General features: G+C 44.6%; 1 protein-coding gene across 1 annotated transcript; it reads right to left on the minus strand.

The window, feature by feature from the left end:
- Positions 1-64,499: 64,499 nt before the first annotated feature.
- On the minus strand, positions 64,500-120,640 carry C9 (complement C9). The gene is made up of 11 exons (XM_082264856.1): positions 120,486-120,640; positions 115,880-115,973; positions 109,477-109,621; positions 104,824-104,971; positions 99,823-99,961; positions 91,071-91,376; positions 85,901-86,141; positions 82,696-82,824; positions 71,116-71,291; positions 68,429-68,657; positions 64,500-64,829 (listed from the first exon to the last, which is right to left on the minus strand). Exons 1-11 carry the CDS (start codon positions 120,566-120,568, stop codon positions 64,675-64,677), a joined length of 1,845 nt encoding a protein of 614 aa, XP_082120982.1. The 5' UTR covers positions 120,569-120,640; the 3' UTR covers positions 64,500-64,674.
- Between the last annotated feature and the right edge of the window lie 1,256 nt (positions 120,641-121,896).

Below are 121,896 nucleotides of genomic sequence, written 5' to 3' on the forward strand. Positions count from 1 at the left end.
ACACCCTTTGGGGTAAAAAGAAATAAATTGCGGCAGTCTGTATCGGTACGTGTGAGATACACCTTTCCAATTTTTTGGGCGCATCTTACACCGCCGAGGATTGCAGGGTGCTTCAGTTTGCCTCTTGTTCCGAACTCCTCCTACTCCTCATCCTGCCTTTAGGGTACAAAAAATTGTAATCGGGGCCTAGTCTGGGTTTGTACGTGTAAGATACTGTCATGGTCTTACCTTCTTGCTGTTCTCCTTCGTTTGACATGTGCTGGCGGCCATCTTGGTTTCTGAGTTTCTTGTAGCCTCCCACCCTGCGGCTCCTCCTTCCCACTGGGAGGAGCTGGATGCCTAGCTCATATATATAGGAGGTCTGTGGCTTCAGTTCCCTGATTGGTCCTCCTGTGTTCACATGCTTCTAAGACTGCTGCTACTTCTGGTTCCTGTTCCTGGCTTCGTCTGACTACCCTGCTGGTTCCTGATCCTGGCTTCGTCTGACTACCCTGCTGGTTCCTGATCCTGGCTTCGTCTGACTACCCTGCTGGTTCCTGACCCCTGGCTTCGCAAAGACTCTGCATCGGTTTCGCCATCCGTTTGGACTTTTGCTTTATAGCTTGTTTTTCAATAAAGCTTTCTTATTTTCACTTATCTGTTGTTGTACGTCTGGTTCATGGTTCCGTGACATTAGGACCAAGCCATGAATTCTGACGGTACAGGGCCATCCTCGCTACCCACGCTGGTTGCCAGACTTGATCAGCAGGATCACCTGTTGGGTCGGTTCGCCGTGGCGTTGCAAACCCTGCTTGAACGCACGGCACCACAGGCCACGAATTCTGACGGTACAGGGCCATCCTCACTACCCACGCTGGTTGCCAGACTTGATCAGCAGGATCACCTGTTGGGTCAGTTCGCCGTGGCGTTGCAAACCCTGCTTGAACGCACGGTTCATTTCGCTCCCGTTGCCGATGGATCGGTTGTCGCTCCTGGGCCCGCTCCTACTGCCGCTCCGGTTGTTGCGCCAGAGTCTACCCCGACACCTGTTGTTGCGCCTGTGGTGTTTCGGGGTATGTCCGGTTCTGCCCCCCTTCCACAGCGCTTTGGGGGAGAGCCAACTCAGTGCCGAGGTTTCCTTAACCAGGTGGGCATTTATTTCGAGTTGCTGCCACATGCCTTTCCTACTGAGAGATCAAAGGTGGGCTTCTTAATCTCGCTGCTCTCGGACAAGGCCTTGGCCTGGGCCAGCCCTTTATGGGAGAACAACAATCCGGTGGTTGCCGAGTTTTCCGGTTTTGTTGCTTCTCTTCGGAAGGTATTCGATGTGCCGGCTCGTGCTGCCTCTGCTGCGAAGCTCCTTATGTCCATCAGACAGGGTTCACGATCCGTAGCTGAATACGCCATTGAGTTTCGTACCCTGGCAGCAGAGGTGGGCTGGAATAATGAGGCTCTGGTCGCTGCTTTCTCTCATGGTCTCTCGGATGCCTTGAAGGATGAGGTTGCAGCTAAGGACCTACCAGTGGAGCTCGAGTCTCTTATTTCTTTCCTGATTTTGATTGACACCAGACTCAGGGAGAGACCTTCCTTTAAGGAGAGTCTGCGGAGGCCTCCTAACAGATTGGCGCCTACCTTTGTTGTCCCACCCGTGCCTCCCTCTCCTCCCACGCCTCCTGGGGATGACTTGTCTGGGGGTGAACCCATGCAGCTGGGGTTTGCTCGCCTGTCCGAGGGGGAGAGGGTACTCCGGAGACGCGAGGGCCGATGCATGTACTGTGGTCTCGGTGGGCATTTTCGGTTGGCATGTCCGAACCGTCCGGGAAACGCTCGCACCTGAGATCCTGTCGGGGGCAGATCTTGGGTGGAGTCTCCTCGTCCTCGGTTTCCCGTGTTGACAAACCACTGATCACTGTTGTCCTCTCCTTGGTCGGGGGCTCGGTGACGACCCAGGCGTTGGTGGACTCTGGTGCTGGTGGTTTGTTCATTGATAGTGTGTTCGCTGCCGCCAATTCCATTCCTCTGCAGGCTCGAGGTTCTCCTCTGGCTCTTGAGGCGATAGACGGCAGACCCCTTCTGCCGCCACACGTGACTCATGAGACCCTTCCAGTGGGGTTAGCCATTGGTGCCGTCCACAGAGAGTCGGTCTGCTTCCAGGTTATTTCGTCTCCACACTACTCGGTGGTCTTGGGGTACCCCTGGCTCCAGAAGCATAATCCGATTTTCGATTGGAGATCGGCCGAGATCCTCTCGTGGTCACCGCAGTGTGGGGCTAGTTGCATCCATGGGCCTGTCAAGTTGCTGTGTACTTCCTCGGACTCTCTGTTGCCCCCTGAATACGAGGAGTACCGGGATGTATTCGATAAGGTGCGCGCGGTTGCCCTACCTCCGCACCGCCCATACGATTGTGCCATCGAGTTACAATATGGTGCCGTTCCTCCTCGTGGCAAAGTCTATCCACTGTCGGTAGCGGAGAATGAGGCCATGGAGGAGTACGTGAGGGAGGCGCTTTCACGCGGACACATTCGCAAATCCTCGTCCCTGGCAGGGGCTGGATTTTTCTTTGTGAAAAAGAAGGGCGGTGAGTTGAGGCCTTGCATCGATTACAGGGGTCTCAATCGCATCACGATCAAGAACGCTTACCCGATACCCTTGATTTCCGAGCTGTTCGATCGCCTTAAAGGGGCCACGGTCTTTACCAAACTCGACCTGAGGGCGGCATATAACCTCGTAAGGATCAAGGCGGGCGATGAGTGGAAGACCGCGTTTAACACCAGGACCGGTCATTATGAATCCTTGGTTATGCCCTTTGGGCTGTGCAATGCGCCCGCAGTCTTTCAGGAATTCATCAACGATGTTTTCCGTGACCTGTTGCAGCAGTGTGTGGTGGTCTACCTGGATGACATCTTGGTATATTCTGAGTCCATGGAGACCCACATTCTGGATGTCAAACGAGTGTTGCAACGGTTACGAGAGAACAAGCTGTTCGGTAAGCTTGAGAAATGCGAATTTCACCGATCCCAGGTAACCTTCTTAGGTTACATCATTTCCGCTGAGGGGTTCTCCATGGATCCTGAGAAGGTTTCGGCTGTCTTACAGTGGCCCCAGCCCAGTGGTCTTCGCTCCCTGCAGCGCTTTTTGGGCTTCGCCAATTATTATCGGAAGTTCATCAGGGACTTTTCCATGCTAGCCAAGCCTCTCACGGATCTGACCAGGAAGGGCAGTAATTCCCAGGTCTGGCCGCCCGAGGCCATCCGAGCTTTTGAGGCTCTAAAGTCCGCCTTTGTGTCGGCTCCGATTCTGTCGCATCCCAACCCTGGGTTGCCCTTTGTCCTCGAGGTGGACGCGTCTGAGACGGGAGTAGGCGCCCTTCTGTCTCAGCGTAGAACACCAGAGGGTCCTCTGCTTCCTTGTGGGTTTTACTCCTGGAAACTGTCTTCCGCGGAGTGCAATTACCAGATTGGTGACAGGGAGTTATTGGCCATCGTGCAGGCTCTTAAAGAATGGAGGCACTTGCTCGAGGGTTCGGTGGTTCCGGTCCTCATCCTGACGGACCACAAGAATCTGACCTACCTCTCTGAGGCCAAGAGATTGACACCACGTCAGGCCAGATGGGCTCTGTTCTTGTCACGTTTTATTTACGTGGTCTCCTACCTACCCGGTTCCAAGAACATCAGGGCGGATGCCTTATCACGGCAGTACTCCGACCTGTCCAGGGAGGAGTCGATTCCGACTTCGGTCATACCTCCGAATCAGATCCTGGCTGCCATTCGCACCAGCCTGACCTCTCCCCTGGGTGAGCAGATTTTGGCGGCTCAACCTGGTGCTCCCTCTGGGAGACCCAACGGCAGATGTTTTGTGCCTGAGGAGTTGCGCACTCGGTTGTTGCGAACCTACCATAACTCCAAGACCGCGGGGCATCCTGGAAAGAATCAGCTGTCCTGGGCTGTTTCACGTCTGTTCTGGTGGCCTTCCCTACGTTCCGACATCGCCGCATATGTAGCGGCATGCTTCGTTTGTGCCCAGAGTAAGTCCCCTCGGCACCTTCCGTTGGGCCTTCTGCAACCCTTAGCCACCGGGGAGCGCCCATGGTCACACCTGGGGATGGATTTCATTGTGGACCTCCCTGCATCCCGAGGCCATACGGTCATTCTCATGATTGTGGATCGGTTTTCCAAAATGTGCCACTGTGTTCCTCTCAAGAAGTTACCCTCTGCACAGGAGTTGGCCACGATTTTTGCCAGGGAGGTCTTCCGGTTGCACGGTTTGCCCAAGGAGATTGTGTCGGATCGGGGGAGTCAGTTTGTGTCCAGGTTCTGGCGCGCCTTTTGCTCCCAGTTGGGGATTCATCTCTCCTTCTCCTCGGCCTACCACCCTCAGTCCAATGGGGCCGCAGAACGATCCAATCAGGCCTTGGAGCAATTCCTTCGTTGCTATGTCTCCGATCACCAAGACAATTGGGTTGACCTCCTGCCTTGGGCTGAGTTTGCCAGGAACACGGCGGTGAACTCTTCCTCTGGGACGTCTCCCTTCATGGCCAACTATGGGTTCCAACCTGCCGTGTTACCGGAGGTATTCTCTCCCCAGGATATTCCGGCTGTGGAGGATCACCTTTCCGTCCTACGTGCTTCTTGGTTACAGATCCAGAAGTCCCTTGAGGTCTCTGCGCAGCGCCAGAGACTCCAGGCTGATCGCAGACGAGCGCTTGCTCCTTCCTACCAGGCCGGAGACCGTGTATGGTTGTCCACCCGCAACCTCAACCTTCGAGTGCCCACTCCCAAGCTGGCGCCTCGCTTTGTTGGTCCCTTCCGAGTGCTTCGCAGGGTAAACCCGGTAGCCTATGCCCTTGCGCTTCCTCCTGGCATGCGGATCTCCAACGTGTTTCATGTCTCCCTGTTGAAGCCTCTGGTGTGTAATCGTTTCACTTCCTCGGTTCCTCGGCCTCGTCCGGTCCGAGTGGGCAATCGTGAGGAGTATGAGGTGAGCAATATCCTGGACTCACGCCTGGTCCGCGGTCGGGTGCAGTTTTTGGTTCATTGGCGTGGTTATGGTCCAGAGGAGCGTTCCTGGGTTCCCTCCGCAGATGTCCATGCTCCTGCCTTGCTCCGAGCCTTCCACGCACGCTTCCCTCAGAAACCGTTCTTTACTCCGCGGAGGAGGGGCCCTTGAGGGGGAGGTACTGTCATGGTCTTACCTTCTTGCTGTTCTCCTTCGTTTGACATGTGCTGGCGGCCATCTTGGTTTCTGGGTTTCTTGTAGCCTCCCACCCTGCGGCTCCTCCTTCCCACTGGGAGGAGCTGGATGCCTAGCTCATATATATAGGAGGTCTGTGGCTTCAGTTCCCTGCTTGGTCCTCCTGTGTTCACATGCTTCTAAGACTGCTGCTACTTCTGGTTCCTGTTCCTGGCTTCGTCTGACTACCCTGCTGGTTCCTGATCCTGGCTTCGTCTGACTACCCTGCTGGTTCCTGATCCTGGCTTCGTCTGACTACCCTGCTGGTTCCTGACCCCTGGCTTCGCAAAGACTCTGCATCGGTTTCGCCATCCGTTTGGACTTTTGCTTTATAGCTTGTTTTTCAATAAAGCTTTCTTATTTTCACTTATCTGTTGTTGTACGTCTGGTTCATGGTTCCGTGACAGATACACCTTTTTATATCATATTTTCTATTCCGCTATTCAATCTACACCCTTCGGGGTAAAAAAAATTAAATTGCGGCATAGTCTGTATCGGTACGGGTGAGATACACCTTCCAAATTTTTGGGGTGCATCTTCCACCGCCGAGGATTGCAGGGTGCTTCAGTTTGCCTCCTGTTCCGAACTCCTCCTACTCCTCAGCCTGCCTTTAGGGTACAAAAAATTGTAATCGGGGCCTAGTCTGGGTCTGTACGTGTGAGATACACCTTTTTATATCATATTTTCTATTCCGCTATTCAATCTACACTCTTTTGGGGTAAAAATAATTAAATTGCGGCATAGTCTGTATCGGTACGTGTGAGATACACCTTCCAAATTTTTGGGGCGCATCTTCCACCGCCGAGGATTGCAGGGTGCTTCAGTTTGCCTCCTGTTCCGAACTCCTCCTACTCCTCATCCTGCCTTTAGGGTACAAAAAATTGTAATCGGGGCCTAGTCTGGGTTTGTACGTGTGAGATACACCTTTTTATATCATATTTTCTATTCCGCTATTCAATCTACACCCTTTGGGGTAAAAAGAATTAAATTGCAGCATAGTCTGTATCGGTACGTGTGAGATACACCTTTCCAATTTTTTGGGCGCATCTTACACCGCCGAGGATTGCAGGGTGCTTCAGTTTGCCTCCTGCCTGTTCCAAACTCCTCCTACTCATCCTCATCCTGCCTTTAGGGTACAAAAAATTGTAATCGGGGCCTAGTCTGGGTTTGTACGTGTGAGATACACCGTTTTATAAATTTTTTTCTATTCCGCTATTCAATCTACACCCTTTGGGGTAAAAATAATTAAATTGCTGCATAGTCTGTATCGGTACGTGTGAGATACACCTTCCAAATTTTTGGGGCGCATCTTCCACCGCCGAGGATTGCAGGGTGCTTCAGTTTGCCTCCTGTTCCGAACTCCTCCTACTCCTCATCCTGCCTTTAGGGTACAAAAAATTGTAATCGGGCCTAGTCTGGGTTTGTACGCGTGAGATACACCTTTTTATATCATATTTTCTATTCCGCTATTCAATCTACACCCTTTGAGGTAAAAAAAATTAAATTGCGGCATAGTCTGTATCGGTACGTGTGAGATACACCTTCCAAATTTTTGGGGCGCATCTTCCACCGCCGAGGATTGCAGGGTGCTTCAGTTTGCCTCCTGCCTGTTCCAAACTCCTCCTACTCCTCATCCTCATCCTGCCTTTAGGGTACAAAAAATTGTAATCGGGGCCTAGTCTGGGTTTGTACGTGTGAGATACACCTTTTTATATCATATTTTCTATTCCGCTATTCAATCTACACCCTTTGGGGTAAAAAAAATTAAATTGCGGCATAGTCTGTATCGGTACGTGTGAGATACACCTTCCAAATTTTTGGGGCGCATCTTACACTGCCGAGGATTGCAGGGTGCTTCAGTTTGCCTCCTGTTCCGAACTCCTCCTACTCCTCATCCTGCCTGTAGGGTACAAAAAATTGTAATCGGGGCCTAGTCTGTGTTTGTATGTGTGAGATACACCGTTTTATCAATTTTTTTCTATTCCGCTATTCAATCTACACCCTTTGGGGTAAAAATAATTAAATTGCGGCATAGTCTGTATCGGTACGTGGGAGATACAACTTCCAAATTTTTGGGGCGCATCTTCCACCGCCGAGGATTGCAAAGTGCTTCAGTTTGCCTCCTGTTCCGAACTCCTCCTACTCCTCATCCTGCCTTTAGGGTACAAAAAATTGTAATCGGGCCTAGTCTGGGTTTGTACGTGTGAGATACACCTTTTTATATCATATTTTCTATTCCGCTATTCAATCTACACCCTTTGTGGTAAAAAAAATTAAATTGCGGCATAGTCTGTATCGGTACGTGTGAGATACACCTTCCAAATTTTTGGGGCGCATCTTCCACCGCCGAGGATTGCAGGGTGCTTCAGTTTGCCTTCTGTTCCGAACTCCTCCTACTCCTCATCCAGCCTTTAGGGTACAAAAAATTGTAATCGGGGCCTAGTCTGTGTTTGTACGTGTGAGATACACCGTTTTATAAATTTTTTTCTATTCCGCTATTCAATATACACCCTTTTGGAGTGTAAAAAATTAAATTACGGCATAGTCTGTATCGGTACGTGTGAGATACACCTTTTTAAATTTGTTTGGCGCATCTCCTTCAACCGCCGAGGATTGCAGGGCGCTTCAGTTTGCCTCCTGTTCCGAACTCCTCCTACTCCTCTTCCTCATCCTCATCCTGCCTTTAGGGTACAAAAAATTGTAATAGGGGCCTAGTCTGTGTTTGTACGTGTGAGATACACCGTTTTATAAAAATTTTTCTATTCCACTATTCAATATACACCCTCTTGGGGGTGAAAAAAATGAAATTACGGCATAGTCTGTATCGGTACGTGTGAGATACACCTTTTAAATTTGTTTGGCGCATCTCCTTCCACCGCCAAGGATTGCAGGGTGCTTCAGTTTGCCTCCTGTTCCGAACTCCTCCTACTCCTCTTCCTCATCCTCCCTTTAGGGTACAAAAAAATAGTAATCAGGGCCTAGTCTGTGTTTGTACGTGTGAGATACACCGTTTTATATCCTTTTTTCTATTCTGCTATTCAATATACACCCTTTTGGGGTGAAAAAAATTAAATTGCGGCATACTTTGCATATTTGACTGAGATACACCTGTTGTATTTGTATACTGTTTTTCTATTCCGCTATTTAATAAACACCCTTTTGGGGTAAAAAAAATTTAATTGCGGCATAGTTTGCATATTTGACTGTGAGATACACCCGTGCGATACTGTTGTTGTTTTGTGAAGAAAGGATTCCGCGCAAATGGATCTAATTGTATGGTTGGCTGCAGCCTACCCCAAAAATATAGTAAAACTATATCTGAAAATGAAGAAGATATTAGGGTAATTGGCGCTGCCAAATGATAAAGAAAAATATAAAAGTGTGTCTCATAGATCTAGGTGCATTTAGGTGTTCTGAAAGAGTTATTGCTGTAAGTAATGGTCCCTATAATATAGCCAATGGTCTTGATGATAAGCCACAATAAATATTTAAAGATATCAATAAATTAATAATAAAATCAACCATTCATCAATTAATATCACAAATAAATACTTAATAGAAATGCAATAATTAGGCAAGCCAATAAATAAAAACAGTAAAGTGTCTCAAAATTCAAAGTATAGTGACTCTTAAAACAATTGGTGTAAACACTAGGTGGCAGTATTGATCAAAATTAAGTAGAGATATCCAAGTGACTGAAAAGGGCCAGGTGCTATACAAGCAGAAAAACTAACCAAACGATTTGAGGAAAAAGGATACGACAAATTGATTTTAGAGAAAACAAAAGATAATATTAAAAATATGCCTAGAGACGAACTATTAAAAACGAAAATTCGAAATAATGACAATAACTTCGAATATGCTTTTATAACTGGTTTTAATAAACAATATAAGTCATTAGAAAAGATTTTTAAAAAGTACTGGCCTATTTTAAAATCGGACAAAGTCTTCTCCAAAATATTACCAAGTAGGCCGAAATTTATTTTTCGTAGGGCACCTACACTGAGAAACAGACTTGTTCATAATGTCATTAATCCCCCAAAGGAAGTGAAACTTTTTCCAGACATGAAAGGATTCATTCGTTGTCGTAACTGTTTAGCCTGCAGAAATAACACAGCACAGAAAAAGAAGATTACGCAATTTAAATCTAATGTAAACAAGAAAACTTTTAAAATAAAAAATCTGATCACATGCCACAGTACCCATGTAACTTATATTGTCGAATGTCCTTGCAAACTTCAATACATAGGGAGGACCACTAGGCCTTTAATGGTTCGTATCAGAGAACATATTGGAAATATAAAGAGAGGTTTTCCCAAACACAGTTTATCAAGACATTTTAAGGAGGTTCACAATCGGAACCCTAGAGGGCTGATATTCTACGGAATAGACAGTATAAAAGAACATTGGAGAGGTGAGAATAAAACTAGAAAAATCTCACAAAACGAAACTAAGTGGATTTATTTGCTGGAATCTCTTCAACCCGGAGGGCTTAACCTTGATATTGACTTGAATTGTTTTATCTCCGATTTTTAGTGCAGCTACACGATTTTTTAGTCTTTTTAATAATGTTCTTAATCTACCAATATTAGTGGTCTTAAACTTCAATTGGACTAACATCACCATATGGTAACACTTATACATATATATATTTTTTATATATGACTCCTTTCACATACAAATATATAAACCTATATATCTCCATTCCCATAGAATCATTCACTAATATATATGTCACTAATTCACTTTATCCTTGTCTCACCATTGAACACATCTAGATAAGACATTGATGACTACTTGATTTAAATATTCGAACACACTATAACTTATTATTTTCATTTTTGACATACCCTTCGAACCAATCTAATTGTTGTTTATGGTCTGGTCTTTATGGTATACCATATGTCACTTAGTTATTAGCACATGAGACATTCACTAATGGTATATATGCCTTTATGCATACTTATATGATATCCTTTTATCATGTTTTCTGCTATTTGTTTTATATAGTATGTATCACAGTTGCCTGCCCACAGGAACTCAATTGCCTCCTAAAATTTCATTAATAAGAATATACATTACACCGTGATACTTATGCTATCACGATGCATATACAAGATCCCTTGTCTTTTTAACATTATTATTATTTTTAACATTATTTGGATCATTTTACACTTAATATGTTACTATTAGTTTGTTTATACATAGCTAGATGTCTACATTAATTTTAAACTACATCTCTTTTATGACACACAATATCTAATATATTTATTTCCGCTACATACTGTATCATAATATATATACACATACTTACTTTGGCTTTTTTATTTAGAGAATTAGAATATTTGTAATATTCCCCTCGTCATTAGTGTCATGAATAGACTAATTAGTCCCACTGGAACCATATCATAATTATATTAACATATTTTAAGCCACAATGTTACATTGGTTTAATATTTTTAAATTTTATTTTTTTATATACATGTCCATATTTACCGTATACTTGGTCTTATAACACATATATATATATATTTTACCTTTCTCCTTAATATTTGTTAATTGTATCATAGGTTCTAATTAGATTCAAAACACATATGACGAACGTTTTTTACCTTCCCGATTATATTTTTTACTATTTCTCTTATTTTAATTCCTTATATTTATCACTTAATGTTATAATTACCAAACCACTAATTCGGACGGTCCTGACGTATTCCTTTGTCACCTATTTAAACTATCGTGAATAAACAAATAGGTTTTCCTCTTTTTAACATAGCAACTGCTGAGTATGGCTCTATTTTAAAACCCAGTGGTCGAATAATCCAATCGGGTGGAGCTTCACCTTCTATGTAGATTTGCATTAACAACATCTGCCCAACAACTGATGACGCGCTAGTATACTTTTTTCTGATTGGGCGCCTGTTCCGGTTGCCGGGCAACGTTTTAGGATTTATACTAGCGGGACTCATGTAGCCTCACGCTGCTCCTGATGACGTCAGTTTGATGACGAAACGCGTAGAGCGTAGGCACGTCAGTTCCGCACCTTGAGACGCACATCCGGCCGTTGAGGCGCACGGCGTCCGGATATACCGCTATACGAGGGGTTCGCGGTCCCTACTTTCCTACAGACGCTTTATCTGGTTTTTAAATGTGAGTACTTGATTTTATCTGTTTAATAAAAGAACATACATTACGGTACTTCACTATATGAGTGTTTCTTTATCCATATAATCCCGGACATCATCTTTGCTGGAGCGCTGCTTATTACCCCTATTTACACATCGCTCATCCCCATTACCTACCATTTGAGGGAGGAAGTACCACTGGTCCCACCAGGAGAGGAGTGGCTCACCGAGGTTCATCGGGGTTTACCCCAATTACCCAACGCTTGTTACCCCTGTAGGGGTGCCGCTCTCTGGTGAGTGCGGGCTATTTAGGAAGGGGAGCACGGAATTCCCTCACCCAGCACCCACATCCTGATCCACACCAGGAGACACCCCCTCTATCCATGCGATTTTCTTTGGCACGTCCTATCACCATATTGCACGTTGTTGGACTATTATATTGAGCATATATTTTTCTTTGGACTTTTTGTCACTTTTAATACGGACTATTTTATTATTATATCTTTTATATTTTTTATATTCATATTTATTTATCCACTAGAAATTCACCTATTTATTTGTTTTTTACTTCCTATAATTCACTTGGCACATCATATGTATTTTTATACTACTTGGCTTGTTTCTATATTTATTTAATTTCACTTGGATACCCATTTTTGCACTTCATTTAGATTTTGACTTAATTATAGCACCTGGCACTTTTCAGTCACTTGGATATCTCTACTTAATTTTGATCAATACTGCCACCTAGTGTTTACACCAATTGTTTTAAGAGTCACTATACTTTGAATTTTGAGACACTTTACTGTTTTTATTTATTGGCTTGCCTAATTATTGCATTTCTATTAAGTATTTATTTGTGATATTAATTGATGAATGGTTGATTTTATTATTAATTTATTGATATCTTTAAATATTTATTGTGGCTTATCATCAAGACCATTGGCTATATTATAGGGACCATTACTTACAGCAATAACTCTTTCAGAACACCTAAATGCACCTAGATCTATGAGACACACTTTTATATTTTTCTTTATCATTTGGCAGCGCCAATTACCCTAATATCTTCTTCACTGTTGTTGTTTTGTTCCACTATTCAATAAACACCTTTCTAGGGCAAGATCATAAATTACAGAAATATGAGGAGACCGTCAAATAGGGGCCGTGGCCTGGGTCGTGGTGCTGCTGGTAGAGCTCCTGTTGCAAGGAGAGGATGTGATCGATCTGTGCCAGCTACACTCACAAGTGAAACACCTTCCTCAAGTGTGAGTAGGCGACAGAAACTGCAGCAGTATTTGGTAGGGCATCATGCGCCTCTACAAGTGTTGAGGCCAGAACAAGTAGAGGCGATAGTAGATTGGTTTGCTGCTTACAGTGCCTCCAGTTCCTTCACATTGTCTCCCACCCAGTCTACTGCATAAAGGTCAGAGTTGGCACCTGCAGCCGATGTCCAACCGTCTTTCACCTCACCCCCTTGCAAATCAGGTAAGCAGTCTGAGCCCCAAGTTATGCAGCAGTCTCTTCTTCTTTTTGATGACTCTGTCAGCAGGGTTTCCCAGGGCCATCCACCTAGCCCTGCCCCAGAAGTGGAAGAGATTGAGTGCAGCGATGCCCAACCACTTATTTCTCAAGATGAGTACATGGAAGGACCATCGCAGCACGTCTCCGATGATGACAAAACGCAGGTGCCAACTGCTGCGGCACTCAGAATTGTGGAGACCGACAAGGAGGGCAGGGGTGAAGACTGGGTTGAAGATGATGTGGAGGACGATGAGGTCCTCGACCCCACATGGAATGAAGGTCATGCAGGTGACCTGAGTAGTTTGGAGGAAGAGGCGGTGGTTGCACAGAGCCACCAGCACAGCAGAAGAGGGAGCAGGCTGCAGAAGCGGAGCGGCTGTGCCCTAGACACAACGCCTGCTACTGCCCAACGCAGCAAGGGACCGAGCGCACCAAAGCCAGCTCAAAGGAGTTCTCTAGCGTGGAAGTTCTTCAGAAAATGGGCTGATGACAGGACACGAGTGGTTTGCACCCTGTGCAATCAGAGCCTGAAGCGAGGCATAAACCTTCTCAACCTGAGCACAACCTGCATGATCAGGCATCTAAGTGCAAAGCACGAGCTGCAGTGGAGTAGACACCTTCAAAACCAAGAAAGGTCTCTGGCTCCTCCTGCTTCCTCTTCTTCTGCAGTCTCGGCCTCTTCATCCACCTCTTTAGTGATACCGGCACCTGCCACCCCGCAAACAGACAATCTGTCAGCAACACCACCACCTGGGTCACCAACCATCTCCACAATGTCCCGTGGAAGCGTTCAGCTTTCCATCTCCCAAACACTTGAGAGGAAGAGGAAGTACCCCCCTACCCACCCGCGATCCCTGGCCCTGAATGCCAGCATTTCAAAATTCTTGGCCTTTGAAATGCTGTCATTCCGTCTGGTGGAGACGCACAGTTTTAAAAGCCTTATGTCGGTGGCTATCCCACAGTACGTCGTGCCCAACCGCCACTACTTTTCCAGGCAAGCCATCCCTTCCCTGCACAACCAAGTGGGGGAAAAAATCAGGTGTGCACTGCGCAACGCCATCTGTGCCAAGGTCCACCTAACTACCGATACGTGGACCAGTAAGCACGGTCAGGGGCGTTATATCTCCCTAAAGGCACACTGGGTAAATGCAGTGGCGGATGGGCCTGAGGCGGATAGCAATTTGGCGCCTGTCCTTCCACCACCGAGGATTGGAGGGCGCTTCAGTTTGCCTCCTGTTCCTAACTCCTCCTACTCCGCTTCCTCATCCTCTACCGCCTCCTCATCCGGTCAGCGTAACACCTTCACCACCAACTTCAGCACAGCCAGGGGTAAACGACAGCAGGCAGTTTTAAAACTTGCCTGTTTGGGGGAAAAACCACACACCGCGCAGGAGTTGTGGAGGAGCATGGAACAGCAGACAAATGAGTGGTTGCTGCCAGCAAACCTCAAGCCCGGCCTGGTGGTGTGCGATAACGGGCGAAATCTCATAGCAGCTCTGGGCCTAGCCGGTTTGACGCACATCCCTTGCCTGGCGCATGTGCTGAATTTGGTGGTGCAGAGGTTCCTTAAAAATTACCCCGATATGTCAGAGCTGCTGCAGAAAGTGCGGGCCGTCTGTGCGCACTTTCTGCGTTCTCACCCTGCTGCTGCTCGCCTGTCAGCGCTGCAGCGTAACTTCGGCCTTCCCGCTCACCACCTCATATGGGACGTGCCCACAAGGTGGAACTCCACCTTGCACATGCTGGAAAGACTGTGCGAGCAGCAGCAGGCCATAGTGGAGTTTCAGCTGCACCACCAATAATTGGGCCTCCATGCGAGACCTGTGTGCCTTGTTGCGCTGTTTTGAGTACTCCACCAACATGGCCAGTGCCGATGACGCCGTTGTCAGCTTAACTATCCCACTTCTATGCCTCCTTCAAAAAACGATTGGGGCGATGATGGAAGAGGATGTGGCACAGGATGAGGAGGAGGAGGATGAAGAGGTAACATTTCCAAGGCTTTCAGGGCAGTCATTCGCAAGTGGCTCCGAGGGTGGGTTCCTGCACCCACAAACGCCAGGGACACAATTGTCCAGCAGGGGCACAGTTCTGGAGGATGAGGAGGATGAGGAGGAGATGGAGGAGGAGATGGAACCATGTTCACAGCAGGGTGGCACCCAGGCCAGCTCATGGCCATCACTGGTGTGTGGCTGGGGGGATACAGAGGACACAGAGGATACACCTCCCACAGAGGACAGCCTTTCGTTGCCTCTGGGCAGCCTGGCACACATGAGCGATTACATGCTGCAGTGTCTCCACAACGACCGCCGAGTTGCCCACATTCTAACTTGTGCTGATTCCTGGGTGGCCACGCTGCTGGATCCCCATTACAAGGACAACGTACCATCCTTAATTTACTCACTGAAGCGCGATCGCAAGATGCGTGAGTACAAGCGCACGCTGGTAGACGCGATGCTGCTGGCGTTCCCACCTGACAGCGGGGCCACAGTGGAAGCACAAGGCCAAGGCAGAGGAGGAGGAGGAAGAGGTTGCCAACGCAACCAGGGCACCGCCAGCACCTCAGAAGGCAGGGTTAGCATGGCCGAAATGTGGAAAAGCTTTGTCAGCACGCCACAACAAACAGCAGCACCAGCAGCTCATATGGAACGTCTTAGCAGGAGGCAGCATTTCACCAACATGGTGGAGCAGTATGTGTGCACACGCCTACATGTAGTGAATGACGGGTCTGCCCCCTTCACCTTCTGGGTCTCCAAATTGGGCACATGGCCTGAGCTTGCCCTTTACGCCTTGGAGGTGCTGGCGTGCCCTGCAGCCAGTGTATTATCTGAACGTGTATTTATTACGGCTGGGGCCGTTATCACAGACAAGCGCAGCCGCCTGTCCAGAGACAATGTGGACAAGCTCACGTTCATTAAAATGAACCAGGCATGGATCCCACAGGACTTTTCCGTACCTTGTGCAGAATAGAGATGGATACTGACCTTACCCAGCCATTGTTATATTTTTGATCTTTCTCACTCTTTTGGGGTGTACCCTAATTTAAAATGGCTTAAACCACCGCTTCCACCTACACCGCCACATCCACCGCCACCTCAACCTCCCTCCTACTCCATATGGGCCTCGTCCTTCACAGATGAAGAAAATTGTTTTATTTTTCTGTTTTTTTTTGTTGTTTTAAGTTATTTCCCTATCCACATTTGTTTGCAGAGCACTTGCCATGCTCTTAACTACGTTTTGCTGCCATTTGCAGCACTCTAGCCCTTTCCATTGGTGTTTTAGAGCCATTTTAGTGCCTGAAAGTTCGGGTCCCCATTGACTTCAATGGGGTTCGGTGTCCGGGTAAAGTTCGGAAAAAGTCCGGGACACGGACCCGGACTTTTTTTTCAAGTTCGGCCGAACCCGCCGAACACGGACATCCAGGTGTCCGCTCAACTCTATTTAATAAGTAATAAAACGCCGCTGCACCCTTCCCGTGCTGCTGCGCCCCCCCAGCACCTCCGAGGCTGCCTCTTTGGCCATGCCCCCGACTCGACTTCCTTCCTCCCAAGCAAAAAAAAAGAAAATTGTCAGGGGGCAGTGGGCCGCATTGCCTGCGGTTCCGGGCCGCATGCGGCCCCCGGGCCGCAGGTTGGACATGCCTGCTTTAAAGTATTTATAGGAGAGATGAGAAAGTTAGAAGGAACACTAACATAGAACAGAAAGGATGACCGAAAACCATTGCTGTATCCTTGATGTTAAAGCCATTGATGCCCATGCTGTAGCTGCTGGATTCTCCAAAATGTAACTTAAAGTTTAACTAAAAGCACAACTTTAACACAAAAGCACTTTTTGGAGGAACTGTACCTCTGATTCTGAGTTTTTCACCCAATCCCAGTTAATTAAAATAGGTTTGTGGAGAAGGGGTATAAGGCAGATGTACTAGATGGGCTAAATAAATCAGTAACAAAAGAGGAAAGGGTTCCCCCTAGGGGTGGGACTTTAGAGACAAGCACACTTCCAAAAAGAGTAAAATTAAATCATTTATTAAATTACAAGAAATAACTATGTAGTGTATGCTTTGGAATGTTCATGTGGTCTCATGTACATTGGCCAGACCAAGAGAACCTTGGGCAAAAAAGTATCTGAACATATCGCAAACATTTGCAAGGGGTATAAAGATCATAGTGTCTCCTTACATTTTAAATGTAAACATAACCAGGATCCCTCTGGACTCAAGTTTTGGGGCATTGATAAGATGTATCCAGATTGGCGACGATCTAATCGGGTACGTGAATTATCCAAACTCGAGACCAAGTGGATATATCTGACCGATACTTTGAGCCCAAAGGAAATGAATATTGAGTTGGACCTCAATTGTTTTATTAGTGATTATTAATCTGTATTGCTGGGTTTATAATGCTTATATGTTATGATTAGTAACTTTTTTATACATTTAATTTTATTCATATCTTAATTTTATGGATTTGTGTATGGTTTTAATTTAATATTTTAGTAGCTTTTTTTGCTATTTTATGAGTTATCATATTATGGATGTTTTACCATTCACAGCATGAGTTATTATATGGTGGTTGGTTTTTATCAATAATTATGTGCTGAAAGTACCATGTTGGTATGATGTAAATAACTTAGTGTCTATGCGATGAGTGGGAATCAGAGATGTGTTTCCTACTTTCTATATAGATCATGACCGTCACTATCAGATACACAGCCAAACAGGTAGAAGGGGGCTAACACTCCTGCCATTGTGGGCTTAAACAGGAGAGGCCAGGTCGCGTGACCACGCCCACTGAAGAAGACGGAAGGACGATACGCGTCCGCGGCATGATCACGTGGCCTCTGTAGCTAAGTGACGAGTGAAGTGTGACAGCGGACTCGGAGGTACTCGGCTATCACCGGACTTGCAGGACGTCAGCAAGTGGCGGAGAGTTACCCCCCGTGCATGTCGATCACTGAGAGGAGTTTATTGATTGCATTATATGTTTATTTTGTAAGTGCATTTTAAAGGGTGAATGAGGGATAATAAAAGCCTAAATGATATTATGCCATGTACCTCATCTCTTCATTACATGCACTGTGTTGATGGATGAATTGATGGTTGAATTGCCTATGTGGATGCTAAGCGGACTCATGATGCTGGATGATTCCTATACATCATTGTAGTAAGACGCATCTTTATCCATGTTTTGGTGAGTTCTCTATTCAAAGGGGAGAGGATCACATGAGGTGTGGTGAAGGCACTGACAGGATTTAATCCAGCATCAAGCCATTGATTTAACTTTATCTACCACCTATCACGTTTGGCCTTCTCTCATGATTTCATCTATGGACTATTCATGAACTCTATCTTTTTATGAAGTGTTCAATTTTCCAGCGCTGCATGAGCTGTTTTGATGATTTCATGAATCCAGCATTGTGGTTTTATATGTTTATATGTTTATTAATGGTAGCAGCTATACATCTTTAGTTTTCACTATTTGTGTTTCTACTTTGATTATTCAATCATTTTGATACTATTTCCACTAGTTTGGTGCTGAAAAAACAAACAGGTGAAGCGCCTCTAAGTGCAGTAAGTTTTTAATCCAACAAGCACACAAGATATAACAACTCACATGGGGTACAAAATGGTAGGCTCGATCTGATGGCAGGAAATGGTGGTAGAGTCCAATGTCCAGAGTCCGGGAAAAGAGGTGACCGAAGCCGGTAGATGGAATCGAAGGACAGAACAAGCCGTCTGCTGTCTTCCGGGACCGGCTGATCTCCGCGTGTCAAGCTGGAACGCAGCGTCTGCTGCGTGACGTCACCAAGACCAGAGGAATTTCATGACGCGTTTCAGAGCATGCGCCAAGCTCACAGTGAGCATGCGCGCTCTTTTTTCAAGTGTTAGTGGTGCTAGTTTGGTGCTGGGGCGGTATTACTATTTTATATTGCCTGTTTTTAATAAAATAACAACATTTTACACCACAAGGCACAGATGGTTCACATCTAAGTGTTGGGGTGTGCTAAAAACGCAATCCCATTGTGGTGCACTGGCTAGGTGTATCAGGGGTACCGCAGAATAATACATACCTCCCAACTTTTGAAGTTGAGAATGAGGGTCACTTCTGGGGGCCAGTGACCTGCAGCGCATGTAGCGTGCCACAATGAAAAATGGGTGTGGTTAAAAGGTGGGTGAGGTTAAATATGTTTGCTGGGAAGGGACAATCTTTATTCCCAGGCAGAGTAGTAATGTAATAAATGCATGACATTTCTCAACCAAACCACTACCCCTTTTGGGTGCAGAGGCAAGGACTGGGGGTGTACAGATGCCGAGATGCTTTGCTTCACAGTCATGGCATGAATTATATCCCCTATTAAATGTGACCCATTTAAGTAAATGGCACAGCTTTGAAAGGACCTCACAACTGTGTGCAATGCAGACGGTTGCAGCATGCTAGGGCAGGGCTGAAGTTTTTAAAGCGGGTGGGGAGGAAGTGCTACAACGCAACGCAAGTGTGAACAAACCCCTAGTTATTTATTTTTTATATATTTTTTACAATTTCTTTTTTTTTTTTATTTAATTAATTTTATTTTTCATTTTTAACAGCCCTGTTGGTGGGCTTTGGTGAAATATCATAAGTCTAAACAAACCCCCTGATGTTTCACTTTTGAGACCGAGAAAGTATAAATTCATCATTCCCTTTCTCTCCAGCCTCAGCTGCACTGGACAGTGAAAGAACAGAGAGCAATCTGTACAGAGCAGCTTCCTGGGGGGGTTTTGCACAACTGGAACCAATCTCTCTGTTTGGCTGCTCCTTCAGCAGCTGTAGCTGGCAGGATGGAGAGGAAGAGAAGCTGGTGGCAGCACTGCAGGAAGGCAGAAATAGGGGGATTAGAGCAGCGGGTGAGGGGATTCTGGTAATTAGAGCAGCAGGAAAGAGTCACTGGGTGCACATGCTGGAAGTGATCCCCCTGCAGCTGAGATTGGGGCTCAGGATCGGAGCAGAGGGATTAGTGTAGCCCAGTGCCGGAAACTGTGACGGGAGCCCAGTGAGGAAATTTTAAAAAAATCTTGGGATAGTCCCACCCATTCCGGACAGTTGGGAGGTATGGGGTGAATGGGTCCCTTTAAGATTTTACCAGCATGCTCCTTAAAATAGTCACTGGGCAACATTACCCTTTTAAATAGAATTCAAGCACATTCCAGAACGATGTATAAATATATACCCAACCCATCGCCTTCGGTCCTTGCAACTTCTGATAGTTCAATGTCCTCCCTGCATGGTGGCCTTGGGTTGTTTCCATCCTCGCAGTATTCATCAGAGTTGTCTCCACAATCATTGTCGGTGTTACATAGCAACTTCCTTTTTATACAGCGACCTGCAGACAAGAGAAGGTATCTGACTACACTGTTTTGGTAATTTATATATTAACCACTTAAGATCGGAAGGTTTTACCTCATTAATGACCAGGCCGTTTTTTGAGATAAAGCACTGCGTTACTTTGACAATTGCACGGTCGTGCGACGCTGTACCCAAATAAAATTGATGTCTTTTTTTCCCACAAATAGAGCTTTCTTTTGGTGGTATTTGATCACATCTGTGATTTTTATTTTTTGCGCTATAAACAAAAAAATAGCAACAATTCTGGAAAAAGAAAAAACAATATTTCTTTACTTTCTGCTATAAAACATTCCCAATAAAAAATAAATACAAAATCAAAATTTTCCATCATTTTAGGCCAATTTGAATTCTGCTACATATTTTTGGTAAAAATTGATTGGTTTGCGCAAAAGTTATTGTGTCTACAAACTAGGGGAATGATTTATGACATTTTTATTTTTTACTAGTAATGGTAGCGATTAGAAATTTTTAGCGGGTCTGCGACATTGCGGTGGACAGATCGGACACGTAACTGACACAGACCTACGTTCCTAAATAGGAGGAACACAGTATCCCTGTGTTTATCACTGACAGAACAACGGTCTGCCTTGTTGACATCCGCAGACCGCCATTCTGTCTCCATGGGGACCGATCGTGGGTGCCTGGCAGACATTGCGGTTGCCGGACCCGCTGATTGGCTCCCCTCTAGCCAATCGGCATGTGCGCCCACACTAACTGCTACACGAAGCAACGTACATGTACGTCATTTCACGTAACAGAGCCGACCTGCTGCAGCATAGCTACGGTGGCTGGTTGGCAAGTGGTAATTAGAGAAATTAGTTAAAGTGTTACTAAACCCACAACAATAAAATCAGTCTGTATATGCAGTAAATCATGCCTGTTATACTCACTGTGGAACCTAAATGGTTAATCCTCCACATTGTTTAATCCTGTCTTCTCTGACTCTCCCCTTTTTCCACTGTCCCCAATCTATCTACTGATAAGACAGAGCCTTTGGAGTCACTCTGCACATGCTCAGTTTGGTGTGTATTGCTGGAGAGTTTTTTTTCCTTGAGAGGGTGCATGTGTTTGGCGCAGGGCCAATTAACACTGTCCAGACAGAGGGTCAGGGGTCATCCAACCTCATAGGACAGTCAGAGTAGAAAGAAAACTACTCCTACAAGCTTAAATCAGACACTGATAGAAGTCACAAGACTTATACTGCTGATGAGAAAAGGTATTTAGCAGTTTATATTCACTAAAACGAATGCATTTCCATGTTCTGTGTACTGTGGGAGACCAGATATAGTGAATGCAGGCTCAAAGGTATAGTATCACTTTAAAAAAGCCTTTTTCAACCAGGGTGCCTTCAGGTTTCTTTAGGGGTGCCTTATCAAAATGCCCACAATTCCTCAAAAATTGTATACAAGCCAGCGGGTAGATCAAGCCTGCCTTTTAGTTACATAAAGCAACATGTTTTCATTGTGCAAAATTATAATCTTCTACCCCCGACGTCCTAACAACCAATGACGTAATTGGTTGATAAGGAGAACGTTGGGCATCTGCACTACCCTCCCCTGCCCCTCTCTGTCAGCACTGGGGTCACATTAGCTGAATGAGGGGAAAGAGAAACATTGGAACACCAGTTAGTACCAGTGTGCAAAGGTGTATTTTCTTTGGAAGAATAAATCATCTCTAACGTTGGGTGTCCTACATGCGTGGATGTTGCTACATTATGTGAAACTATTAGCTTAGCTTTTCACATTTAAGGATGGGGTGCCCCAAGATTGTGTATAATTTTAGAGGGTGCCTCAGTGGCGTACCAACGGGGGGGGTGTCAGGCCGGTGTCCTGCCCGCATTTCAGTGTGAAGGGAGCTGCAGTGGCAGATCCTTCAGTCCACGCTGCTCGTGGGGGGGGCGGAGCCACGGCGGAAAGAAGGTGAGTGCCCGAGGGTGTGTGTTTATGTATAGGATGGGGAAGCTGCATATGGAGGAATCGAATCGATCTTTTCCTATTCCTCCTGCAGCCGCCGAATGCCTGATTCTCCTCCTCTACCTCCTGCAGGCATTCAGCGGCTGCAGGAAGAATAGGGAAATATCAATTCCTCCATATGCAGCTGCCCCATACCCCTCCTATACAACTTCTTTTGCTGGCCCCCCAGTTCTCTCAAGCCCTCCCCCCAGTTCTCTTAACCCCCTCAGTGCTCTTAGCCCCCCCCCAGTGCTCTTTAGCCCCCCATGCTCTTAAGCCCCCCCGATGCTCTTAAGCTCCCCCGATGCTCTTAAGCTCCCCACAGTGCTTTTAGTCTCCCCCTATGCTCTCTGGCTCCCCCAGTGTTCTCTACCCCCCTGTGCTCCCTGGCTCAACCCTCAGTGATTTCCAGTTCCCCCCCAGTGCTCTCCAGTTCCCCCCTCCCCCCGTGCTCTCCATTTCCCTGGTTTTCCCTGCCCCCCCCCCAGTGCTCTCCACCCCCTGCGCCTTCCAACCCCCTGCACTGCTTTTCAACCCCTTAATTATCTCCAGTCCCCCCCATTCCCCCCTTCCCTTCAGCTCCTCCAGTGCGCTCTGCTTCACCTGTGCTGTCCGGCCTGTATCATGTCCTCAGTCTCTGGCCATCTCTTGTATCATGACCTCAGTCTCTGACCATCTCCTGTATCATGTCTGTAGTCTCTGACCATCTCCTGTATCATGTCTGCAGTCTCTGACCATCTCTTGTATCATGTCCTCAGTCTCTGACCATCTCTTGTATCATGTCCTCAGTCTCTGACCATCTCTTGTATCATGTCCTCAGTCTCTGACCAACTCCTGTATCATGTCCTCAGTCTCTGACCAACTCCTGTATCATGTCCTCAGTCTCTGACCATCTCCTGTATCATGTCCTCAGTCTCTGAACATCTCCTGTATCAGGTCCGTAGTCTCTGACCATCTCTTGTATCATGTCTTCAGTCTCTGACCATCTGTTGTATCATGTCCTCAGTCTCTGACCATCTCTTGTATCATATCCGAGGTCTCAGATCATCTCCTGTATCATGTCTGCAGTCTCTGACTATCTCCTGTAGTATGTCCGCAGTCTCTGTCCATCTCCTTTAGCGAGTCTCCAATCTCTCACTCAAACTTAAACACATTGCTAATCATATTAGCTATCTCTTTATGCCAAAGGTAGGGCTGCGCAGGGGAGGCAGAGAGTGCAAAAGTGGGAACTGTGATTAGAGAGACGGGGGGCAGACTGCAAGGGGCACTGTGATGGAGGGGGGGGGGGGGGGCTTTGAAATGTGTGCAATAAACATTCTTGAAAACAACACATTCCTGTGGTTGTTTTTACATTTTAAAGTTGGGGGGGAGGGGGGTGCCAGATATAGGTTTCGCCCCAGGTGCCAAATGCTCTAGGTTCGGCACTGGGGTGCCTTGATCGAAAAAAGGTTGAGAAACACTGCTTTAAACAACCAGAAATGAAGATGTCTGCAGGAGCTGCTTCCCATCCTAAACAGCCACATCTGCACAGCCAGGATGCCCTCTTGTGGACACTGCTAGTACTTGCACTGCTAGTACTTGCACTGCTATGTTCGTATGATGCAGAGCTGAATATACAGATCCACATCAACAGTATATAGGTCAGCTGCTGCATTTCTCATCTCCTGCCCACAGGTAATCCAATTTTCTTTTAAAGTCTATTTCCTCTTTTGAAGTTGAATTTGAATAACACCTACTTTATCTTTGTTCTCATTCACATAGCATAACTTTAAAGCCCAACTCAGGGAAACCTAATGATCCCATGCAGTGGGTCTGTACTAGTCCTGCAAGGGTTGTTTAGGTCTAGGGGATATAGAAAAGAAGATGTACTTAGCAGATCCTCTATGTTGCTAGATCGGTCCCTGCAGCATCTTCTCCCCTATACTCCCGCGGTCTAAGATCCTGACATCATTGGACATGATGATGTCAAGAGACAATCCACCACTGGAACATGGGGGAGCGCCTTCTGCTGGGGGAGCGAGGATCAGATAAGTGTAAAAACTCTCCCCTAGACTAAACAAGCAGAGAATGAACAACAGTATGAGAAGATGATGCCAACATAAACTTTTAAAGTATCTGCCGTATACATCTACTTAAAGAGACAGTCACCTAGGGTTTTAATGTTTACTTTCAGCAGTTTTCCTTTCCTTATAAATGCACTTGCAATTTGCTTTTAAACTTGCTGGAAAATGTGATCAATTCCTTATCACAGCCCCCATTTTCCTTATATTTCATAGCCCTCTCTTCTTCTGGGAGTGTCTAATTGCTGTTTGTGCTGGCTCAGCTCTTCCACCTCTCCCTTTTCCTACCTACATAACCTTTTATGTAGCTGCAGGGAAAGGAGTAAAGAGGAATAATGCAGAGTGTCACTTGAGTGACAGATCTGAGTCTGCTGGGACTGCTGACCTTACATCCAAGATGGTAGCACCCAGCAATAGTCTTGTACCTTTTGGATGAGCTTTGCAGTAAATAACATTTATAAAATACGTTCACTGCACAAATAATATTACAGAAAGACTTATATTTAAATAAGATCTGGCAACGGGGTCTCGTTACATATTAAGGCACATTGAAACAAATATTTACGATTTAAGGCTGGCCATAGATTATACAATTTTCTTGTACAACTTTCCTTTAGATTTACCAAAACCATATAACATAAGGTCAAACCTAAACCCTATCAATTTCTATGCAATCAGGCAGGCCCTTGCACTACAAAGTTGAAGGTAAATCTAAAGAAAACTGAACAAGAACATTGTATGATGTATTGCCAGCTTCACATTGTTCCAAGCTTTTCAGATCTTTGATCTGCAAAATTTTGCAAATGCATTATAGGCCGGCATTCATATGAATACTGGATACTCTTGGGAAGGACTTGAAATAACCTGTTCAGTTACTCAATAAACAAGTATGCAGTTTAGAAGTCCCAACTTTACTGCCTGAATCTTTGGTCTTGAGGTTTACAGATGAAAGGGTAAGGGTGAGAACCCAACAACTTTCACCTTTAGGGCTCTTTAAAGCAGAGTTCCGGCCTCAAAATCGATAAAATCGATTTTGGGCCATCCGCTTGCTAAGGGGAACCTGAAAAAGAAATGGATACTGGCGATTTTTTTTTTTTTTTTGGTCACTTACCTTATTATAGAAGAAAATATACTCACCTTCCTTCCTCTTCCTCCCTCTGCGGCCGCGGCCCGCGCCGTCACTTCCGGTTTGCGATGATTCCTGGGAGCTGAACGTCATTGCTCCCAGGAATCAATGCGCCTGCACCGGCCCCGCTCGTCACTTCCGGTGCAGGCGCGGCATTCACTGCTAAACAGCTTCTGGCCATGCCCAGAGGCTGCGCAGGGATGCGGCGCCTGCACCGGAAGTGACGAGCGAGGCTGGTGCAGTGCATTGTGGGACTCCGACGTCACGAAGAGGACACGAAGAGGGACGCTGCGGCTTCAGCTGCCCACACCTGAGATGGCAGCGCTGGAGAAGAAATCTTCAAGGTAAGTATTTCTTCTTACAGGTAAGTGCGACCCGGGACAGTTCAGAGGCTATCCATTATAGAATGTACTAGCCCTGACTGTCCCGGGGGGATTTTTAGCTCAAATTGACCCACAAAGCCGGAACTCTGCTTTAACCACTTACTGCATACTAACGTATATTTACGTCGGTAAACTTTGCGGTAGTATACCGGGATGATGCCTCTAGCTAGAGACACCATCCCAGTACCGTGGTTTAGTGTTAACGGTCGGCTTTCCGTCAGTAACGACCGATGCGGCTCGGGAGCCGCTCGATCGTTACCCGGGTGAGCGGGAGGGGACGTCCTCCCCCCTCCCGCCGCCTTCCGTGACTTTGCTCGGGGCTCCCGTCCCACGGGAGCCCCGAGCACCCAGCCGGCACGTCCGCCGGCTGGATGGAGTCCCGATGAATGCCGGAAATGGCTTAGATCGGGTCTCCGATGACGTAACATGGAGGCAGCGTCCATGACGTCACTTCCGGGTTACTGTGCTGCAAAAGGCGGCAAATTTAAAAAACGGCTGTATGCAAAAACGCAGTTTTCGGCGTTTTGCATACATGGAAGTGTAGTGGAGGGGTCTAGGGTCTTTTAGACCCTCGATCCCTCCATAAAGAGTACCTGTCACTGCATATTGCTGTCACAAGGGATGTTTACATTGCTTGTGACAGCAATAAAAGTGATCAGATTTTTTTTTTTTTGTTAGTGAGCACTTCTCCTTTGCCAAGATAATCCATCCACCTCACAGGTGTGACATATCAAGATGCTGATTGGACAGCATGATTATTGCTAGGTGTGCTTTAGGCTGGATACAATAAAAAGCCACTCTAAAATGTGCAGTTTTATCACACAGCACAATGCCACAGATGTTGCATGTTTTGAGGGAGCGTGCAATTGGCATGCTGACTGCAGAAATGTCCACCAGAGCTGTTGCCCGTGAAGTGAATGTTCATTTCTCTACCATAAGCCGTCTCCAAAGGCGTTTCAGTGAATTTGGCAGTACATCCAACCGGCCTCACAACCGCAGACCACCTGTAACCATACCAGCCCAGGACCTCCACATCCAGCATCTTCACCTCCAAGATCGTCTGAGACCAGCCACCCGGACAGCTGCTGCATCAATCAGTTTGCATAACCAAAGAATTTTTGCACAAACTGTCAGAAACTGTCTCAGGGAAGCTCATCTGCATGCTCTTCGTCCTCATCGGGGTCTTCATCTGACTGCAGTTCATCATCATAACCGACTTGAGAAGGCAAATACTCACATTCGATGGTGTCTGACACTTTGGAGAGGTGTTCTCTTCACGGATGAATCACGGTTTTCTTAGATCTTTGGGTTCAGCTCATGAAAAATGGTGTCAAATACAAGTGTTACATTTATAATTTTGTTCAGTATATAATTGTATGGTATTGCACAGTTTTTATGTCACATTAGGTCTATCATAATTTTGCAATTTCTAGGTGATGTATTGACATAAGTGTTGAGCGCTGTTCTCTGCCAGGTTTTTACTGTTGTCTGTCTCCCCACTTATGAAATGCACTCTTATTTGCCTTGGTGACCAGTGTCACTGGGACTGAAAGGGATGGGAAATCCAAAATTTTGAGTTGTCATTAGAACGAAAATAGAGGTAAAAGTTTCCTCTAAAGACACATGTTCTGGTGACAACTGTCTGTCCCTACTTTGGAGAGATTTTGTTTCACTTCCTATTGTGTCTACAGAATAGGAGTCAAATGAAAAACTCCCCAATGGGACACAGATGGGGAAAAAAATTGATGGAGGTTTTTAAGTACAACCAAAGGCAAAACCTTTGCCTTTGAACCCCTATTATCCCCATTAGGAAGATTCACCTTCTCTATTTGTCCTGTTTATTATTATAATTGAAAGTGAAAGTAAAAGAAAATCCCCAATTTTGGGTTGTCCCCAGAAAAACAATAGAGGGGAAATCTTTCAATTGGGACACTAGTTCTTTTTTCTTTGAATAATATTTTTTATTAAAGAAATCAACATTACAGGAAAAATGAACGCATTGCAGATACACGTCAACAAGTCCAACAATTTGCAATGTACAATGCAATACAATACAATATGTAATAAGATGGAGGGGAGGTGGGGGGGGGAGGGTAGAAGTAGGGAGGAAGGAGGGAGAAAGACAAAGAGGGGGGGGGGGGAGAGAGGAAGGTTCCGACTAACATGAGAGCAGTATCAAGTCAGACAGCAGTCAACATTGTCATACAAATTTAACAACAGTGTCTTTAAGGTGACGTGAACTTAGTGGGCAGAAAGGAATCTACCAGTCCACTCTCGTAAGAGATGGGGAGAGGAAAGGGGACACCCCCGCAACCCCCAGTGGGAACATAATTGCCACAGGGCCGTCCCTCCCCGCCCGCTCACATATAAGAACATTTCAGGAGGAGTATTTCCAGTGCTGCCAGGCTAACCTAAATTGTGTGTATGACAAGGAGTTGAAAGCTAAGGACTTCTCCATAGCAAAATTGGCATTTACAATCTTAACCACTTCAGAAAGATTTGGTATATCAAGAGATCTCCAGCGACGTAAAATCAGCACCCTGGAAGCCAATAGAATATGCAACACCATCTGTCTGTAGGAAATCGGATAGTCGTCCAGTCCCAAGTTCAAAAGGGCGAGTTCTTTCTTGGGAGGGCATATAATACCCGTACAATCAGCTATACACTTGAACACTGTGTGCCAAAAGCTAGTCAAGGACGGACAGTCCCAAAGGATATGGGCGAGTGTGCCCCTGTGACCGCAATTTCTCCAACAGGTATCCGGGACATTTGGGAAGATTTTCGCTAACCTGTTAGGGGTGTAGTACCACCTATTGGAGATTTTCAGCATCATTTCCCAGTGTGCTGAACAATGGGAGTATTGGTAAGTATATGAGAGGGCATGGGACCACTGAACCGGGGTGATCTGGAGGTTCAGCTCAGGTTCCCATCTCTGCATTGACAACGTCTTGGGAAGGACAGGTTTTTGGTAGAGGATGTCGTAAAACATAGAGATGCCTTTGGCTGATTTTATGACGGAGTTGTAGTGGGTCCAGACCTTAAGGGGAAGCCGGCTAGTGCTTGGGGGAATGTCTTAAGAAAGCTATGTACACTGAGCACTTGGAGGAAGAGGTTAGGTGGGACTTTTAGCCTGTGTATCAAGACCTGTGGGTTTATCAGAGCATCACCTTTGTAGAAGTGAGAGATCTCGGTAACGCGGGACACTAGTTCTGATGACCTGGGGGTCCCCAAGGTATTCCCTTAATTTGCAGGGATTTCCTCTCACTTCCCATTTGGCTATTTGACAGGAAGTAAAGGGAAATCTCCCCAATGGGACACAGGTGGCAAAAAAATAAACCCTTATTCTATCCAAAATGAAAAAAAAGTTTTACCTTTAGTTCTACTCTAACCCTTCCCTAATTTACCCAAAACGAAGCAAAACATTTTCAAAATCTACATGATCTGAGTTATATCTTGGAACCTCTATAATCCCTAGAAGTGACCTTTCACACGAAAACTAGGCACATCTAGGTGCTCATAGGTACCAGTGGCTTGGAGATCTAGTCTTGCAGAAAGATCCTTAAAGTGTAAGTACACCTTTACAGAAAATCAGTAAGGTGACCTCATGCTGGACCCCCTCCCTATCGCCCCTGGTCCCGCTGTACCAGAGTCCCGCAATCCCCTGCTGTCAGACACCGGAACGCTGCTTCAATGGTCTGGGGATTTGACTTAATCTCTTATCCGTACTTCTTAGCATGTACAGAAAACAGGCATTCTAATTGGAAGAGGAATTCTAATACAGTTTCCTTACTGAGCCAAGCCCCTCCTTAAATGCAAATTTCAGATTTTGAAAACTGCTGGTTTATTGAAACACCCACTGACTTCTTATATCTTTCTAAGACTACTGTAGATGGCAGTGTTACTTGCTCCACATTCAGTGGCTTAGGAAGAGTGATGGCAGCAGCCATAAACATAGATAGGCCCCTGTTCTTGGGGAGCCCATCCCCTTTATTACCATATTCACTTCTACTTGCTTTTGCAGAGAGTGCCAAGTGGACATAAGCAGTTCAGTCACATTCTACAGAGCATAGATGGGCATGTAAATGGCTTTTGGTCACTGTATGGTATGTAGCACCCACCTGGATAGGTGTTAGAATGTAGATATTTTATATAGTATCACGTACCTGGTGGAGACCAAGCTGTAGAGGGGGCTTCTCTTGCACCTCCTGTCCAACACCCCTGATAGAGATGACAGGCGGTGTAGGACACAGAGTGGCACGAGGGCCGGTATAGCAGGTGATGTCTTGGCAGAAGACTGATGGCTGTGGATCACCGGATGAACACCTGGAACTGGAACTCAGTGATGCTGGATGAGAAGGCAGGAGCGAAGTCGGAACACAAGCCAAGGGGTTGTCAACAGCCGGACAGCACGGGTACAGGAACGTGAGACAGAAGCGGAGTCAGGATACAAGCCGAAGTCGGTACACAGTCTGGCAGCAAGGTACAAAGGCATAAGGCAAAGGCAGGGTCAAACACAGGCTGAGGTCACAGGTAGGCAGGCAGGAATCCAAGGAGAGTCAAAAGGCAAGCCGGGTCGGTATAACGGGAAATCCACAAGCAGGTCAGGGCACAGGTAAACAGGAACACAAGCTGAAAGACCACTCAGCAATGTGCTCCTGTCACCGCTTGGTATAAATAGTCCGTTTGGCGCCAATTGCGTGCGCACGTTGCGTACGCACGTTCGCGTGTTCGCGAATTCGCGCGTTCGCGCATTGGCGCATGCGCATTCGCACATTCCTTCCAGTGTGCCTGGGCATGCGCACTGAGCGTCTCTTACATTGCCCCCCCCCCCAATGGGCGGCCTCCGGATGCCCATCTGCAACATCTTCTCAGGGTGAAACTGAAAAAAGGTTTGTATTAGATCCGTAGCATGGAGGTTGGCTTCTGGTTCCCATGAATTTTCTTCCGGGCCATAGCCCTTCCATTTAATCAGGTACTGGACAGTACCTCCTCTTTTCCTACAGTCTAATATTGCTTCAACCTCGTATTCTTCGTTGCCATCAATAATTTCAGGCGGAGGTGGATCCGACTCACGGTCAGGAAATGGATTGGGTCTGGTAGGCTTCAGTAAGGATACATGGAAGACAGGGTGAATTTTGTATGTTTCCGGGAGTGAAAGTTCATAGGCAGCAGGATTGATTTGTCTCTTAATAGAGAATGGACCGATATATCTAGGCCCCAGTTTCTTAGACGGACATGACAGTTTCAGATTGATAGTGGATAACCAAACCTTGTCTCCCGGTCTGAGGTTTAGATCTCCCCTTCTCTTTCTATCAAAAAATTTTTTGTTGTCTTGCTGTGCTTTGACAATGGCGTCTTGCAACAGATTGTTGTTGGTTTGCAAAAATGTGGCTCTTTCCTGGACTGCAGGAACCAAGGAATCAGGCATCACATCAGGTATAAAGGCTGGGAAGTACCCATAGTTTGCAAAAAACGGGGCTTGACCCGTGGCTGAATGCACTGCATCATTATATGCAAACTCTGCTAGGGGTAAAAGTGATGCCCAGTCGTCTTGTGAAAATGATGAAAAACACCGGAGGTACTGCTCCAGGGTCTGGTTTGTACGCTCCGTTTGCCCGTTTGTTTGTGGATGATAGGCTGAGGAAAAGTACGTGTCAATTTTCAATGTTTTGCAGAGGTCTCTCCAGAATCTCGAAGTGAATTGCACCCCCCGGTCTGAGGTGATGTTGCTAGGAACCCCGTGGAGCCGAACCACTTCCTTGATGAAAGTTTGGGCAGTTTCCATTGCTGAGGGAGTTCCCGACATAGGGATAAAGTGGGCCATCTTTGTTAATCTGTCGACCACCACAAAGATGGTCGTGAATCCTTCAGAAGGAGGGAGCTCAACGATAAAGTCCATGTTTATCATTTCCCAAGGCCTTTTGGGAATGGGCAAGGGCCTTAGTAGACCCCAGGCTTTGGCCTTGTCGTTCTTGTTCCGGATGCAGATTCCACATGTGCTAACATAATTACGGCAGTCGGACCTCAGACCAGGCCACCAAAAGGACCGTTGTACCAGGTCAACCGTTTTAGATATCCCAAAGTGCCCTGCCAAGGGATGATCATGGCACAGGCCGAGGACCTTGGCACGTAGACCTGGAGGTACAAACACTTTTTGGTTATAGAAGAAAAGACCTTCTTGTTCCTGAAGGCACATACCTGATGGTAGAACATCCCTTGTGGACGCCTGCTTCAGCTGTGTTAACAGATCCGTTTGCAAAAGTAGAAAACTTTGGGATGGCAGGATTGTGTCTACTTGGTGACACTCTTCGTCCTCTGGGTACATGCGGGACAGCGCATCAGGTTTGCCATTCTTGGAGCCTGGCCTGTAGGTGATATGGAAGGTAAAACGAGAAAAGAACAGTGCCCACCTGGCTTGACGTGGTTAGCTGTTCGAAGGTACTCCAGATTTTTGTGATCGGTAAAGATCAGGATAGGGTGAGATGCTCCTTCTAATAGGTAGCGCCATTCTTCCAAGGAGGCCTTGATGGCCAGTAATTCCCGGTCTCCAACATCGTAGTTCCTTTCTGCTGGGCTGAGTTTCCTGGAAAAGAAGGCAATAGGGTGAAGAAGAGATCTCGTACCTGAACGCTGTGACAGGATAGCACCTACGGCATTTTCTGAAGCATCCACCTCGAGAACATAGGGCAAAGCGGGATTTGGGTGTCGTAAGATAGGTGCAGTAGTGAATAGGATCTTCAACTGGTCAAACGCAGCTTGTGCTGCCGGTGTCCATTGGAAACGGGTGCCTTGCCTTGTTAGCTGGGTGACTGGAAGCATAATGGCGGAGAAGTTCTTGATAAACTTGCGGTAAAAATTAGCGAAGCCAATGAACCTTTGTGTGCTCTTCTTGTCTGTGGGAGTGGGCCATTCGAGGATCGATTTGACCTTTTGGGGGTCCATGGAGATCCCAGAAGTGGAAATGACGAGTCCCAAGAATTGGATTGATTCCTTTTCGAACTCGCATTTCTCAGCCTTTGCGTATAATCCATGGTCTCTTAGGCGGCCGAGAACCTTTTTGACATGTTCACGGTGCATTTCAATGGAACCTGAAAAGATAAGAATGTCGTCAAGGTAGACAATCATAAACAAATCAAGGAAGTCTCTGAAAATATTGTTTACGAAATGCTGAAAAGTAGCTGGAGCATTGCACAATCCAAAGGGCATGACAAGGTACTCGAAGTGGCCGAATCTTGTGCGAAAGGCGGTCTTCCACTCGTCGCCCTCACGGATCCGTACTAGGTTGTATGCTCCACGTAGGTCAAGTTTTGTGAATACCATGGCTGCCCTGAAACGTTGGAAAAGTTCAGGAACTAAGGGCAGGGGGTATCTGTTTTTGACAGTAACCTTGTTCAACTCCCGATAATCAACACAGGGGCGTAGAGAATGATCCTTCTTTTCAACAAAGAAAATACCAGCCCCTGCGGGGGACGTAGAGGGGCGGATGAAGCCTTTTTTCAGGTTTTCGTCGATGTAAAGGCGTAATGCCTCAAGTTCTAGTTCAGAGAGGGGGAAGATACGCCCAAACGGTATCTCAGCACCTGGTAAAAGTTCAATTGGGCAGTCATACGGCCGATGAGGTGGTAGGATGTCTGCTTTCTGTTTATCAAAGACTTCCAAGAACTCATGGTAAGCTGCAGGCACAAGTTGGGATGCAGAGGGATCAGGTTGCAGGCCCAAAAGTGATGCAGGTTTCCCCGGACTGGGCTGGAAGCAGTTTTGTTGACAATAGGTGGATGGAAATGCCACTTCTCCTGACTTCCAGTTTATCTGAGGATTGTGTGCTTGTAGCCATGGAATACCGAGAATGATAGGGAACAGAGGAGATGGGATAATGTCCAAGCACAAGTATTCTCGGTGGCCTTTATTAGATATAGCCAGTAATGGGCAGGTTTCTTGGGTTATAGGCCCGGACTTGAGATGGGATCCGTCAGCTAGATGGATAGATAACTGACGGGTTTTCGCTTGCAGAGGGATTTGATGACGCTGAGCAAAGTCACTGTCCATGAAGCAGCTGCAAGCGCCAGAGTCAATAATGACTGGGACTTGGATGGTCTTTCCGAGAATCTGTAGTGAGAGAGGTAGAGTAATGTGAGTGGACAGATCCTTCCTAGAACTGTTTGCAAGGTAAGAAGGAAAAGCAAACTGAGACTTACTAGGCCGCACCGGGCAGGTCTGAAGGTAATGTCCAGCTTCCCCACAATAGAGGCATAAGTTGTTCCGGCGTCTTCGCAATCTCTCCTCAGTGGTTAGTGGAGAACGTAAAAGTCCGAGTTGCATGGGCTCCACACTGGAGGTTGTGGGGAAAGCGACAGGTGGACAAAAAGCCGGAGGTGATGGCACTTGAGGTAACATCCAGGTAGGTCTGGAACTTCCAGCTCTTTCCACTCTCCGCTCCCTGAGCCTGCGGTCAAGCTGGATAGTAAGACAAATAAGGTCATCAAGAGAATCAGGCGTACCTACTCTGGCAAGTTCATCCTTAAGGCCCTCTGATAGGCCGAGACGGAATTGATGCCGTAAGGCTGCATCATTCCAGCCTGTATCGGAAGCCCATCTGCGGAATTCGGCAACATAGTCCTCAGCAGGGCGGCGGCCTTGTTGTAATGTATATAGGGTTGCTTCGGCTGTAACAGATCGCTGGGGGTCGTCATAAAGCTGCGCCATTGCTTCGAAGAATGATGAGATGGTGTTCAAGGCTATATTATTTTGTTCCAGGAGACGGTGGGCCCAGGATTGCGGCTCTCCGAGAAGTAGAGAGATTACGAACCCCACCTTGGTGGATTCAAGTGAGAAAGTCCGTGGCTGCAGGGCAAAGTATAGCTCACAAGAATTCCTGAAAGCCCGGAATTTGTGTCGGTCACCCGAAAATCGTTCTGGAGCAGGTACCCGAGGTTCCGGTGGTGGCAAAACCACTGCAGGTGTAGATAGAGCCCGTTCGGGCACAGAGGACCCAGGTGCCGGGGTTGCCGGGGTAGAAGCCATGGATTGGATGCGACCCTCTAATTGGAAGTAACCCTCTTGCAAGGATTTGACTGCTTGGGTAAGCGAAGAAAGTTGCTGGCATAATGTCTCTAGAGGTGAAGCCCCTCTCTCGGTCTCCGACATCTGGCTGAGTGGTACTATCACGTACCTGGTGGAGACCAAGCTGTAGAGGGGGCTTCTCTTGCACCTCCTGTCCAACACCCCTGATAGAGATGACAGGCGGTGTAGGACACAGAGTGGCACGAGGGCCAGTATTACAGGTGATGTCTTGGCAGAAGACTGATGGCTGTGGATCACCGGATGAACACCTGGAACTGGAACTCGGTGATGCTGGATGAGAAGGCAGGAGCGAAGTCGGAACACAAGCCAAGGGGTTGTCAACAGCCGGACAGCACGGGTACAGGAACGTGAGACAGAAGCGGAGTCAGGATACAAGCCGAAGTCGGTACACAGTCTGGCAGCAAGGTACAAAGGCATAAGGCAAAGGCAGGGTCAAACACAGGCTGAGGTCACAGGTAGGCAGGCAGGAATCCAAGGAGAGTCAAAAGGCAAGCCGGGTCGGTATAACGGGAAATCCACAAGCAGGTCAGGGCACAGGTAAACAGGAACACAAGCTGAAAGACCACTCAGCAATGTGCTCCTGTCACCGCTTGGTATAAATAGTCCGTTTGGCGCCAATTGCGTGCGCACGTTGCGTACGCACGTTCGCGTGTTCGCGAATTCGCGCGTTCGCGCATTGGCGCATGCGCATTCGCACATTCCTTCCAGTGTGCCTGGGCATGCGCACTGAGCGTCTCTTACATATAGAGTGGTTTCCTACTTAACAGAAGATTGCTAGGTAAAACATAGGAGCTTTCCTATTTAACAGGAAAGTTACATTTGCTTAGTGAGGGTGTCTTGTGTGACTTACAGTGCTGCTACTGTTGTGATTGGCTCCTTGGTATCCAGGCAACTTTGGAAAGTTCTGGGTGAACAGGAATGACCCATGCAGAGCAGCAGCATGAATTTGAATGCACTTCCAGACAATTACAGGGAGTGGTGCCCCTGAGCATGCTGAGTGCTGGTATTTATATTTGGTGAGCACATGAGATCTGGGCCTTATTCTAGAGAGGAGAGGTCCAGTTGGGGAGGGGGGGCCTGTTGCCTCTCCCTAACATAGGCTGCCATGAAGCCTGAGCTGGACGACCTGAGGGCCTAAACACTGAGGGCTGAAACCCAGGGTTCTCCTGAGAGCGGACTTAGGGAGGATGTCCATGGATCCTGTCTGGTATCACAAAGGAAGGTGACCTGCAACCAGGACCTTGTGAGTACAGACCCCCTGAAGGGATTTTAGAGTCTGGTGTTGCTGAATCCCCCTTCTGGGTGCCAGAAGTCAGCTGTTGAGTGTAAGCTAAAGGGGACACTGGCTGGTGTCTTAAAGAGCTAGGTTCTCCTAAGTTATTTTACTAGCAAGAGGCTTTGCTCAATTCTGTACAGTCTGCTACGCAGATCTACTGAGAAAGCTATCCTCAATTGTGAATAGTTCAATTGGAGTATCCCACTATACCCTCCTCCCCTATCCAAGTTCCTAAACTAAACTAAAACAACAAAAAACACTACAACCCCTAGACTGATCATGGAATGAATGAGTGAAGGTTGCCCACCTGGCTGTGGGAAATACTGTCTGCAGGGCTGAAACAAGGGGAGACCCAGGAAAATACCAGCGCCCCTAAGAGGATAGAGCTACAGGTATGACCATGCTCTCTTCTACTTCCCTTGTGTTCAGTCATATGACATCACAGATCACATTACAGATGTAAGGAATGCATGGAGAATCATCAATGTGCTGCACTTAAAGCACCTTCCGTAAGCAGCACTGCTCTATAAGATGTATCTCTTCAGCTCTGTGTATACAAAGGAGCATGGGGAGCTCATGTCTATAATGAGAATGGTATTGGCACAGCCCCAAATGATCCACAAAGGCTCAAACATGATATGGTTCAGAAATATTTAGACAGAATAAAGGTGGATAAACCACTAAAACACCTGGACCAGATGGCATTCACCCACGCATCCTAAAATAATTAAGCTCTGTCATTTCAAAGACATTGTTTCTAATTTTTAGGACTCTTTAATGACTGGAATAGTACCACTGGATTGGCGTAGGGCCAACGTGGTGCCTATATTTAAAAAGGGATCAAAGTCTTTGCCAAGTGACTATAGACCTGTTAGTTTACCTTCTATGGTTGGGAAGATACTGGAGAGTTTAACAAAAGATGAGTTCTTGGTGGAAAAAAACATTTTAAGAAGCAGACAGGATGCATTTGTGAAAGTCAGAAGTTGCCAAACAAGCCGGATTTCTTTTTATGAGGAGGTAAGTAAAAGGGGTGGCTGTGGACGTGGTATACTTGTATTTTGCAAAAGCGTTTGACACAGTTCCCCACACATGGCTAATGAGTAAGGTAAAGTCCACATGCTTGGAATGATCAGTTTGTAAATGGATAGAAAAGTGGCTAAAAGATAGAATTCAGAGAGTGGTGGTTAACGATTCTTACTCTGAATGGTCTAAAGTTATCAGTGGTGTACCCTAAGATTCAGTGTTGGGACCCTTACTTTTTAATATCTTTATAAATGATATAGAGTTTGGGATTAAAAGTACAATTTCAGTCTTTGCAGATGACACCAAGCTTTGCAGTGGAATAACTTCCTTACAGGGTGTCACCAACTTGCAAGCTGACCTCAATGCACTGTTTCATTGGGCAACTATGTGGCAAATGAGGTTTAATGTTGATAAATGTAAAGTTATGAACTTTGGGCTAAGAAAATGTATGCATCTTACTTACTAGATGATCCAAACAGAAGTGGAAGCTGGTACCTTGAAAACTAGGTACCTGACAGTGGGGGAGGGGCATAAAGAGGAACTTCCCCTTTTGGTATTTAACCAATTTTTTTTAATATAAATCCTTAACATGCTATGTAACTTGGGGCGATTACAGGAGTTTGACTTGTGCTTATACTGTATAATTTCTGCTGAAAAGTATTCTCCTATTTATCTCAGAAACCTGAGAGGTGTTCCATTTCCTAGATTGTTATGGGGTATCATTCCTGTGAATTCCATACCTATACAGTATTTTAGTTTATGGATTTTGCAGATATGAGAGATCAGACTTTGGGTTTGTGATGCCTGTTTCAGGAAGCAGAGCTAGGCAAGGATGTCCCACCACAGTAGGTTCTAAGAGTCTTATGAGGCTAATCTGTAATTAATTAAACTATCTGGGATCCACATGTGACAAAATCATTTTTTTGGGTGACAATGACCTGTCTAAAAATCAGCAAATTGTAATTACAATATGAGCAACAGATGCTAATAACACACATCTGTTTATGTAAGTCCAGAAAACTGTACAGAAATTGTTGTGGTATTATTGTAATTTTGCTTTGCAGCCTATTGGTCTGCATTGGTTGATGTGTTAAGCCAGCCTTTCTCAACCAGTGTGCCGCGGCACACTGGTGTGCCGCCAGAGGTTCTAAGGTGTGCCACAGGATCATGGGAGAGAAGGGCTATCAGATGAGCCCTATCTCCCAATCCCCTACCAAACTGTACATCAGCACTGATAGAGAGCTTGATCAGCCTCAAAAGTGAAAGTAAAGGGGGGGGGGGGAGTGTGCTGTGCTCTCTGCTTCCCCCTACAGTGCCAAGAATTTATGGCGTGATTTTGCGTGTGTTCCGCGACACACAGTAACGTGACTCAAGCCTTGGACAGGGGTGCCTCAAGACTGAAAATACTTTTTAAGGGCGCCCCAACTGGAAAAAGGTTGAGAAACACTGTGTTAAGCAAAGGCAGATAACAAAATGACCATATACACTTGTTCAGTGTGGAACAGAAAGTCACCAATGTTAAAAATGTCTACCTTACTAGAAGACTGGCTTATTTTTACAAAATTCATTTTCTAAAAAAAATTTTGAAACATTTACACATGTGTCCCTTGATGTTATATACCTGTAGATCTCTTTTACACGAACCAATATATTTTGCCTAATTTTATGTCACAGAAACACAATAGGAAATGAGTGGTAATCTTCTTATAGTAAAGGGAAATTTTACAGTTGATGGCTGTAACAAGAATACATGTCCCCTTGTGTTCTATCCCAATGACAGTGGTCAGATGGTGCCCCATTGACTGCAGTACCATGTACTGTATATTTTTGTCTGTATTGCAGCAAACTGCATAGAGCCACATCTGGCTTGTATATGCATTTAACAGCAGCAAGTCCTGGTGGTCCATGACTTAAATCAGGACAGGTGGCCTAACTGAACAACCCAACCACTGTGCTATCATACAAAGAACTAGAACATGTACCTTATTCCTGCATAAGCCCCACAATACAGAACACAGGAGAGCTACAAGCCACACAATCTTCATGATGTCTGGTGATGTCTTCTTCTTGGGGCAACATTCTACAAAGTCCCCTTTCTATTGTATTCATTGTCATTCGTTAACTTTAGCCTAAACCACCTGCTAGCCTCTTCAAACTGGCTAGAACAATGAAGAGGAAGAGTACTTGTTTATCCAAGATCTTACATGTCAACCTATTCCTGGAAAAACTGTCTTCTTCATTGTTTTTTGTTGACTTATCTAATCAAAAACCTAGCAATTCAATACCACTGGACATTGTCAACTCTGCTACAATATTGAGAGGATTAGCAAGGTGTCTTGCAACCCGCCTTCAATTGTTTTGTTCATTAAAGGTTTTGCATTCCTAAAAATAAAAAAAACGTAAAGTTGAACTGAACTTTGGAAATGAAAAAATAAAATAAAATCCTAGAAATTTAGAAGCTTTGTCAGAAGGGGGGAACAAAGTCTTTTTTTTTTTCAAAACAAACTTTTACCTTTTCCCTAGCAATTTTTTAGTTTCTGTACATTGCCTGTGGCACATACACTGGGACAATGTGCAAATGCGCAGGAGATACATCATCAGTGAAAGCCCAATGGCCAAAGAGGGAAGCCTCTGCACTCAGAAAACACAGGGGATGGAGCTGTGAGACCAGGGGTCTCCAAATTTTCTAAGAAAAGGGCCAATTTGCTGTCCTTCAGACTTCAGTGGAAGTAGAAACTGCCCCAGCATCAATGCCCCTTGATTCGTTTTAGTGGGAGGAATAGTGCCCCATTGTTGATATCAATGAGAAGAATAACACTCCATCATTGGTGTCAGTTGGTGGAATAGTGCCCCAAGGGTCAGATAAAGGCAAGTGAAGGGTCGCATATGGCTCCTGGGGGGGGGGGGGGAAGTTTGGAGACTAAAAGACAGAAACTTCCTTTGGGTGAATTGGAGACAGACCAAAGAACTGAATAGGGTGGTCCTGTTTGGGGAGACCGAAAGAAAATACCCCATGCAAGATGGAGAACTAGGTTCCGACAACTCTGTCTTATGCAAAACCTATTAAGGGTTCCATGCCAAATAAGACCAACAGTCACCTCACCAAGTGGAGACTTGTGAATTGCTTTAGATCCCACAAAGTCACACAGAAAGCAAAAATAAGAGCCAACCTCTGACCTAGGCCCAGCTGCAGGGAAGGACTTGTCCAATGAAGAAACTCCTGGGAAGAAAGTCCTGAGACTTACAGGCTTATACCATTCTTTAGGTTGGCAAACCACAACTGCCTGGGCCAGTAGGGAACAATGAGGAACACCAGAATCCCTTGCATCCCAAACATGCAAGACAAATGAGGGAAGGAATTGGTCAGGAAGTACTGATCCCACTGAGTCACCAGAGCATCCACTGCATCCACCAGGGGACCACTGCGCCTGAGACAAAACTGCCAGGGCAGGTAGTCAAACTCTGAAGTTGGCTACCTGTGACACACCTCCAGGAACAGCCCCATGGCTAAAAATCGCTCTCACAGGTTTAGGCACAGCTACCAAATGCAGTCTGCCTGCCACTGTGTATACCTGGAATGCTCATGTCTGACAAAGCCAGAACCTGACGTTTTGCCAAGGATATTATTCTATCTTTTGCTAAAGCAAACTCTGGGTCCACCTGAAAATTGATGTATGTCACCTTCATGGTATTTTCTGCTTTAATCCAGATTGTATAACCTATCACTAAGGAGGTTGAATACTTCAATAAAACTGCCCAGAACTTCTGGATGTTATTTTTGGAAACAGACGCTAGACAACCCAGTCACTTGTAATCAAGGGTGTCCAGATCTGTCCTGCAGACCAATAGACTGGTATCCGCTGTGGGGAATTCTTAAACAACTGGAAGGGAGGACGACTTTTCTCCAGAGCTAGATCCCTGAGCCTCAGCCATAAGCAAATCACCAGTCCAAAGAGTGAGTCAACTTCTCCCTTGAAGAACAAAGGGCTCCATTCATGAAGCGGTATCTAACCCTTTAAGAAAAGCAGTAGAAGGGGGCGTGGCCAGGCAAGGCATGTGAGCGGACGCGCATCACGGAGCTCCCGCTGTTACCCTGCTCATTGATCCTTCCTCCGGTATCCACCTTACCTTTAACCGGCACCGACGTCTTCCTCTCCTCCTGGGGAATCCACCGGTATCCTCTACGCCTCGATCCGCACGATGCTCACCCGGAATAACCGCGAGGTCCCTGCCGGCATGGAAATCCAACATGGCGCCGCGGCCTCCACGCCGAAGGGGACGCCGCGCGCCACGGACAAGGGCAAGGATCCTGGGGGTAAGTCTGGCAAACCCCGCAAGGACGGCACCAAGGACATGTTTTATTATGTCCAGAAGCTCACGTTTGCCCAGGCTGCGGGCCCGCAGGATGGTGGCAAGGGGGGAGCGGCTTTGGTTCCGGAGCCCGGCCTGGAAGCGGATCCCTCACCTAGTCTGCCTGGTACAGACGTCCCTGCTAACATGGACCTGGGGGTGGACGGGGAGGTGGTGGATGGTGATTCTCAGCCCACCCTGGGCCAAATACTTTCAGCGGTGCAGCAGTGCACGGCCTCTGTTGGCAAAGTGGAGGAGAAGCTGGGGGGGCTCACAGAGGAGGTCTCCCTGCTCCGGCATGACCTTCAGAAAATGCGGGAGCGGACCACTGTGGTGGAGGGTCGCATAAGCGAGGTTGAGGACAGGCTGCCCTCCATTATCACGGAGACTCGGGCTACTGCATCCCTGGCCAGGGCGGTGCAGGATAAAACTGATGATATTGAGAACCGGCTGAGGCGTAACAACATCAGGATTGTGGGGCTCCCAGAGAAAGCGGAGGGCAGGGACCCCACAGAGTTTGTGGAACAGTGGCTGCTGGAGATCTTTGGCAGGGATGCCTTCTCACCCCTGTTTGCTGTTGAGCGTGCCCACCGCACCCCTTCCCGGGCCATCCCGGGCAATGCACCACGTCCTATGCTGGCGCGTCTCCTGCACTACCGTGACCGTGAGAAGGCCCTTAGGCTGGCCAGGGAGAAAGCCGTCATTACGTTTAATGTTGTCCGGGTGTCTCTGTACCCGGACTTTTCGGCGGAGGTGCAGAAGAAACGTGCTAAATTCCATGAAGTCAAACAACGCCTGCAGAAGGTCCACTTGCCCTATGCGATGCTGTACCCCGCTCGGCTGCGAGTAACCGCTGGCGGGCAAGCTCACTTTTTTCAGACCGCGGATGAAGCTGCGGAATGGCTGGATGTCAATGAGCCGTCTCTGCGGGCTCGACAGCGTGAGGGAGCGGATCCTTGAGGTTACCTTGACTGTTGGGGTGCTCTTCTACTACCTACCTGTTGGAAGGGACTCTATTTGCCTTACCGGAGGCCTATTATCGTTAGCCTGTTATGGCTGGATGGCTCTATGTTTCCTGTGATGGTGAAGTATGCCAAAGTTATGCAATGTTTACTGTTTTCCCGGCTGGAGTGTGTGTGCACGTTGCCTACTCCTCGGATGTCTCCTGTGCCATGTTGGCACCGTTTTGTTTTTTACCTTCTCTGTTTTTTCTCTGGACCCGGATGTCTGAACTCTGGGACAAGTTTCTATTTTTATTTCACACACAGGCTTCGCTTTTTGTTTTGCTGCTGGCATCTACTGGAGGAGGACTGCTTCCCGTCTGCTGTGGGGCCCGTGCGGCTGAGTCCTGCTGCACCCATGTTTAATACCCTTTCTTTTTCTATTTTTTTCTCTTGTACTCCTTACCCTGACTGTAATTGTGCACTCTATGGAATATGTCTAGTGTACCTTTAGTGTCCTGGAATGTCCGGGGCTTGGGAGATCCCCTCCAGCGGGCTATGGTGAGCTCTGTTCTGCGCAAGTATCACCCAGCGATTGTTGGCCTGCAGGAGACGCATCTCACTGTGGACACGGTTAGCTGTGTGCGGTATGCTTGGGCCCAACAGATCTACCATTCTACCCATACCTCCTTCTCTAGGGGGGTCTGTATTCTGATTCATCGATCAGTGGACTATCGGGAAATTACTAAAATGTGTGACTCGGAGGGTAGATTTGTATTCTTGTACTGTACTATATATTCACGTGCTTGTGTAATTGCCATGGTGTATGTCCCGCCTCCCTTTTCGCTTCACGTGTTGAGGGAGCTGGTGAGGTTCACTTTGGACAAGCCCCGAGCGCTGCTATTTGTGCTGGGGGATTTTAATGGGGTGCTAGATCCTGCAAGGGATAGACACCCACCTCCCGGTGTAGGGCCGGGCACCCGGGGTACCCCGTTGGCCCGTTTTTTGGGAGAGATGTCCTGGATAGATCTGTGGCGGGTCCGGCACCCTGCTGCTACACAATTTTCCTGCTACTCTAAAACGCATGGGTCATTGTCCCGCATTGACCTCTGCTTGGGTACCCCTTTTTCCTTAGCAGCGGTGTCTAAAATTCAATATGCCCCCAGGGGTATTTCTGACCACTCTCCCCTGATCTGTTGGCTGGAGTTGAGGCCTCAATCGTCCCTATCACGGGTCCCTTGGCGCCTCAATGCCTCCTGGTTGAAACTCTTTCCCCCTGATAGTGATTTGCCTAGAGCTATGTCCCGATTCTTTTTGGATGATGACCTTTATCCTGATAGGCTGGTTCAATGGGATGCTTTTAAATGCTATCTTAGGGGGGTGTTCATTGATGTGATTAACCAGGTTAAATCTTCTACTAGGGAATGGGAGGCTCACTTGACTGCACATGTGAGGGAGCGAGAGGAGGAGTATATTGGCCAACCCACTGAAGCGTCTCGGGCGGCTTGGTTGTCTGCCCAGGATGCCCTGACTAGTTTTATCTCGCATAGAGCGGAACGCAAACGGTTTTTCTCTAAGGTTACATTTTATGAAGAGGGGGAGCAGACTGGCCGCCTTCTGGCAAAACTTGTTAATGTCCACCCTGCAGTTCCTGCTATAGGGGCCCTTAAATTGCCCTCGGGCACCCTGGTTAATTCTCCGGAGCAGGTTATGGAGGAGTTGGTCCGCTTCTATACTGAGCTCTATGCCTCTAGGGCGTCCTATACTGCTCTGGAATTGACGGACTACCTTCAGGGAGTAGATCTCCCTGTTTTATCTGCAGCGCATAAGCGCCAATTGGATGCCCCTCTTACCCTGGAGGAGCTTCGGGAGGCTGCCAGCTCTTTTCCCACCTTTAAGGCCCCGGGGGATGACGGATTGCCCATGGAGGTATACCAGTCCTTCCCTGACACATTGCTACCACGACTGTTGCGGGTCTTTAATGAGGCTCTGCGCGGTGGTCGCCTACCCTCGTCCATGTCTGGGGCCAGTATTACCTTAATTTTGAAGCCTGACAAGCCCCCGATAGATCCTGGTTCTTATAGACCGATATCTTTGCTACAATCTGATGTTAAGATTCTGGCCAAGGTGCTCGCTCGGCGCTTGAATCTAGTGGTGGCTACCATTGTTCATGATGATCAGGCGGGATTTATGCCCAACAAATCTACAGCTGTCAATCTCCGCAGGCTATATGTGAACATGCAGAGTAGAGCGGACAATGTGGGCTACAGGGCCCTCTTGTCCCTAGATGCTAACAAGGCCTTCGACAGTGTCGAGTGGGGGTACCTCTGGGCGGTGTTAGAGAAATTTGGTTTTGGCCCCACGTTTGTGGCATGGGTTCGCCTTCTTTACCAGGCCCCGCGTGCGGTTATAAGGGAGGGGGGCAGGCAATCGGCACCGTTTCTCCTGGAGAGGGGGACTAGGCAGGGATGTCCTCTGTCCCCTTTACTGTTTGCTCTGGCCATAGAGCCCCTGGCAGCGAGGATTCGGGCCAGTGCCTCGGTGGTGGGCTTTCGGTATGGGACACTGCAGGAAAAGATACTTTTGTATGCCGATGATATGTTATTGCTCCTGGGTGACACAGGTCCGTCCCTACGGGCAGTGATGCGCATAATTACGGAATTTGGAGGCTTCTCGGGGCTGACCATCAACTGGTCCAAGTCGGCTTTGTTGCCGCTGGACCGGGGGGTGGATCCCCAGTTGTCTGATTTTTGCCCGGTGCAGATAGTGCAACAGTTCAAATATTTGGGGGTGGTGATTTCCGCTGTCATTACCGACTATTGTCGCCTGAACCTCTTCCCACTTTTGACGAGGTTCAGGGACAAGGTGGCCGTTTGGTCCAAACTTTGGCTTTCAGTGGCGGGTAGGGCTAATTTGGTAAAGATGATCTTTATGCCCCAACTTTTATATTTCCTACATAATTCCCCGGTGGTCATCCCTCTGAGGTTGTTCCGTCTGGTGAACTCCATCTTCCGCTCCCTGTTGTGGAGGTCCGGGGTTGCCAGGATACGCCTTGAACAACTGTACAGGCCCAAAGATAGGGGAGGCTTGGCCTTCCCGAACCCTTGGATCTATTACTTGGCGGCGCAGCTGCAACACTTGGTGAAGGCCCTTTGTGGGGAGGACCAGGAGACTGGGGACTCTACGGTTCAGGTTATACTCCATGAGGTGGCGGCACGCGGGGTCCCGGAGGCATTAGAATCGCAGCTCTTCCTGAAGTCTAACAAATTGTTTCCTACTTATAGATTGATGCATAAAATCTGGTCGAAGGTGAAACAGTTGCAGGGGGTTACCGGTTTTACCGAGTATAGTTTACTATGGGATAATCTGACGTATCCGGAGTTGGCCGGGCTGCCGTGTGTGGCGACTTGGCGAGCTCGGGGAATTACTCACCTTAAGCAGGTGTTCCTCCAGGGACGCTTGCTAGACTTTGCCCAGCTTAGTGCAGCCTACACCCTACCTCCGACTATGCAGTTTTCATATTTACAGCTGCGGCATGCAGTCCGGGCCCAGCCCTCCTTGCTGAGCCCGGAACTGTCCCCAACACCAGTTTTTTCTATGATGAGGCGCTGTGCTACAACCAAGGGATTTATTTCGGAATGCTACTCTATGTTGTTAACAGCTTACCTGGAAAAAATTCCTAACCCTGCTAAATCTCGTTGGGAGGCGGATGTAGGGGTTCTCAGTGATGATCAGTGGGACGAGGCCTTGGAGTCGGTGCGTACGTGCTCCCTGGGAGTCGCGCAGCGACTCTCTCAACTTTACATACTCCTCCGGGTCCATCGCACCCCCCTCCGCCTTTACAGGATGGGTCTTAGAGCTGACTCCTTGTGCACCAGGTGTAGTAGAGATTGTGGAGACCTCATTCACCTTCTGTGGCGCTGCCCCAAGCTCCACAGGTATTGGACGGCGGTGGTCCAGACTGTTAATGCTGCTTTTTCCCTCTCTGTGCCGGTTGATCCGAAGCCGTGCCTCCTTGGCATGGTGGAGGACTACTCGCCTGATGTCAACGTGCGTTTGGCGTTGTCGAGGTCCTTTTTTCAGGCCCGGAAGCTTATTTTGCAGCACTGGACGTCCCCGTCCCCTCCCTCGCTGGAGATGTGGGTGAAGGCAATGGGCGCTACCCTACGGTATGAACGCCTAATTTATCAACACAGAGGTGTCCCGCTAAGATATGAAAAAATATGGGCTGGGTGGCTGGCGCAGCCAGGCCTGGCACCAGCTGATCTTATTATGGATCGCTTACTCCAATAGCTCCCTGTATGTTCTGTCTGCAGGTTATGGAGCAGGTCTTTGATGTGTGCTCGTGTTACCATGCTTGGGTATGTAGATGTCCTTACTTTACTGGGAATGCACTTTCTTGAAGATGCCATGTATTTGTTGGTTTATGCCTATACTCTCTTTGTAAGGGAGTCTTGTTGAATTGAAGCCTGTGAACTTTCAATTGTGTTCAATAAACTTTGTCTTTGATTTAAAAAAAAAAAAGAAAAGCAGTAGAAATCAAAATTTTTGACATTCACAGCATTTATGAAATTCACAAAAAAACACTTCTAAAATACCCAGGTGAAGGGAGCCAATTCAAATTTTGCATTTTTCTATATAAAATTTGCAACTGAACTCATCCCTTTAGAGCTTCCAGATGCGTAACAGGTAATACCCACCATGGGCTTTTGGACAGTGAACTGTTTGCCGCCACAAAAACTGGGGCAAAAACACCTTGACCCAGAAACCTGCAGAGGATATGCAGAGGCAACAAGTAGAGAAAAGACACTTCCTAACAATTAGAGGCAGAAAAAGATTTAGCAATCTGCACTCTAGGCTTCTTCCCCTGGTAATGACAAGTGTTCAACTCAGCAGCACCACTGATGCTGTTGTCCTGGGCTGTCTCAAAGAGACATTATCCCTGGAAGGCCATGCAGGCTACTTCCTCCAGACAACGATATTACTTCTTAAGGTAAATAGCCCTAACTACACTGCTGTATACGGGGCTAGTTAGAGCCCATTTTATCCCCAAATGATCCACAGATAGGGGTTCCCTGCCTTATCAGAGCCTTAAGCATGCCAAGATCAGGGATTGTTCTACAGGAGAGGCTAAACCTGCATGGAAAACCACCAAAAGTGGCAAGTAAGGGTTTCTTCTCTTAACACTGGCTGTGAGTTCTGTAAGGACAAGAAAGGAAATGGGCTGTTCTGTGGATATTACCACATGTATACTGCCATGTTGGTGCCAGGAAATCATTTTAAGGTTATCATTTTGGTATCACTATACACAGATAAAGGGATAAAGTAGTAAGTCACATATTTATAACTTTGTGTTCCTTTTATTTTACAATTTTGCAAAACCGCATTGCTAAACACACACTAGCACACACACTTGTTACTCAGTATAGCTTTAGTAGGAATTTGCTAGTTGTATTTCCTTGCACTAATAATAATTTGAGTTTTTTATTTAAAACATATTGTTTTGATAAACATATGCGCTATCATTGATATTTTAGGTTTGGAAAGCCTTTCTTAAGCTTTCAAGTCTGTGATGTTCCTTTAAAATGAAAACAGTACAGTGGGTTTAGCCATCTAAAGAGTGGAATGAAAGGCAGGACCTGGCAGTGAAAGGATTAATTGATAAGTTCAGGTTAATAGGCAGGACAATATCATTTACAGGAATAGCTGCACTCCAGTTCCCATCAGTAAACAGGCCATTGAGGACAGAAGGCCTCTGTGCAATGTTTACCCTTGTATTTACTCAGGTGATGTTTACCAGGTTTGATAATCTGTCCAGGTTTTACAGTCGGGGTCCATTGAACCTTCCAAGCACGGCTTGCAGAGTGTAAAAGTCTGCAAGAAGACTTTCTATTTTAATTGTCTCATTACATGTAATCAACATCAGTTGCAGCCAGATGAGAATTTGCACATGTAACAACTTTCATAAGAGCTTGTTCACACCATAGACAAGGAATATTTTTGTTTCCTGTGATGCAATGCACTTTGCTGCACTGCAGTGAATTTACTTTCATGTGTTGCAGTGAATAATTTTTATATTATTTCATTGTTTTTTGGAACAGTATGCATTTCTGAGCAATTTACAGGAAATCTTGTATTTTCTGAATTAATTCAAAGCATACTGCATCAGTATGCTCTTTGCATACATTCGCTGTACCCCATTGTGATGTATAATATAGTGCCAGAATATGCAAAAATTCTACGTGTATTATTCTTTTTTCAGTGCAAACCAACCAAACGTGTTGGTGTGAATTGAACTCATAGGACATAATTACCTTGTTCTTTCATTGGGACTGCATTTGGTAACTGAACCAACATTGCTGTGTGAAGGAGTTTGAAGGCCTAGCTCCCTGTTTTGGTGAATTTTAAATAGTTTGTTTGAACCAGGCTGGTCTAAATTAACTATTTCCTTCACTAACTTATGCTGTCAGTGCTGTATGAACTGTATGTAGCCTCAGCTAACGGCAGCAGGACAGGAACTTTCTGTCCTGTTCCTCGAACAAATATGAGTTGGTGAGCGTTGTGTTGCTGAGCAATTCACAGGAAGCCTTGTGTTTTCTAAATGAATACAAAGCTTCCTCTGAATGCCTGAGGCAAAGAGGCAGGCTGATGCAGGGGTATATCTAGTGCGAGGCGAACAAGGCATTTGACTTGGGTGGCATTTTTCAATAGAAGGGACCAGTGGCATCACTACGGGGGGGGGGGAGGGGAAGCAAGTGCCCCCCGCCAGGGGCATACTATATTGGGAAGTCTCAGGTGGGGGGGTTTTGGCTCAGCTGGGCTCGGGCTGTGGGGGGTGGTCTCAGCTGGGCTCAGCTCGGATGGGGGGTGTTCTTGGCTGGGCTGGGTTTGGGTGAGAGGTGGCCCCCCCATGGGCTGGAAGGGCTTGGCTGGGGCAAGGGGCGGTCTCGGCTCGGCTCAACTTGGCTTGGCTGGGCGGTCTTGGCTCGGCTCATGCAGGGGGGCTGTCTTGGCTGGGCTTGGGCGGGGGAGGCCTCAAGGTCATAAAGATGGCATATGCATTTGTTCAGACCCTGTAAAATAAGGTTATAATGTCTGCAATACATTATGACAACCTCTGTATGGGGGGTTGCCATTTGTATGTTCAGAAGCCAGCTTCACACATCTAACTTTTTTTTATACACCTGAGCTACTCCTTATGAGAAGCACAAGAATGAATCGGGATCTTATCTTTCAGGATAACTAGAACAAATGTGAACTCTAGAATGGTTAATGCCTTACGTGAGTTGCATGCATTGGGCAGCAAGGTGATAGCCAGGGTCAAAGGGGAACAAAACTTCTGAATAAATTCTATTAACCGCTCCTATACTGACTAAAGGGTCCCTAGTAATATAATAAATGTTTTGCAAACTGTCCCAGGGGAAGAAACTGAGGTAAAGAGCTAGAAGAGAAGAGATGCTGAGAAGGAAATGAAGACTCAAAATAGCATAGGGATTAAAATGAGGCTGGAGGACCCCTGGGTGCGGTACTTGGCGGGTTTCCGGATGAAGGAGACCACCCTCCCTGGAGGGGGGGCAGGGTGGCCCGTAGGGGCTGCCTAAGCCCTCCTTTTGTGGGCCTGGACACCAACTTCCTAACTCTTCCTCTTTCCTTTCTTCTACTCCTCTCCCTTATTTCTTCTTCTTTTCTGTCTCTTTCTCCTCTTATCACATAGTGACTTTGGCTGATATGATTACCCCAGGCTGTTAATGCCCTCTGCTACCACCTGTTGTGATTATTTTAGAATTTGCCTGGTCGTTGATTTAGTGCCATCTATTTTGGATGAGCAGCTTTTCTATGCATATAAACTATTTAGTGGGCTGGAGGCAGGGTGGTCGCTCCCTCCCTCATAGCGCAGTGTGTTCCCCTGGGGGCGCTGGAGGGGGTGGGGCAGCGCCCGGTCTGGCTGGTCTGGCTCCGGCTCACGACAAGAGCCACTGACCTGTTATTCTTGGGTCTTTTTTTTTCTTCTCTTTCTTCTGTTGTTTGCCAGACTCTTGCCTTCATATGTTAACTGTATTACACATTGCTAACTGTATGTTATTTTTCATGGTGGTTACTGCCAGTTTATACCATGAGTGTTTCTTTTTTTCTTGCCATAAACTCAATAAAAATATTGAAATCTAAAATGAGGCTGGAGACTGGCAGATCCAAACAGATATCATAACACTTGTAGGCTGAAAGGTGGGGGAAGACCCAGGGGGTAGGCACCCAGAAGGAAGGCACGTCACACACAATGGTTGGGAATGCAAAGTATATTGTCAAACTGTTCCAGATACAACAACAACAGAGTCTTTCCAACAGTAAGAAACAAGCAGCAACACTCACAGCAGTATGCAGGACTTACAGAGAGTGATATACCGAGGCTGGTGGTTCCTTGGCACAGGGAGGAGATGCAGATGCAGTAAGCACAAGTAGCGGAAAAGTTCTTCAAAAAGCTCTGCAAATAATCCCCATGCTGTCCTCCCTCCTCTGGAAACTAACCTTGGTTTACTCTCCCTGACAAGTGGGTTCCTGTCCGCCAGGCAAACAAGATGAAGGGGTGGATCTTACACAGGAAGGGGTGGGACAAATTTAGATGGGGGGGTGCCTGGTTTTGGTCTTGCCTAGGGTGGCACAAAACCAATATACACCACTGGGTGGATGAAATCATGATCTCCAATCAGAAGAAGTTTTGTATACATTCGTAAAATACAAGGCTTCTTGTGATTGGCTGAGCAGAACTCAGCCCGACTCAATTTTTTTCTTTGAGTGGGCCAAGAAGTCATCGTGCTGCTGAGGCTACATACAGTATGGCTGCATTCACATGTCAGCTTATAATCGCGGGCAGAACCGCCGCGGTTCCGCCCGCGATTCGGAGATTTATTGCAAATCGCGGGACGCCTAGCGTTGCCCGTTGATTTGCAATAGCCCCCCAAACGCCGAGCGATGTCGCCGAGCGAACATCGCGCAAACAAAATCGCGGGACGCAATACGCTCCAAAGAAGCTCTTGTACTTTTTTGGAGCGTATTGCGTCCCGCGATTTTGTTTGCGCGATGTTGCCGCGATTCGGCGGGCGTAAATCGCGGCAACATCGCTCGGCGTTTGGGGGGCTATTGCAAATCAACGGGCAACGCTAGGCGTCCCGCGATTTGCAATAAATCTCCGAATCGCGGGCGGAACCGCGGCGGTTCTGCCCGCGATTATAAGCTGACATGTGAATGCAGCCTTAATGCAGTGTTGACAGCCACTACATGTGTGAGGCTACATTCACACCTGAGCGTTTTTTACCGCGATTTTACCGCGATTTTTACCGCGATTTACAGGCGTTTTTTGTGCAGGCGTTTTTTGATTGAATAGATACCAATGGAAAACGCCTGTAATCTGCCCAAAAAGAAGCTCATGTACTTTTTTGAGCGTTGGGCGTTTTGTAAACAGCGTCAAAACGCTCAGATGTGAACAGGGGCCATTGAAATGAATAGGAATTGTCTTGTTGGGCGTTTTGAGAGCTGATCCTAGAGCAGAAAAACTCCCCAAAAACGCCTAGATGTGAACGGAGCCTTAGTGAAGGAAATATTTTGTTTGAACCAGCTTAGTTTCAAAGAACTATTTTAAGGTTTGCTAAAACATTGATTTGGGCTTTATTCCTTTTTCTGTCAGGTCTGTATGTCGTATGACAGCAGGGAGTTTCACATACAATCCAGTGGTAGCAGCCATCGGCATTGTGTGTGAAACTGACAGGCAGATTCTTGCCTGTTAGGTGAAAGCATTCGTGCGGCGGCGACAGCAGCGCCCCCCTGCACCACCGCTTCCCGCCATGCTTTCAGGGCTCCGCTTGCCCATCTGCAGGCCCAGGAGCTACACATCCACTCTCCTCCCAGTCTATGATGTCACTTCCAAGTCAGCCCATCGGTGTCCCCAGCTAGCTTAGCCGGGAGGTAATCCATTGCAAAACATTCAGTGAAACCCAGAGGAGACATGCAGAGTCTTTTAGACCCTACATATCTCATTAATGAGAACCTGTCACCTAAAAAACATCACGTAGGGGAATTTTGCAAACAGATCAAGTTACAGATAAGCACATAAAATCCTCCCCCCAAAAAATGTTGTGGCCCACCCCCCTTACATATATGCTCAAACGAACATAAACGCAAGTGTCGGGGGCACCTACGCATGAAAACTTAAATTGCGATACACATGTTACATATCAAAAGAGGCAATGGGAAAGGTGCACTGCTATGGTGACAACTGACCACACCTATAAGGTGAACTGCAGCACTCACCAAAAAGTAAAGTAAATCATTTTTACACTTTTTCATATATATTTTTTGGATTTTGATCTTTTATGTACTTATGGATTATTATCGTAATTGGGACTATGGGTTTATATATTTGAAGAAGCTTTGAAGACTTTTCTGATCACAACTGTTTTTATAGTGATTTACACTTTCTGGATATTTTTGTTTATGTTATCAATATTTGTCTCGTTTTATTTATTTATTTATTTAAGGTACTTATATAGCGCTGTCAATTTACACAGCGCTTTACATATACATTACACATTCACATCAGTCCCTGCCCTCAAGGAGCGTACAATCTAAGGTCCCCAAGGCTCCATTCACACCTGGGCATTTGAGTGTTTTTCAGCTCCAAAAACGCTAAAAAAAAAAAACGTTCCAAAACGCCCAACAAGTAAAACCCCATTCATTTAAATGGCCCCTGTTCACATCTGAGCATTTTGCAAAACGCCTGTAGCTGAAAATGTACATGAGCTTCTTATTGGGCTGATTACCAACGTTTTTGATAGATGTCAATGCCTGCCTCCAAAAACGCCTGGAAAAAAAAAAACGCCTGAAAATCGCGGTAAAATGCTACGCTCAAGTGTGAATGCAGCCTAACTCACATTCATACATACATAGTAGGGCCAATCTTTATACAGGATCCAATTAACCTACCAGCATGTCTTTGGAGTGTGGGAGGAAACCGGAGTACCCAGAGGAAACCCACGCAGGCACAGGGAGAACATGCAAACTCCAGGCAGGTAGTGTCGTGGTTGGGATTTGAACCAGCGACCCTCTTGTTGCTAGGTGAAAGTGCTAACCACTACACCACTGTGCCGCCCAACCTGAATAGCGCAGCACCCCCCTCTTTTACATGTGACATATCGCTGCGCCTGTCAGAGTGGGAGCAATAATTCTAACACAAGACCTCTGTAACACTAAACTGATACATACAGTATAGGGGGCTTTTAAAGCGTCAAGTATACAAAATATAGGGTATTGAAGTTTGTAGCCATTTCAAGGGCGCACACAAATTTGAAATGTTGGGTATCTATTTACTCGTTGCAACCTTGTCTTTTATATTTTATCAAAAATGTCGGTAGTTTATTGTGTTTGTTTGCCCTAAAATTTATTTTAGTGTGTTTTTTAAATTTCCAAGACCTTTCCGTTAATAATGTGTCCAATATATAGTAGGTAGTATATCCTCCAGCCAGGACAGGTAGTAGTTGTCTGACTCTGTCTCTTGTGTCACATCGATTAGATTCCATCATACATTGCCATCATGCCATGAGAATGAGAGTTAAAAAAATATATAATTTAATCAGCCTGGCAGGCTGTGGCAGCCTTACCTTACAACGGCTGCACATGGGAGGAGGTGGGTGGAGGCGGAGGCGGAGCCAGTCTTCTTCTAGGGTCAAGACGTACGGAGCCGGAGGAGAGGAGTGAGGAGGAGAGCCGACGAGGAGGAGGATCCTCCTCCGAGTCCTCCGCTGCGGCGGCGGCGCTGTGCATCCTGGGTCTGCTCTGCTGCTCACGTCACTGGTTGCTAGATGCCAATCGGGCTGGCCTTGGCAACCAGTGTCACACTGCAGTGCAGACTCGAGCCACGGCCGCCGCCGGACTCCGGAGGGGAGGAAGCAATAAGGGGGGGCCCGGGCGGGCCGGCGGACAACGGAACGGGGGGGGCCCCTAGACCACCAGGGAGTGGGACATGCCACCATCGATCCATGTGGGGCCCCTTGGCAAGTGGGGCCCCCGGGCAACCGCCGGGTATGCCCAGTGGGAAAGACGGCCCTGGGGACACTTACAAACACATTTTAGTAGTGGCAGGAAGGGTTAGAACTTTTGATAATTATTCTGCTGCTTTCCTTTCCTGATGCTGACTAGTGATGTCGCGAACCTAAAATTCGCCGTTCGCGAACAGCGAACGCGAACATCGGCAAATGTTCGCGAACCTGGCGAACCGCCATAGACTTCAATAGGCAGGCGAATTTTAAAACACACAGGGACTCTTTCTGGCCACAATAGTGATGGAAAAGTTGTTTCAAGGGGACTAACACCTGGACTGTGGCATGCCGGAGGGGGATCCATGGCAAAACTCCCATGGAAAATTACGTAGTTGACGCAGAGTTGTGTTTTATTCCATAAAGGGCATAAATCACCTAACATTCCTAAATTGTTTGGAATAACGTGCTTTAAAACATCCAGTGTGTGTATACGATCAGGTATATTGTATCAATCAGGTAGTGTAAGGGTTACTCAAAATCAGATTGGAATCCTGCGAGCTACCCCCCTAATCTAGATTTTACAACTGCCGCAAACCCCTCACTCCTCAGAAAGTGCTCTGTGCTATATAAATACAATAAATAGTGTTGCGCAACAGTAAAAATCTGCCTAGTTGCTATTTCAACGATATTGGTGACCAATCCAGATTGTACTGCGTATGGTGTGCTATCCAAAAATATAAAATAAAATAAAATAAACCTGTGTGATATAAATTGTTTCGTGAAAAGTCAATGTTTTCATGTGATTCTAATGCTGAGTATATCAATAAATGTGTTATCCGCTTCAATAATCATACAGTGTTACCAAATATAAAGTGCTGTTTTCAACAATTTATATCACACAGGTTTATTTTATTTTACATTTTTGGATAGCACACCATACACAGTACAATCTGGATTGGTCACCAATATCGTTGAAATAGCAACTAGGCAGATTTTTACTCTTATTTATTATATTTATAGTGTAAGGGTTACGCCCGCTTCACAGTGACAGTCTGACCAAACTCTGACATACAAAACTCCCCATTGTCATGGACATGCAAACAGAGATGTATAGTAACTAAGTAGAACTACTTCACTACTGTACTTAAGTACCGAAAGGCGGTATCTGTACTTTCCTAGAGTAGAATTTTTTTCTCCTACTTCCACTTTTACTTCACTACATTTTTTCGATGATTTCAATACTTCTACTCCAATATTTTTTTTTGTGCTGCATAGTTACTCGTTACAATTATAAAAATGACCACTGCCAGAACAGTAGCTGGCAGGTTTCATGAAGCTCAAAACATGTGTATTATCAGCGCATACGAAAATAAATGCTACTGTATGTATAAATAAAAGCTGCATTTGAAATAATAAAAAACAATATGATGTTCAAACTTTTGACTTCTTTCTTTAATAACTACATAACACAGTACTTGTACTTTTACTTTCAGTACTTGAGTAGCAATTTTTTTTTTCAAAACTACTGGTACTTTTACTTTCAGTACTTGAGTAGCAACATTTTTTAAAAAACTACTTGCGATACTTAAGTACAAAAAATGTTGAATACTTTAGTACTTCTACTCAAGTCACTTTTTGATCGAGCACTTCCACTTCTACTCAAGTCACTTTTTGATCGAGCACTTGTACTTTTACTCAAGTATGGGTTTTGAGTACTTTATACAACTCTGCATGCAATAAATGTCTGGTAGTTTACCTGTCCCTCCTGATCCTTCCTCATTTCTCATGTCTGCATTAAGGGCCTAGACTATTCCTTCTGGCTGTTTTTATCATCTCTCCTCCCTGTTTGGCTCCACCCCAGGCCATTACAGGAAGTCTATATTAACCAGTGCACTGCAGGCCAGCTAGCTTTGCTGTTCCCTGTTGCTAGTTTCCTGTGTGCTTGATCTACTGTGTACCGACTTTGGCTTGTCTCTGTCTCTGACTGTTCCTGTTTGGCTGTTACCCCGACCTCGGCTTACCCATCACCATTCCGTGTGTCCTGAGTGGCTGCTTCCCTTCTCTCCCTACGGAGCGTGACCTGGGGGACCCCAGGGGCCGCGACCTGGGCCCAGCTGCAGCCAAGTCCATCCTCACCACTAGAGGCTATGGTGAACACCTGCTGGGTCTTAGACTCCGCGCCCTGGGGAATCTTGGGCTCATGTTCCGGTCCATCCGCAGCAGTCTGCTATCGGGTTCACTACCTTGCGCTGCGCCCCTGCCTCCAGCAGGGTGCAGTTGTCACCTGGCCATTGGCCAACAGTCAGTCAGTCCATTTGCACAACTGCAAACTCCCCATTCGCACAAGGTTGGATACCAAGCTAGCCATGTCCCGTTCCTTGTCCTCACTGACGTCTTTGAAGGTCTCTTCCTCCACCCAGCCATGTACAACACCAAGGGTCCCCGAAAGGTGACAACAAGCCCCCTGGGACGCCTGCTGTGGTTGGTCTTCCACCTCCTCAAAGCCACCTTCCTCCTCTGACTTCTCTTCTTCAGACTCCTCTCTCTGCGTTGCCACAGGTCCAGCAATCGACAACGACAAGGCTGCTTCTGGTGGTGATGGGGACCACAACTCTTCCTCTTCATGCTCATCTACGGCCTGATCCAGCACTCTTCGCAGGGCACGCTCCAGAAAAAAATGCATATGGGATGAGGTCGATGATGTTGCCTTGGGTTCGACCGACCAGGTTTGTCACGCAAAAGGACGCATGAGCCTACAGCCATTGTGCATGAACATTCAGTAACGCGGCCAAAAAATACCCAGCTACGCAGAGGCTGTCCTCTTTTTTTTTTTTTTAATTAAAGAAAATTCATGTTTTTTCTATGAAAAATTATCATGCTGATCGCTTTTGGTCTGTTCACAATGAAGCAACGACCTTATCATCTGGGGTGTGCCAACATTGCCAACACACTCCTAGAGGTGATTGCTTCATTGTGATACACAAGCCCCTTCACCACAACAAGGTAACGATCACGAAGGGGAATTGACACATGTATGTGCCTTTTTTTTTTTTGTTTTTTTGCAGCCACAGTGTAGCACCAGAGGCCAGAAAAATTAGGCATGTACACATGCATGAAAAAATAGGTATTGTTGCAGCCGCTGCTGTAGCAGCGGCCGGAAAAATTGAGGTTTTCAAGGCAGAAAGTGCACTAAAACATTGCGGCTTGAACCGTAGTTGGTGGCGGAGACGTCACGTAAGTCATCTGGCATGCAGAGAATGATTATATACAGCAGCGTGTGGACCATTTTTAGGCCAAGGCATCTCAGAGTCATCAGGCCTTTTTTAGTCAAATGCATCCCCCACTGTCAGTCCCTTTGGGATCCATGCCTCATTCATCTTAATAAAGGGGAAGTAATCGAGACTTTTTTGACCTAGGCGACTTCTCTTCTCAGTGACAATACCTCCTGCTGCGCTGAAGGTCCTTTCTGACAGGACACTTGAAGCGGGGCAGGCCAGAAGTTCAATGGCAAATTGGGATAGCTCAGGCCACAGGTCAAGCCTGCACACCCAGTAGTCAAGGGGTTCATCGCTCCTCAGAGTGTCGATATCTGCAGTTAAGGCAAGGTAGTCTGCTACCTGTCGGTCGAGTCGTTCTCTGAGGGTGGACCCCGAAGGGCTGTGGCGATGCGTAGGACTAAAAAAGCTCCGCATGTCCTCCATCAACAAGACGTCTGTAAAGCGTCCTGTCCTTGCCGGCGTGGTTGTGATGGTAGGAGGAGGATTACTTTCACCTCTTCCCCTGTTGGATTCCCGTAGTGCTGTGACATCACCCTTATATGCTGTGTAAAGCATACTTTTCAACTTATTTTGTAGCTGCTGCATCCTTTGCGCCTGCCGGTAATTAGGTAACATATCAGAGACTTTCTGCTTATACCGGGGGTCTAGTAGCGTGGCCACCCAGTACAGGTCGTTCTCCTTCAGCCTTTTTATACGAGGGTCCCTCAACAGGCATGACAGCATGAAAGACCCCATTTGCACAAGGTTGGATGCCGAGCTACTCATGTCCAATTCCTCGTCCTCACTGATGTCATTGAAGGTGTGTTCTTCCCCCCAGCCACGTACAACACCACGGGTACCAGATAGGTGACAACGAGCACCCTGGGATGCCTGCTGTGGTTGGTGTTCCTCCTCCTCAAAGCCACATTCCTCCTCTGACTCCTCTTCCTCAGACTCCTCTTCCAGTGTTGCCGCAGGTCCAGCAAGCGATGGTAAGGCTGTTTCTGGTGGTGGTGATGGTGACCACAACTCTTCCTCTTCCTCTTCACGCTCATCTACGGCCTGATCCAGCACTCTTCGCAGGGCACGATCCAGGAAGAAAACATATGGGATGATGTCGCTGATGGTGCCTTCGGTGCGACTGACTAGCTTTGTCACCTCCTCAAAAGGACGCATGAGCCTACAGGCATTGCGCATGAGCGTCCAGTAACGTGGCAAAAAAATACCCAGCTCCGCAGAGGCTGTCCTAGCACCCCGGTCATACAAATACTCATTGACCGCTTTTTCTTGTTGGAGCAGGCGGTCGAACATTAGCAGTGTTGAATTCCAACGTGTTGGGCTGTCGCAAATCAAGCGCCTCACTGGCATGTTGTTTCGCCGCTGAATATCTGCAAAGTGCGCCATGGCCGTGTAGGAACGCCTGAAATGGCCACACACCTTCCTGGCCTGCTTGAGGACGTCCTGTAAGCCTGGGTACTTTTGCACAAAGCGTTGCACAATCAGATTCAACACATGTGCCATGCACGGCACATGTGTCAACTTGCCCAAATTCAATGCCCCCAACAAATTGCTTCCGTTGTCACACACCACTTTGCCGATCTCCAGTTGGTGCGGGGTCAGCCACTGATCCACCTGTGCGTTCAGGGCGGACAGTAGTGCTGGTCCGGTGTGACTCTCTGCTTTCAGGCAAGTCAACCCCAAGACAGCGTGACACTGTCGTATCCGGCATGTGGAATAGCCCCTGGGGAGCTGGGGGGTGCAGTTGGTGTGGAGCAAGACGCAACAGCAGAAGAGGACTCAGCCGAGGAGGTTAGCAAAGAGGATGGAGTAGGAGGAGTAGAGGAGGTGGCAGCAGGCCTGCCTGCAAGTCGTGGCGGTGTCACCAACTCCTCTGCAGCAGAGCCACGCATTCCATGCTTGGCAGCCGCCAGCAGGTTTACCCAATGCGCAGTGTAAGTGATATACCTGCCCTGACCGTGCTTTGCAGACCAGCTATCAGTGGTCAGATGGACCCTTGCCCCAACACTGTGTGCCAGACGTGACATGATTTCATTTTCCACAATAGAGTACAGGTTGGGGATTGCCTTTTGTGAAAAATAATTTCGGCCGGGTACCTTCTACTGCGGTGTCCCAATAGCGACAAATTTTTTGAAGGCCTCAGACTCCACCAGCTTGTATGGCTAAGAGTTCCGACAAGCCAGCTGTCAGACGCCGGGCAAGGGGGTGACTCTGTGAGATTGGCTTCTTACGCTCAAACATTTCCTTGACAGACACCTGACTGTGGGCAGATGAGCAGGAACTGCTGAGGGGCGGGTTGTTGATAGGGGGCATGGAGGACAGCAGTGGCTGACGTGGCTGAAGATGCTGGACCAGGAGGAGGATGGTGGCTTTCAGTTTGTGTGCTGCTTTTACTCATGTGTTGATCCCATAGGCGTTTGTGATGTGAGATCATGTGCCTTCGCAAAGCAGTTGTACCTAGGTGGGTGTTGGACTTCCCACAATTCAGTTTCTTTTGGCACAGGTTACAAATGGCATCGCTGATATCAGACACACAAAAAAATGCCACACTGCTGAGCTTTGGAAGGACGGCATTCTGGTGGTGGCAACAGCTTGCGTTGATTGGCGTGCTGTCTGGCTGACCCTGGGTGCCGAATCTACATGCTGTCTGACTGCGCCACTAGCTCCTTGCGATGACCTCCTCCCCCTGCTTCCAACTCGTCTCCTCCTCCTCCTCTGTCTCCCCATCTGAACTTTCCCCCTCTTCTTCTGCTCTTCGAGCAGGCACCCAGGTGACATCCACAGACACATCGTCATCATCAGCCGCTTCACTTGACAACTCAGCAAAGGCAGCAGCAGCAGGTACAACATCATCATCATCATCACAATGTACATCCATGTGTATAATGCTGCCTGACTGAGACATATCCCCGTTATCTACATCCTCTGGCACTAATAGTTGCGCATCACTTATTTCTTCCAACTGATGTGAAAATAACTCCTCTGACGGATCAAGTGAAGCGGCTGTGGTGCTAGTGTTGGTGGTGGTGCCGGCGGACTGGCGAGTGGTAAATTGAGAGGTGCCCGAAGCTGAGCTGGAGGAGGATGGTGCATTAAGGTTCCGAGCGGAAGCTGTAGACGATTGGGTGTCCTGTGTAAGCCAGTCAACTATGTCCTCAGAATTTCAGGGTCTGTGGTGGCCTCTGAACACTGGGCATTATTCTAGGGCCTAAGGAAATCACAGCACCACGACCACGACGGCCCTTGCGGGGTGGCCTGCCTCTGCCTGTCATTTTTTTTTTTAATGTGTTGGACTATGAGTGCAAGGTGCTGTGCCAGTGTTGGGCAGTGGGTACAGTACACTCTGTGGACCTGACAGTCACTCTGGCACCCAGGCAACTGCAATTATAAAAAAAATATATATTTTTTTACTTTGCAAGCTGCTGTGCCACCTTATATATCAGTGGTGGGTGGGCAGTGGCACAGTACACTCTCTGTGGACCTGACAGTCACTCTGGCACCCAGGCAACTGCAATTATAAAAAAAAATATATATTTTTTTACTTTGCAAGCTGCTGTGCCACCTTATATATCAGTGGTGGGTGGGCAGTGGCACAGTACACTCTCTGTGGACCTGACAGTCACTCTGGCACCCAGGCAACTGCAATTATAAAAAAAATATATATTTTTTTACTTTGCAAGCTGCTGTGCCACCTTATATATCAGTGGTGGGTGGGCAGTGGCACAGTACACTCTCTGTGGACCTGACAGCAGTCACTGGCACCCAGGCAACTGCAATTATAAAAAAATATATATATTTTTTTACTTTGCAAGCTGCTGTGCCACCTTATATATCAGTGGTGGGTGGGCAGTGGCACACAGACTTGTATAAAGTACTCGAAATTTCTACTTGAGTAAAAGTACAAGTGCTCGATCAAAAAATTACTTGAGTAGAAGTGGAAGTGCTCGCAGAAAAAGTTACTTAAGTAGAAGTACTAAAGTATTCAACATTTTTTTTACTTAAGTATTGCAAGTAGTTTTTTCAAAAAATTTGCTACTTAAGTACTAAAAGTAAAAAGTACCAGTAGTTTTGAAAAAAAATTTCTACTCAAGTACTGAAAGTAGAAGTACAAGTACTGTGTTATGTAGTTATTAAAGAAATAAGTCAAAAGTTTGAACATCATATTGTTTTTATTATTTCAAATGATTTATTCAAATGATTAACCTGTGTTTGTTAGTAGTTTCTTGATGCACTTTAAGCGCTGTAGCACCATTTATTTGTTTGTTTCATATTTTCTTTTTATTGGAAAGATTTGGTATAGCAGCTTTTATTATACACATCCTTTATTTTCGTATGCGCTGATTTACAAATGACATTATACACATTTTTTTGAGCTTTATGCAACCTGCCATCTACTGTTCTGGCACTGGTATTTTTTTTAAAAGTAACGAGTAACTATGCAGCACAAAAAAAAAAATACTTGAGTAGAAGTATCGAAATCATCGAAAAAATGTAGTGAAGTAAAAGTAGAAGTAGGAGAAAAAAATTCTACTCTAGGAAAGTACAGATACCGCATTTCGGTACTTAAGTACAGTACTTAAGTAGTTCTACTTCGTTACTATACATCTCTGGTGGCACAGTACACTCTCTGTGGACCTGACAGTCACTCTGGCACCCAGGCAACTGCAATTATAAAAAAAATATATATTTTTTTACTTTGCAAGCTGCTGTGCCACCTTATATATCAGTGATGGGTGGGCAGTGGCACAGTACACTCTCTGTGGACCTGACAGTCACTCTGGCACCCAGGCAACTGCAATTATAAAAAAAATATATATTTTTTTACTTTGCAAGCTGCTGTGCCACCTTATATATCAGTGGTGGGTGGGCAGTGGCACAGTACTCTCTGTGGACCTGACAGTCACTGGCACCCAGGCAACTGCAATTATAAAAAAAATATATATTTTTTTACTTTGCAAGCTGCTGTGCCACCTTATATATCAGTGGTGGGTGGGCAGTGGCACAGTACACTCTCTGTGGACCTGACAGTCACTCTGGCACCCAGGCAACTGCAATTATAAAAAATATATATATTTTTTTACTTTGCAAGCTGCTATGCCACCTTATATATCAGTGGTGGGTGGGCAGTGGCACAGTACACTCTCTGTGGACCTGACAGTCACTGGCACCCAGGCAACTGCAATTATAAAAAAATATATATATTTTTTTACTTTGCAAGCTGCTGTGCCACCTTATATATCAGTGGTGGGTGGGCAGTGGCACAGTACACTCTCTGTGGACCTGACAGTCACTCTGGCACCCAGGCAACTGCAATTATAAAAAAAATATATATTTTTTTACTTTGCAAGCTGCTGTGCCACCTTATATATCAGTGGTGGGTGGGCAGTGGCACAGTACACTCTCTGTGGACCTGACAGTCACTGGCACCCAGGCAACTGCAATTATAAAAAATATATATATTTTTTTACTTTGCAAGCTTCTGTGCCACCTTATATATCAGTGGTGGGTGGGCAGTGGCACAGTACACTCTCTGTGGACCTGACAGTCACTGGCACCCAGGCAACTGCAATTATAAAAAAAATATTTTTTTTTTTACTTTGCAAGCTGCTTTGCCACCGTATATATCAGTGGTGGGTGGGCACGCAGTGGCACTGCAGTGGGCACAGTACACTCTGTGGACCTGACAGTCACTGGCAGCCCAGGCAACTGCAATAATAAAAAATATTTTTTTTTTTTCAATTTGCAATTGCAACAAGATGCTGTGCCACCGTATATATATCAGTGGTGGGCAGGGCACTGCAGTGGGTACAGTACACTCTGTGGACCTGACACAGCACTCACTGCAATTATGACAGAGGAAAAAAAAAAAATATTTTTAAAAATGCAAGGTACTGTGCCTGTGCCACCCGAAATGAGTGTGGTGTGCACACAGTACAGTCTGTGGTGGGTCTGTGGCCTCTCACACACAGCGGGCAGGCAACTGCAGTGTACAATAGATATATATATATATATATATATATATATATATATATATATATATATATATATATAAAAAGAAAAAACTCAATTACCAGCCCTTAAAAGGGCTTTTGGGGACACTAGATATATATATATATATATATATATATATATATATATATAAAAATTACACAAATACCAGCCCTTACAAGGGCTTTTTGGGGTGCTGTCAGGATGCTGTCCTTACAGCAGTAGTGGACCAAGAACACTGCAAGACCAGGAACACTGACTAACAACTGTCCCTAGCTTAACAGCAGCAGCAGCTCTCCCTGCTCTCACTAACACACACTGCTTCAGAATGATCTAAGATGGATGCTGCCCTTGCTTATTTATAGGAGGTGGGAGGGAGGTATGCTGATTGGCTGGAAATGTGCCTGCTGACTGTAAAGTTCAGGGTCAAAGTTTGCCTCAATGATGTATTATAGGGGGCGGACCGAACATCGCATATGTTCGCCCGCAGGGGCGAACGCGAACATGCTAAGTTCGCCGGGAACTGTCCGCCGGCGAACAGTTCGGTACACCTCTAATGCTGACCCCAAAAGTTTCCCAAACTGGTTTAAAGGTTTTAAAAAAATGTTGTCTGGAGTTGGACCTACAGGAGCTGATGATGTGAACTTGCATTGTGAAACTTTAATGCCATCCTCCGCAGCTGCTTCACTTATACATTTCTTCTCTTCTGTCCCGTAAAAGAAACACACAAAACGTTCTGAGATTTATTTCTGTATTTATCAAACCATAAAACAACAAGAAGCTGTATTTTAATGCCTTTTTAATATTTGCTCAGTACTTACACAGGTACAAGGTTATCTATGCGTGTTCTCTTGTCTTCTTCCTTGGTATGTAACAGAAGTACTACATTTACAATTTGATTGACCAATTCAAACAGAGACCTGGCTGCCTACATAATCTAAGATCTTCTTCTTAAGCTCAGCACAAGATTTTCCTGACCGAGTCTCCAGAACATGGCTTACCGCCATTCTGTGGGGGCGGGTTATTGCACTGACGCGTCTGCGTCTTTTCTTCTTTTATACATGAAGAGGAGTCCTTCCAGCAGCTCCAGTGTCCATCGATGGCTGCGGAGGCTGTGAAAAAAATTATATTTGATCAATAAGAGAAATTCTGAATTGAACGTTACAAGTTAAATAGAATGTTTTGTGCTTTTTCATTTAGATATGCAAGTAGATTTCTTTGTAATTAGGGCCCATAAAGAAAGGCTGGCCAGGGCAGTAAGTTGTAGTGTGCCAGCTTGGTGAACAGGACAGGTGATGTGGATGCTGGCATTAGCTGCCACTAGTGCTGGTGATTGCCGGCTAGTCTGAAGACTCTAGTGCAGTAATGGCCAACCTTGGCATCCCAGATGTTTTGGAACTACATTTCCCATGATGCTCATGCACTCTTCAGCAGGGTTTCTCAACCAGGGTTCCGTGGAACTCCAGGGTTCCTCCTGAGGTTGCTAGGGGTTCCTTGAGCAATGGGCAATTTCTGCCTCTCAGATAAGTTTCCAATGACACCATTGTTCCTTTTAGCTATCTGTAAAGGGGCAATTCTTCCCAATGATGACAAGAGTAAGGTGCATTCTTCTGACTGTCACACTGTGTCATGAGTTGTAGATTTTTAATTTTTAGCAGGGGTTCCCCATGACCAGAAATTTATTTCAAGGGTTCCTCTGTGTTGAAAAGGTTGAGAATGGCTGCTCTACAGTGTAGTTGAGCATCATGGGAAATGTAGTTCCAAAACATCTGGGGTGCCAAGGTTTGCCATCACTGTTCTATTGGGTAGTCCCTCCTTACCAGAGCTCTTTAAATCAACGCTACAAAAACTAAAATTTAAAAAAGTTGTGGTGTGAAAGTACCTAAATTACTAGAGTAATGTGTTGCAGAGTGTTTTTTATAAGAGTATTGACCCTTTGAATTACTTCTGTGACATTAGGTTGACATAGTGGATTTCCATTTCGTGGTTATAGTAAGGCGTGCACCAACGACTCCAATAAAAAACAATTGAAAAGAAAAAAGCCAAGGGAAGGGAAAGAAGGAGTTATTAAAAGAATATTAAAAGAATATGGGTGATTCAAATATTTTAACAACAAATTTGAGGGTAAAAAAATTATTAAAGTTAACTACAAATTTGATTTTGTAATTTGCCCCTTTATATAGGAATTAGAATTCAGTTTCTAGTACACATCATTTTTTTAAATTTGGTGCTACAGACATAAATGAACACAAACTTAAACATTTTATATACAAATGATTACAAAAATTAGCAAAAAATACTAGGATTAAAAGAGAATGAAGGGGGGTTTACTTAACTGTATCTGTGTACCAAAAACTGAAAACACTAGGGTTTCAATGGGTAGGATGAATGAGTTAATGTGTGTGTGTGTGTATGTGTATGTGTGTGTGTATATATATATATATATATATATATATATATATATCACACACACATACACATACACACACTCTCTTTAAGGAGACACTATAACAACCTCTAGCTATATCATTCTCTGAGGAGAGAGGCTCTGGTTCCTCTATGCCCGCCCCGGGCGTATATAACAGACACATGCCCGAGACACATCTGTATGTAAGTGTTAAATATGAGAAAGTAATTAACTATGTTAATAATGTTGTATAAATATGAATATTGCATTATTTTATACTGACATTATATTTGTTTAAGACCACTTTACTGTGATACACAATTCGTTGGCCTTGAGAAAGCACACAGCGAAACGCGTCGGACATCAAGATATTTATCACTCTCTATTACTATATATGTACAGGTATACACAGTGATATTTTCACAATCAGGTCTTATTTTAATAATTGCCCTTTTTGTCTTGGGCTTCCTTTTGTGATTTTAATATATGTTTAATTAAAGAGATTTTTTATACAGTTTTGTCTCATGTAGTGGCAATAAAGTCCACTATAGCAGGACAATGTCTTCTAGTAAACAATTTATCAGGATGTGGCACTGGTAAAGATCTTTCCTCATTTTGGTTCATACTATTTAATTCATGTTTAATATTTAAAGCAAACTCACTCATCCATCCATGTCTCCATGGTTTATTTTGTTGGGAAATTACTTTGAAATAACCCCCCCCCCCCTAGAATTTTTAATGCAGTCATCTTGAGTAAGGGCAGATGATTCATGTAGCCTTTACTTCCTGGAATCCATTTACCCTTAGCTCAGGCATGCAGACAGAAGGGTGTGCTGGGCTGGGAACACCCGCCTCCCCTTCTCCAGATGAAAGAAAAAAAAATGCCCATGAAAACTCCTGGAATGTACAGTATGACATCATTTTGGCATAGGCCAGAAACCTGGAGCAACTAAGTAAATGTTTAAAAAAAAAACCAAATAAATATAATATACCTTCCTATCTATTTACTAATTCTAGGAGCATAAGGAGTAAAACCAGTTCATGTTAGGAGATTTTAGGTCTGCTTTAAAAAAAAAAAACGAATTAGGATTTACTAAGGGTTCAATGGCACCCAAGGTGCATGCCTCTTCTATCTCTGTCCCAGTTATGTATGCATAGGATGCAGAGAGTGAAGGGTGAAGTTGGCCCCACCTGTGTTGAAAGGTAGTTGTGCTCAAATACTCTACATTTTCTTGCCAACGATGCAGAGAAATAGAGAGGAGTGGTGATTTGATTGTCCAAAAACGTATTGTTCACGGCACATAACATCGTAAGAGATCAGGAAGGTAGATGCCTCTTAGTCACAAGGAAAATCAATGATCATGTGATCACCCTTATTTGCTCCCAACACAGGCCAAATATAATTTTTTCGTACAATGCTCAACGTCTCATTACCCCACACGGTAGTTCATGGCATAAAGGGAGGAGATGGCAATATCCCTCTCGACCACACCTTAGATAAGTCTGCCAGTACTATAGTCTGACCACTCTCTGGTTCAACTATCGCTCTCAGACCTATGGGCTGTGTTTGGGAGCCCTACACTTTCCCTCCTCATGGAGAACCTTTTCCTAATATCAGTACTGTCCATACCAGGTGGGGTACCTGTCCCTATGCTACTAACTCAAAAATGTGTGCCAACCCAGAGAGCCATAAATAGGTTCTGCCTGATCCAAGATTGCTGCCAATTGGATGCTTCCCAAGTGACCCAGGAAACTATAGAGGAACCGTGTTCCTCCTGATTTCTTCTCCAACTGCAGTGCCACTGAGAAGGAGTGCCACCTGCAGTGTAAAAAGTAGACTGCACCCGCCTACATACTTTGGCAATCTTACCTCTGATTTCCCAATATTTCAGCAATAGAAGCTCTTCACTCCCTCGCCATTCCACAGCCACCAATGTCATGCTCTCAAAAGCTTCTCTGACTGCCAACATCTTTCTTCTCAAGCAATAGTCCAGCCTAGGATAATGCAACTCCCGCAAGTGCAGGTCGGGGTCTCGCCATCCTGCCTCTACACTGCCTTTGACAGATGCCAAGGGTGTAAACTGCATTGTGTATGGGCACTAGTGTTAAAACATATTGCCAGAAAAAAGAGAGAATTTTTTTTGGAAGAAAAGACATACAAAAGTCTCTTCTACCAAAATAAAACTGAATGCTAGCTTTTTTTTTCTATTTCTCAGTACAGTTCTGCTTCAGACGACTTCAGACGAATTTATGAACAGTGCCATTGCCGCTCAATGTCTCATTCACCTAGGTAAATTTACTTACATGTATAGAGAGTAGACTTTGATGTCTGGCAAGCCACGCCGTCATAGTGATCTGGGCACTTGCACCAACATTCACCTTCTACCACAATCAAGGTACCGCCATTTCTACATGGCTGGCATTTACATATACTGTATTCCTCAATGTAGTCATGAATGGCTTTTTGCAGGTTTTGACTCTTGTTGTACGCCTCCTTCATATCAAGTGGGACCAGAGAATAAATTGGTGATATCTGTAGACAACAAAAGACCAATAATATAAATGAGGACAAAAACACATACAATTACATGTGAAAAGACAAGTTTACAACGCTATATATATTTATATATGTTACTGTAAAGTACAAAGAGTGCAGCTGTACAAGCTCCTATGAAGCAAATGAAGTTAAGGAGCTCAAGTGTAGTTGATGTAGAAAAAGAGCACATAAAGACCCCAGCACACGACATAAGTACCCTACTCTTGCTTTAACTCTATGTTGCTCCTCACATCAAACGTTTTAATGCATAGCACACCAAGAGGTGTGGTGAGGTGTGCTTAATCAGGGGTCAGCAACTTTTTTCCACTTCAGGGCCAGATTCAATGTATGTGAATGTCCCCAGGGGAGATGGGGTCCCTGTCCCCAGGGGAGATGTGGTCCCTGTCCCCAGGGGAGATATGGTCCCTGTCCCCAGGGGAGATGGGGCCCCTGTCCCCAAGTGAGAAGGGGTTCCTGTCCCCAGGGGAGATGAAGGGGTTCCTGTCCCCAGGGGAGATGAAGGGGTCCCTGCCCCCAGGGGAGAAGGGGTCCCTGTCCCCAGGGGAGATGAAGGGGTCCCTGTCCCCAGGGGAGATGAGGTCCTTGTCCTCAGGCCGCTGTCCAATGAAGAGGAGAGCAGCAAAAATGTCCGCGGGCCAGGTGCACATGTATTCATCACAGGCACTGACGGGCCGGACATTTAGCAGTGGCAGCTGAAAGACTGAAAGATGGTGCAGAGCTTGGTTTCATGTAATCTTTCTAAGAGCTGGGGGCACAAGGCAAAACGTCATTTCACTCTGTTCTGGCCACTGAGAAGCTATCTGTCCTGTGAAACTGCCCATACATTCATTGTAAATGCTACTAGAATATTTTCTCTCCAGATCAGATATTCTTCATTCATGAAAAGGAAAATATTACATTATGGTCATTGGATAGAGCTGATTATCATAGGAAAGAAATAATTACTATGATCACCAACGCTCTTGGCTATAATGTGGTATTTTCATGATTCACGCTATTCTTATGAATGAAGAACAACAGACCTGAAGCAACAATAGCCTAATAACATTTGATTTTGCCCACACACAACAAATGTATATAAAGTTTTGCGGGACAGATAGCTCTGGAAATGTTTTTATGAATACATCCCTAAGTGTTGTTGAGGACATGGCAGCCAGCCTCGAGAGGGGTCCAGTTGTTGTTGCAGTTACTGCAACCTCTGTTCCTGTACTATTATGTACAGTAACATGCTCCTGAAAGTTACAGAAAGGAGAATATGATGTCACATACACCATATTACCAAAAGTATTGGGACGCCTGCCTTTACACGCACATGAACTTTAATGACATCCCAGTCTTAGTCTATAGGGTTCAATATTGAGTTGGCCCATCATTTGCAGCTACAACTTCTTCAACTCTTCTGGGAAGGCTGTCCACAAGGTTTAGGAGTGTTTCTATGGGAATGTTAGAACATTCTTCCAGAAGTACAGTTGTGAGGTCAGGCACTGATGGGCAAAAAGGCCCGGCTTGCAGTCTCCGCTCTAATTCATCCTAAAAGTGTTCTGTCAGGTTGAGGTCAGGACTCTGTGCTGGCCAGTCAAGTTCCTCCATCCCAAACTCGCTCATCGACACTATATTTCCAAAAGTATTGGGCCACCCCTCCAAATCATTTGGTGGAGGGGGGATTATGGTGTGGGTTTTTTTTTTTTAAGAGTTTGGCTTGGCATCTTACTTCCAGTGAAGGGAACTCTTAAGGTGTCAACATACCAAGACAATTTGGACAATTTCATGCTCCCAACTTTGTGGGAACAGTTTGAGGATGGCCCCTTCCTGTTCCAACATAACATTGCACCAGTGCACAAAGCAAGGTCCATAAAGACATGGATGAGTGAGTATGGGGTGGAGGAACTTGACTTGCCTGCACAGAGTCGTGATCTCAACCCGATAGAACACCTTTGGGATGAATTAGAGGGGAGACTGCGAGCCAGGCCTTCTCGTCCCTATTAGTGCCTGCCCTCTAAAAATGCTTCTGGAATTCCCATAGACACACTCCTAAACCTTGTGGACAGCCTTCCTAGAAGAGTTGAAGCTGTTATAGCTGCAAAGGGTGGGCCAACTCAATATTGAACCCTACAGACTAAGACTGGGATGCCATTAAAGTTCTTGAGTGTGTAAAGACAGATGTCCCAATACTTTTGCCAATATAGTGTACGTGATACAACACGAAAAATAAGGGTAGCAGTCACATAGACAAACCAATAGACTTATTACCAAACACTTTTTGTTTAAAATCAACAGATTGCCATAAAGTATGCTGTATGCTAAGTGATAGGAGACAAAAAAATGTTAACTTCTAATATAATATAATACTAATCGCTGCATTATTTTGGACCAAGTAGAAGTCCTCCGTGACATTGAAGAAAGAGAAATATCAAATATAAAAACAAAAACTTACCTTGGACTTTAAAACCACGGAATTGTCTGATAGGGAAGAAGCCCACTCCACAAAATCATTAATGTCAATTTTTTCATCATGCTCAAGTTTAGCATTTAATTTCGCTGCAAAAACTGTTGACCCTCCCTCAACGAAAGAAACGATTTTGTGAATGATTCCGGATTTATCTCCTTTATCTGCAAAAATAGAAAAAGGAGTCAGAATGATAAAATCACAAGTATATCTACAAATTGGCTTGGAAGCAGTGGAGCAAGGGTTGCGTGCAATAATTAGCCATCATTCTGTAACCACCTGTAGCCACTAGCGGCAATCCTCACTAGCTTATTTTTTTATCCTCCTGCAGTATACTTTGTAGCCCAGTCTGCACCATAGACAAGGAAAGGTTCTGTGTCTGGCAGCAGAGGAGACTTTTACATGGGCACAGCTACAGGACAAGACCATAGGTGTGAGCAGCCTATTGCATTAGGGTGTGCACCCCAAAGATCAAACACACATGCCTTTCTCTGCAGCCTCAGGTGCATGGGGCAGTGAATGAATAGAAAGTGCTCTGTGTTGAGCAGCTTCCAAATTACTCACAAACTGAAGCATAGTAAACACAGTTTACTATTCTTCAGTTGTGAATGAACATAATGACTGAGTGTGTTCACTGTGTTCATTTAGAAAAGGAAAGGGTCCATAAATTACATGTATCACTGCCCCCGTAGGGGTCGCTGAGTATAGATTTCCCTGGGCCTCCCTCAGATTATCCTGCAGCCAGATACTTGGGTATTTTCACATGACCAGGTACACACTCATCTGCTCGTTATCCAATGACCAGTCTAGGAGATTTGTTTTTGTATTTATCGGTAGAACTTGGATAGGAGAAGGAACTAATGGGATAACAACTTTAACTATGCACAGAGGAGGACAACTCTCAGTTGGTTGAACTGAATAGCAGACCCTCTGCTGAACCACACTGCATTTGTATGGAAGAATTCTTTGCTCGCTCTGGCAGCAGACTCAATGAACTTTGATTCTTCGGGACACTAACCAGTATCCCCTTTAGCTGGCAACCATCCACTGACTTAACTAGCTTGAAGGGATGGCTCTTACAGAACAGGCACCTTAACTTAGGTCCATACTCACAGTAGCCAGGAACAAATCTTTCTAGGTATGTCTTCCTGCCAGTCGACTCCCCGAGGCCGCATGGCAGCCTGTACAGAGGAGGGGCAATGACCCCCCCTTCCCCTGGGACCCCTCTCTCCAGCCAAAGACCCCGTGCACATGTGCTCTCTTGGCATAAATACAGTCACCAGGCATGCCTTGAGGCACCTTCCTCTGCCAATGGCCAGGGTTGTATCTACACCCGTGCTCCCATTTGTCAGATTTTCTCCCACTGTCCAATACGCTCTGTCCTATTGGACCAGTGTGAAACAGGCAGACAACATGAGCAGCATCTGATCACACTGAGCAGACCCTATCACTGGATCACTGCTCCCTGTTAGGCAGAGAGCACCTAAATTTGCCTGACAGTCCCCCTGTTAAGCAGGGAAACCCAAAAACTACATACTCTCTAGCACCTACCTAGGAGGTTGCTAAATACATATTTACTAGCCCCTTCCCCCTCTCTCAATCCTGAAACATCCCCCACAGCAGCTGGGGGTGGGGGGAGAGGAGGGAAGCCAGCAGCACTAAAGGGCAGGGGAGCCAACATTGGGGGAAGCCCGGACAATAGGGGGAATTGGCATCGCACTTAGTGATTAGGGTGTGCCCAGGCACACCTGACACACCCCCTGCACACACCTGTGGACAAGACTCCTATTGTAACATTTTGTACAGCCAGTGTTTAGCCTGCCTTCTATCCAATAGTCAGGCACACAAAATGTGGACCTCAAGGGTCGTGGGAGGTCTAGTTCTGACAGAGTGAGCTGCCTTGGTGAGCTGGAAGAGGTAAACTGTAAATCCCACAAGGTATAGGGGTAAACAGGAAAGGTTGTTCTCTGCTGTCTTCCTGGGCTGAGAAGTGTGGATGCTGTTTCTGAAAGGGGTGAGTGCACACAAGGCTGCTAACAGACCATTCACCCCTGCACCTGAAAGAGACACAGTGACAGACATTCTGGGGCAACGGAGAGTGGCACACATCCTGATAGAGCTTGTTGCCTGATCAAGGGGAAGGACTCTGTAGACATAGACCAACTGTGCTTCACCCAGTATATAGAGGGAGACCACCTGCTGACACAGGAAATTGGTGAGAAACCACAGGCAAACTCAGCACTACACCTTAACAAAAGAGGGACAGTATTGACAGTGTCTTCATCAATACTTAAAGGTACATATCCTGAGTGCTCTGACATAACAGTTGGGCCCCAACGAGCTGGCGAGCAGAAGAGACTATCCACCTGCCACCAAATCACGTACCTAGTATGTCATTTGACTTTATGTGGTTGTACCAGGACGATGCCTGCAGCTGCCAGTACCGTTTTTAGAGCCAACAGTCAGCACTCTTGTAATAGCAATGGGAGCTGCTAACTAGCCGATTGATTACTATTACAAGCAGCAGGAGGGGATGCCCCTCCCCAAGCTCCCGCTGCCTTCCATGGCTTGCTCAGGCTCTCCAGTTCCACCAGGAAACCCGAGCTACCAAACGGCACATTAGTCAAACAAAGACGGCATCAGCTTTGATCGGGTCTCCACTATGGTAACCTGGAAGCAATGATGACATCACTTACAGTTTACCTGGATGTCAACGGCGTCATTTTTAAAAAAAATCAAAAGTATTCAAAAACACTGATCTTGGTATTTTGATTGCTTTCAAGGACAGAGTAGGGATTTGGAGTCTTATAGACCCCAGATCACTCTATAAGGAAGGAGTACCTGTCACATGTCTATTGCTGTCACAAATGATGTTTACATTCCTTGTGCAGCAATAAAAGTGAAAAAAAAAATTAAAGCAACAGTGTAAATAATAAAATAAATTAGTCATTAAAAAAAAAAAAAGTAAAGTGCCCCCCCCCCCTGCTAACACGCAAAGGTGAATGCATGCATCGATCCTGCACGCATACTAACAGCAACTATCCAACACATGAGGTATCGCTGTAAATGTCAGATAATGGGCAGTGATTCTAGCACTAAACCTCTTCTATACATCTAAAGTGGTAACCTGTAACGGCTTTTAAAGCGTCGCCTATAGATAGTAAAATTTACATAGTTTGTCGCCGTTGCACAGGCATGCACAATTTTAAAATGTGACATGTTTGGTTTCTATTAACTCAGTGTTACATCATCGTTTATATTTTACAAAAAATTGGGTTATGTATTGTGTTTTTTTGTGCATTTACAGTACATTCAAAAAATGTATTCCCCATAAATTGAGTTTGAAAAAACCCTGTACAAATATTGCATGGTTTAAAAAAAATTGCAAACCTACAACTTAATCTCTAAGGACCTCTGCTAAAAAAAAAAAAAAAAAAAAAATATATAAATTATATAATACACACACACACACACACACACACACACACACACACACACACACACACACACACACACACACACACACACACACACACACACACACACACACACTGTATATATTATATATATATATATATATATATATATATATATATATATATATATACACATATACGTATATAATGTTTGGGGGTTCTAAGTAATTTTCTAACAAGAAAAAAAACTGATTGTTACATGTAAACAAAAAGTGCCAGAAAAAGCTTGTTCCTCAAGTGGATATATTACAGACTGCTGAACTGTTAGAGTGGGATAACCCTTCTAAGTTAGGATTGCCCCCAGCATAAAGTTTAGGAGAAGTTGCTCTCTACACTCATTGCTTGTTTTTGCAGTATATACACTATATTACAAAAATTATTGGGATGCCTGCCTTTATATGCGCATGAACTTTAATGGCATCCCAGTCTTTGTCCATAGGGTTCAACGTTAAATGAGCCAACCCTTTGCAGCTATAACAGCTTCAACTCTTCTGGGAAGGCTGTCCACAAGGTTTAGGAGTGTGTCTATGGGAATGTTTGACCATTCTTCCAGAAGCGCATTTTGAGGTCAGGCACTGATGTGAACGAGAATGCCTGGCTCGCAGTCTCTGCTCTAATAAATCCCAAACGTGTTCTATCAGGTTGGGGTAAGGACTCTGTGCAGGCCAGTTAAGTTCCTCCACCCCAAACTCGCTCATTCATGTCTTTATGGACCTTGATTTATTCACTGGAGCGCAGTCATATTATAACAGGAAGGGGCCATCCCCAAACTGTTCCCACAAAGTTGGGTGCCTGAAGTTATCAAAAGAGTCCTAACATCAACCCGACAGTACACCTTTGAAATGAATTAGAGCAGAGACTGCAAGCCAGGCCTTCTAGTCCACATCAGTCCCGAACCTCACAAATGCGCTTCTGGAAGAACGGTCAAACATTCCCATAGACACACTCCTAGACCTTGTGGACAGCCTTCCCAGAAGAGTTGAAGCTGTTATAGCTGCCAATTGTGGGCCAACTCAATATTGAACCCTACAGATTAAGACTGAAATGCCATTAAGGAGCATGTTTCGTGTAAAGGCAGGCGTCCCAATACTTTTGGTAATATAGTGTATAAGTCTATTGTTCATTTCACTTTTGGCACCAGGGTACTGAATATACATCTGCAGCAAATATTCCCCACCAAGCCAGGTGTGTCAGAGTGCGTGGTGCTATTTCCAGAGTCGGGGACACAAGAACCAGGGATTCAATACATCCAGCGGCTCCTTCAGGGGGAAAAGTGCTACAACATTTACCTAAATGCAGGGTTTTGTCAGGGATGAATTGATACATGTGGACAGGTCTAGCCTAGCTTTTACTCATGATCCCTCAAAGGTGGCATCTATTGGGCATCCATCTATTGGGCATCCATTTAAGAATTAATTCAAGAGAATCACCAGTTCTCAAATGTTTGATTCTTCTGAAATATTGATTTCAAATAGATTCTTAGATGTTTGATTGACATGTCTGATCTACCAAAAGTGACAAAATTCATAAATTGTAACACTTTGTAGATGAACTACATGATTTTCTGCAGTTTGCACAAATATGAATATATGTTAAAAGACACTATCTCCAAACTGTATCTGCTTCTGTGTATGATTTGCATGCAGCCATGCCAAGCTGTCCAATGACAATCATTGATCCCCAATGCCTATCTCAATTTAGCAGGCCAGCCAATTTCTTTGAGTGAGTAGAAAGAGCTGTATAGTTGTTAAATGAGGGAAAGCTTGTATTCAGGAAGGAATGTTCCAAAAAAGAATGTATAATATACTATAGGCACAATTAAGATTTAAGGGCAGTCAGAGAATACAGCATATGCAGGAACCTCTACTTATGGATAAAAGAATCCAAGATAACTTTATTTGTTGGCAAAGAAAAATCGGCTCAACAAATGATAAAACTTGGAGAAAAAAGTAAGCTCAGCCATCTTTATTAGAACTAGTACTGAACTTTCCACATAGGGTATCAATTTGACAGCATCTGGCAACACCCACAGCCGCAAGGGCCATGGCTGCCTGAGTACTATGAGTACTATGAAGGTTCCTCCATCCATGCCGTTAGCATGGATACAGGGAAATTAGGGATTTTCATCGAAATCCAAACCATCAAAGCCTACCTTTAGTAGCTACTCCAATATTTGCTGATTAAATACACCTGGGGAGATTTATGGTTTACCCAGATGCGTAGGTATCAATTGTCTCTTATTTGGGGGGACTGTCCCCCCTTTCTCTTCAAATGTTCTGTTTTTCTGATTTGAAGTATAGACCGCTATTAGAAATGTCCTATTTAACTACGAAAAGCGTTAGGACTGATTCACACTTAAAGAGTTTGTAAACCTCAGACATGAAATTTGAACAAAGCATATCCCTCTATTCTGTGTACTTGTCTCAATCCACAGCACTAAGTGTCATTTCTGTCTGCTCCCTTGTTCCTCTGCTATCAGCATAAATCAAAGCTGAAATCAAGCTAAAAAAGGGGAGGGATCTCCAGCTAATTGACAGCCTCAGCTCTGTTCCTGTGTGCTGTGTGGAAAAGCTGTGACCCTTCCCTCCAATCAGCTCTCAGAGGTGTCCTCAATGAGTTCTGCAGAGTGAAACTTCAACTCTCCATCCCCTTATTTCTGACAGCTCTGACAAGCTTTACAAATACTCGACTTTGAACAGTGGCGGCCTGTGCATAGGGGGCGCCTTTTTCTAAAAAAAAGAAAAAAAAATGTATAAAAAGAGCAATAAAGTTTTAAAAAAAAAAAATTGCGTTTGCCGGCCTATGTGGAGGCTGTGGGGGGGGGGGGGTTACGACCCAGAAGAGGCGCCAATTGGCTGCCTTCTGGGGGCGTAACCTGATTGTAACCTCTACAATCATTGGGGTACAATGCTGTGGGCACTCTGCAAACATTGGGGTACAATGCTGTGGCACTCTGCAATCATTGGGGGACAATGCTGTGGGCACTATGCAATCATTGGGGGACAATGCTGTGGGCACTATGCAATCATTGGGGGACAATGCTGTGGCGCTCTGCAGTGATTGGGGACAATGCTGTGGCGCTCTGCAGTGATTGGGGACAATGCTGTGGCGCTCTGCATTGAAAGGGGCTCGCACGCTGAACTCTGCATTGATGGGGGCACGGAACAGTGTTCATTGCATTGAAGGGGGCACAGCACAGTTGCATTGATGGGGGCACGCACGCTGAACTCTGCATTGTGGGGGCACAGCACAGTGTTCATTGCATTGAAGGGGGCACAGCACAGTGTTTATTGCATTGAAGGGGGCACAGCACATTGTTCATTGCATTGAAGGGGGCACAGCACAGTTGCATTGAAGGGGGCATGCACGCTGAACTCTGCATTGTGGGGGCACAGCACAGTGTTCATTGCATTGAAGGGGGCACAGCACAGTGTTTATTGCATTGAAGGGGGCATAGCACAGTGTTCATTGCATTGAAGGGGGCACAGCACAGTGTTCATTGCATTAAAGGGGGCACGCACGCTGATGTCTGCATTAAAGGGGGCACGCACGCTGGTCTCTGCATTGAAAGGGGGCATGTACGCTGGTCTCTGCATTGAAAGGGGGCATGTACGCTGGTCTCTGCATTGAAAGGGGGCATGTACGCTGGTCACTGCATTGAAAGGGGGCATGTACGCTGGTCTCTGCATTGAAAGGGGGCATATACCATCTCCTGTACCATGACCTGTGACATGCCTATACCATATCTGTGCCATGCCTATACCATATCTGTGCCATGCCTATACCATATCTGTGCCATACCTATACCATCTCCTGTACCATCACCTATGCCATGCCTGTACCATCGCCTGTGCCATGCCTGTACCATGACTTCAAAGTAACGCAATTTTTTACTGCGTTTTTTGATGCAAAGCAATACCTATTACATTTTTCTTTTTGCGCCCCCCCCAAAAATTTTGAGCACCAGCCGCCACTGACTTTGAATGGTTGTACTTATGTAGGAGGATTTGTTTCATCTCTGCATATCACCTGAGGCCAGTCACTTTACTGGGTATATGTAAGGGTTCACAACCACTTCAACCAGTTCCTGCCCAGCCTATAGCAAAATTACACCCGGGCTGGACTTTCATAGATCAAGGTGGACATCATATGATGTCTTCCTGGATCGGGCCATGCTGCGGCACAATCTGTTGCCAGCTGTGTCTATCGGCCCATTGTGGGTAACATGTGATCGCTGTGACCAATCACCGAAGATCATATGACAATTTTAAACAATGGATGGCTTCCTTTCATGCCATCCATTGTGTACAATTGTGTTGCTTGCTGTGAATGGTCACAGTGATCACGTGCTACCGACATGGCCAATCACAGCCACCACCTATGCCATGTGATTAGTTGGGGCCAGTCACAGCTATTCACAACAAAACACACTGACTGAATCAGTTTCATTCAGTAAAAATGGTTGCTTATACCAGTGAAATCCACTGATATAAACAATCAAAATGTGTAAAAAAAAGAAAAGGAATCCTGATTACTTCCCTAGAGTAGGACAGTGTTACTATGGTAACACTGTATTGGTCTGGTCACAGAAAAAAAAAAAAATTAAAAATTAAAAACAAAATGATTACTTATTTTTTACATACGGTCACTAGTCAGTGCCCCTGATTACCGCCACACCCATTATATGACAGCACTGTATTGCACTGGTGACAGTATGTAAACAGAAAACATTTATTTTTTTTTTTACATTTCTCCATTTTCCAAAACCTTTTGACAAAAAATTACAACTTCAAAAAACTCGCCATGCCTCTTACTAATTACCTTGGACTGTCTTCTTTCCAAAAAGGGGTCATTTTGTGTTAATTGTACTGTCCTGGCATTTTTAGGTTTCAAGAAATGAGTTTATCAGGATTGATCGATTTTCAGATATATACCATAGTTTGTGGACAACTTTCTTACAGACTACATAATAAACACTGATTAGGGTTACGTATTTTCACAAAAAAAAAAATACCAAATACCCAAAACTACAATTAAATACCAGCAAAAAAAAATGCTCTATTTGTGTGAAAAAAAAAAGATAACAATTTAATATGGGTACAGTGTTGCATGACCGCGCAATTGTCATTCAAAGTGCGACAGCGCTGAAAGCTGAATATTGGCCTGGGCAGGAAGGGGGTGAAAGTGCCTGGTACTGAAGTGGTTAAAGTGATTGTAAAATCTCGTTTTTTTTTCTATTAAAATAACAAACATCTTATACTTACCTCCTCTGTGTAGTGGTCTTGCACAGGGCAGCCCGGATCCTCCTCCTCTTGGGTCCCTCACCGGAGCTCCTGGCCCCTCCCTCCTGTCGAGTGCCCCCACAGCAAACAGCTTGGTATGGGGGCACCTGAACCGAGCCGCAGCTCCGTGTATCCATTCAGACACGGAGCCATGGTTTGCCCCCCCCCCCTTATTGGCTAACTGAGTTTGATTGACAGCAGCAGGAGCCAATGGCGCTACTGCTGTATCTCAGCCAATCAGGAGGGAAAGTCCCAGACGACCGGGGCATTTGTGGACATTGCTGGATCGAGATGGACCTCAGGTAAGTATTAGGGATTGTCTGAGGGGGGCTGCTGCTTTACAACCACTTTAAGCATCCCGTTGTGGTACATTTACTGCGCCCATTAACAAGCATTGTAATAAGGCAGCCCATTTATTACCCACTTCAGCTCCAGAAGGATTTTCCCCATTAATGACCAGGCCATTTTTTGTGATTTGGCACTGCGTTACTTTAACTAATAATTGCGGGGTTGTGCGAAGCTGTACTCAATTGATGTCCTTTTTTTCCCACAAATAGAGCTTTCTTTTGGTGGTATTTGATCGCCTCTGCGGATTTTAGATTTTGCGCTATAAACAAAAAAAAAGAGCGCCACTTTTGATAAAAACACAATATTTTTTACTTTCTGCTATAAAAAATTCCCAATAAAAAAAATTGTAAAAAAATTGTAAAAAAATCTAATTTTTTTTTTTTATCAGTTTAGGCCAATTTGTATTCTGCTACATATTTTTGGTAAAAAAAATCCCAAAAAGTGTATATTAATTGGTTTGCGCAAAAGTTATAGCGTTTAAAAACTATGGGATCGATTCTTTGGACTTTTTTTTGTTTTTATTTGTAATGGCGGTGATCAGTGATTTTAGCGGGACTGCGACATTGTGGCAGACAAATCTGACACTAAAGTGACACTTTTTGGGGACCAGTGACACCAATACAGTGATCAGTACTAAATAATATGCACTGTTGCTGTATAAATGACACTGGGGGTGATCAAGGGGTTTAGTGTGAGCCTAATTGTGCTTATTAACTGTGTGTGTGGGGGGGCTCTGTGAAAGGCACACAGAGATCGGTGTTTCAGCTTAGCTCACAGTGCCTGTCTGACAGGAGAGCTGCCTGCTTTGTTTACATAGGCGGGCGGCTCTCCACTCAGTTTCCCCGAAGAACGTGGGAGGCCGGCGGCGATCGAGCCCCCTCCTACGGTCTGGCTCCCGCTGTGTCTAATCACCGAGACCGCGTGCACATAATCACGTAGATGTACATGATTATGCACAGCCAAGCCGCTCTGCCGCAGTAAATCTGGGGCGGTCGGCAAGTGGTTAATAATGGACTGCCAGTGCCCTGCAACAGATGAAAAAAACTTACATGCCCTTTTTTGCAATGCAGCACACAAAAATGCATGGTATGTACATTGTTCTGCACTGCGGTGCATTGCTCCCTACTGTACAATGCATTGGAATGCCATTCATAATGAATGACACGGCAGCACACCGCACATAAAGCAGGTGTGTTGCGCAATGTACAAGTGTGAACAGGCCCTAAAACTACACGAATCCTTTCACCCAATCTCTAAATTATTTATTTCCTTATTTTAAAATGCCAGTATAAAAGTAAAGTAGTGGTAAAAAAAAAGGATATGGATTTAGCCTATTTTTTTTTTCTTTGCGCGTTAATCCTTCATACTCTACATAGCTGGAGGCATGGTGAGGGCATTAACTTTGCCTACATATTTTCTGCTAACAGGTATCCCTGTTACTCATCTAAGAAAGTTGGGAGGTGTACATATGCAATAAAAAGCAAATGTTCTCCACAGCCATTAATAGGGGCTGTTAGTCAAATTCTTTATATACAGATTATTATTATTATTATTATAATATGGAGTTAGAGGCAACAGTTTGCGCAGCACTTTACAATGTGAGGGCAGGCTGTGCAGTTACAATACAATTAAACAGAGGAGGAATCAGAGGGCCCTGCTCATTAGAGCTTACAATCTAAAAGGGAGAGTCAAGTGATACAACAGGTAATAACTCTGGGGGATGAGTGAATGGAGAAAATAAAAGTACAGTTGTTAGGTGGATAGGCTTCACTGAAGAGAAAAGTTTTCAGGGATCGTCTAAAAGTGGACAGAGTAGGAGATAGACAGACTGGGGTAGGAAGTTCCATAGGTTGGAAGAAGCTCAGGAGAAGTCCTGGAGGTAAGCATGGGAGAAGGTGACAAGGAAATTAGAGAACAGGGGGTCTTGGGAGGAACGAAGAGAACGATTTGGTTGGTATTTTGAGACAAGGCTACTGATGTAGCTGGGGGTTGAGGTGTGGATGGCTTTGTAAGTTATTAGTATTTTTAATTTAATTAGTTGGATGAGAGGCAGCCAATGGGGGGGATTGGCAGAGCGAAGTAGCAGACGCTGATTGGTTGGTAAGGTAGATGAGTCTGACAGCAGCATACGTGACGGACTGAAGGGGGATAGCCTATGTAAAAGTAAGTCAATGAGGAGTTAAAGTAGTCGAGGCAAGAGATAACCAGAGAGTGAATTAGAAGCTATTTGGTGTCATTGGTTAGGAAGGCATATATTTTGGAGATGTTGAGAAGGTTGAGGTGGCAAGCTTTGGAAAGTGTTTGGATGTCCATTAGTCATTAGCATTTAAAATTATAATAACGATAATAATTATAGTAGTATTAACAATAGTAATAATCAGCATACCAGCTACGATTTCTCCATAATGCTAGCTAAATTCATAAAAAACACTACTTGGCACCTAGGAGATATATGTACTCACTCTCTGATGGTGTAACAATTTTTTCACATTTCGGATTTTTTAAGCTGGCTTTGCCTTCTATTCCTGGACCATCCACGCTTAAGCCAAGATTGTATCCAAGACATTCTTCCACTTCTGTTTCAGTGACAGCTGTGATGAATAAGAAAAAAATAATTGGATAGGTTAAAGCAGAAGTCCTTCTCCTAATCAGTTTGGCTGTACTTTTTGATACATACAATGTGTAGCCAGGTGCTTGGCTAAGAATAGAGAGTGAGATAAATATTGAACTGGTTAACAGCAAAAGGAGGGAGCTGCTAAGCAGGAAGAGTTCAGTAGACTGAGTCAGAGAGCACTACACTGTAGGAACTGTATTCCAGGGGAGAGAGACTCTACTGTAATCAAGAGCTTTTGATTTGCATTTCTTAGAGAGAGAGATTGCCACCAGGAGGGGAAAGAGCTGCCTTTTTTTAGGGTGTACAGGGCACAGCTTTCTTTTTTGCTGTGAGGGAAACTGCAGAGTGCATATCACTGTCCAGAGTGCACCATCTCTGCTGCATGTCAGTGGCCTGAGCAGGATCCAGAGGGCTGAATTTGGGGGTGCAAACAGCCAGAGTCACCTGGGGGCACAGCAGAGAGTGAACTAATCACTGTGTGTGACTGGATAGTGAGCTGCAATATCCCTGTGACTGAGGAGCTGCTGCTGTGGGGATTTATTATCTGCTGCTAGAGAGAGAGACCGAGCCCGTTAGAAACTGACAATACAGCCAAATAGTAGCTTTACTGCTGCCTACACTAACGTGTATCCCATTCCCTAACACGCTTGACTGGGATGATTCTCATATGCACCATTGGTACAATTGGGCCCCAATGCAAGCCGACTGAAGAGTTAAGATTAAAAACTGTCACTTTACAGCTGCTACACAGACACCTCCACCTATTGCTTATACTAAGAGGTACCTCTAGGAGGATATTGCGCCATACTGTAGCCATTCTCTTGTGCATTATAGACTAGTTATAGTATTACTATTCACATTGTGGTTAATGCTTATACACACTGTTTTTTGCTGATTTTGTTGATTCATGAGTTAATCCCAGTTTAGTGGCACAGAACTCTACTCTAAGTTACTCTGGCATAGTGATTATACTGTCTACCGGACTGTGTTTGAACCTACTTTCTATGATTTGATTTATGCTCAAACTAATATATATTTAAACCCATACAAATACATGGAGTTCATTTACCACTAAAAGATCTTGTGACTATTTTCTGACACTAATTCACAGTTGAGTTAAAGGTATCCACACTTGTGTTCCTAAAAGTGCTTGCAGTAACTTTCACTCAACCAACTTTACAACCCCTTGTTGACTGCGAGTGTTTAGTTCCACTTCCCATAGATATTTATTTTGTTCAGATGCCTCCTTTGACAAAATTTGATTAAAAATACACTTTTGTTGACCTAAATGTTGCCGATATGGTGTTTCATGGAGTAAATTCTGGCACACTCAGCATCAACTGGGTGAAATTTCATGCATGTAATGACAGCTTTAGTAGTTTGGGGAGACCAGTCCAGCCTGCCAATTAAAGTGGTTGTTAAGCCACTTTATAAACTACACACAACCCCTCTGTTATAACTTTATAAAGCCTTCTATGCTGCAGTGTATGTTCTTTGTAAAAAAGACTTATACCTGAATTCACAGTAACGATTGGCGGTCATGTGATTCCTCAAGGCTCCCTCTCCCAATCTGACAGCTAGAGCGGGAGGGACCGAGATTTTCCTCACTGACGTCAGTCTGGAGGAAGGGAGGGGAGGAGGAGAGAGCCAAGACATCAGCCGGGGAGGCGGGGAGCTTAGAGGAGTCACGTGACCCCTGATCGGCGCTGTGAATAAAGGTAAAAATAGGCATCTTTTTTATAAAGAACATACACTGCAGCTGGAAGAACACAGTGATTATTGCTAGCAATAATCGCATGGGAAATCCAGCAGGATGGTGGTATACAAGTTGATCAATAAATCAACTTGGGTACGTTTAGAGCCCATTCACACTAGCACGACTTGTGAGGCGACTTGTGTAGCCCCAGGTCGCTTGACATAACAAAAGCAATGTTAATCAATCAGTGCCGTCTTAATTGGCACTACTGAAATCGCTCCGACTTCAGAAAAGGGTCCTGTACTACTTTGAGGCGACTTGTGATCCGACCTCTCCCATATACTTCAATGGGAGTCGCCTCCTTATCTTAATTGAAGTGACTTGTTATCAGACTTTTCAGGAAGAAGAAAGAGATTACCCAGGCATTCCCCACAGACAAAGTCGCCTGTCTCTTCAAAGTAGTGCACAAGTCTCTTCCAAGTCTCTTCCAAGTCTCTTCCAAGTCTCTAAACAAGAATAGGGCCAGGGACTATTCATAGGATTCAGATATATTGGGCAAACTAGATGGGCCAAATGGTTCTTATCTGCCGACACATTCTATGTTTCTCTAAACAAGTCTCTTCAAGTCACGGGGCGACTTTCTGGTCGTGGTAGTGTGAACCGGCTCTTAGCCTGCCCATACATGGTTTGAATCTCAGCTAGTTCTTCGAATCTCGGCTAGTTCCTGCTGAAGAGATTCGAACCGTCTATGGCCGGCCTTAGTTGCAAATCTTGTTCAGCAAAGTCTCTGAGACATTTTTACAGACCTCTGTATCTGTTTTCCTTGGTGACTGTTTGCAAAGCTCAAAGAAGATGAGACACATTTTCACTCTTAACAGATGCATAACTAAAAAGTGCTCAGGGTCAGGATTTATTTAGCAAGTGCTACTTTAGAGCAGCCAATTGTGGAATGTATTACTCAGGCTGTAACCTTGTAATAAATCTGTTTCACAATATTTCTTAGTGCTCCAGTTTAGCATTTGCATTGTAACAGGATTTATAAATGTCATCCAATGTGCATTGTGCTGCACTACGGTGCCTTGTATTGCAGTTTTCTATGTTGGCTGCCATTTAAGACAACATGGTAATGTGAATGGTCCCTTATTACACAGACATTTGGATTGCCCAAGTGTTCAGGGTTATGCTATGGAGCATCGAAGAGCAAGGCACATGCAAACACTCTTCAAGCACTGGTTTATGTTGGGGTGTACAATAGAGAGGACATAGGGGACAAGAATTTTTTAACGGTCCAATCATTTCCCCTGACCCCTTCTGACCATGCACACATGTCTTTTGCTAGCTTTAGAATGTCTCTTACATCTAGTATCCATGACTGCTTTATCCAGTACATATACAAGTTCATATTTGCCACCAAGGTTTCCAGAGACTGAATAATGAGTTCCATACATTTCCAAAAAGGCAAAATATTCTGCCTTGTCATAAAAAGATGGCAAGTTGTTTACATCATCAATAAAAGTTGAAGACACAACAAAACCACGAGTCCTCATCTGAAATGTTGCCATCTGTACATTTCCTGATATCCGCAGGAATCTTTTACTCTGTAAAGAAAAACAAATATTTCTTTAATGGATTTTAAAAAACACTTGTACTGTAGTAACAAACGCAATGCTGGAGTAGAGGAAGTTGATGGTGTACTTACATGGGTTTTGGTTCTCCCAATAAAGTAGAACTAAAGGCAAAAAGTTTATTCATTTTGGATAGTGTAAGGGAGGGTTATAACCAGGGCTGCTGTTAGAAATTGCGGGGCCCCGTACAGACTACCTGGCAGGGCCCCCCCAAGAAAATATTAAAGATATATTTAGATAGAATTACAACAAAATCACTATTAGCAGACACAAATATAACATAACTCGCATAATTCCTGCTAAATCTAAAAAAAAAACTATGTTGAATTAAAAAGATGAGAAAAATATACAGGCTAGGCAGTTGGAGCTCAGTGATCAGAGAGACAGAGAGAGAGAAACAAAGTTACAATTTACAAATAAACTCCTGAGCAGAGATAAGTGCTGGGGGGGGGGGGCCCACACAAGGGAGGGGTATTAGTGAGGGACGACTGTCTCTTTCTCAATAGATAAAAGCTGATAGCAGGGAGAGGGACAGATCAGATTCAGGTGCTGGAGGAAGATTTCTGTATTTGATGTCCATCACTAATCCCCCTCTCTGTGTGGCCCCCCCTGTGAGCTCGGGCCCCCTACAAGAGGGCTGGTGGTCCCCCCCTATCAGAGGCCCTGGTTATAACCCTTGTTTTTTTTGCCACTGTGTGTAGGCAGGGGTCAATAGTGTACCCTTTTATGGCTCCTCCTTGTTTGTGGGCCTTCCCTCGAGAGGGGCCCCCCTGGAGTTGGGCTGGAGTTCAACCCTGACAGGAGACTTTTGTTAGGCCACAGAATCTGGGTACAGTCTGCTGCAATTATGTTGTTTTATTGCCTGTATTGCTTCCTTCAAGTGTAACCTACAAGTGCTGAATATATGGTATTAAGGTATGGGCTTTGCCTCTGGCTGGGGTGGTATCATTCAAGAGGATCCCTGACATCTGTATCATAAAGTATAGCATGGGCCAGTACATTGTTAGGCCCCAGGTGGCAGGACGGGTATAACTCTTCAACAAGTGTTGATGTACAGGATCCTGAATAGAACATATCTAGTGTAAACCTGGTTGGGTTGGAAGTGGCCATGCTCGGGTGAAGAAGTCACCTGCCTGGCGGTAAGGAGTAGACGGTGACCTGGGCCCCTATGTGACATGGGCCCCAGGTGTGACTGGCGGTGCCCTGATCTGAAACCACAGATAATATACAGGGCGAAGTGACTGTTCATGGGTCAATGGGAACAAAAAGCAATAAAAATGATCTATCTATCTATCTTAGATCTCTGTGCTCAGGTGATATTTCTTTAAAGTGGTTCTAAAGCCTAATGTTTTTTTTAGAAAATCCTAATGCATTCTATGCATTAAGGTAAAAAGCCTTCTGTAACAGAATCCCCTCCCCGTCCACCCTTATACTTACCTGAGCCCAACCCAGCGATGTGCATGAGAGCCAAGGCTCTCTCAGCTCTATCCCACCTCACTGGGCAGATTAAAAGCAGCAGGAGCCATTGGCTGTCACAGCTGTCAGTCAGCTCCTGTGACAAAGAAGCAAAGGGCGGGTCCGAGCCACCTGGTCTGTGTCAATAGATACAGACAGCGTGGTTTGGGAGTGAGCCCGCCTGAGTGCCCAAAGAGAATGCATGTACCTATAAGTGCACTTGTCAAAGAGCAGGAGCCAGGAGGGCCAAACAGGGGACCCCAGAAGAAAAGGAATAGGACTGCTCTGTGCAAAACCATTGCACAGAGCAGGCAAATATGACATGCTTATTTTATTAGAAAAAAAAGGAACCTTTAATATTACTTTAAGCTCCCTTCCTTAAGCTGCTATGCACCTCCTTTATCTCTACTGAGAAATAGTATTACTAATTAAAATATGTGTGAAATCAATCAAAATCCAATTTTTTATACACCATTAAAGTGCTGTTGCAATATACTACATAATCCTTATATTGTGCAAACACTAATATATATAGCAATATAGCAGAAATCAAACCACTGGATCACAATCAACAATATTGCAAAAGTCCTTCAGTTAATAAGTTCACATATAGTGCCAGTACTTCAAATGTGCATAAGGCCCCTTTCACACTGTCCGTCCGTCAGACGGACTCCATTTATCTCAGCGGGGGATCGATCCGCCGATCCCCCGCTGAGCAGGAGGATGACAGCTGTTCTCCGTGCTGTGTGCGGAGACACAGCTGTCAGTTCCCCATACATCTCTATGGGGGAATCGGATGGGAACGGACCATCGGTCCGTTCTCATCCGGTCCGATCTGCTGGACGGATGGAAAATAGGGTTTCCATCCGTCCAGATTTGACGGATCGGATGTCAGCGCAGTGGACATGTCTCCGCTGACTCCTGATGCCCCATAGGGATGCAGAGGGGGATCGTTCAAACAGACAGGCGGATCTGAACGGTCCACCTGTGTGAAAGGGGCCTAAAGTGTCCACTTTTTGCATAAATATTTAAAATATTTAAAAGTGCTTGACCAAAAAGGAAATTTTTCATAATTCTCTATCCACAACTGTGCAACGCATCCACCTCCAAGTGTATGTACTTCCCCCTCACCCTTTGTGAGTGACACTGACCAGATTTTAGTTACCCCTTATTACTAATAAAAAGATTAGTATTGCTTTTAGATCTTACCTTACTCCCTGGGCTTTCCTGCTTGTTCCACTGGATATCTCCTGAGTCCTGACTACTCTTTTTCACCTTGACACTCAGGTTACAAACTAGAGAGAAGACTGCAATAGTGGTTGGAAGTGATGTCACCAGATGTGATGCTAGTTGTGTGGCTCCGCCCTAACATGTTTCATCTGTGGACGTCACTTCCAGCATGGTGTAGTGCACGGCCATCTTTTTTGAGGTAGTGATTGTGCCATTGAGCCATATCTCATTGATCTCATCTCACTGAGCTACCTTCCGCCCGGAGCTTCCCTGCTTGTTCCACTGGATATCTTCTCACCACTCTTTACCACTTTCACACTGAGGTTACAAACCGGAGAGAAGACCGCAATAGTTTAATACTGTTTATTTAAGTGGCAAAAAAACAAATAGTTGCAATTACAGGGTATAAATAAAAGTACCAGCCTCCATGTAGCTCAATGGCACAATCACTACTCAAAAAAAGATGGCCATGCTCTCCAGCACACCAGAAGTGACGTCACACAGACAAAATTAGGGTGAAACCATGCAACCAATGTCACATCCTGTGATGTCCCTTCTGACAATTATTGCGGAGTTCTCGCTGGTTTGTAACCTGAGTGTGTTGGTGGTACAAAGTGGTGATATCCAGTGGAATACGCTTTAAAGGAAGGAAAGCTCTTAAAGTGCTACTGATGACCTTAATAATAATAAGAGGTCACTAAGAGCCCAACACATCCTATTAGAAGTTGCCCCCCTCTGCTTTTTAGGTGCTGCTATAGCAGAAATGGGAAATTGGAAAACTATAAAGTGAACCTATAACTATGCAAATAACAGGTTTTCTTTAAAGGAAAACTTTTATAAATCATAGGCCTTAAGGCATACAGTGAGTGAAGTCGGAGTAACTTTAGAACTCCCAATTCATAGACTTGTCTTTGATCAGTTAATCAAAAATAAATAACAACAATAACAAGTCTCATTTTTACTGGGCCAGGTCAGTAAACTACCAGCCAGGTAGCCACCCTTCTCAGAGCCAGAGAGCCATTCTTACAGCCATGGAACTAGCAATTTCAGAAGGAGATGACAATGACAGCTCATGCATTTCTTTCAATATAGGATCTGGTAAAAAAAATTGAGTTTCCCTGTAGCAAAAAAAAAATACTTAATATTCACCTTTTCTATTGCTACATGGAATTGCGCTGCTGTATTACTGAGAGACCATAACTTGAAGGATCTTCTCTATCTGTTTCACTGCCACCTACCTCACTTTTGTTGTTAATGCCACCTGCTGTTACTATTATACATATAGACTTGTAATGTTAGACCTTTACCGAGACCAAATCCTGTATCACAATTCAACATCTTTCCACTGAACACATAAATGACCCTGTTCCTGCCATCCTGCCATTGTTTACCATGTGGCAGCAGAACCTGATCAATGCATATGCCTACATCAAACTAACATGTTCCAAAGGATATATATATATATATATATATATATATATATATATACATACATATACACACAGGGCTTTTTTCAGCGGGAACGCAGGGGAACGCAGTTCCGGCGCCTCCAGCACTGACTGTTTATAGTCGTAAGGGGTACTGGGGTATGCTGCAGGGTCTATTGATTGATCTTTTTTTGCAGGTGAGTCCATTGTTGCTGAGGAGGTCTATTATTGCTGGTGGGGGACCTACTGTTGCTGGGAGAGATCTACTTTTGAGAGAGGGAGTCTATTGTTGCTGGCTAACAGAGAGTCTATTGATGCTAGGGGGAAAATATTGTTGCAGGTTGTACTTTGTTGTTTGGGGGATCTATTGTTGCTGGCAGGGGCCCTATTGTTACTGGCTGCAGTGGATCTATTTTACTGCTTTTCTTGTCATCATTACCAAATTCTATATAAATTACTTAGCAAAACTAAATGATACGTAGTTCTGTATTCTCTAAAAGGGCAGTACTGGGAGGTTGGTAGGGGGGATTGGACCCAAGGAATGGTGCTCAGAGGTGGGTGGGGACAGAGAAAAGGGGGGACTCGGAAAGGGGGAGTTCCTGCACCTATTCTCTGAGAAAAAAAGCACTGTATATATATATATATATATATATATATATATATATATATATATATATATACACACACACAGTATATATTGCCAATTTATATGTTCAGTAAACTGATTGTTACTATGTTGAGGGATAGCTTGGAAGGCATAGGACCCCCCTGTAACTCTTATGTACCGTACCTTGTCTGATTTGAACTCATTGATCTGATTCACACCCTGTGTCCTATTTTTACTGATTCCAATCTCTCCACCGAATGAAAATTGTTTTCCACTAACGCCTCCTGCAGGGGTGTCTCCGGCATCCTTATCTCCTGCAGGTTTCTGAACAGCGCCAGCATCTCCTCCTGCATTTTTGTTTAGTTCAGTTGGTGTGAGCTTGAAGGATAGCGATGCCTCAAAGCTTTCTGTGGTCTTCTTCAAAACCTTTTCCACCACAGAAACAGTGTCAGTGAAAGTTTCTGATGTAAAAGCCTTGTCAGCTACCGTCTGAGGAATAAAGAGAGATAACAGTAAATGGAAAATTATAATAAGGTCCAGAGTGATATTCGCCAAAATGCAAACGGCATTAAACCATAATTAAACTTACCATTTAAATCAGCTGAATACATTCCATGTGTATAAAAACGAAAGGTGTGTATATTTTTACTGTTCATTTTCTTTAGAAAGCAGAAACAGCCTTAAAAGAAAAGCGTGTTCCTTGCCAGCATGCTGCAGAGAAGGACATTTGCTATCCGTGTGAAAGCAGTGGTCTCTCTGCAGAGGTCCAACACACCCATTGCTGAGTTAGCCCTACAGCTCGGTGAACAGCAAAGCACATCCTCCTTGCAGTAGTTTACTGCCTATTTTATTTTTTTGGTTATTAAGTTAAGTACTAAAAATATAGCCTACGTTTTTAGCCAAGAAAATGTAGAATGCTGCATAATAACATTGTATTTGGATATCCACCTTTAAGGTTTAACTTTTGCTTGTTGTTTACAGAGTTCAGAAGCTCAAGCTACAAGTTACGCAAATTAATAAGAGCAGTGACTCCTTACAGCTCACTGCTACTCCTTCTGTTTGGCTTAGTAACTTTTTTTTTTTTCCAAAAGCAAAGCAATCCGGAAATTGTTAGTCGTGAATGTTCCTTTTTTAAAGCAAAGGTTGAATATATAGCCTCTTGTACACGGTACTGATGTTTGAGCATTTGTGTAATTTCGGGTGTTTGTTTTGCGCACGTTCACGCGTATTTGCAATACATTCCTAGGAAAGATTTGTTAATATTTTTGCTCATATGCACGTATTTGCCCGTACCGGCACAAGATACTGGCCAGGAAACACCGATTTTTCTATTTTTTTGTACGCAGAGCTTGTTTACGAACCTGTGTGTACAGGCACATTGTAAACATGGACTGCATTTTCGATCAGTAAAAAATAAATGCTGTACTGAGTTTTTTCAAGCTGCAGAGTGCAAGAGGCCTATAGCAAAAAAAGTTAAAAACATAAAAAACAAAAACATATAAAAAAAATAAGAATGTGAAAAAGGGTGCGTTGATTATAAATTTGCTGCAACCAAAGATCCAAATATCTAATTGGAGAAAATGGAAATGAAAAATAAAATAGTTTGGGGTGCTAAACTAAAATAATAACACTGTTGAAGTGATTTAAACCACAGGTGTCACAACCTGTGAAGGTGATTATACAATATAATTGATGGTGTTATACAAAGCAAATATATAAAATGAATAAATATATAATCCCCCAACAAAGGGGTATGATGACACCAATGATACCAATGCCACAAAGTGCACAATGACGTGATCAATTCTTAGTTTTGTGATACAAACACAAAATTATAAAGTAGAAATCAAAATAATGGTGCAAAAAACCCTCTAAGCCCCCATTCACATTAGGTCGCTCCGACTTCGGGGGCGACCTGTGAAGTCGCGTGCAGTGCGACTTCGGCGCGACTTGCACGGACTTCACATAATGGAAGTCAATGCAAGTCGCCTCCAGGTTGCCCGAAGTAGTACAGGACCCTTTTTCTAAGTCGGAGCGACTTGTGTCGCTCCTATTAGAACGGCTCCTGTACTACATAGTGGAAGCGGGAGGACCGCGACTTGTCAGGCTGACAAGTCGCCTGACAAGTCGCGGCAGTGTGAATGGACTCTAAAGGGGTCTAATACAGTCCAAAAAAGAATGTCCTACATCAAAATGTCCGAACCTCTAAGGTTCTGGATAAATGAAAACCATATGTTCTTCAAGCGATGAAGTGAGATTTCATATTGAATATTCCACAACCAAACCTGTTAGGTATATATACGTGAATCCCACCACCTTTAAGGCTTGCTTCTTACCAGCAGAAAAATTAGTAGGGCAAAAAAACAGCCACCCTCATGAGTGATAAACACAGCCGACCGTCCTTCTCCCTGCAATGATCACAGAGCCAATGTGATCCTGCTATATAGGATCGCATGTCTCTTTGATCATTTCAAAAGCCCAACCCCCCCCACAGTTAGAATCACTCCCTTAAGCTCACATATAACCCCTTGATCACCCACAGTGTCAAGCCCTTCCCTGCCAGTGTCATTATTACAGTAACAGTACATATTTTTAGCACTCATTACTTTAGTAATGTCACTGGTCCCCCCTAAAGTGTCAAACATGTCAGTCAGGGGTCCGATCTGTCCGCCGCAATGTCGCAGTCCCGCAAAAAATCTCAGATTGCCGCCAATACTAGTAAAAGAAAAAAAAGAAAATAAAAATGACATAAATCTTTCCCGTAGTTAGTAGACGCAATAACTTTTGCGCAAACCAATCAGAATACGCTTATTGCGATTTTTTTTTTACCAAAAATATGTAGCAGAAAACAAATTGGCCTAAATGTTAAAACATTTTGAATTTTAAATTTTTTTTTTGGGAATGTTATATAGCAGAATGTGAAAAATATATATATATTTTTTTTTTTCAAAATTGTCGCTCTTTTTTTTGTTTATAATGCAAAAAATAAAAATCGCACAGGTGATCAAATACCACCAAAAAAAAAGCTCTATTTGTGGGAAAAAAAGGACGTTAATTTTACTTGGGTACAATGCCGCACGACCGCGCAATTGTCCAATAAAATAACGCAGTGCCGAATCTCAAAATAGGGCCTGGTTGTTAAACAGGAAAATCTCCCTGTCCAGAAGTGGATAAGGATAATGTGATCCTTACTGACTCCTACATCACAGTATATAGTAGTAATACATATATTAAGAAACGAATATAGCACTGATGTTAACATATATTGATAAGTTGGTATATAATATATATAATATATATATATATATATATATATATTTTTATATATATGTATATATATATATTCTGATGTATTCTCCATTTCAAAGAAGTGAGAATAAAATGGTGCGTTTGAGTTTGTTAAAAACATGTTTTACCAATATGCTTATCTTTTACCAATATGCTCATCAGGAGAACGCCATTGCAAGTTGCCATGTACCAATGTGTCATTTCTTAAATGTGTGTTGTGTGATAGGACACCCTATAAAAAGGGGATCTGAGATCCTTTAGATAAAAACACATATTGAACAGCCTGTTATGTGTGTGTGCTCTCCGTAATTATAATTTATGATTATGTAACAAATAAATATGATTTGGAACTTTATCTCGTCTGTAAGTATTTATACAGGTTCCCTGCAATTTAAGGAACTTGTGGTAATAATTTTTATTCATTATATGGTGCCGTGACATGGATGTGCAACTGGCTGCTGCCTATCACTGCACCTTCCGCAATTCATAACAACAGACAAACGGGGGCCCAGGTGAGTGCAATTTAAGCTCACAAAATAAGTTTGCCTGTGCTTAGGGGTTGAGGAGGATATAATGATGGTACTTCTAACGCACATTATAAAGAATCCAGACGAGAGAGTGTTTAATTAAGTTAAATTGTAATTGTCTTTGGTCGTGTCTTATCTTGTCTATCTGTGTATGTCAGATGCTGCTTTTTCAATTATATCTCATACTAACTTTTGTTTCTTGAATGGTTTCCTGATCTGTAGCCACTAGGGTTGCTGGCTATAAGTCCTTTGGGGCTCAAGAAGAATTAAGGCTGTGCTGGCTTAACGCCTGGCCAGTCCAACCAAAGGGGTTTTGAGTAGTGAGTGGAGGCAGGAGTGGTTTTGTGGTAAGTGAAACCCCTTGCTGAGTGTGTGAAAATTGTAAACACGTGTAATTTATGTAAATTGTAAATTAGGATAAAAGTAGAGTACTAACCAGTGATGTACCAACGGGGGGTGCAAGGGGGGCGGCCCGCCTCGGGTGCCACGCATTGGGGGTTGCCAGCCCGCATCTCCATGTGAGGGCAGCTGCAGTAGCTGCTCCTTCAGCCTGGGCTGCTCACCAGCACGAGGCGAGGCTGTGTGGTGGAGGAAGGGAGGCACACCGGGGTTACTTACTAACCAGTCCTCACAGCACTGTCTCGGCCTACTCCTACTAGTGTTATACTGTTATCACCTTACTAAGACACAGGGGGCTGTACTGCACCTCTGTCACCTATACTGATTACAGCTCCAAGAGCCCTTTGGAAACGTCACTTCCGGTAGCGGTGGAACGCACGCCGGAGCCAAGCCCCGCTGCGCTCCGTCATCCCAGGGATCTACCGTTCCATACAGTGCCTGTTTAAATTACTTAAAATGTGAGTTTTTTTCTTTTGTTGAGACCAATAAATCTACTGTTTAAGCAATATTACGCTATTGGGATTCCTTCTTTCCTTTTCATATAGTGACCATCCGGTGAGATTGCATAGGGAGCCCGTACTGGCTGTCATTTCCATCTACAGCACTTTACCCGGATTATATGCCGGACTTTGCTGTGAGACCCTTACGCCATAAGGTTTGAGGGTCCACATTGTCCGGTAAGTGTCAATTACCTAGGGGAGAGGATCACCAACATTGCACCATTGCCGCATGCATATAATTTCCAGCACCTGAGCACCTTTTCCGGTTGTGTTTTCAATCAAACGACCTCCACTTGCCACTTGCTGGCTATAGCATCTTGGGACTTTTATTGCTATTCGGACTTTTATATCGTATTTATTCTTTCTATTCATGAATTGCACTATATATTAGGTGGTGATTTGCACTTTTAATATATATGTTAAGAGACTTTTATATTTATATTTATTTATATATTTATTTTTCTTGTTTATTCAAGATTATATGTGGTTCATACCTACACACGCACTAACCATTACTATTATTTAAAAAAAAAAAATTTTATTAGCACATTGAGCACTTTATAAGTACAACACTCTCAAATCTGCGCTTTTGGATGTACTTCACGTATCACCGTAGCGCAGCATTAATTTTCTTTTTAACATGCTCACCAGCCCGTGTTCGCAGGGGGGGCGGTTTGAAGGTGAGTGCCCGAGCAGCCCCCCTGTGTGCCTGGATAGGAGAGGTGGGGCAGCAGCATATAGAGGAAATTTTCTTTCCATATTCCTCCTGCAGCCGCTGAATACCTGATTCTCTTCATCTCCCTTCTGCAGGCATTAATTCCTCTATATGCAGCTCCCCCCACTGCTCCTACTATCCAACCTCTTTTTCTGCCCCCCCCCTCCCCAGTGCTGTCCAGCAGAAGAGGGTGACATATTAGAGGAAGCATCTCTGAGCCTCTTATGGTTCCTGGCAGAACAGGGATGTAAGATTTCAAAGGCAAAGCTACATTGGTGCCAGGAAAAATAATCTTCCTGGGACATTGTATCTTTAAGGGGATTAAACATCGCACATCAGAAAGAAAGGCTGTAATACAGGCGTACCCTCTACCAAAGAATCAAAAGGCACTCAGAGCATTTTTGGGCCTTGTAGGTTATTGTAGAACCTAGATTCCAAACATGTCACAGATTGCCCAGCCTTTATATGCATTAACATCTAGAAAAACCTCTCATGTTGCTAAAGGAGGGATGGTTGATGCAATTTTCAAGATAGGGTTTGCACCAGGTATTGAAACAATGGAAAAACAATTTTTTCAAGCATGTTTGATTTGTACACAATTTAACGCAGGTAAAAAAGGTAGAAACACCATCTGGTCGTATCCCAAGACCTTTATACCCATTTCAGAGATTTGCAGATAGACTATATACAGTTGCCAAAGGTGGGAATGTACGAGATTTTTTTAACATGCGTAGACTGTTTTAGCGGGTGTTTGGAAGCCTTCCCAGTACAGAAGGCTGCAGCTTCAGCAACAGCTAAGAAATGAATACAGGGAGTAGTATGCGGGTATAGAATTCCAGAAACAATAGAGATTGATAGGGGAAAGCACTTCACAGGTCAGATAATGAAGGAGATACTGACAGTTTTCAACACTGAACAGCACCTACATACACCATATAACCCAGCTGCAAGTGGTAAAGTAGAAAAATATATAATGGTTCGTTAAAAGCGAAGTTATGGAAACTTAAACCTGAGACAGGATTGAATTGGCCACAAGGACTACCTATTGCATTGTTCTCTCCATTAACTATTCCAAAACAGAAAGAGAAGATATCTCCTTATGAGATACTTTTTGGATCAGTGCCAAAGACAGGTTTGTACTATCCACAAGCCGAGTTCCAGCCTCGGAAAAGTTTTTTTTAGAAGAAAATATCCCCAGGACAGTCAGGGCTAGTGCATTCCAGAATGGATAGCCTCTGAACTGTCCCAGGTCGCACTTACCTTTTAGAAGAAATACTTACCTGGAAAATTTCTTGTCCAGCGCTGCCATCTCAGGTGTGGGTGGCTGAAGCCAGGGCGTCCTCTTCTGCGTCCTCTTCCGTGTCCTCTTCATCCCAGAATGTCCGGCACTGGCCCCGCTCATCAGTTCCGATGCAGGGGCATCATCCCTGCACAGCTACTGGGCATGCCCAGAAGCTGTTTAGCAGGGAATGACACATCTGCACCGAAACTGACGAGCGTGGCTGGTGCAGGCCCATTGACTCCTGGGAGCGATGACGTTCAGCTCCCAGGAGTCAACGCATGCAGGAAGTCATGGCTTGGGCCACGGCCGCAGAGAGAGGAAGTAGAAGAAAGGTAAGTATATTTTCTTCAATATCAAGGTAAGTAATTGAAAAAAAATCGGGACTATCCATTTCTTTTTTAGGTGACACAGAGCAAGCGGATGGTGCAAAGTAATTTTTGAGGCCGGAAGTCCTCAGTGAGTACACCCCTCACATTTTTGTAAATATTTTATTGTATCTTCTCATGTGACAACACAGAAGAAATGCCCCTTTGCTACAATGTAAAGTATTGAGTGTACAGCTTGTATAACAGTGTAAATTTGCTGTCCCCTCAAAATAACTCAACACACATTAACACACAGCCATTTAAGTCTAAACAAAAGTGAGTACACCCCTATGTCAACATACGCAAAATGGGCCAAAAATGTCAACATTTTGTGTGGCCACCATTATTTTCCAGCACTGCTTTAACCCTCTTGGGCATGGAGTTCACCAGAGCTTTACAGGTTGCCACTGGAGTCCTCTTCCACTCTTCCATGACGACATCACGGAGCTGGTGGATGTTAGAGACCTTGCGCTCCTCCACCTTCCATTTCAAGATGCCCCACAGATGCCCAATAGGGTTTAGGTCTGGAGACATTCTTGGCCAGTCCATCACCTTTACCCTCAGCTTCTTTAGCAAGGCAGTGGTCACCTTAAAGGTGCGTTTGGGATCGTTATTATGTTGGAATACTGCCCTGCAGCCCAAGGGAGGGGATCATGCTCTGCTTCAGAAAGTCACAGTAAATGTTAGCATTCATGGCCCCTCAATGATCTGTAGCTTCCAAGTGCCAGCAGCACTCATGCAGCCCGAGGCCATGACACTCCCACCACCATGCTTGACTATAAGCAAGACACACTTGTCTTTGTACTCCTCACCTGGTTGCTGCCACACACGCTTGTCACCATCTGAACCAAATATGTTTATTTTGGTCTCATTAGACCACAGGGCATGGTTCCAATAATCCATGTCCTTAGTCTTCTTGTATTCAAAAAACTGTATGCGGGCTATCTTGTGCATCATCTTTAGAAGAGGCTTCTTTCTGGGACGATGGCTATGGAGACCAATTTGATGCAGTGTGCGGCGTATGGTCTGAGCACTGACAGGCTGACCCCCCACCCCCTCAACCTCTGCAGCAATTCTGGCAGCACTCATACGTTTATTTCCCAAAGACAACCTCTGGATATGACGCTGAGCATGTGCACTCAACTTCTTCGGTCGACCATGGTGAGGCCTGTTCTGAGTGGAACCTTTCCCGTTAAACTGCTGTATGGTCATGGCAACCATGCTGCAGCTCAGTTTCAGGGTCTTGGCAATCTTCTTGTAGCCTAGGCCATCTTTATGTAGAGCAACAATTCTTTTTTTCAGATCCTCAGATTTTTTGTGCCATGAGGTGCCATGTTGAACTTCCAGTGACCAGTATGAGAGAGTGAGAGTGATAACACCAAATTTAACACACCTGCTCCCCATTCACACCTGAGACCTTGTAACACTAACAAGTCACGTGACACTGGGGAGGGAAAATGGCTAATTGGGCCCAATTTGGACATTTTCACTTAGGGGTGTACTCACATTTGTTGGCAGCAGTTTAGACATGAATGGCTGTATGTTGAGTTATTTTGAGGGGGCAGCAAATTTACACTGTTATTATAGCTGTACACTCCCTACTTTACATTGTTGCAAAGTGTCATTTCTTCAGTGTTGTCACATGAAAAGATATAATAAAATATTTACAAAAATGTGAGGGGTGTACTCACTTTTGTAAGATACTGTATCTGTCACTTCAGGGTCCAAGGCAGGAAAGGAGTCTGCCCAATGACCAGGCGGGAAACAAACCTTGCAGATATAAACCATAGAAATTGTCACAAACTTAACATGGAGGGGGGGGGGGGGGTTATTATTAAATATGTACACCTTTTTCTTACCCGGTAATTCAAAGTTGCGACATTCCATGGAACGCGATAAAATGTTCTTGTGTTACCATCACGGACTCGATTACAGATTCCGTTAAAATGTTCATTGTCAAAAGGGTTTGCCCTTGTGTCTGTTCCAAGAATACTGATTCTGAAAAATAAAATATGAAATATAACATAGAATTGTCTTTTTTATAACACACTGTATAAACACAAAAAAAATTAGTAATGATGATCTACATCTAGAGTTCAGCGTAAATGAAACCTGGCCTGGCCTAAAACATTTAACCTAAGGTCCTACTGCTGAGTGTCAAAGTCCTGTAAGAAGGATGCAGGGGCTTGGCTTACCAGCACTGTGTGTGTTTATGGACACACACAGCCCAGCTCAAGAGCATGTATGCTTGGGTGCTCCCATAGTACCTGACTTGCTGAGGAGGCACCCTGAGGATGGGGGAGCAGACAGTGCCTGCGAGGAACTGCCATAGTGGAGGTAAGAGACCATTCTGTGCAATATTTTTGCACAGATCAGTTAAGTAAAACTTTGTTTTTTATTTGAAGAAAAAAAATACCCTTTATTATCACTTTAACAGATCTTCTGGCGGGATCAACAGGTAAAACAACTATGTTACATGAGCAATTCTGAGAAACAAAAAAACGCTGTGTTTTTGTTAGTGACAGACTGCATCACATGTGTAATTTTTTATTTTGCCCATAGATCCACTTCAATCTTAACTTAGGCAAACATCCAAGCCTAGTGTTCACAAAAAGAATATTGTGAAACAATATTGTGAAACTAGAGAATGCATACCATAGAAAGTCAACTCATCTCATGTAGCCACCCTTAAATGCTAAGTTCACTTTTAATAAAAAAAAAAAAAAAAAAAAAAAAAAAACGAAATACAAATCTTTGCAGATAAAAAAAAATGTGCACATATTACATATATTTGCAAATGAGCTGCTAAGTATTGCAACTGTGATTAGGGGATCGAGGGTGTAGTGCCAGGCTCCTGCAGATTCTTCCTCCAGCTCTATGCATAGGTGCCTAGGCACACCCTAATCACCCTGTTTGCATTAACATTATTGCTCTTTGTGCCAGTGGGCAGATGGATAAGATCTCCCACTGAGCAACTCGGCTTAAAGGAGAAGCGTGGAAGTTAGGGCTGCACGATTCTGGATAAAATGAGAATCACAATTTTGTTGCTTAGAATAAAGACCACGATTCTCTCCCAATTCTCAGCCTAACAGCATCTTTCACATTATACAAAAAAATTGGGCTAACTTTACTGTTTAGTTTTTTTTTTTTTTTTTTTTAAAATCATTGAAGTGTATTTTTTCCAAGAAAGAAAGACCGTTGCGCAAAATCGGTGTGACATAAAATATTTTTATTTTTTTATTCTCTAGGGTCTCTACTAAAAAAATATATATATAATGTTTGAGGGTTCTAAGACTTTTTTTATTAACCACTTAAGCCCCGGAGGATTTGGCTGCTAAACGACCAGGGGGTATTTTGCGATTCGGCACTGCGTGACTTTAACGGACAATTGCGCGGTCGTGCGACGCTGTACCTAAACGAATTTGGCGTCCTTTTTTTCCCACAAACAGAGCTTTCTTTTGGCGGTATTTGATCACCTGTGCGATTTTTTGATCACGCGCTATAAACAAAAAAAGAGCGTAAATTTTGCAAAAATAGCAATATTTTTCCCTTTTTTTTATATGAAATTCCCCCCAAAAAAAATGTAAAAATCAAAATTTTTTAACATTTTCGGCCAATTTGTTTTATGCTACCTATGTTTGGTAAAAAAAATCACAAAAAGCGTATTTTAATTGGTTTGCGCAAAAGTTATTGCGTTTACTAACTAAGGGAAAGATTTTTGTCATTTTTGTTGTTTTTTTTTTTTAACGCGTAATGGCGGCGATCTGCGATTTTTTTTGCAGTACTGCGACATTGCGGCGGACAGATCGGACCCTTGACTGACATTTTTGACACTTTTCGGGTTACCAGTGACATTTCTACAGTAATCAGTGCTATATATATGCACTGTTACTGTAAAAATACACTGGTAGTGAAGGGGTTAACTTTATTTGAGAGGGAGGGGCTGTGTGTGTCCCTAGGGGCGTGATTCTAACTGTGATTGGCTGTGGCTTCAGCTGTATGCAGAGTGATCAACGGATCTACATAGTAGATCCATATGATCATCTCTCATACAGAGGGGAGAATGACAGGCAGCTTGTTTACACAAGCTGCCTGACTTTCTCCCTCTTTCCCGCCGATCGCAGAGTGGCCGGCGGACATCGGGTCCGCCGGTCACACGCGCGGGGGGGTCCGTGACCATGCGGGAGCGGGAGCGCGCCTCCGGCGGCGCGCGCTCGCTCCCTAGACCCTCACAAGCTAGTGACGTAGCCCTACGTCACTTTGCCTGTGAGGGGCTGACTGCCGCCGTAGATAGTCGTGCGGCGGTCGGCAAGTGGTTATTACTGATTTTAACTTAGCAACAAGTGTCAGAAAAAGACTTTGTTTTTAAGTAATTAAACTGACCTCATTTGCAGACCGAAGTTCATCCTTTTGATCTAAACGAACCAAATGATACAATGTTTCTTTTTATCTCTCAGTTCTGAGCAATGTTGATAAACATTTGTTATTTATTTTGTATTTTGTTTTTCTACAGCTCTGAGCAGACACCTGCTCTGCACTTGTTAAATGAATCGTGGAAATGCTGGATTAGGGTCAGGAGGGGGGTTGAATCGAGATCGTGATTTTTTTAATGATTATTCGTGCAGCTCATATATATATATATACAGTATCTCACAAAAGTGATTACACCCCTCACATTTTTGTAAATATTTTATTATATCTTTTCATGTGACAACACTGAAGAAATGACAATTTGCTACAATGTAAAGTAGTGAGTGTACAGCTTGTATAACAGTGTAAATTTGCTGTGCCCTCAAAATAACTCAACACACATTAACACACAGCCATTAATGTCTAAACTGCTGGCAACAAAAGTGAGTACACCCCTAAGTCAGCATACCCAAATTGGGCCCAAAGTGTCAACATTTTGTGTGGCCACCATTATTTTCCAGCACTGCTTTAACCCTCTTGGGCATGGAGTTCTCCAGAGCTTCACAGGTTGCCACTGGAGTCCTCTTCCACTCCTCCATGACAACATCACAGAGCTGGTGGATGTTAGAGACATTGTGCTCCTCCACCTTCCATTTGAAGATGCCCCACAGATGTCCAATAGGGTTTAGGTCTGGAGACATTCTTGGCAAGTCCATCACCTTTACAACCCTCAGCTTCTTTAGCAAGGCAGTGGTCGTCTTAAAGGTGTGTTTGGGGTTATTATGTTGGAATACTGCCCTGCTGCCCAGTCTCCGAAGGGAGGGGATCATGCTCTGCTTCAGTATGTCACAGTACATGTTGGCATTCATGGCCCCTCAGTGATCTGTAGCTTCCAAGTGCCAGCAGCACTCATGCAGCCCCAGACCATGATACCTCCACCACCATGCTTGACTGTAGGCAAGACACACTTGTCTTTGTATTCCTCCCCTGGTTGCTGGCACACACGCTTGACACCATCTGAACCAAATAAGTTTATCTTGGTCTCATCAGACCACAGGACATGGTTCCAGTAATCCATGTCCTTAGTCTGCTTGTCTTCAGCAAACTGTATCATCTTTAGAAGAGGCTTCCTTTTGGGACGATGGCCATGTAGACCAATTTGATGTAGTGTTTGGTGTATGGTCTGAGCACTGACAGGCTGACCCCTCAACCTCTGCAGCAATTCTGGCAGCACTCATACGTTTATTTCCCAAAGACAACCTCTGGATATGATGCTGAGCATGTGCACTCAACTTCTTTGGTGGACCATGGCGAGGTCTGTTCTGAGTGGAACCTGTCCTGTTAAACTGCTGTATGGTCTTGGCAACCGTGCTGCAGCTCAGTTTTAGGGTCTTGGCAATCTTCTTATAGCCTAGGCCATCTTTATGTAGAGCAACAATTCTTTTTTCAGATCCTCAGATTTTTTTTGCCATGAGGTGCCATGTTGAACTTCCAGTGACCAGTATGAGAGAGTGAGAGTGATAACATCAAATTTCACACACCCGCTCCCCATTCACACCTGAGACCTTGTAACACTAACGAGTCACATGACACCGGGAGGGAAAATGGCTAATTGGGCCCAATTTGGACATTTTCACTTAGGGGTGTACTCATTTTTGTTGCCAGCGTTTTAGACATTAATAGCTGTGTGTTGAGTTATTTTGAGGGGACAGCAAATTTACACTGTTATTGTCACATGAAAAGATATAATAAAATATTTACAAAAATGTGATGGGTGTACTCACTTTTGTGAGATACTGTGTATATATATATATATATATATATATATATATATATACACACACACACACACACACACACATACATGCATGTGTGTTTGAGCTTTAGTATGTACACTCTAATGCAATAGACTGCACACACCTATGGCTTCATGTTAGGATCGAGGAGGATGGAGGAAGTGTCAATGGACTACGAGTGCAGTGATTACCACACTTATGTTCCATTGAGAACTACAAGTCCGCCTGCCATGGTTGAAAACAGAACTTGTAGTTCATTCATTCAAAGATCTCAGTAAATGATTGATGTGGCTGTGCAAGTAGAGCCCCACACGGCCACTCAGATTTCAAAAAGTGACAGCTGCTGCAGTGGAGAAGAACACCCATATGCTGTTACAGGGGGCAATTTTTGGGTGGGGGGCTGATTTGCACCATGTTACACACTAAATACGGTCTAGAAGGTGGAGTTAGCCTTTAACCCTGGGTTGTTAAAAGTTGTCCCCCAGGTGGCTCAGTAGCCTAACAACTCCATCCCAGGGTCTGGTCTTTGGTGCATGGTGGAGCAGAAAAATAAAGTGGGTGCCAGTCACTTTAGTCTTTTTAAAATTTATTGCTGAACTCAATAACAGGTGAGAGAATTTAGGGGTGCAGGTCCATCGTGATACTATTACAAACCCATTTCCTGCTGTTCTGCCTGGCTCAGACAATTCAAGATTATCACCACGACAGACGGGTCTTGGGTCTCTGTCTTCACACTCTTCATCAGAGAAATCTCCACAGTCATTGTCAACGTTACACTTCAGCCTGTCCTTTATACATCTACCTGTACATATCAACAAGAGAGAAAAATTACATTATAATGAATTTTACCAATTTTTTTAAAAGGCAATGCATGGATTCCAATATTTTGTGATGGGTATACAAATATGCAATCTAATAGCCGTTTTAGCAAAATGATTGAACACAGAAAGACGACCTATGAACATTTCTGCCATTACAATTTGTTCCCATTCACTCAACCATATCTGTTGAGATAACCAAAATACAAACTCTTCATAGAATTGAAAGGAGATTGTAAAGGAGGAGCCAAACTTGACAAGGTACAATTGAAAAAGAGGCTGTGCATATTAGCTGGTCGCCAACAACAATTTCAGTAACTTTGTGTGAGATTCTGTCAGGCTAGGAACATATTACACTTCAGAGTCACACACATTAAGTGGGACTGCATATCATCTTTATGTGGTGGTCTATTCCTACCTGCCTTGACACACACCTAAAAAGTTATTTTGAGAAAGCACAGAGCGCAAGCTTAACTCCACCAGCTTGTCTTGGGCCAACACACTGTATCTTTAACTGTATTCCACTGATAGGCACAGAGGGAAGCCACCATACTTTATATTGCAAGGCCTTTCACATCATGGTTTTTAGGCTTGACCTCTAAAAAGAGTCTGTACCACAGCGGGTTTCAAAATAGAGACAGGGGGCGGGAAGTATTAAGCTGCCCCTCACCACTAGAACCGTCATCACCAGCCACCACCACTGCTTTCTCTGCCAGCTGGCTGCTTCTACTTCTTGTTACACTTTTCTCACACTATAAAGCTTGGTTTACACTTGAGCATCTCAACAGTTGCATCTTGAGCAGTCACTGCAGCTTATTCATTTCAATGGGCTGTCATGCCTCCAGAAAACGCAGGGAAAAGGTCGCCGCTCTATTTTTTAAATTGCAGCCCGCACAGAAACTGCAAGTGCAGTGCGGTTCCTAGTGCGGTAAGCCGCTTCTGTGATTTCCAGCAAATGTGGGTGCCATTAGGATTAATGGCACCTGCACACATCTCCTGCCATTTTTCTGTGGGGGTGGTTGTGGCAACAGGAACAGGTGCAGACCCGCAGTCAGAACTAGGGATTGACCGATTATCGGCAATGCCGATATATCGGGGGCCGATATGCATTTTCCCTGATATATATTGGAATCAGCCCCTGAGGTTACCGATATTGCCGATATTTCGGAAAGTGCATGTACCAGAGTGATGCCTGCAGCTAGAGGCATCACCCCGATACCGGCGTCCATAGCCGACGGTCGGCTGTCTTGTGATGACAACCGATGTGGATGAGAAACCGCACGGCTGTCGCCACCTTCCACGGCTCGCCCAGGTCTCCCGTCTCACTGGGAGACCCGGGCATCCTACCTGCAAGGCCGCCGAAGATAAGACCCGATTAAAGCCGCATTCGGCTCTGATCAGATCTCCATGTAAAAAACCCAGGAGTGATGTCATGACATCACTTCCGGGTACTCGCCAGTGTTCCCTGAAAAAAACCTACCCGTGAGAAATGCCTACCTTCGTCACTTCCGGTGCACCTACTTCAGCAGAGGGTATGAAATGTTCACGGTAGTGTGTTATACACCGCATCACCACATTAAAATATCTCCGCTGCAATATGAGTCATCTCCGCTCCTACCCCTGTCACTTCCCTCATCTCGGCTACTAAATGTAAAAGCGGATCACGGAGCCGACATCTCCGTCATTTACATTTCATACACCTGCTGCCGCTTTTACATTTAGTAGCAAAGATCAGGGAAGTGACAGGGATAGGAGCGGAGATGATTCATATTGCAGCCGAGCTGTTTTAATGTAACCGTCGCTGTGTATCGTTACACACACTACCGTGAACAATCCATACCCTCCGTGCATGCGCACTTGTAAATTCCTCAGCTGTTCAATGACGTATCCGGGGCTTTGAGCATGCGCACTGCTACGCTGCTCAGATGTTCCTGACAGGAAGTGACAAGGGTAGGCATTTCTCACGGGGTAGGTTATTCTCACGGAACACCGGAAAATTAAAATAAAATGTGAGCGTTCAAAACAGCAAACTTGGCGTTTTGAATGCTTTTAAGTGCAGAGGAGGGGTTTGGGGTCTTTTAGACCCCCAGATCCCTCCACCAGAGTACCTGTGAAAAAAAAAAAAAAAACATTTTTAAATGTCCAAAATATCAGCCAATATTGGCTGATACCGATATCCGATGACCAAAATATCGGTATCGGCACTAAAAAAACTATATCGGTCGATCACTTTCAGAACCACCCTCACAAGTGTGAACCAAGCCTAAAGGTAAATTGATTGCTTAGACTTTTCCTTCTTACGGCCAGGTCTTCGTAGATTTGCAGTGGTCTGATACTCCTTCCATTTCAATATTATCGCTTGCACAGTGTTCCTTGGGATGTTTAGAGCTTGGGAAATCTTTTAGTACCCAAATCCGGCTTTAAACTTCTCCACAACAGTATCTCGGACCTGCCTGGTGTGTTCCTTGTTCTTCATGATGCTCTCTGTGCTTTAAACTGACCTCTGAGACTATCACAGTGCAGGTGCATTTATACGGAGACTTGATTACACACAGGTGGATTCTATTTATCATCATTAGTCATTTAGGTCAACATTGGATCATTCAGAGATCCTCACTGAACTTCTGGAGACAGTTTGCTGCACTGAAAGTAAAGGGGCTGAATAATTTTGCACGCCCAATTTTTCAGTTTTTTATTTGTTAACAAAGTTTGAAATATCCAATCCAATAAATTTCGTTCCACTTCATGATTGTGTCCCACTTGTTGTTGATTCTTCACAAAAAATTACAGTTTTATATCTTTATGTTTGAAGCCTGAAATGTGGCAAAAGGTCGCAAAGTTCAAGGGGGCTGAATACTTTCACAAGGCACTGTATGTGATAGATTTATGGACTTTTTAGTGCTTTTATTTTTTTTACTATTAATGGCAGCGAGCAGCGATTTTTAGGGGGACTGCGACATTGCAGCAGACAGATCTGACACTTTTTGGGGACCAGTGACACCATTACAGTGATCAGTGCTAAAAAGTGTGCTCCCAGGGAGGGATTTCTAACTGTGGGGGGGAATGGATGCACTAGAGGAAAATGGAGATCCGTGTTTCTGCTTAGCAGAAACATAAGATCTCCATTTTCCTCTGTGACAGAATGGCAATCTGCCTTGTTTACATAGGCAGACCAACGTTCTGTCTCTCCTCGGAACGATTGATGGGTCCCGGCATCCATTGCAGCCACCGGTCCCACTGATTGGCCCCCGCTGTGTCCAATTGATTTGCAAAATAGATAAAAATCATGATGTAGTGCACCCCTTTAGAAGCTACTTGGGAACACAATTCTATTTCCCCCTTGGAGCACACTCACAACGAGGCACACAGCATTTTCTTAGTTCTCCTTCTGACTCAATGAAACAATCTAGGGGTTCTTTTTTGTTTTTTTTTGGGACCAATGAACTGGGATCGGGAGGGGGGGAGCGTGGGATACCAGAAAACTGTAGAACTGGACAACATGAGGATGCCTTAGCTTCCTGGCTGCACCATACTGAGATGAAAGTCCCACAGGATCTCTATACTGTTAGCGACTAGTACTCCATTCAGAGTTTAAAAGCTACACACAGTCACTGACTCCTCAGTAAAAGGGTTGCTTACTCACTTAGCTACAGGATCATTGGTTTACTCCTGCCGATATCCACCAGGCTCTTCCTAGTGAGGGAGATGTAGACTCACACCACCATAGGACAGCTGGACACCACCAACTGCCTCCTGGTTCTCTCCAGTGGGCTCCTTCAGACCCAAATTGATCCTTGGACTTAAGCATGCAAACAGGCTCCCCAACTAAGCTTAGTTGGGACCTCGGTGTCTTCTGACAGATCCTTCCAGAATTCTGCCCCATGGGCAGAGCCCTTGCACAGGCGTATCCTCCAGCTAGACTGAACCCAGGAACACTGCCCCTCCTGCTCAGGTCTTACCCTATTTAAGAGCTTACTCCCCACCTTCTGGGCACACCTCCACAGAGGTTAGCTGGAGTTCCATAAATATGCAGGCTGCTTGCTCTGTTTTTCCTCTAACTACACTTTTTAAATCCTCTAGAAGTCAGAGCAGCAGCTTGTGAAACATTGTTGTGAAACATTGAGCAATCCTAATTAGTCAAACTTTGATTACAAGGGAGCCAAACGTAATGTACCTAGCAGCCTGCTCTACACAAGGAGGGTGCTACAATGAGTTCATTCATTTTCAAAAAAATTCAAATAAATGAATAGATTTGGAACAAGTAGGTGGCAATTCCTTCTTATTCAGGGTCAATGAGTCAGATGGTAGTGAAGGATCAGCAAGAAAGGCGAGCAACTAGTATTTTTAGGGGAAGAAGTCAGGAATGGCAGCCTTCTCTTTAACAACGTTGTTGAAAATGCAGAACGTATGTGTAATAGGTATAATCGATAAAAGGGCACTATTATTTTATTTTCAATTAGTCACAGTCTGACACGCTTGCATCATTTACCATTTTCACACTGGAAATCATTTCCGCAGTCGATTACTCTCTCCAAGCAACGTTTATCCGATCTACACCGCTGGACTTCTCCTAAATTGCTCACACAAGGTTTGCCACCAAACTGGCCAAACTTCTCAACACTCCGAGAGCGATACTAAAAAGAAAGAAACTTCAGTGAGCAAGTTCAGGTTTTCTTAGTCAGTCAAACACATGACAGTCAGTCATTTACTTTCAATACTGATCAGTGGTTGGCTGCCACTTCTTACCTGGAAGTTAAGGTTGTGCTTACTATTGGCGGTATGTATGACCCTTTTTTATTAACTGCTAGAAAAGAATCTTTAACAGATATTCTTATGAAGGAGGTACAGGGACTGCTGTTGCTGACCTCCTGAAGAAAATACTAGTAGCCTGGCAGCATCTGACTTCAAGCAGAAATAAGCAAGTAAAAAATAGCAAGGTGGCAGGCTCTTTTGTGGAGATAATAAACACAGCTGACAGCGATGATGCTGTATGGCTCAGGGAACATGAACTAAGGATAGAGTGTCCATGGTATAGGTATCCCCACAGTATTTCCATGAGACAAATCTATGTACCTCTTTTCAACTGGTACAAAAATCTGTCACGGGCACAAAATTTGTAGTGCAGAGGTAAAACACAATTCTAAAGAGTGCTTATGACCAGTGGCGTAGTGTGGGCTGTCAGCACCCAGGGCAAGCAAGTAATTTGTGTCCCCAAACCCATGGACTTTTAGATACTGTATCCCCACCCTTCTCAAACCCCCAGATACCCCCCTGATTACACCCCCCAGATACCCCCACCCTAATCACACCCCCCAAATAACCCCCCACTCTGATCACACTCCCCAAATACCTCCACCCTGATCACACCTACCCGATACCTCCACCATTATCACACCCCCTGATACCCCCCACTCTTATCACACCCCCTGATACCCACCACTCTTATCACACCCCCTGATACCCACCACTCTTATTACACCCCCTGATACCCACCACTCTTATCACCCCCCAGATACCCCCCCCCCTCTTCGGGCACTCTGATTTAACCCCCAGATTCCTGCCCTCTGATCACACCCCCATATCCCACCAGATTCCTCCACTCTGATCACACCCCCAGATTCCCTCCACCCTGATCAGACCCCCAGATCTCCCCATCCCTCAACTATGATCACACCTTTAGATTCCCCCCATCCCTCCACTCTGATCACACCTCCAAATACCCCACCAGATCCCTCCACTGTGATCACACCTCTAGATCCCCCATTCCTCCACTCTGATCACACCCCCAGATCACCATCTTTCATCTCTAATCACAACTCCAGATCCCTCCACTCTGATCACACCTCCAGATACACCACCAGATCCCTCCAATCTGATCACCCCCCCCCCCCAGATACCCCATCACACACACAATCCCCCCACATCTTACCGATCCTGCAGCACCAGGAACAAGAGGGTTATCTATGTCCCGTGCAGGCAGAAAAATATCTCCAGCAGGATTTCTGGTGGTGGTGGTGGAAGCTGCAGCAATTATGGATCCTCCTCCACTGCCACCTGCTGGGTGGACAGGTATTTTAAAAATCCAAATCCCCAGCAAGTGGATTTACAGCCCCCTCCAATGCTGCCACCCTAAGGTGGCTGCCTGTGCTGCCTTATGGTGGCGCCAGCTCTGTCTGCTCCCTGATAAATGTTGCGCCCGGGTAAACCACTTTGGCTCCCTCCCCCCCCACGCTACGCCACTGCCTATGACACCCTTTATGAATTCTATGGATATTGTATTTAATCCATATGTTAACTGTCTGTACAAAGACCTAGCCCATTATGCCCAGTGAAGGGAACACATCAGCTAAAGGCTGGTTATTGCTATAATTTGACAGTGATCATCTGATAAATCAGTGTTGCCTATACATTGTTTTCTATGGCCTCATTCACACAAGGACATATCAATGCATATTACACTGTCTAAAATGTAAACAGAAGGAACAGTGATACTACCCATACAGCTCACCAATAAACGAGCTTCCGGGTGCACGATCCACAGCCGTTTAACTGAGTACATATGTAGAAAGATGATCTGCACACCGGTAGTTGCTCTTAAAAAATCTTCTTCTTTATACAGGAGCCACAGAACACAACTGCTAATAAGATCAGTTGATGCGTTTCAGCCTATAAGGCCTTAGTCATAACTAACAATTTTTTTAAGAGCAACTACCGGTGTGCGGATAATTTTTTTACATATCACGCTGTTTGCATTTGGGGATGTGCATTCTCACCCGCACAGATGTCAAATTAGGGGCAGCAGCTGTGTCTGTGCAGCTGCTGTGTCCCAATAGATATCAATGAGACTGACTGCAAGTGGATGCATGGAACACCTGTACAGGTAATTGGGGCCCTCTTACAGGGTATGCATTGATATTCCCCATGTGAATGAGGCCTAAAAATACAAATTAGTTTATGTACTAAATGCAAATAGACTATGCACTTTGCAAGTACAGTTGCTGCAGAGCTTAGTAAATGAGGTGAGGCTTCACATTATTAATATTATTATTATAGGTACGTATATAGCACCATCAATTTACACAGCACATTACATATGTATTGTACATTCATCAGTGTCTGCCCTCAAGGAGCTTACAATATAAGATCCCTAATTCACATTCTTACATACACATACTACTTTACAAAAAATACCATATTACACACAAGGAAAATTTTAAAAATACAGCATTTTTGCTTGCACGTGATTCGATGATGGAAGTTAGCAGAGTTTCCGCCTCATTTACTAAGCTATGGAGCAACTGCACTTGCAAAGTGCACAGCTTGTTTGCCTTTAGTAAATCAACCCCTTATCTCTGATTGTGCTGTTGACAAAAAAACAAAGCTAAAGCCTTTTATCCTTTGTTATTTCAGTCTTAACAAAAATATCTCCCTATGCAAGAGTTCATCCAAAGGATAAGTAAACTAATCTCCTGCTTCGTAGTCAGTGACCACCAAAGAACCTCCAAGCAGCCAATAAAAAAATATTTATTTTGCTACAGGTTTAATTTGGTCAGCTGATATGCAAAAATAAATTTTAGTTTGTTTTTAAACCACCCAAAAGGGGAAGCTCTGCTTATTTGCCTCCTCCCCCCTCCGCTGCCACATTTGGCACATTTCGGGGAGGGAGCGGGTACCTGGTTTGGACAGATCCGACTGCCGGTTTCCCTTAGTGGAGATGGCGGCAGCAGCACCCAACAGCCGATTGATTCGTAGAAGGTAAGTGTCCTAATATTTTTTTGTATTTGTATTGCTGACTTTTATTTTTTTCTGAAGGAGCCTGGAGCTACTCTTTAAGTTGCATTACTTTTTTGACATACTGTGTAAAATAAAGTCATAAACCATAACAAAGTCAAGTTTAATGAATAAAGCAAAGCAAAGAACAATACTTTGGATTATATAATAATGAAATCTGTCCACTGAGATATGAATTCTGATTGGATGCTGTAGGTTACAATATTTGTACACATTATGTTTTGTCTTATTTTTCTTGTCTTATTATTCTTGACTTAAAGTCAATAAATCTAGTGTCAGCGATTAAATGGTCAGAAAGTAGCAGCATGCAATTAGTGTATATATACAAACACCAAAAGTGCATATTAAAAGGAAAAATGCAGCGCTATAAATAGAACATTAACAAATTATATCAGTATAAAGAGTGGAAATGTTTTTTTTTTATTATAAAAAGTGTTTAGCTGAAATAATCAAGTGATCAACCGCTTGCCAACCGCCGCACGACTATTTACTGCGGCAGTCAGCCCCGTACAGGCAAAGTGACGTAGGACTACGTCGCTAGCCTGTGAGCCTCTAGGGGGCGAGCGCGTGCCGCCGGACGTGCGCTCCTACCCCCGCTCGTTCCCTAAGAAGTCCGCGCGTGTGACCGGCGGACCCGATGTCCGCTGGCCACTCGCGATCTCCCCGTGGAGAGGGAGAAAGGCAGGCGGCTGATGTAAACAAAGCCGCCTGTCATTCTCCCTGGTGTAACAGCAGAGATCATACGGTCTTGCTATGTAGGATCGTATGTCTCTGTGCTTACATCACTAGCCACACCCCTTTACAGTTAGAAGCATGCCCCTAGGGACACACTTAACCCCTGCATCACCAAAAAAGTTAACCCCTTCCCTGCCAGTGTCATTTTTACAGTAACAGTGCATATGTATAACACTGATTACTGTAGTAATGTCACTGGTAACCCCAAAAGTGTCAAAAATGTCAGTCAAGGGTACGATCTGTCCGCTGCAATGTTGCAGTCCCGCAAAAAAAAAAAAATCGCAGATCGCCGCCATTACTCGTTAAAAAAAAACACCAAAAATGACAAAAATCTTTCCCTTAGTTAGTAAACTCAATAACTTTTGCGCAAACCAATCAAAATGCGCTTATTGCAATTTTTTTTACCAAACATATGTAGCAGAAAACAAATTGGCGTAAAATGTTAAAAAATTTTGATTTTTACATTTTTTTTTGGGGAATTTCAAGTAAAAAAATTTGAAAAATATTGTTATTTTTTTCAAAATTGTTGCTGTTTTTTTGTTTATAGCGCAAAAAGTAAAAATCCCACAGGTGATCAAATACCACCAAAAGAAAGCTCTGTTTGTGGGAAAAGAAGGACATCAATTTAATTTGGATACAGCTTCGCACGACCGCGCAATTGTCCGTTAAATTCACGCAGTGCCGAATGGCAAAATAGGGCCTGGTCAGGAAGGGGGTAAAATCTTCCGGGGCTTAAGTGGTTTTAAACCACAAAACTAAGAAAAAATGTCCTTGTGTGCAATAAGCAATCCAGTTGTGGATGATCAACAATCTCTAAAAATCACTCTCAGTGTCTTGCCATCACCAAATAATCAAAGTGCAAACTCACTGGAACCACTTGCTGTCTATATTAAAGGACAGTAAAAGTGCATTCATTAATCACTAGTCTTCCTTTCAGAGGTGCATGTAATAATATAGGAATATGGTTAATCCTTCAATCTCAATGATGAGGTCAATGGGGGGAACTGCTTTGTCTTATGACTTTAATGCACTTTATATGGACTGCTTGACCCAACCATTGTACACTCAAGGTCCAACCGTCATTCCTTATGTTTGATTATTTAGTGGTGGCAATACAGTGAGAGTAATCTTTGGAGATTGTTGACTGTTTACTGCACACAAGAAAATGTTTTCTTAGTTTGTGGTTTATTCGCTTGATTATTTCAGTTAAATACTGTTTATAATTTTTTTTTTCATTCTTGATACCTATTTAAAGTCAGTCATTGGGTATCTAAAATGTTATTTCTCAATTTGGCTGTTGCTTTATGTTCCTCCACAGAAGCTTATTAAAATCAATTAATATTTTAATGAATTAAGTAAAATTAATTCAAACTAACTAATTAAAATAAATTACCTTTTAAGATGAAGTAAACTTCCATCCTTAAGTTTTACCTATAGGTAACGCTATATTAAGGCTTACCTATAGGTAGTGTAAATATCTCCTAAACATTCACCGTTTGTGAGATATTTACTGTCCTAGCAGCCACATGTGCTCTGAGGAATGGCCGCCTGCGTAGTTTCTTCAGAGCAGCATGTCATGACCGGCGGGTCCTGCACGGAGGGATGTTATCGCGGCTCCGGCCAGTAACAGACCTGGACCTGCGAATCCGGAATTTAGACCAGATATAAATATATCCTGCCTCCAGCAATGACATTGCATTGCTGGAACGCTTTGTTTTCAGGTAAGTTTAACATAATGGCCTAGTATGCGATGCATACTAGCACATTGTGACTTTGCCTTGCAAGTAAGGAAGAAAAAAAATGCGGTTTACAACCACTTTTAGCACAACTCTGGATTCCAGAACAATTTACTTTAAAGATATACTCTATTACAAGTTATAGTTATGCAACTATTATAGGTATGGTTAGACTAGTTATATTTGATTACTTTGCTTTTCTCTTGAGCCCAGGTTGTTCTGGTTGCTGTGAGCCACCCCCCCCCCCCCCACACCTATGACTTGACAGTGAAAGGAGAAGCAGCACAGTGATTAGCTTATCTCTCTGTCACTCTGCTCTCTCCTCCTATCAGCCCATGAACTGAATGACCGATCCTGCTTCTCACACTCCAGCCCTGCTGTACAGAGACTGCAAGAGGCTGACACCAGGTCATATTCAGTTACTTACACTGCATGAATTAAAATAAAGTTAACTATGTATAATTAATTTTAGAGCAGCATTAATATGTGTCTTTTATATCTGCCTAGAGCTTATCTTTAAATTGACTCACTTGTAGGACGTTACACTATTTTTATATATTTCATAGTGTTTATCATTTTATTTAATTGAAAAACAATTATGCATACAGAAGTAACAATAAAGTAAGTTACCCTTTGGCTTGTACACGGGTCACACTCAGTCCATTTGCCCCAGGAGCTCAGCTGGCAGTCTACCGGTGGTGGAGCATTCGTTTCTCTTGATGACCTACAGTAAGAGACTTATCAATATTCTTTCTATATCAACATACACATAAGGGAGTATTACATTGACATGAATGCATCCATATTTTCTTATTACTTATGCAAACCTGATGTGTCTCTTAGCAGTTCTGGCGATTGATAAGCCAGTTTCCCATGGCCAGGGGCCTGCTCTATATCAGGAGCATGAGGGTTACCTCTTCCTTGTTGCTGGGGAACCCATCACATTTTTGCTGAATCCTAAACACTCTGCCTGACACCCCGAGGGCCACAGGAATAGACACCAGTACACCGGCCTTCTCTGTATACCAAACATTGCAAAGATATGTAGACATCGTCCCAGGCATCATACTAATGCCAGCTTGTACATAAATAGAACGTCCAGTCAGTAAGCCAATTTTTCTGCTTTCTTTACTGAATGGTAAAAAGGCATTACAAGGTCCAACTAAAGATTAAACATCTCAGCATTCACATCTCTTCAATTGAGTCAAATTATCCTGCAATGGGGTATATGGCCATCGGCAATTTAAGTCTCTGTCCTTAGCCATGCACTGCGCTCATAGGTTCTCTTCCCACTACCTGCCGGCACTCTCTAGAATTCTACTCTTTCCATACAAAAACCCCTTGGCAGCTCCACCCCCAGTATATGTATACAGTAAATATATATATATATATATATATATATATATATATATATATATATATAGATATATAAATATATATATTAGGGATCGACCGATTAATCGGTATCGGCCCCGGAACTGGCCGATATTACCGATATTTTCGTGACATCATTCTGCCTTCTTAAGCCGCCTCCCTCGCCTTGGACAGCCTCATCTGGAGTCGGTACTAGTCTTGTGGGAGTGTTTCACAGCTATACATCCACCCACAGCAGTCCAGTGCCAGCCAGCCACCCACAACCACAGGTCCTGTTCCAGCCAGCCACAGGCACTGTACCAGCGAGCCAGCCAGCCACCCACAGGCCCTGTACCAGCCAGCCACAGGCACTGTACCAGCCAGCCACCCACAGGCCCTGTACCAGCCAGCCACAGGCACTGTACCAGCCAGCCACAGGCACTGTACCAGCCACCCACAGGCCCTGTACCAGCCAGCCACAGTCCCTGTACCAGCCAGCCACAGGCACTGTACCAGCCAGCCACCCACAGGCCCTGTACCAGCCAACCACAGGCACTGTACCAGCCAGCCACCCACAGGCCCTGTACCAGCCAGCCACAGGCACTGTACCAGCCACCCACAGGTCCTGTACCAGCCAGCCACCCACAGCCCCTGTGCCAGCCACCCACCCACTCACCACAGGGTGCCAGCCAGCCACCCACCACAGGGTGCCAGACAGCCAGCCACCCACCACAGGGTGCCAGCAAGCCAGCCATTAAACATTAAACAAAAATTAACATGTTCAGTACCAGATTTGTGTCAAAACTTGTCTTTATTTTTCAAAACTTTAAATGTACAAAATTTTGGCCCATACCAATACATTATGACCAAAATATTGGTATCGGTATCAGCCCTGAAAAAAACATATTGGTCTATCCCTAATTTTATATATATATATATATATATATATATATATATATACTGTATATATATATACACACACAATATTTATAAATTAATAAAAGGTAAGCCTCATTCTGGATAATGTTTGGATGGGATTGCTGCAACTAAATCCTGAATACTGGATTTAAAACACTATTAAAAAAAAAAAAAAAAAAGCATGCAATCCCAGACTATGCCAGTTTTGAGGAAACGCGTTGGGTTGAGTTAGTGTGTGACATCATTATGCACAAGCTGGTCAAATGGTCCAGCGGCCATGCTTTCTAACATTCTTAATGCTGGATACATGTAAGCACATTTTATTTATAATAAACAAAAAGATTATTCTAACTGTATTAATCTATGTAGCTTCTCCTTTCTTATGTCTAATATGCCTGGCTATTGTGTGGACGTAGAGTAATAAAACAGATATACATTCTAGCAGTTGGGACACTGTAGCTCTATCTTACTGACGAGGTCATTTAGCTAAGTGGATGCCTGTTGGTTAAAGCTTCCCCTATCCAGGAGATTTGTTAAACACTGTTTGATCCCTATAATCTAAGACGGGGTAGGGAATCTATGGCTCGCGAGCCAGACGTGGCTCTTTTGATATCTGCATTTGGCTCGCAGACAAATAGGGTCTCCTGCTATGAGTATGCGCTGAGGCCACACTGGTTGCTAGAATGCCGCTTGGCGTCTAGAAACCAGTGATGTCACCTGACGTCAGAGTCATCACGTGACAATGGGAGAGTGAGGGCAATGGTCAAAATTTACTCCACCCACCACTGGCCACCTTCCTCTTCTCCAGGCGGCAGCGCGGGTTCAGCGTAGAGGCGAGGGAGGTCCTGAAGCCACAGGTCAGTCAGTCAGACTCGTCAGTGTAAATATTTTGCGTTCTGTGCTTCCCCTGTCTCAAGTAATTGCAAATTCTCTTTCAGAAAGAGTATTTGCAATTACTAAGTTGAGACAGGGAAGCACAGAAAGAAAAAAATTATAGGCTAACCCGCACCTTCTTTTTTATCTTTTATTCACAGTTTACAGAGGCTCCCAATACCCTTACTGAAGAAGTGCTGCAGGCCTGCAGCCGTATATACAGTGGAAATTTTTAATAACATTTCCCCAGACAGTGACATTTTGGCACATATTGGCTACACATCCACTTTCTGTTTGCGCTAAGGTTATTTCTTCTTTCCATTGTCGTGCCCTGAAAATCGCACTAGTGTGAACAGGGGAAGTCAACTTTAATATTTCAGCTCCTTTAACCACTTCAGCCCTGGAAGGCTTAATGACCAGGCCATATTTTGCAATTCGTCACTGCATTACTTACTTGAATAAAGGTTCCCGACCCCTGAAATATAGCGTATGGCTTTCACGGAATTACATTTGAAAATATGTGGTGTTCGTGGCTCTCTCAGCCAAAAAGGTTCCTGATCTAAGATCTCCCTTGTCTGGTAAAAGGGGCCAATATTAATACACTTTGGAATAGCACCATATTTGCCCTGGAGCAATTTTTATACGTTTGTAGCCCTGAGCATTTTGGAAGCACTTGAACATATTATGACTGATTATTATGAATTCACCAATTATCCACTTTTTTTTTTACTACTGTATGTGGTTATCTACGTTTCACATTTATGAATTATAGCTGTACACATGAATGTATGAGATGCATTTATATGCTATTGTGTATATTTAATTGTTTTACGGCACATGTTTTATATATATATATATATATATATATATAATACAGTATCAGTATAAAAATAACTAATTGTGGTGCCCCAATACATACACCATACAGCCCACCCAAACAACAATATAAAGGAAAAGTAGTGGTGAAGAAAAAATTACTTTTGGGTTTAAACAAGCATTTTTTGTGTATTATTTCTTTGTAGTCAATGTGGCTTGGGTGTGGCATGGGTTTTCCTATATACTTGGTTCTTCAAATTGTCCCTCTGTCTTATTAAGCCCTGTACACACAGGCCACATGCTGACTGTGTCTGGGGGGGGGGGGGGGGGGAAGCTAGCAGTGTGTATCGGGCTCTATTTCAAAATGCTAATGGGATGGAAAAAAGAACAATAGTAACAGAATGTAAACATGTAGGATAAGCACAATAACCCAACAAATGGACAAACTATGGGTTTCTACACATAGCATGCAAAAACAGCTCAAAATAATTCAGAGAAAAGATGAAAGCAGCTTAGAAAGAAAAACAAAGCATCCCAAATGCCTCTTCAGTGCAAAATGAAAGCATGCTGAATTTGCCTATCTACACAAGTCTTAAGGATACTCAAAGACATTAGACTACAGGGCTGACCTTACCATACTAATATACCGGCAAGGTTGGTCCTACTGGACCAAAACAAGAGGAGAATGGCACAGGTAGCCACTGCCAGCTCTTTTCTCAGGGGATAAATTTGTAACCTGAGCCAAATGTAATTTTTGGCACAGTAGGCAGGTGCCTATATGCAGTAGAGCCAAAAGGGTAGATTTCCTGTTTTATACATTTTTTCCTCATCAGTAGGAATTACCATTTCAAGTAAGGTTGTTTACATATAATCTCAATATTGTAAATGGGTTAGAAACAAGGAAATACCATGTTTTAGATATGAGGTCCTAGCATGATATGTGGTGTGCCTACAGGCTGCAGTGATGAAAATCTGGCCCTGCTTATTAATGTTCCCTGGACGTAAGAGTAATAAGGCTTAAAATGATCATATTAAGCAACTATCATCTCTATGGAATGTTTAAATTAATAACTTTAAACCTTTAAATCTTTATCTGCTGCTAGTCTCCTGTGGAAGAGATTTTCAGTCACATAGGTATTGCCCACATAAAATATGCAAAATGATGTACAAAATTTACCCTAGCAAAGGAAACTGTTCATTTCCTGCAATTTCTTTAAAAAAAAAAAAAAACAAAACATAGAAATAATGAAGAAGGGGTTAAAATGAAACGGCTCACCTTACATTCCCTGATACCAAAGCTGGCCATTGTAATGTACAGAGCACAGAGATGAGTCCCAGTAGAGGAAGAGGTGCTGCCATGGTGGTTAGGAAGAGTATAGTGGGGACAAGCTGAAGAATTTGGCTTTATATCTGTTTGCTGTAGGGATTGTTACTCAATACCAGAAAGATAAACAAAGAGTTGGATGTCATGAGGGCCCTGTCAATGGTATTTCCACATCTGTGAAATCTGTAAATCGGATTTACTTCTAGTCAGTGAAACAATGCAATGGCATAAGTGGCAGTGGGCCAAAAAGAACTGATTGTCCTTGCAGTGAGCTGTATTAGACACAGTTCTACTTTCTTATGGATGAAGGAAGTACTAAGCACTCATTCGTATATATGAGGGCTCACATCATAAGCTCTCAACATATACCACTTATTATCATATGTTGCTTCTTCCATTTCCCCAATTCCCTGTGGCAAGCATGTACACTTTCTGCACCATCCCACAATGCAATGCTTAGTGACAGAGATGCCTACTAGCTGGCTCACTTGATGTGGGGTGGGGAGGGTTCAAGCACACTGAACTTGTGACAATGATTTCACCAGACGGGAAGTGAGGAAAAATCACCAGCATCAACACTGATAAAAATAAGTTCACCTTCAAACAACCCCCTATGCAATTCTATATCCAATGAACAGCATATACCATAGCACCCCCGATTGGAAACAGTGAAGGCCTTTCCATTACGGATGCAGCTGTTGGGGGTGCTCTAAAGAAAAAGTGCCAGCCTCATTCCTCTTCATCCTACCCCTCACAGGATGGGCTGAATTCCACAATTCCACATTCTGGGCCATTCAAACCGCATATGTGTGCTGTGCACTCTCTACCTACCCCTGCTTGCTTAGTAATGGCCGTTCAAACTTCACATGCGCACAGCGCATGGTCTCCTTTTCTAGCTGAGCTCAGAGAGGACCCCAAGAGCTGCATCTATAGACCTTCTCCATTTCCAACAAGAGGAGCTATGGTAGGTACTATTCATTGGCTATATATATATATATATATATATATATATATATACATATATATATATATATATATATTCACTGCCACCTACCTCACTTTTGTAGTTGATGCCACCTGATTTTACTATTATACATACAGGCTTGCAATGTTAGATCTTTTCTGAGACCAAATCCTGTATCAAAATTCAACATCTTTCCACTGAACACATAAATGACCCTGTTCCTGCCATTGTTTACGATGCATATGCCTACTTCAAACGAACATGTTCCAAAGGATATTCATTATTCATATATATATATATATATATATATATATATATATATATATAATATATATATATATATATATAGTATCTCACAAAAGTGAGTACACCCCTCACATTTTTGTCAATATTTTATTA

This window comes from Pelophylax lessonae (assembly GCF_965119305.1).
Source record: "Pelophylax lessonae genome assembly, chromosome: 1".
Lineage (NCBI taxonomy): Eukaryota > Metazoa > Chordata > Amphibia > Anura > Ranidae > Pelophylax > Pelophylax lessonae.

What these genes read in the sequence shown, in the direction of transcription:
- C9 (XM_082264856.1), bottom strand. Translation starts at nt 120,568, where the DNA reads ATGGCAGCACCTCTTCCTCTACTGGGACTCATCTCTGTGCTCTGTACA. An exon ending in TTGGTATCAGGGAATGTAAG is followed by an intron (nt 115,974 to 120,485) that starts GTGAGCCGTTTC and finishes CTCTTACTGTAG; the next exon opens with GTCATCAAGAGAAACGAATG. An exon ending in AATTGTTACACCATCAGAGA is followed by an intron (nt 71,292 to 82,695) that starts GTGAGTACATAT and finishes CTATTTTTGCAG; the next exon opens with ATAAAGGAGATAAATCCGGA.